This window comes from Sipha flava, unplaced genomic scaffold (assembly GCF_003268045.1).
Source record: "Sipha flava isolate LNK unplaced genomic scaffold, YSA_version1 168_pilon_pilon, whole genome shotgun sequence".
Lineage (NCBI taxonomy): Eukaryota > Metazoa > Arthropoda > Insecta > Hemiptera > Aphididae > Sipha > Sipha flava.
Genome location: NW_020271871.1, coordinates 169,110 through 313,288, shown reverse-complemented (window position 1 = coordinate 313,288; position 144,179 = coordinate 169,110). Strand labels below are relative to the sequence as shown.

The window sequence follows — 144,179 nt, the reverse complement described above, 5'->3', positions numbered from 1 at the left end:
GTTATTGTCACCTTCACCCATCCCCCGATGCCGGTCGATTCGAACAGCCACTCGTGCGCCACCGATTGCCCGCTGAGATTTTCTGGTCAACTTCGACGTTCTCCGCGGCAGCACTCGTCGTCGTCTCCGCGAAAAACGCCTTTGACACGCCTCGTTTGCCGCGCACAATGAAACGGGTCCGCCGGTCCTCCGCCTCAGGTCTCCTGTCGAGGTTTTATTATCTTTTCCTCGTTTTCCGTTAAACCGTCTCGCAACCGCCGACGACCACGAGCAGTCCCTTCTTCACCCCTCGGCGACCGCACGTAAACCGCAATGGAATCGTATTAATCTCGAGCACGCCAGTCATCACGTCCGATTTGAACCACTCGACGACGAAAACGTGGAACACCTTTACACGACCGCATCGCCTTCTTTAGCGCAAAACGTATATATGTGTGTTTGTGTGCGTATATTTTAACACGGTGAACGCGGCGGTATTATATGCGTTCGCCGTGACGAGTTGTCCTTTCGTGTGGTCGTGGTCTCAGACGTGGAATTCGCGAACGGTTCCGCGGTCGTCGCAACATGATATTAAAAATCGTGTCCGACGCGCGTTCCGATTAACCGGGGACCGGGAAATTCGCGTTTCGGCGTTGGGAAAAATAAATACCGCGCTACGACTGTGTGATCGAACTCCGACGAATAGTTTTGTGTTTAGTACTGATGTCGGACGGTAGAGACATTTTTCATTTTGAATTCGATTATTTCTGAACAACATGCAACTGAAAAAATGAGCTATAGATATAATATTAATTTGTATAAAATAATAATAATTTCTTAGTGCAAGAAAGTAGTTTTATATTTATATTTACGTTATTCATTATTTTTAAGTCGCTCTTTATTATATTTCGGTCGTCTTTTCAAATACCTGGTACATAAAGTACGTTCAGCATTCCTAATTGTACTAATATTACTTTTTTTTTAAGAACTACATTTGCTTTAATAGGCAAGTCAAAAATAATTTATCCGATAAATGTTGTAGAACACGAAAAACACTTGCTGATGTATATTAACACCAAACGTCCAATGTGTTTTAACCAGAGTTTGATTATATTTATATCGCTTAATTTTTCTCAGGAGTACCTATTTAAAATCGAGATACGTGTCAATTGTTTGTTCATTTATTCATTTTCTTATAAGGATATAATGCAAACTGATACTAAAAACAATATTATGTCATCGTACTCGTCATTCCTCGCATGTTATGAGTACTAGTGTGTTGACGTGTAGTAAACTGTATTTCTAATATGCTGTTGTGATTTATTTATGCGCTCAGAAAACGTGCTCGAGTTTTCAAGAAATGTTATTACATTGCTCGCATTTGAATTGAAGCTACTAGGTTTATGGATTAAATAGCAAACTTAACGTAAAAAAGTTGATACCTGATGTAAGTCCCCAGAAAATACGACTTATTGAACTATACCTTAGAGTTAATAAACAGATTGTATTCAGAAACTTGTATTATAACTATATTAATATATTACAATATATTCGGTGCATAAGTATAAATTTGCGTGAACCGTATACTCAAAGTCTTAACTTAGTTCATTATTTTTAATCAGATGATGAAGGATTCCGATAAAAAATTACTGTGAAATGTACGTAAACATATGTGGGTGCATTAAATCCTTATTATAAAAAATTTGATATGGAAAATATTTCAATTATTAGCACACAATTTCAAAGAAAGATTAGTTTTATAAGGTTTGTATTTTTATGGCGCTTCTGAAAATGTCGTAATCACATTAGTGCCAATTTACGTTTTGTGATATTTTTTGAATCACTACTTATATAACAATTTTTACAAATCAGTCTTAAAAGTTTTAACCGTAAATTGGTTTAAGATAAATTGTATTTTCTTTTGAATTTTCATAAATCAAATAACCATTATGATATATTTTATCTTATTAGGCAAATCTGGAAGATTTTAATAGTCAGTTTTTTTTATAAACTTTTCAACTAGGACGTCGGGTATTTAAAACATTATTTTGTCGTATAGTTTATGACCATCTTGAATCCAACTTTGAACACGCAAAATCCTCTGTACAAAATATGTATAATAAGTTGTGTTTTAAAATTTTTTATAATTTTAATTGGCACTGTGTTGAGTAGTTTTTATTTTTTATTTTTATACGTATTCAACTTTTCGTCGAGACGTAGGTACAACAATAAAGGAGTAAAATACCACACCTCTATGGAAAATGATGTAATTAAAAATATGTGCTCTCAGGTTGTGTCTTAGCTACAATGCAACGCCAACACATTATGTGAGAATTTATTAAGTCAGGTCCTTGCCGTACATCTCACGATGGGGTTAAGCATCTGTCCGTTGAATAACATTACAAATTCAATCTCAGTCATCAGCCGTTGTGCCTGTTTTACGCAGATCTATTTCTATCAAAACTGTTTCCGATCAGTTATTATGTCACACATACGGTTGACGTGTTAACATTTATTTCTAATATTTAAAGCATTATGTTCACTTTGCGATTGTTCGGAAAATATCCGGTCGGCTAACAATTAAGTTATAGTTTGCCCTCATTGTCGTTGGCCGCTGATCGGGGAAACCGTAAAATGTCATGTCACGTTCTCTGCGACCGATAGTACTTACAACAATAGGGCCAACGTATGATGAAAACAAACATTTTATGCAAATTATGGTGCTTTATAACGCGTACGAAATGACGATGTATAATGTTATCTTGATTTGCAGATTGTCATTATCGTGTGTTGGTAAGGGCGTCATGGAACCGTTAAAATTATACATAACCCCATTTAAAACGTAATATATTATCGTTCCGCGTGTATAGGTACCGAAGAACACGTTTTTTACTGGTGATGAATATTTTTCTGTGAAGTGTTATCCATTGCGATATAAAAATGACATTTATTTTAATGTGCACGATGTATTATGTTAGTTGAAATATTTTACGAACAAAAATAAAGATCTCAGTTGTACATCATAACTGCTTCATTTGTTTCGCACGATAGTATGTATCTGAAAAAGTCTAAAATAAGAGAAAAGAATACCTACTTTTAGTTCGATCTAATTATTATTAGCTTATACTTGTGTAATTTAAATTAATCACATATCAATGTTATTTTTATAACTATTATTAATATTATTATTGTAAACGATATGTAATATGATTTGAAAAGAGTAAAGTAATTGTTGATCAATATATTCGTATTACCTAGTAAATAGATTACGATTAAAAAATTATTAAATAAATATATCTAGATTTTATAATATTATAATTTTACATTTTATAAATAATTGTTAATTAATCAATTAAATCTAGTAAATCGATTTTGATATTCTTACTAATTATAATTAAAATCAATAAACGTTTTGAGCTTAGAGTAGTGTAATCAATTGAAATGTTTTAACATTGTCTGATGAATGGATAGCCAATATTGTTAAAATGAAAACTATAGAAGAATATGTATATATATATATATGATAAAATCTATAGTAAGGGTTGATGTAGTTTTTGATGATTTGAAACGGATATATCAGGACATGTCTTTAGAGACGACGTACCGAATTGAAATAGCTTGTAATATATGGGTTCTGAGTGTAAGTTCTTTGTTGTGTTAGTCGTATTTGTATTTCAAAGCATCGAAAAACCATTGAATATGAAAAACTTGTTTACACCGATGATGGTTAGTATATATTTATAAAAGTATTGAATACGTTTTCTTGTACAGTAATAATTCAAATGTCTTACCTTTTAAAATAATAGCTATGCTTATATATTTGTCTTTAAAATCGTTATAATATTTGCTTTTGCTTATTATAAAATATACGTGTACTAAATATCTCATCATATGAAATATTATTATTTGACGATAAAAAGCGCCGTAAAAAAAGTGATTTCAAACGATAAAAACTAATAATCATCAATATTTGTGAAGTTTTGGATTTAAAAAAATGAGATAAAAATGTAATTTACAAAGACAATTTATTTAAAAATGTGAAACTAAATTTTAATTTAAACCTAGTAAATAATTTTTAATGTTACATTACTCATTTCGTCAAAATAAGTATGAATAAGAAAAAATAAAATAAAAATGATCACTGAACTTGGATTAACTTCGTAATTTCAAGTTTTTTTGATTTTCTCTCATATCAGAAAAACTCTTAGGTGATAAAGAATTAAAATATAACTGATTTAAGGAATTTTATGTCCTATTTCGATGTATTAAGAAATTATAATATGACAGCTTCGGAGTTCAGTGCGGATTTAGAAAACATTTTGATCACTGTAAAAATAAAGTAGAAATCACTATTAAATTTATACGCTAAGTTTCCTTAAACACTAAAGTGAAGTTATTAGTAAGTATAGTATTGGTAATGGTGGTATTAAGAGAACTTTAAAATTGAAAAATCAGTAAAATAAGAAGAAGAAAATGACATTTTTTTTCATTCATAAATTGAAATATATTTGTAAAAATAAATATTACTTAAAATAATATCAATAGCTTATGGTATTTGGTTGAATCATTCAAGTTCCTCATAGTTTTTTAAACACTATTCACAAGAATTTGAATAATGCGAGATCCTGTGAAATCGAACTAATAAAATCATTTTTTACATTTTAAAATCAAATTTCACTTTTATTTTTATTTATGTTAAAAAGCCCTGTTTTATAAATTTTAATGACGGTAATATAGTAATACTTATAAAACAGCTGATTTGTTAATTAAATGGTTATAGTGATTATTATGGTTGAGAATTCAAATATTAACTTAAGATAATAATATGTAATCATTAGAAAAGTCATTAACAATGTGACAATGTTTGTAATACGAACAACTACGATCAAGTATGAGGATCATTAGAGAAATATTATGTTATTGAAAAGTTATGTGTTCAAGAGTATTGATAAGATGGAAATAAATGAGCTAATGGGAGAGTTTAACTGTGATACAAACTGAGATACTATTTTACAAATAGGATCGATTAAATGATTCAAGTTGTTTGTGATTGTATCTGTATAACAGACTTTGTATCAGATTTTGTATCAGATTTTTTTTGAGTTGGGTCTATAGGAACTCAGTCGTATATGGAAGAATATTTGTCAGCGTTTTTTATGTAACAAGCGACGTAACTTTGGACTGATGTTCCTTGTAACAGATGTTTGATATTTTCTTTATAATTCTTGACAGCCTTTATAATTCACTGTGTACGTGCCATTAAGAACTTTTCGCAGGTAGTTCCGGTTATAGAGTATAACTTGAAATTAACTTATCACACATACGGTGAGAAATACGCTGAACTAAATTTTCGAGAACATTTCATGGATCCAATTATTCTAAGGGGAAATTTATCAATGGAGTCGATTTTACCATAAAAAAAATCCTATTTGTTCTACTATCCCGGCTACGGTAAACGTTTGGTCAATAATATAATATCACGCAACGTGGGTAGTTTTCTGAATGTTAGTTTCATGCTTAAAAACTTCGTTATTTTTCGATTAATTTCACGGCGAACACTAATATTGCGCATCTAATTTATCTTCAAACGCAAACGTTTTAATTAAATTTTTTTTTTTCATAATAATGTCAGCAGTTGTACTTTCAACTCATCTACAAGATAATATTCATTGAGTTCCAAGAGACGTTTTAAAATTGTAAGCTCAATAAGTTCTCTTATTTTTTAAAGAAAAACTGTGTATACTCTTTGCACAAATGGCGTATTTTGATTAGGAACATCTCGGGTAGGAGTTTTCGTGTTACAGGCAATATAATTGTTACACAATTATACTCGGAATCGGTAAATTGCGTCTCCAAAAAAAAGGTTGTAGTCATATAATATATAAATTGGGGCCCGAATACTTTTAAAACATAAAAGTAAATTGCGTCCCGGGTATATTTGAAATATACCTAAATTTCGGCCTGAGATGTTCCGATTTCCGGTCGGCTGTACGATTTAAAAATAAGTATTAATATTATCTTTAATACTGATTGATGTAAATAATAATGTTCACTTACATAATATTACATTAAATTAGCAGCCAGCGTGCATTTGATCAAGACTTGCGCACGAGTTCTGACGTTGCTCTACAATTCACCAATAAGTATTTTTTTTTCGATTTGATAAAATTAACGATATGAAAAGTGAAAGAAATAAAACGTTTAAAAAAGTACTTGATGGTTTTAAATTTCGTTTCCGCAAATTGCTAAAAAATTATATTCATCGTTGATGTTGCACAGATAAAATGTGTAAATATAGATGGTATAAAAAATAATGCAATTATATTACCAGTCTTAAGTCTGTAAAATGGGAACAAAAATATTCATATTGCGAAAAAAAATCCTTAGACGTAATTTACGTACGAATAAAAAATATTTAGGTAGGCATATGTAAAAATATATATCCAGGCTGTTATTTTAATTTACATAACAAACTTTAAATGGGACGCGATTTACAGTCACTCATTATGTTTCATTCGGTCATTTTTATCACTAAAGAACGTGGCGCTATCATAGATTTTGTTTGGTCTTTATTTCGTCCATGATCGCTTCGTTAAAGCTTCGATTAATTTTTTGCAAAGTCGGTTTTCATCCATCCGGCTAGTCAAGGGTAGCGGATACATGGTTGTGGGGGATGTACGGTTGAAGCATCGGGGCTTGCCAGCCGTTCACATTTTTGTGACATCAACAATAATGTTCATTGTTTCCTTAAACACAGGGCACGTGTACATCGAATGCGTATCGTTCGGATTTTCACGTCAAACAATTTGTGGCAACGGCAATGATGTAAACACTACATATTACTTATGGACCTCATTTCAATTCAATTTCTTTTCCCCCCTTACCCTGTCCCGTTACTTCGATAAACATAATATTAGATTAAATATGGAAATAAAAGTATGTTTCTCTCAATTAGTTTTTCAACCGACTTGCATTGAATAATGGCGTTCGTTTTCGAACGAAAATTCATCTTTTGATACCTTAAAATCGCTTATTATTTAGAAGTAGTGAGTTTTAATAATTACGATCAATATACTTAACTACAGTTAGTTAAGTCGATACGACTAAATGCTGCATTTATTAAATTAGAATTGTTAGAATGATATTACAATTATTTACTGTTTATGAACTTTAAACCGTATAGTTTTATGATTAAATTTATAAATCCATTAACAATCCAAGACTTACATTATACTGGTTGTAAAATAACTTAAATACTCGGTCGTTTTACTTGAAAAGTTGATTTATTTCGGTATTGACTAATATTCGGACGTTGGTCACAACATAGTTTTTACGTGGTTCATTCGACACAATTTAATAATCCACACGTTTAGAAAATATATTGCTTAATTTTTTTGCCGAATAAGAAAAATAATTAATATTATATCCGCAAATAAGTACTATTATTAACGATCGATTTTAGTTGTTTAATGAAATTTAAATCGATATTCAGAAAATACAAACATCGTATTACGTGCATGATTTTTTGGGTCGTATAAAATACAATTAAATCGACACGTCGGTAACGAAATTCGTTCGGACCGACCAACACATTGTTCGTTGTTCGGTTTAGGGGAAAATGAAATTTCTTTTTGCGCACTGTTAAAGTCAACTAGGTGTACCTATAGGTGTGTACAGTGGTTAGTGTTGTTTTATTGTTTTCACTTTCGGAGCACTCGCTGGTCTATATAATATTATGTACACGAGTGCGGTTCTACGCGTGTGGATTGCCTAAATACCGTGTGCCACAACAGTTCGTCGCTCACGTGTTTATGCAGTAATAAACTTGAAGCGTGTCTACTCCGTTTTTATCGAACCGACTTACTCGAGTTTTTCACTCTTGTATCTAGTACGCGCGCGCACACACACACACACACACGCACGTAAATGCGAACACACACGCGCGCACCCACATGCAAACGCACACGAAACAAAGCCTATACAGTCGAATACAGGGTGATTTCGTGAGCGTGTTCACCCTTTTTTTTTTTTGTACTGAAGCTATACATTTTATCGAATTGTGGTTTATGGTCAATGTAAATATGTGCACTCAAAGACCAATACATTTTATGGTTATTTAGGACAATATCCTGTCGTCGCGTAGAACTTTTTTTTTATTTATTTAAACACTATTTTCTTTTTTTACGCAATTAATCGTTTAATTCAGTTTTCTGAAATTTCTGATTATTAAAATTAATCTGTAGTGGATGACTTGGTATAATTTATTTGGTTTCGAACACAAAATTATTATTAGACGATGACATTAATAGGCTATGTAATTAATCATTACTTATTCACTCATTCACTACTTATTCGAAATAACGTGAATATTATATGAATGCTTAGTTATAATACGAGTATATATATACAAATTAGTAGTGATATTGACAATACATTTATTAAATGAAAAGGAAAATGTCAATAAATGTACTTTTTATTTTATTCGCTTTTCGGGCACAATTTGAAGTTTGAATGTATTTTAAAAGTATAAATATCGATAATGGTATAAAAAAAATTCTAGAATAATTAACCAAATTCACGGAGAAAAACAAAAGTTTACACAAAATTTTATATATACTGCATATATGCGTACATTTTACATAAACAATAGTTTGAAAAATTCATAATTAAAGCGTAAAAATCATGGCGCATCACTCTGTACACAGGCTTTTACGCGTGTTCTACTTAACCTTTTTTTCCCCTTCGTTGCCCGTGAAACATGTAACTCAGTCCGACGACCGATGTTTTATATTTTCTTATTATACCATCACGCGATGTTAAAACACCATTAATATGTTACATATATTGTTTATGCAGTCTTCTCGAGATTTATTTCATCAACATCCGGTGTTCACCGAACTCGGTTGCCGTGTAAATTGCCGTATTATTATCTATGTGGCTGTAGCAAAGTACTCATCCCGCGGTGCATCTTCCGTACGATGGGACAAGAGTTACAACCCTGGGTTGTCATTGCAGTAATATAAATGCAATAATAATAATTATTATTATTATTAGGGATAGAGACTAATTCATGCCCTTAAAAACCTTAAAATATGAATGCATTTATGCCCTAAAGAATCAATAAACATGATATAAAAATATGCATTCAAAAAAAATTATATTTGTAATAATTAATTAAATAAAAAAATTTAATTAGTAATAGAAAATAGTTATTATATTTTTTGATACGATAGATATGATGATCTGAGATAATTATTTTCTTTTTTTCAAATTTGTTTTCATTTCACATTGAGTTTTTATCTAAAACAATAAATTTAAAATTGTTTTAAAAATAAATTAAATTGAAAACAGTGACGGTGTCATAGATAGGTGACATATCATATTGTGACTGATATTTATCATTTTAATATGATACCACATTTACAATAACCGGTATTTTTATCCATTTCGTACCATTTTACGCGTTCAATGGGGACATGACCGCGTAAAAGTATCTCAAATACAAGAAATAAATTAGAAAAAATACTAATGGGAGTTTACTTTTCTTAAATAGTTTTATATCAATTACAAATAATAATATGATACTATATTTTTTTTATGTACACAAAAAAATCTATAATACTAAACAAAATTATAAATAGGTTTACAAATATTTGGGAAAATTTATTTTTTCTCTGCAGCGTGAAAATCAAAATTCCAAAAGTATTTGATTATCGCAATAGCACACTCTTTTTTAGCAGCCTTTTTTGTTGATCCTTTTCCAGTAAATGAAACACCATCCTTTTCGCATATTACTTCAAAACATGTTGGATTGTTAGAACGAATTGTTGTTTCCTTGAATTGAATATCCGGTGTCATTTGATGCAATAACTGTACAGGGTTATAATTTTCTGGTTTATTAGGAAATGTTTTCATACCACCAACCTTAGGTGGAGTTTTAACTGTTTCTTCTGGTATAACTTTTAAAACTGGCTCTAATTCCCATTGAGCTATTAAATTGTGCATAGCCAATGAAACAAAGTGTGACCATGGGAAATCTTTTTTTTCCTGAGGTGACCCTTTAGGTTTTGATGATGTAACACTTTCATCTTCTACTTTTGATTCCTCGAAACATTCATCTTTTTTTTCTGCTCGCTCATTCATTTTTTTTTCAATACACCACGCAAAAAATGTTCACATGCTTTTTGTTTTGCTTGAATTTTTGAAACGTGATCTCCAGTATAAACTTGTCCATCAATTTCAATTGAAGCAGTAAAAACCGCAAAATTATTGTTATGCAGACGACTTTCTAATTTATTTGGTATATCTTTTTAAAACTCATAAAATACCATTAGTGGACTCTTGGGACATACTAAACTTCGCTTTCGGGCATTGAGTCGCTTTTTTTGTTCTTTCTTATCTTTTTTATTAATTTTACATTTGGTTGGCCATTTGACTTCTGTTTTTTCAGATGTTGATTCATCTACACATTGACCATCCTTGTTTTTAATCATATTATTTTTATATTTCACTGTAGATACTTCTGAAAACTGAGAAACTGTATTTTGGAACTGTGACTGAGAGCATTGGATTGGTGATGGCAAATTATTTAAGGCTATACTTCGTTGATGCATTTGAGTTTGCTCCATTGATTTGGCTGTTACATAAGGCATTTTTGTTGATTTTATCGTCCACATAAACGGCCGAACAGTTTTTATTTTTCTCATGTAATCACTCTTATTTGAAGTACTAGAATTAAACATAATGAATGGTTCTCCTTGAACATCAGAACAACAGCACGAAATTCCTTTCAAATTTCAATAGGCAAGGCACATTTATTATTCCAAAATATAGGAAAACTTCGGAACGAACAATCGTAATAAACGATTGACTAAATATATACAAATATACAATACGCTGTCAACAACTTTGTACTAGCTAAGGCAACAAAATACCAGTACTACTAGTTGCAACTACTCTATTAAATTTCTACTTGCTTTGTGCTCAGTATCTGATCTGCACACCGCGTACCACTTACAGAATACAGACGTACGGTACGGCAGATATTGGAGGCTTCACACAAACATATTAAATATTTATTAATTATTTATTTAAAATCAATATTTTTTTATTATTCTATCGTATATTCATCAATCGTGTCTCGTATACTGTAGTCGTAGTCCTACTGCCAAGTCATATTGGCTGTGAAAACATACGGACTAAATATTTCTAAATAGCGGTTCTCCTTCAATCATTGTGAGTGGAAAGCACATTATGTTAAGTGGTGTTGAATGTATTAATTATTATTAAATATTATTAATGAATTTATACTAAATACTAATAGTTATATTATATTGAAACTACCGATGTTACGATATGTTTATAAATACTGATCAATCGAATAATTTTAAGGCTGTTGTTATTTATACAATTTTTTTTTTTGTGATGAGCACAACAGTACAATATGTTTGTAAATGTCCGGCATATTCATTAACCTATAACTGGTATTGGTTGTTTTAATATTTTATGTAATGATTAATAAAAATCGGATGTTGTATAATTATAATCGAGCTTTTAAAAAAAAAATTAAATCAAATACTTCCGATTTTACCATACGGAAATTTCTTTGCAAACAATATAAAAAAAAACCAACGGCACGTACGTTTCCAAAGCGGTCACACCCATCTAAGTACTAACTACGCCCGACGATACTTAACTTCAGTGACCGGACGAGAACTGGTGTATACAACGTGGTATGATCGTTGTTAATAATTAAGGTTAGAGACTTCATACCCATAAAAACCTTAAAATAGATTATTGAATTGGTGTCAACCGAGAAACAAATTTTCATCTACAAGAAATGCATCCGTTTATATTGTGTTCAAACTACGAACAATCAAAACTATGTTTTTGTGTGTTCGATTAAATATTTATTTGTGATACGTTTTCGAACGATACTTGGGAGTTTTTGAATATTACATGAAGTATAACATACTTTACAAGACTACTGAACAAACAATAAAATTATAAAATTGTATGCTAACCTGTATCATGCAATTTATTCTATATTTTCACTGTCATCAGAATTGAATCAAATTACGTAATATAATTGGAAGTGCAATGATGCCTTATGATGCCGAGAGATTTTATTTTTTTATAAAATAAAAAAAAAATAAATTACAAAATACATTCAATATAAATAAAGTTTGTGCTTGTACATTATCCCTTTGATAAAATAACATTAGCTTAAACAGAAAGAAAATTAATTTGATTGAAAATCAGAAATAATTTATTTACGGTAAATTCTAATATTTCACTGTCAATTTAGAAGAATTAATTATAATATTAAATAGGTGTTTAATATATAATGTGTATGTATATACGTATTTGTGTGTGTGTGATTGTGTTTTTACAATATTTAAATGAAAATATAATGAAAAGTTTATAATCGACTTGAAATTGTATAATACCATGGAAATTATTGCGAAAAAATAATTAATTATGATGGTTGTCAAAATAAACTTTTTTATTTTATCGTAAATCTTTTTGTCGATTTAGGAGTACCTGAGATTTGCGTGTGTCTAAAAAATAATAAATTACTACTGGAGCTCCATCAGTTATCCTGTCACAAAAACTATTTTTTTTTTTTTAAATGTTAGATTTAATGAATCTTATGGAATTTACTTTATAAATCAAACGAAGCTGAATGCTTCCGGAAAAGGAATATACAATTTTGTTTACAATTTACAATTCGTCATGAATACATACAAAGAAACTTTAAACTTTAATTTTGTTTTAATGTTTTAATGTTTTAATGTAAAATTTTAATTATTTTAAAATATTACAATTGTACAAAACAATTTATAGACTTTTCGTGTACTGATTAGTATACAAATACTCTAATATAATTATTCAATTTTATGACCGAAAAAATATTATAAATACATTAAATCAATGTAAGTGAAAAAATGTAATTTGAATTTAATGTTTCTAAAACAAAAAAGCATAATAAGTAAAAATAATGTTATGCTTTTTTAGTTACGAAAAATATTAGGTACATTTTTTGTTAAGCTTTGAACCCAAACAATTAACCCTATACTCCATACAGTATAAATCATAAATTGTTAACTATGCTCACATTAATAACCAAAAATTACAGTTACAGTAGAAAATATCTAAATTATATTTTAAAATAAATATGGTTTATTATTTTGTTAGTTTGTCATACGTTAAATGTGAAATCTAATTGAAGAAGATTGAAAATTCAACGTTAAAATATTAATTTCTGTTCAGTTTGCTATAGAAAAGTATTCCACTTACCGCAACAAGAGTATGGCCATCTTTAAATTATAAAATAAATCTGGTTACAGTATTAGTAATATTACTTATAAAGCCATTAGATAAATTGTTCTACGAAATATGAATTCATTTTTATGAAAGTATAAACTTGACAGCCTACTCCTTAATTACCATCCGACTACAGCCGTATCTTTCAGCTTCAACTCTTCGTTGGCTTTATAATTTAATTAATTCATATTTAATAAAATAATAAAAATTAAAAATTGTTAAATGGCTAATGCTCATGCATAAATATTTAAATAAATAAATATTTTACATACAGAAATAAATAAATATTTAACCTAAATAGAGTATAATTGTATTTGTAAAGTACAACGGGTTTCGAATTCGAAATTCACTGTCAAGTATATACAAAGTCAATAAAATCGTGACTAGAGCAGATTGACTTTGTTTACCTAAAATACTTAATACATAATACTCTGTACACCCGATGATGAATTTTTAATTAGCATTCGACATAGTCAGGGGCATATTTAGGGGAAGGGGGGGGGGGTGATATGGGTGTTAGAACACCCTCTATCGACCATATTTTATGATATTTCACCAAATTGTAAACTTACTTTGATCATTTGAATAAACGTTGTATACAACTTGTAGGTTTTACATATGCTGTCTTAATATAATCATTTTTATTTATATAAATACATAGAATTTATTTATGTAATATGGGGGAGGGGGCAGAGGCTCTACTTAACATAAGTCTATTAAATTTTAAAACACCTCGTTAAATGAATCCTGGATACGCCACTGGACACAGTAGATCATACGTTAATCCTTGTTTTATGGGAAATCTATTATTATCAAGGATTCAATCATGCCTCAGTGACATATTTCAATCTGTTGATTTACTTAATAATAAATCGGATAACGTAAAAGCAACATCTGGTATAAAAAAAAGTTGGATATCTGTCACCGCTTTAATTTAATATTTTAATAAATAGTATATCAAAGATTATCTCATCTCGTAGAATAATTTTACTTGTTGACAATGCAAATATTTTTCATAAAATAAAAACTTCAAAAGAATGTATTGTAATGCGAAATTCCATACATAAACTGGTTGTGTGTTGTAATTTGGCTGCGCTCTATTTAAATTTTAATTAATGAAAGGTAATGACATTTTTCAGAACACATAGTAAGATTGGTTTCGATTAGTTAATATATAACGAATATTCGCCTCAAGTAGCCTGAATAGAAAATTTAGGATTTACATTATTACCAATTTTACTTTTTAGTATTCATGTTGAGCGCATAGGAATTTTATCAAATAAATAGCCTCTTAACGTTATACACATTATTAGTACGATATATTTTGGAATGCAGATATATTATATAGTCCCGTAGGAAAACATCAAAATTATTTAAAGTGTTCAAAAAGGCTTTCTTTCATTCGCTAGTTGTATGTTATTTTAAAAATTACATAACCCTCCACATAATAACAGATCGGTTTCAAAATTTTTAATTTATCTTACCTTGAATTCGGAAGACATATGATATTTATAAGATTCATTAATAATTTAGTTATTTGTAAAATTGATGCTAGCTGTCTACTCAATAAGGTTAAATTGCATGTACCTAGGATTAGTTTTTCTGATAAACCAATTTTTCAAACCAACACTCGACAAATTATTTATGCAACGACTCGTTCCAAAATACCATGCGTTTTTATGTTTTTTCGATTAGAATGATGTATTATGATATTGGATTATTAAACTAACGACAAAAATAACTTGTACGTACATTGCAAAATGCATTTTAATTTTCTTTTAACAAGTTGCAGTAATAAATACTGTGTGCAATATTCATCAAATCAGTGCAGTTAAGTTGTGTATATAAATACATATATTGAGAACGTCCAAAAACTTAATTTGTCAAGCGAATGATCGGCCGAATGATGTTGGACTGTCAAGTTACGTGGAACTAAAGAGGTTAGCAGGAAACAGGAAAGAGTGGAGAGCGCATGACCGACTGTCGAACCAACCATGGGGTCGAATACAAGAAGATATTAAACTATGTTTACGAGAATATTACATACCTAGTCAGTGATTTCTTTTATCCGTATTATTTTTAATTCTTATACGGACGAGAGCAAAATATATTTGGTAATTACGTCAACGAATTTGCGTTACACAATTATACACGTCCGAATGTTTCGCGTATTGTAAAAAGATTGTGATTTTTTCAGCCGTTATCGTTCGTTTCGCAACAATACACGCACGTAAACTGTACCAGCCGTTGTTCATCAAGTCGACATGAATAATAAAACGAACTTGGTATGCCTCAAACTATTAACGTTGGCGTTACGTTTAATATGAGCGTTCGGACGGTTTAAATAATACAATGTTTTCGCGCAATATACTTTTGATAGGTGTCTGCTTTGGAATAATGTTATCCGGATCGAATGTTTTTTCTCGGTCTGAAACAATTGTTTAATACATGCATACGTTAGCTCAGTTGTATTTGCTAATCATATTTTATTTCACTAGGTACATTTTAGTCGCATAAAGTTCATTCGAACGACCAGAACAAATATTCAACGGATTCCTTCGTGGAAACACCGTTTGTATATTATTATTTTGTCGAATATTTTCGTAACGACTAACGTACGACGATGATAAAGTATTGAACAAATATAGATTTATACCTTTGCATACCTGTGGAATATAAAACGTGGTAATTATACTTAATTATTTATTCATTTATTATTACTTATATCTGATATTAATTCGATCCGTTGGTATAATATGTCGTATTCAATATGGTCATGTGGTTATATACGTACTGAATGTAGTAACATCGGTTATGTTTTATTAAGATAATATTAATTTATTGATGTTGCCCTGTCTAGGACACGAATGCTTCGTTATGTCTATACTAGATTTATGGTGCGTGCAGTGACGTCAATAGTTTTTTTTATGTACTTGACCAAGAGAGAGAGCTTATGCGCACTGATCTGCTCTCGCACGGTCCATAAGGTACTTGTGCATCAACCGCGCGAGTTCAATTTAGAGCCTGTTAAGGATTATTATGTAAGTATTTGAATCTTAATTTCATGGCATTTCACGGGTTAGGATGATCAAACAGCGCATATTGTGTGCATAAATATTAAATTACAATAAAAACAACAATTTTCGTCAATGGGATTTGTAAAAACGAATTTCAAGTTATAATTTTGTAACTTCTAGTTTACAACCGTGACGCGTTTTAGTTTTCCAATAACAAAACTAGTCCCTAGTGGGTTTTTATATAGTATTATAATTAAATATGCATTTTATCGAGTTAATTTTATATATAATATCAAAAATATTCTTTGACATAATTATTATGCCGTAATTATGCCGTATTATTATGCTCGATGACAGCAGTCGGAATCGTATTTATTGTACAACGTAAAGCGTTTTGAAAAATATAAACATGAAATGAAACGAATATCGTTATTTAGTGTTCGACGTGTAGATTATATATGCGAGAACAGTATTTACAATATAATTGTTTGCAAGTCATTGATGTGGCATCCCCACATGGGTAATTAAATTAATAAAATGCATACTAACGGTTGGTAAATGGACACAATACGCCTAGTTAGAGTGGTGTTGAATTTTAAATGAATAATTATTAGCACTCGTACACATAAGGGAAGCCGAATATAAATTGTATATATATATATATATATATATATATATATATTTACAACGGGCACCCCTAAAGTAGCACGTAAAAAAAAAATGGCCTGTACAAAGAAATGTCAATTGTGTTAAACAACCCCCAAAGAATCCAACCTATTGAAACGGGTAATGTTTAATTAAAATTTTGAAACGTTCAAATGCATTCGGAACGATATTACGGTGACGTCAACGCAAAAATAGTAATAGTATATATATGTAAAAAAGGGAATACTGTGACTAAAAGAACTGTGACGTTGTCATTAAAAGGCTTTGGTTTGTATAATGAAGAATTTCAAACGGGATTTATTGACCGTGAAGACAGCTGCAAATACAGATATTTGTAATCGTGTGTGTATTGTTAATTAAAAAAAAAAAATAATAATAATAATAATAAGAATACAATTGCTGTTGCGTCGGTTGTTCGAATTCTACAATAATTTTAAGTGTAATGCAGTGCGTACACGCTCGTAATAACTTATACTTATTCTGTCCGCTGTAGTATATTTTGAATTGAAAAAAAATCGATTTACCGTTTGCCAATTAACGGGAACGTATCAATTATATATAATATATCCGATGTTTAACGCACGCGCTTTAAACGGTATTATAATACAGTGGAACGTCCCCTAAAGGACAACTCCCAATAGCGACTGATATTTTCATTACTCTTCAATGGAAAAACCTTCCAAACACGAACGCTTAATCTGATCTTACTTTGAGAACGATGATAAAACGATGACAGAAAAATTTGCTTTCGCTATAGTGTAATAAACTCGATAACAAACTCGTAAATTAAAGACCCGGGAATAAACCAACAATTCAAGAAGCTTTGTCGTAAGCAACTGCTATAAAAAGCTGTTGCTGATTTAGACGCTGGTGAGTCTAACACTATCGATATTCCGGATGCTGAATATTGGGTAGCTTTTGCTAAAGCTCACGTTAAACCTCTGAAACTGTAAGAAAGTTATTCTTGCAAAGTGGTTTTTGTCACCAAGGTAGTCAATGCGATGAACAAACAATTAATACCGAAGCGAAAATAGTTTAAAAACTTATATCACTCATCGCACTGATTGACAGTAGCATTAAAGCAAACTCCTATGTTTCCATTGATGACGAAAACGGCCATTGATCCTGGTGAGCTTGAATGAACGATAATAAAGAAGAAAACGAGATTGAGGAAGAAGAAACTTCAAAACTTCACATTACAAGTTTACGGGACTCATCCACAGTTGTAAAAGACGTAGTTCGTTTTATATCGTCAATAGAGGAAGGATAGCAGTAATATTTTCTCATTTATTGCAACTTAACTTTCTAACAATATTGTACGAATTTTTTCTTTTTTAAATATGTATGTACAACTTTAATTGTTTTCATTATTGAATATATTTACATACATTATTATGTCGTGAAAATATAAAATAATATCATTAAAATTTCATTCAGTTAAATATTTTGCTTTACACAATTACCTTTTATGAATTTCAAAAATTTACCCTCTCTGTATAGCGGACTAAATTTTAGTGACAGATAGTGTTCGCTATTCAGAAATTTCACTGTAATACGTTGGTATTAAAACGAAGTCGTGTTACGCTAGATAATGATAATGTTTGTTCATGCGGTGTACGAAAACGTAGGGAGTAATTAATATATTAAGTTTATTATAATATTATTATATTCTGTTAGAGTATAAAATGTACTCACGGTATTTAACTGCTAATCGTGATAAATTAAATTTCACCAGGCATTGATTTTTAGATATTTCTATATTGCACATTATTTAAAAATCAATGTCAATTCATGTAACATTTGTCGATTATATCGATTAATACAATATTTGTATATGGTTGGAATTAAAATATTTAAAATAAAAACTTTATAAAATATTGAATATATATTTAATTTGTATGTTGAACCTGAAACAAGTAATTTATCAAGTAATAAGAATTTATTAAAATTCGAAAAGAAAAATTTAAAAATGTATGAATATTTAAAATTGTATGTCTATTACTTAATTCAATTGGATAACCAATGGATATTGAATATTTATTAAATATTTTTTAAATATTCATATAATATTCTATAAATACATGTACCTATCTATGCTGAGTGGGTTTTCAGAATCGTTGCGAAACTGTGATTATAATGTGAACAAAATTGTTTCCGAAATAATTTCAATACCAATTTTTGTACTGTACCGCTGAATTTTGCTGCTTTAACTTGTAGATGATACATTTTCGTAGTTCGACATTTGGAATCGGAACATCTAGAAAGATACCAGATTTCTCCAACAATCATACTTACGGTAGGTTAAAAAATGTTCACCAAAAGCTGGATAATACCTTATAAAATCACTATTCGGTAATCGGTTACTTTATATAAAGGCAGTTTTATAATTTTCTCAATAGATATTTGGTATAATGAAACTTAAAAGTAATATTTATTTGCTCTCAAAATCGTTTTTAGAATGTGACAATTAATTTTACGGATAAATACAACGATTGAAATGTATAAAACGATCGAATTAAATAATTTTAACACAGTGTTATACTGAATTTTTTTAATATAATTTATAATACTTTTTAGAAATTCACAGTACTAACAACAATTATCAATCAATTTTTATATATTGTTTAAATCATTTCATTGAAATTATCATACTGAAAGACTTTATAAATTATATTTTTTCTGATTATTTTTATTTGAGATTTATAACGCATAATACGTAAGTTTTTAACTGGAAATACATTAGATACCTTAAAATATCCAATAAATTATGCATTGCTATTTTAGAAAATTTGTTTTAAATTTAACGATATAAACTATTTTTCTGTTTTATTGGTTTCTATTTTATGCCTTTATATAGGGAATTTAATTGTAATATGAAACACACGCAGGTGATGGTTTGAATAAAAAATAAAAAGTTTACGGATATTGAAGACATATGAATCAAGTGCAATTAAGTACAGTTTGGCATCGTTCATCTATTTCATTTGCCAAAGCTTTTAACGAAGAAAACAGTATGTTTGTTTCTACCATTGAAATTCAATCCGTGTAATCCGAATGTAAAAACAAATAACCAAACAAACAAACAATTGTTCGATACGATTTCAGTTGAACCGCAAGGTTAATTGTTCATTACTCTTAATGAGCATACCAACACGTAACTAGTATTATAATGATTTCAAATGCTTAAAGTTACACAAAAATGTATTTATTTTTATTTTTTATTGACAAATAAACTACCATTTGCGAGTAATTCACTTTATATAGGAGTTTTAATTTTTCCATAAAACGCTTATTGGCACACAAAAAAATAGCACACACATCAAACAAGTAAATAACATTTTTTAATTGATTTCCAGAATAATCATTCGAAGGCATTGAATGTAAGTAACTTGTTAAAAATTTAATGGATTTAATGTTACAAAATTTTTAAAATTTCTCCATACGCAAACGGTATTATGTATTGGTTTTTTCGGATCCGGTCGATTTGCGTTATAAAATTACGATCACATCCCGAAGACAAAAGTGCAACGAACTACTATATATTATAGTAAAAAAAAAAAAAAAAGACTGATTCGTAAAAGAGATTGATCTGGTTTTTTTTTTTCTACGATCCTTCCGATGTTTACTGGAAAAGCATTATGTATGTCTGCATTAGAAATATAAATGAAATTCCGAGTTGGTCATCCTATAATACACATATATTATTTTAACCCCATGTTTCTGATACGATAGAAAAAGTTTTAAAAAGTTACGAATACGCGCACGGTTACTTGAACCTCTGACCACAGATTGGCCGTACAACGTTTATGCGTTTAAAATTTTGACAAAACAAAATAAACATTTATCTCGGCATATAGTCCCACGCTATTTGTCGTGAAGTTGCGTTCTCCACAATGTTTAATTGTGTTAGAGATTGACGGACAAATTATAAATAAAATTATAGAGTTATTTTTTTTTTTTTATACACAAAAAACCCTTGACAACAGTGGCCGTTGGGTGGTATTAATATGATTAGAGTAGATTTAAACAAATATAAATAAATAAAAGTATGTGCTATAAAGTAAGAATTTAAACGTACGAAGTTGATACTTTTATTTTTTTTTGTTATATCAACTGAACGGTGAATATGTTGAATACGATGAATTTAATGATTATGTTGGAAAGTAAATAGGGATCCTGGTTAAGAGCTGCAGATGATAGGTATTATAGAGATTTTCACAAAGCTTTCGACTAAATTATATGACTAAATATAACAAATCTTCTGCATTTTTAACAATAAGTAAACCTTTTACAAAATTGTCAAACTATCTCTTTTATATGTTTATAATTATATTAGGATATTATCTTATATATAAGAAGAAAATATACTATACACTTTTAATACGATTTTCTAGTTTTTCATCTTAGTACTAGAACAACTGAATTAAATACGAAAACAACCGTATTTTAATGTTGCATTCATTTTTGGTTTCTGACCAAAAGAGTTGTCGCGAAAAACTTCAAGTTTATTATCCGACAGTTGGATAACAGCAAAAAAGAAACACGCGATTGCAAAAAATTTCTTGTTCTCAACATACGACTTCGCCCTCGATGTGTACTTTACTCTATGGGTCAACCCCTGCCCTCCGAAAGGCGCGTATAACATTGTGTTTACATGACCGAATGTGTGCGGAATACCATTTCAATTGATGATGAAATATTATCATACTACTTATTACGGAAACTTCGCTTTCAGGAAACGACAACGGGTAGAAACCGTGTTTTTTCTTTCTTTTTTTTTTTTTTTTAATTTATTATCGTATTCGTGGCGGTACCGAGCGCAATGGTGTGCACACGCGCGGAAATGATTTTCGAGAACTCACGTTCCCGAAATAAATTACTTCTTGATCGAAGGACAATAATATCGCGAGACCGACGCGGAAAACCGGGACGGTGGTTGCCGTCAGCGTGCCTCGGTATAATATTTAACATGTATGCAAATATACGAGTAGCTGCCGGCTGGTGGCGTTTGCGCGTGCGAGCGTGCGTGTACGTGTGCATGAGTGTGTGCGGACATGGGGTTGAAGGACGCGAATTGTTCGACGTGGGTACGGGCTGGCTCCTGCAGGACGTCGGCGGCGGCCGGATGTATTAACCGAAAGAGACACGGATAGGATAAGAGAGAGACACATACCGAGAGAGAGAGAGAGAGAGAGAGAGAGAGAGTGAGAGAGAGATGATAGATGCTATAGACACACCGTCGACGTCACGGTGACTCATCGTGAAATCTCGTTAAGCACACCTGCGTGGTGTACGCTTGTGCCGCGGTCGATTCGCACACTAACCGCACGTACGTAGGTAAGTACTGTCTACTCGTTCAATGTGTACACACATACGTGTGCGAAATCGGTATATTCAAGTCGTAATACACTTACGCACGTGTGTGTGTGTGTGTGTGTGTATGTGCTGTATAATAAATTTGACGTACGAGCCTGTAGATAACATTTTGCCGTACACATTCGACCGGCGAATCCATTACGCATAGTATAGCAGCAGCATTATATTAACGTTAACGTCGAATCAACGTGCCGGATGAAATAATAATAATAATAATAATAACAATAATAATAATAATAATAATAATAGAAAAAACACCCCAACAATGCGCGTGATTAGCTGTCTAAGTATTATAATACTCGGATGTTCCGCGAATGCCATCTGATCGCGATGTAAATATTCGTAGTCCTCATACTCCGATAAAAAAAAAAAAAAACATAGGTAAGGGAAAAAGTATAAGTTTAAATGTTCTGTTGACTGCACTGGTGTTGTTATACGGCCGATCTTGCAACGTACGCGGCAAAGCGCGTCTGATTCCATCCGACGACAGTGCATTTTTTAACTAGTTAACTAGGCGACACATATGTCGCCCAGTGATTATACTCTGTCGACAGTATTTTAAAAGATTGGGCGAAATAATGCGAAATAAACGTGTAATACTATAATGGTACTATGGTATTATACATTGACTATTTTGAGAAAAACATTTTTTGTCGCCCAGTGAAAATTCCTTATAAAATGCACTGTCCGACGAAATACGGATTCGCGGACATCTTAATTTTTGAAAACTCCAAGGTCTTGATGGTGATTGAAATGATTTCACGTTTGTTTATAGGTCACACATGATGTTCACGGTTGACTGTTTGTTCGCGTAATTTCTTCCCCTCCACGGGCCAAAAACGGGAATAACGAAGAGAACATTTTCGACACAGTTTCGTTGAATATTATTCGCTGGTGAAAAAACGCATACACTCGATTCGACAGTGAAACAACGGCCTGCACAGCGCTCGCTCGGATACGAGGTCAGTAGCTGTTAAAAATGTTATCGAAAACCTAGACGTTTCCCGATTCGACGGTGTTTTGCGTACCTTATGTCTACGAATAACATAAACCGACGAAAACGGTGAAATACTTCAGCTATCTGCTGGGGCGAAAGGGGAGGACTACGTCAAAATCATTGCAACGCTCGTTTGAAGCCGAAAATCGATTTCGGAAAAATAAAATTCCATCAGAAATAATATCGCTCCCGGGAAATGTGTATGCACCCTTGAACATGTATTTTTACACATGTACACGCTCTCGGATCGGTGTAATAATCGTGTGTTGTCGTAGCACTTAACTACAACACGACCGTGGTGACAATGCAGTTAACAGACGTTCACGCGACACATGACTGTTTTCGTTGTCGTTGTCATTGGAAATATCTGCGATCTCATTCTTCGATCGAATGTTTCATTTTATCTGTCCTTCTTCTGCAACAGGGGTCGCAAACATATGGCACGTGAAAAAATTGAAATCGTTCAACGGCTGCAACACGATTGCGCAATTTTTCCTTTTTTGACCCGACTAATTACACTACGATTGTGCAAAAAAAATGCAACACGATTTCGCCCCAATCTCTTTTTACCTGATAAAATTACAAAACCGTTACGCACTAAATAATAATATGGTGTATATACTATGTATAACATAAAATAATGTATACAATACATACTTTCTACATATAATTTTCATATACGTGCACTCAAACTGATTACCTATTAATTCACAATTTTCCTTTCCGATTATTACAGGCTTGGGACTGTCAACAAATTATCATCGTTGGATTGGTTAAAAATTGTTTTTTTTTTTCTAAATGACATGTATACCAAATGTATATACATTTTTTTTTTATTAAAAATTGTTTTTCTTTTTCTTAACTGATAGTCATTAGTCGATATTATTAACTATAAGAAATTCGAAAAAATACAAATTGTATATACATTTTATAAAATATAATATTCCTTATATTTTCAGTTTTTTCGTCAACTCATGCTTGTCAACGTTTATTCTTCATAAAGAATTTAATTAAACCGAAGTTTAAAAATACTTCGACCGATGAAACAATTGCTGCTTGTGTATCACTAAAAATTAATAAAAGTATTCTAATAAATCTGTGATTTTATTTTTATCCTTAGAAAATATAATTTCCTTCGTAAACGATTTTCAAAACCTTGATTGGCACTTAACTCACAAAATATTCGTCACTTTTGCTCCACAACAATAATTATTTACTCGTTAAACGTTTATTATATTTATTTGATCACCGATAAATATTTTACACATAGTCCGAATGATTATTATATACACATATAGCTAAGGGAAATGCATGTGCACAAAGCATAAAGACAAACGAACCATCGAATCATTTCTAACGAAAAAAAATAATACGTGTGGCGGCGTATGTTCATTTTTCCGCATTTGTAAATTATAATTTCATAATGCATCATTGAATTTTTACTAAAATTACAGATTTTTTATTGAAACATAATTTGAAAATTGGTTTAATTATTATCTCAGAGAGAAACTATGCATAAGAAATGCATAAACTAGGCTTATAAATCATATGCAACGAATAATCCAAAGGTTTATCAATATGTATGACTGCAAACGGTTTTATAACTTCTTATTGTGAGGCATCGTGAATTGTTTATGCATAATGAAACCTGTCTAAGAAGTTATCCATTGGGATAAATATTATTAAGTATGTTTTTGTGATAACTCATTTTATGTTTAACACGAGATCAATTAATTAGGAGTATAACTTCTATAACATCTAAAATCGTTGATCACATTATTGTATTTACCAAACGTGGACCATAGAATGTAATGAAGTTTGAGAAAACATTTTTGAATCAAAAAAATATTAGTTTTCATGCGAAACAGATTTGACGATTGTATAAGGACTATAAACATCAAAAACCAGTACAGAGTTTGATGGAACAGTGATTACCTTTATCTATTTTTTAATTTTTCCCGTTTTAAATACGAGAGTTCGTCTTGGAAAACGGTCAACATTTTACACGCACGAAATAAATATTGTGTGTAGCACGTGTGGATATTCAAAAATAAACATCAAGCGCTTAGTACCGGTCGATTACTCCGCCGCAAACGATGCACAATAGGCATCCCATTGCGAAGTACATTAAAATACATTACACCGTCTAAATGTGTATCTTAGTCGCTATGATAAATACATTATGTGGAGTTAGTGTGCATATCATCATCGAAACGCAACGATAAAACGCGTGGAGTTAAAAAAAAAATAAAAATGAAATAGAAAACGATACTGGCTCCGGTCGTTTTAAAAGTCTCTGCTAACATATACAGTACGGTATTACTGTCGTGTAATTTCCCGTATATATCTGAAGTTCTGCCCTATTGCCATGCACTCGTATGACTTTAGTCTAATTGGTAGTAGACCATTTTCATTTAATGAACACACGCGCTCACGCACACACACACACGCACACACACATACATACGCACCCACACACACACACACGCACGCACGCACACACACACATGCTGTGCATTATGTTTATCGGTGAATGGCTCCTGCAATATGCTGTTCATGGACCCGTTCCACTTCTAATCTTCGTTATTTTCTGTCCTATTTCCTGTCGTTATTGTCGTCTTAACATAACGAAACAGAAAAAAAAAAACTTTTGCTTCAACAAATATACATATGTGAAAATGAAAATATGAAAATATACTCAATGTTTTATGTTAATATGAAATCAACGAGATGTAAAAGTGTATTCACATATGTAATGTTAAACGGAAAAGCTGTTATTCGGAATGAATGGATCGCGTACATCAGATGTACGTGCTATTTTTGATTTTTGCGTAAACACAAATCGCATGGTAATATAATCACGTGATGATTGCGTTATTTTTGAAACCTTTACGAACGTGATGCCATAAGCAACGCTTGAATGCGATGAAAAACTGAGTAGTCAATGGAATAAAGCTCGTTAAACAGTAGGAAGCTTTCTATAAAAGCATATATCCTCTGGTAATACCGTGGGGCGACATCCTCGCAGAGTCGCAATTCCTGAAATCCCACCGTACGATAGATGTACTAAATCTTAAATTATAACCGACCGTTACTATAGTCGATAAGAAAAAAATAAGCAAAGCAAAAAGTTACGTGTTTATAGGTGGAACATAAATTTTTACGTTTTAAATTTATTGTTACTTCATTCGCACTTGTATCGTTATCTTATTGAAGTACAGCCAGTCGAACACTCTACTCGTTGATACGATTTTGGACAACTATCGGTCAGATACTAATCGTATGGATTACAAAAGATTAAACGGATGGTGCATGAATACTTGAATATTAATAGTGAAGACACGGTGCTCGGGAATTGGAGCGTTTATAATGGCTGTAAGGCTTTATTATTTTTGTACAATAGGGTTGAACAAAAGGTAAGTAAGGTAAAACACTTTGAAGAAAAGTTGAATCTCTGAACTAATCCAAAGACTTGAGTTTAAGGTTAAGAAATTTAATTAAAATAAAACAATGATTTAAATTCGTAGTATACACGAAATACAATCTAGCATTTACCGAAATAGAAATTATAATTATTTGTATACAAGTATGAACCATGCGGAGTTTTTGATTTTTTTTTAATTTAAATTTTGAGAAATAAAAATACGTCGAATAGTTACTGGCCTAAAATAAAAATGATCGAATATAAAAATTCCACCCAATATAACATTAGTTATTTTACCTAATACATATTCTTGATCATAATATGATATAATATATTATCATTAGGACCCGGATTTCAATGCAAAGTGTATATTTTTTTGGTTGATCATACACAATGCTCTCTAAGAACATAATTCGTTTCATGTTACGAGGATTTCAAAACTACAAATTTTATTTTGGATTTTTTTTTGCATACTACGACGTTTTTTTCTTTTTAAAGCATTTTTAGTATTTTTAGGTAATTTTGTTGGTTTTTAATGCATATTTGTTCGATATACTAAACAAATTTAGCCTATTCAAAATAAAATCAAAAGACAAATTATTTTCTTGATATTTAAGTAGGTTTATCAGGTTATTCCATACACATAGTTAATCTTTATTTTTCGATTCAATTTTTATCTTATCTTAATTTATTATAGACTACGGAACGTCACCAGTATTCGGTCAAATAACAAATAATCAGTCAGTTCATTTTAAATCGCATTCGTGGCTCGTATTACGTGTTTGTGATTTTATTGTATTAAATAGTGCAGGGTCTATTCTAAGAATTTTTGTCAACAACGCATTAAATTCCCTCTACCCCTCTATCAAAAGTAACATTTATAACTCTATTCTTAACTAAGTATACTAAATATAATTTTTTATATGAATAAACACTACGCTAGTAGTAGCTAGATATTAGGTGCACTCTCAAACTAATACTGTACTTCAAATATGAATACATTATACCAGTACAAAAAATAGAAAGCCGACGATTTGTAAAATAATTATTGGTGGAATTACTGGAACTGAATCAAAACAAACCAAGGCCTGCATACCTATTATAATATATTATTATAATATATTCATAACGTATATAAATAGTGTATTATATACAATATACATAATACTAAATCAAACAAGTACAATTAAGGAAACAATTAAGAAACTACATCTATGTTCGGCGTAGGCAAGTACTGATAAGGTAATCGACCTCCGAAAAATAATCTTTAAAATAATACATATAACTGGTAAAATATTTTAACATGTAATATTAAAAATTTGAAAATCACTTCACTAAATCGGTGGTTTTTCAAAAATATAATTTTCAAACCATTTTACCCAGGCCCGTAGCCATGGGTTACAGGTGTATTAACACCCCCCCCCCCTTAACCACGTTAACATTATACTGAAGTCTAATAAAGGTAAAAATTGACCATGATGAAAACATATTTATCATAACGAAATACATATATAACAATAATGTAAAGCCGGGATCCGGCTTCTCATTACATCGTTTTGTCTAATAAACCAAAGCCGTGGTTTTATGTCGTATCATGCGCGATTTAAAATAGATACATATGACAAAAATGTACATTTGAAATTTTAATATGATAAAATATTTAAATACTTTCTCATACAATAGTACATTACACATGAATAGATATTCATGTGTAATGTACTAATGTGTTTGTATTCTTGTACAATAAAGTATATGTAAAGTATTTATTTTGTTGAGTATAATTTTGAATAACACCCCTCTTTTGAAATAGCTAGCTACACGTCTGAGTTCACCAACCTCACCCGTTATATTATCATTATAACATTATCAACAACATAAAAATGTACTTTCAAAATCGCAAAAAATGTTCTCGATATCACTATCAATGCTCAACAGCGCCTTACAATATACTCTGAAATAGTGTGTTAAATAATGCCTAAAATAAAATAATGTATGTTATTTTCAAGGTCATTTTTATTGTAAAATGCATTTTTTAATGACATTTTTGGCTATTTTTTAGAGCATATTTGTGTGGTTAAAAGTGCATTTAAATCCGAGCCTTAACTACCATATTAGCTATTCTAACTGAATAAGATATACTATTGTAAAATGAATATCTGCATGTGTGTTTTTATTGTTTTCTTCGACTTGTTTTCCTAAACTGATAAAAAAACGCGATTCCATCGACAATACTATCATCCGCGTTAGTCGTCCGCAGATTACGTTTCGGTTTTTGATGATCATCAAACGTTTTACCGGCGTACTTAAGCAGCGTATTTGCGGTTACTGTATAAGACGATTTTGTGGTGCACCACATGTGTATTTCAACGTGACTATATTAATATTAATTTTACCAGTTGAATAATATGCTAGGTAACATAATATAATTAAATAAAAATAAACACTTTTAGAATGAACGACGATCGTTATGTTTTTCAGTCTAAAATTTACTCACACTCACTCACAACTACCCTCGCCGATCCACCAACGAGTTATCCTATTATAATTTAACGGAAATGATTAGGTTTCTTATTTGTATTGTAGCATTTTGCCATTATATAGCTTATTAAATGTTTGTATAATGTGCCATAGGCTAATAATATTATAATTGTAATAGTAATGTAATAATATTATTACTGATCCATATATTATTGACTGATACAAAACGAATCGCTACGCCTCGTATTGGCGATTAAGCGTATCAATGCTTGACGTAAACACGGTAAATTGTTATTTATGAACGCTATTAAATCGTCCATTGACACTTTTATTGAAATGTTACGATTGTGAGTTGGCTGCACGTGTTAAAAATACAATAAAATGCAGTTAAAATATTTTAAAACAATTTTTTATTTAATAAAACTTGGAGAATCGTCGGATAAAAAAATTGAACTTAAAACAATGTTGTTTTCATTTAGATTTTAATATTCGTATGAATAAATTTAAATGAAACCGTTTAGTATCGAGATCGTTTATTTTTTATTGTTGATTATCTCTTTTAATTCGGCTGAAAGCTATGACTGATATAAAATGGTATCTAATTTATACTTTGCAATTTACTTAATTGTATACAAATTTCTCAATTTTAACATGATTTCTATGGACTTAATACTCTCCGAATTCATTATAACAGTATCGTATCATAAAAAACAAATATATTCTTAGTACATAATGGCAATTTTTAAAGTGCATCTGTATTGGTACTATTGAATTTTCACTATTTATAAACCTTTTTTTTTTTAGGTTTCATAAAAAAATAAAAACATAGGTTTTATTATCGAAATATCCATTGTAAATAAATTGTATGCGTGTATACATAGAATAACCACACAATTCACTTTACACTAAGTGAGTATCCATTTCATAACCTTAAGTTATATGAAGTAAATATGTAATGCGTTTTTGAATACTCGTAATGGACAAAATATGTATTCGTCTCTTCGTCTCAAGTGAAAACCTTTAATCTACATTCTCATGAAATTGATGTGAAAATATAATATCCCGTAATTGTTTACTCGTATATAGTAGGTACAATTACCAAGACGGTAAGAAAATAAAAATATAATATTCTGTAAACTAGTCATAAAAAATAAACTCAATTATACGTTTGGGATATGTACTTCGATTAGTATTTATATATTTGAATCACGACAACAAACATCCGAACTTTAATTTTATTTCAAATTAACGAGTTCATTTTTTGAAAATGTTTGAAACTCAGTCATAATGAGAACCATAACTTTGAGAATTTTTCAAATTTAAAAATGAAAGATTTTGTATAATTTTCTCTGCTCACACATCGTTCGAGAGTTTCGATCGTTATTATTGTAATTTTTACTATCAACATTTTTTGGTAGATATAATATTTTTGTAGAAGTCAATCAGTTTTAGGTGTGTTAGTAGATAATAATACGCTAAATCAACCTACAACCGGTATTTATCGATATTATATGAACTTATAGCTTATACATAATCGTACTACGTCATACAATTCATTAAAATTATTTTATATTGATGATGAAAGAAAAATATCAATACTCTAATTATCTAACACTTTTTTTACGCGATTTTTTATTTAAACAATTTTGAAAGCAATGGTCTAAAATTTAGACTCTAAATATTGACTATGTTTACTCGTATGTTAGTTACATCATCAATTCTAAAAAAAGTATATAATTGAATAGTACTATTTGCATAGAAAAAATGGTGCTTCCTCTTGAAAAACAAAATTTGATATTGCTATACGATGCATACTTAATCAGAGAAATAAAAAAAACCATGCATAAAGGAAAAAATGTAATCTTTTAGTACGCATTATTAATTTTGCAGACACCGGGAATCGAAAAAAAAAACATAATTTGAGCATAAAAAAAGATGTGAGCAAACTTTCGAAATCATTGTGTATAGTAAAATTAAAAGTAACACAGTATATTGATACCATAATTGTAATTAATTAAATAATACTTTACGCGTCGCTGCGCGATTTATCTGAACTTATTTTGGTAACTTCCGTTTTGAGACGAATCGTTTTTAAATACATATCTTGTTTATTATTCAAAGTTTATTAGAGTTACAAATAAATGTCTATTTTAGTACAGATATTTATCAACGACTAACTGATGACCATCTTTATCGAACATTGGTTCGAATTTAGTCGCTGATGGGCACTTTTCAGTTGCGCAATAGTTAATCAAAACCGCGCTCACATATGGGACTGAAATATCCCGTCAGCTTATGATACAAGGGATGTAATCGCGGAATCAAACAATTTATGACAAAAAATATATACTATAGTTATATAAAAATATTATAACTAGTTGGTCAAACTGATCAAGCTGAGCTCAATCACCGTGGAAGTCTCTTGTGCGATTAGACTATAACCGTAGGTAACTAAACATTTTCAGTCAGCGACTAGCCTTAAGTATACTTACGTTTAGTCGAAGTAAAAATTCGAACCTATTTTTCTTATTTCTTCTCAATTAAACAATACGATTCGTTTATATTTAACATATATTTTGTTTAAGAATAATTCATTTTATATAATAATGAACTGTATTAATATTGAGAATTTTAATCTAAGATATTATCGTTCTATCTGTTGTGGTTTTTAATTAAAACCGTTTCCATTTTACCGTTTTCACATTATGCTCATGTTTATAGGTTTGACTTGTATTCCTCATAAAATGTTTATTATTTAATTACGATTTATTTTAATGCAGTAAATTCACAGCTACGCGATTGACCATGGATTGCCGGTATAGACTACAAGAATACTTCTTGAAAAAAAAAAGGTCGAATCTGGGGAGAAAAAAAACAAATGTTATTTTTTGAAAGGTCTTGCTACAAGTTTGTTTATCGTAAGTAATTTAAATACGTGAATACTTAATTTACATTAAATTTATTGTATTTGAAACGATCACTGTAGAAGGCTATTAAATATTATTGTCACTATTATGCAATTCAAGATATATTCGAAAGGTTTAACGAAAAACAATCTATAGAAATAAGCAGAAATAGATGTATGGTGGTGGTTGGTAACGAAAAAAATGTTTTCACAAAAACGTAATAAAATAACTTACAGTTTTGTATTCTATACGCGTTCGTATGGACGTATGGAGTATCAATTAGAGAATAATAATCGTGAATTAAAAAAGGAAAACATCTACAAGGTACCTATCCCCGTTAAGTAAGTAATTTCTGTGCTCTAAATGTGTGCACAGACGCAAGCAAAATTTATATTTTTAAATGGCTGAGAACTTTCTTAACATGTTATTTGTATCAAATATATGGTAAAGTCGAGTAATTATTAACAGCAGTCTAAGTTAAAAAACAATAAAAAAAAAATTAAACAATTTCTTTTAAGTGCATGAAAAAAAAATAAATAAATAAAATGTACATAACTATAGTTGTCACTTATTTTAAAGAGCTTGAACTTCAAATTAATTGTATTAAAATATTTAAAAAATCAATATTAAATCGAGAAAAAATACACGAAAAAAAGTAAAGATCTCTATAAAATAGCGATTTCACCATAAAAAAAACGTAAAAAATAATGCTGTAAGTCCCGTTGATTTATACATATGAACTTCAAACTTCGTATTAAGGTTCTTTAGGATGTCTATTAATACATCATAAAAAAAAAAAATATGAAAAACATTTCAAACATGAGGTTTTTGCCGTCTAATTTGATATTTCAGACCACTGCGAGGTGATTGATCAGCGACCGTTGAAACCAACGAAATGAATTCAAAATATACATCCCGAAGGATCGCGAGGAGTCTCTGAATGCGATAATTATGGATGATTCGAACTCGACGGGTGGGCACGTCATTTGAATAAGGCGTTTCACACACATAGTTTCCGTATCAATCGTATACCCCAACGCGTACATTTGCGGCGCCGCGTTTCGATTGCGAAAACTCTTTGAAAATATTGTTTATCGAGCACGTCATACAATCGCGTACAATACATTTGTATCGAACACCGATCAATAGTGAACGTATTAGAGGTGCACGTGGGAACAAGTATCCGGTAACAAGTATATTATTATTATTTTTACGGCGGTAAATTTTTGAACAACGCGTTGCAACGCCCGAACACTACGTATGTTCTACAACGAAACAATGAACACTTTGGTTTATCGATTGCATTTCGGTAATTCATCGCACGCGGAACCAGAGCACTGCTAGGTAAACTCACGCAACTGGAAACGTTTTAATTATTATTTTAAATGTATTTTTAGTCCGCGTTATGTCGTTTTTGGTACATCAACTTCGATAAATTATTATTATATTTGATTTGCGTACCAAACAGTGTAATGATATATCAATCATTCTGTTTACCACGCCTAAAATTTTGTTGTATACTGCCTACTCGACGTTTTCTAAAAAAAAAATGATCAAAATTGTTTCAATATTAGGCAAATCCTCGTGAACAAATGATGGATTGCCATGATGGAGGGATGGGGGTTCAATCACCTATTACAAAAATCTCAGCTAGTAAAAAAAGTAGGTAATAATAAAAAAACCAACCGGCAAGTGTCAAAAGCGACCCTTAAAAGATGTGAAAACATATATATATATATGAGCTTATAAATATAGATTTATTATGTAGAGTTTAAAGTAATTATTCTTAATTCAAAACACGTGCTTTCAAATTATTTGTAGGATAGGATTGAAAATGTTTGAGAATTATATTTGTTCAAAGAGAGAGTATTCTATGCCACCGTTCTATCTTTGTCTACCCGAGTTATGCGATGAGCGATTATCTAACAGTGGGTGAGATGAATTACCCGTCGATACCGGTTACAGTAACAAAAAAAATAAAATCGTTGAATAATTAAATAAATAAATGACAAATAATAAATAATTATTTCATTTCTTAAGTTTTAATTACATTAATAGATATACGCAAGAAATTTACAAGCGGAAAAACTGTAAATATTTTACTGAATTTGAATACGAAAAAAATTTATAAACAAATGAAAATTCCAATGAATTATTATAGAACTTCTTTATGTACTATATTAATTGTATTTTTGTTATTGTTTGGTATTATTTGTATTTTAAATTTTTCAAAAACCAACTAAATTTAACTCTGGACATGGCAACATAAATTTGACCATGACTAAATACAGGTTGGGATAAATGCATCCCTACTCTATTCAATGTTGCTTCCGAATTGGAAGGTTACGATCTGATGGGGTCTGATGGGGTTAAATTAATTCTAAGCAATAAAATACGCTGTCCAGTTCCGTGACCAGATATAAATTCTAAATTTAAAGAATGGTCGTACACATTTCGTAAAATAAATCTTGAACCTTTCATTAGATTGAACACTACATTTTTCAATAGTATTACAATAGTACCTTGTTTTAATATCAAACTCTGCAGAAGTAAACCATTTAAATGTAGATTATCTAAAAATTCTGTAGGAAACAAAAAATGGTCACATTCTTTTGACACTGTGTTTAAACATAAAATCGTTTTTTTCTTGTCCGGGTAATACTTTTAAAACCGGCATAATTTATTTCATCACAATGTTCATTTTTAGGTACAAGAAATGCGAATTGTGAAATTCGAAAATCGCATAACGATATTAATAGTAGTTGAACTTTCACCTTGAACCGTCAGTTCATGCGTTTAATTGTAAGCTTGAGCATATGAATTATTTTAGATAATACATTATGTAAATTATCAATTATATAACTTTTTAATAATACATTTTGTGATTTATTTAATCTAACTTTGTTTGCTTCAGTAAAATCTAAAATACATAATTAACCGTACTATGGATTTTAGTCAGAGCTAGGATAAAGGGTGCTAATACGATGATATATATCATCATGTGTTTTAAAATAATAAGGCCCATACCCTGATGGTAATATTATTTTAGAACGAAAAAAAAAAAGACAAATAGTATCGCACTATTATATTGACGTATATTTTCTCTAAATGTTTAGATTCTTCATTTTCACCAGTAAACAAATCAAATATTTCAGGCAAATGGTATCGGAGTAAAGATATTATACCATAACCACAACATAAACTCAGATGTCCTCTGGTAGTTTCTTCACACTCAAAGTGCAACGAATAGCAATGCTCGAATTTAAATGTAAAAACGAAATCGGAAATAGAATATTTATATTTATATAGGATCAGAAATAGAAATTTCCGTCGCTACGCAACTACACGGAAAACTAAATAAATAAACTAAAAAACTAAGACTAACTGTAGTAAAACTGACTATTTTTTTTGCTAACTTATTTCCGTACTTTTCTCATTAAATAGCTCATCTGCGAAACGGGTACTTGCATTTGAAAAAGAATCATAAAAATCGGTCGTGTAAAACTTCAGATATAGCTGTTCAAAGAAATCGCCTCACGTTTTAATATTATATCAAGATAAGGTTGGGTATAGAGCGTTACCTAAGGTAACGCTCGAACATTTTCACCGCTCAAGCGGAAAAATCTGAACGCCGTATAAGATGTTTTCACATCAATAATTATTACTTAATTACATCAAATCCACCCTCCCGTAAATAATCTTTACCTACGCCCTTGTGCGTTGAATACTATAAGATTTCACAATAACACATTAAAATGTTTTATTTTTCAATTAAAGTACAGTGTAATACCGTATTGATTGTTTACGTGCTTCGAAATCGATTAAAACGAATGTATTACGATTAATAAAGATTTGTGTACTTGTAAATTTTAGTTCAAATGAAATGGTGTTTATTATAGTTGACAACATTGTTTTTCTGGCGCACGAGTAAATCTCAAGATTTATACTACGTTTGGCGGTGATTATTTTTTTTTTTCATGCTACTCAAAAGCTCGGATCAATAAACGTAGACATTCGTGTACTGACTTACGTGTAATTGTTATTTATTACATTTTTTCACAATCCAAGAAGTCAAGCCAAGCAATACACTCTATCGCAAACGAATTGCGTATACGAATGTTTCGAAGTAATATTAAGACGTATTGATCCAAATACAACATAATCGTATTCACGGTTAAAGTTGTGAGAACTCAATGCAACGAAACACCGTATAATATGAATGCGCTGATAAAATATAAATAAAAAAAAAACCACTGCAAGCGATATGAAAAAATACCGATAGTTTTGTGGTATTCAATTGGAGACATTAAGATTTCCAAAACATCCGTGTAACATTATGTCAAAGCGATTATTCATAAGATAATTAACGGAAAAACAGCGAATGGGTTGTAAATAATAAATGAGCAAACACCGGTCGGCCGAGCGCGTCTCTTGGAAATTATGCATGAAAATCGATCGCGCGCACGAACCGCGTTCATCACAAAGACCGATTTTCTTACGCGTTCACCATGTAAAAACGAACGGCTACAATACGGTAATTTATTGTTGTTTGCGCAACAGAGTTCCTCGAGAACATTTCACGATAACCGTGTACAAGCGCGAACTTGGAGTGAAAATAATTGCACACCGTGTTTACATTTTTATTATAATAATCGCACTCGTCGCCGTCTGTCCGTGCACAATTGCATAACGAGGCGTACGTCACGCACTCAAGCTTTTGGTTTCGATTTTTACGACGCACAAATTATACGGACGCGTTCATAATGGAAATACGACAGCGAAAACGTTCGGTGAAATGTTAAACACAACGCATGATTCGGCTGCCGTTCTCGTGCGTTGCAAAACTTCCAAAATAATTAAAAACAAATACGCGCGCTCGTGAGTTATCGCTTGGGCTAACGCTATGGCCATGTGTTATTTATTAAATTGGATCATATTGTGCGGGTTGATTAAAAATCGTTTTTACCTAGTTACAAATATCATGCAGAGAATTTATTTTCGCTCCAATTTTTATAACGAGTTTTTTTTTTCTTTATTAATATAATATACACAATCTATACACAATCGGCACAATAAGAGTATGAGCTAAATGACAACGAATAATGAAAATATGAATGAAGAAGCCACCCACCGATGACACTTACGTCTTGATTAAATTGTTTTAACCTTATTATTATTATTTATTTTTTTTTTTTTTGATTTATGGATCAAGTAGGTCTCTGCACCATTTTCGCTTAAGGCGACGAGGAGGATTGCCAGGGATGGTTAATGTAGCTAGAATTTTTATGAGTTCGTTAGAATGAGAGTTTAGGCGTAGGTGGAAACGTTTATAATAATTTTTTGCCTCCTCCTGAATTGTTTTCATGTTTAGGTCTAACGAGTTAAATTTAATTTTGTAGATCCTGGTTTGAGATTTTCTCTGCTCTTCTTATGACACGTATAATCAGTATTTTAAAGCGTTTTGACAATCGTTTGTCAACTCATTGAAAAAAATTGAAAAGAAAAGCGAAAATCCAGGACCGAAGGAGGTACAGGGATGGGTAAACGGTATTGCTGTGTTAAACTATCAAACATAAAGCATCAAAATTGAAAATTTTATGAACTGAAATGTAAAAATGTAGCTTGTTTTCGTGATTTTAATTTTTTGTCAACATTTAATATTCAAACGTTTATGGATATTTTTGAAATGAAGTTTAATTTTTTTAAAATTCATCTGTTATATGTATGAGGAATTTTTGAGAAGATTTTTCTTAGAATTGTTTTATCGATATTTTCGAAAAAAAAAAGCTAAGAAAATACAAATTTGCAATTTTCTATCAGTAGAATTCTTTTGAAAATAATTTAAATAATTTGTTTTTATAATTATTATACCATCTATAGCAGTGCTTTCCAAACTTTTCCGACTCACAGCGCCCTTCTTGAGCTATGGTTTTTTTCAGGGCATCCTTCCCCAAGTCATAGCATAATTAATCATAAAAAAAATGTATTTTTAGACTAGAAATATTTTTCATGAAACTGCGGCGCCCATGTGCAGATATCGTGGCGCGGGCGATACTCCTTTCGCCCAAAAATAACCTTCCTCTTTTTGACCAAAAATGAAAAAACAGTTTCTTCTTTTCGCCAAAAAAATAATTGTATTCTTTTCGCCCATGGTTTCACGTTTTACATTTTGAAAACCACTGTCTCAAAATTAATAATTTTTAAAAAAATCATATAATAATCAAATAAAAAAATAGAAAAATATATAATTATTAATAATAATTAATAATAATTTAATAAGTGTTAAAAATAAGTATTTAAAATAGTGTTATCGATGTAAAATAACTAATAAGTAATTTGATGAGGTTACTACTTAAATAAATAGTTTGTTTTGTTGTAAAATAATACAAATGTTCATATTAATTATGACTTTTAAGTAATTATAACGTTTATTAAAGTGTTTTAAACTATATATTTCGATAGAAGAGTAGGCACCTTTATACACTTTTCTCGACTAACTATATTAATAACAATCAAAAACGTGATTTTATCGAATATCAAATATGATTTTTTAAAAATTATTAATTTTGAGAAAGTGGTTTCCAAAATGTAAAACGTGAAACCATGGGCGAAAAGAATACAATTATTTTTGGGTGAAAAGAGGAAACTGTTTTTTCATTTTTGGCCTAAAAGAGGACGTGGGCAAAAAGAGGAAGGTCATTTTTGGGCGAAAAGAGTTCCACCCCGTGACGCACACTTTGGGTACCACTGATCTATAGTAAACTGTAATACTTAAAGAAAATGTTAAGCCTCTCCGACTAAAATTATATGAGTTACAATGAAAACAAGATATTGTCGAAAACCGGTATGTCGGCATTTTCTTTTATATACATAACATTTCGTCAGTTTCAACAACTATTAAGAAAACTGTAAGGAAATTCGTGTAATGCTCCCTTTCATGTATCAACTTAAATCTATCTGCTATCCTTCAGTTTTTTATTTACTAATGATCGGAACAATCTATCTAGTCGAAATCGTGTTCATAAACCCACAAAAAAAAAAAAACAACACATCATGATAAAATGAATATATTAGTTTCATTTAATGTACCCTATACACCTGGATTGGAAATATGTAAATCACGGTTTTTCTATTTTTTTTTTTTTACAATCTCGTTCAATGCTTTAGCTGCTCGGTCAGTAAATCGTCGCGGGCCGGATTCGTAGGGCTACCGATAAATGATCGGAATAGTTCGGACATAGACAGACATAATGATCATGGTATGATGTAATACATACATGTACTATACGATAGCAGTCCGACGGCCGGCTACTCCGAGGGTATTTATTCGAACGCGGCTAACCAACCGAACATGGACAAAAGGTGATCCATCAAACCAGCGTGCATCAGTTTGACAAAGAGTGTGGTAGTATTATTAGTAATTCTTGTTCGGAACTTTTGCGCCCGACCTGCGTCACGCCGTACCTCGGATTCCGCCGTTCGATCACCGCCCGGTATCATTTAATTACCCGAAGAGAAAAACGTCTGCTGCGTCGCACGTTCGTTTTTTTTTTTTTTGTATAAACGTATATACGTATAAACAGTATATACGTCAAATTAAAATTAAATATACAATCCATATTTGTATATATGTCGACAACCATCCTGTAATGATGATTCAAAGGATACGTATACGTCATCTACGTACCGTGACAATTTTTTAGATTCGGCCTTTGATTTCCATACGACCAACGTGTTCAACTTCTAAAGATAAACATGATTTTCGTTACAATTCGCAACAGCACGTGCACATTTTTTAACGGATCATTCGAAAGTGTCCTCTGATTTGTACGGGTCTTTGAGACCTCTTATAAACGTTGTACTCCGCATGCACCAGTGGCGGCTAGTGATTTCTGGTGGTAGATGTGCGACTATAAACATAATGCCCCTAGTCATAGGTTTAACGAATTAAATGTAAAATAATACACTATACACGTATTATTACTTTTAAGCTTAATATATTTCATTTGTCGAAGTATTTTGAACATAGTACCTATGCAAGCATGTATGATTATATAATTTCAATGTAACTAATTTACGGAGTTATTTTATGAATAAAATCTGTTCTCCTCCGATGATAAATGGTCCTGTTAGTGTCTAGTCGCAGGACGCAGTAGACAATAGAAATAAAATTTATAATGTCGCCGACGACGATGCTGGTCACCCGAAATGTGTATTTAAAGGTAGGTACAGGCAAAGTAACATTTTGTTGGGAACTGGCCGGCGGAAGTATCTCGACAACCGGTAACAAGATGATGGGCACTTAACAAATAGCAAGCGGTATGATATCAGAAAAATTTTTTGCTTGTTGCTTGTATCCATATTTTCCATTCTAAATGGAAAACATCGCTCAATGTAGACGGTGTTGTCAGCAATACGTACCTGTTTTCTGTAAGCACGGTTTATACACAATTATATTGTTTTTTAAACTTTTCCACAATGCTGTGGTCAAAATAGTTCGTAATAATACTTATAGAAATGCTGAAAGCGGCTCGTGCCTTGAGGAACATACAGACCAAAGAATATCGGGATAGGAACCTGAAATGTGACGAAACGACCAAAATAGCAGCGCGCACTTCAAAACAAATGTGAGTGAAATATCAAGGAAATTTAAGTCCTTAAGAACGCAGTTTAGACGGAAACAAAAGGAAATTGGAGAGAATAGTAGAACCGACTATTTTGAATGCGCCACCTCGATTGACAACATGTATCCAGATACAAGTATCTCCGTTACACGAATTTGTTGCCAAAATACTGTTGTCCTGTCTGTACGTGCATTAAGAATTCGGTTTAAACGTACAGGTATGCACACGATTATGAGACTTTGCTTATTATATATAATAGTCGACAATAGCGATCGATAACGAACCACGAGTGTTAACGTAGATAATTTTTCATATAAATTACCTAATATGGTGAATAATTATATACTAATGTTTTACAGCATGGACGATCGAGTATAGGCCGTCGGCTGTAAGTTTTGATTAAAGACCAAGTTTAATAGCTATTGCATTTTTTTTATTGATAACAGGTAAATAAAATCTGATCAAATATGTTTATGAATCGGCTTAATTACAGTCTTCCCGTTTAATTCAATAATGCAATGCTGTAACTTTTTTTCAATTTTCAGCGATTTTGCAATTTTTGTACACTTCACGTGATAAAAAATACTATTTCCAAAGTAATTTTACGATAAAAATAAAACGGCTACGTAAATTTTTACATGTTATTAAATGTAGTTTAGAATTTTAAAAATTAAATTTATCCGAGTTATCCACTAAACTCACAAGTTTAAAACAATCAAATAGTCGATTACTTAATAGATTAAACATATTTAGTGGAACTGAAAATATTTTGATAAATACTCCGGGTCCTAACCTTTTTCATTACATAAACATATTTTAAGTAGCAGACGATACAATTTTCGCAATTCGCAATTTAAAGATGTAAGTATATAATTATAAATTATACGTACATCATTACTTATGACATACGTGTTCAGAATAGTTCGGACGACGCTGCCGGCCGTCCTGACACTGCTCAGCGCTCGTGTTTACATGCGTACAGCGTAGGCCGTACACACTATACCTACATACACTCCTGGTATACGAGGAAATAAGTATAATGTTCGTGACAAAATTATGTACACTATAGTAGTTGAAAGTAGTAAGTTGAAATATTCATGTGACGGAATGGAACGATTCCGTATGGGTGCGAGCACTTAAGTCTCAAACATCGAGTTCGAAAACGAATTATTCAAATACGTCAATATTTAATGTTTTCAGCGGTATCACGTTGCTACGATGCGTAATACGTTCAGGTTATTATTATTACTAGGGCTCGGAAGTTGATGCATTTTGCATTTTTTTTTTTTGAAACTTTTTAGACTTCCCTTTTTAGCCTCTCCTGGCCGCAAATGTGTTTCATCAGCATGTAAATCCGAATGATTAATTGTTATTTCGCATTTTTTTTAGTGTGTATTACTTTCTAAGTCATTTTTCGACATTTTAAGGTAATTTTCCCACATTTTCAATCATTTTTTACTGATTTCACACCAGTAGACTTTTTATCGTTTCTTACGCCGATAATTTAAGACTCGGAAATTACCATGGACTTTGATTAGTGCCTATCCGATTTTATCTCGCCAATTACAGTCGTTGTGTCGTTGTCGTGTTACAGTGGATAATACTTATTATATCGAAATTTTATTATGTTTTTCGTAATATTTTCGAAATGCCAAAAAAAATAAAACGTCGGTTAGTGATCTGTGTCTACATTTCCCAATCACTTCAGTGGACGCGGAGAGGAGTTTTTCCAAATATAAATATTTATAAACAAATAATCGTCGTTCATTTACTTCAGTGGTGGTCAAACTACGGCCCGCGGGCCAACTCCGGATCACCATCATTGAATATCTGGCCCGCGAAAATATTCTACATTACAACACTTATTTGCATAACTGTAATATTTTGTAAAAAAAAATTGAAAAATACATTTTTTTATGGCCCAAAGTAAAAAAAAGTTTGACCACCACTGATTTACTTAAATAACATCAAATACGCTCTAATTGTACAATACAATGATTTTGATTTTTTAATAATTCCTAAACTTTAGTAAATTTAAATATTTGTAATTTTTTTTATTTCATTTTTTGTCATTTTTATGTCATACTTTGAATAATTTGTGAGTTTTGATAACATTTTATAATAATATAAAGTAAAATATTTAAAAAATGTATTTTTATTAATTAAAAACAAATATTTGTATTTTTTCTTTAGGTTATTTTTTTAAGGACATTTTTTGTCATTCCTATGTCATATTTTCATATTTTCTTAGGTCATTTTTATAATGTTTTTAAGGTCATCAACTTCCGAGTCCTATTTATTCCATTTTCCAAGCCGGTATATCAATTCACGTGTCCTATGTTATGTGCTATGTAAATATTTTGTTGGTCATTACCAGGGTTGGAATTTTATAGCACTTAAAATTGCATAAATATGCGCTATAATATTACCTTAAAAATTGCTAAATAAGCTCTAAAAATATGCAATAAAACAACAAAAAAAAAGGAAATTTATTATTTAATAATTTTATACGAGCACACTAGACGAATGTGGACTATATAAAGCGAATTCTATTCGTTCGTTGATACTCGGCTATTAGTAAATTTAGTAGAAATCGAGAAAAAAAAAACCCAACAAAATCAGCAGATAACAAAAATAGAACCAAATAACTAAAACGAAAATAATGTATTACATTATACCTACCTATATATTATCGCTGTAATTGTACAAAGTTCAATCAGCGTAATCGGTCTATTTATTTAATCTGTACATTTATAATTTAATTTAAAATTAAAATTTTGTATCTTGAAAAATCCGATCAACAAAAATCAAAAAACACGTTTACCAAAATACAATTTCATAAAATATGCCCGATTTTGATTAAAACACAGGTAAAACGCAAGTCTCAAAAAATCCAAAAAAAGCACTATAAACTAAAAAACGCAAAATATGCAAAAAAAAAAAGCAAAATAATTTTTTTTTTGAAGTTATCTGTATCATGAAATACATTTTTAGCTTATCCTGCTATTTTTTAAGTATCTCATAAGAAATATGCAAATGCTATAAAATCCCAACCCTGGTCATCAAAGAACGTACGCATTGTGACGCTCTATTTTTGGCGTTCACTACGTATGATATTACGATGTTCGATCGCTTGCTTTTAAAAACATTTAGTCGTAACAAGGTGTTAGACATTCTCAACCAAATGTTTATGTACCCAACCCATAAAGATACAAAATATTTAAATATATCAGAAATGTACACTCGAACAGACTTGTTACTTATTATGCTCTTCTTTGCGTTTAAATTCTATAGTGCACATGTATAACACGAACAACAAGGATAGAAAAATGTTGTAAGATTACTGTACAAAATATATATTATTTTATTCGGAAGCCCGATTACTTTATTACATTTGTACTGGAATCAAACAAAATGAAACAATAATCCGATAGATTAAGATTTTTTTTGATTTTTTTATTGAAATTTTGTATGTACACAATTTATCTCGAAAATTATGTGAACATGTTATATATGATATGATATAATATTACGTGTTATATAAGCGGTCCAGAGTTAAAAATGAACAAGATGGTGGTGATAATGACAGTAACAGATCGAGAGGAAAGTATTTGGCGAGTACCGGTTGTAATGTTAAGAGAGTGAAGGAGTGAAAAGAAACGCTATAAGGAGAGGAAGGGCTAATCGAACAAAATATGATTGATATCATAAACCGCTAGAGCAATAGACTGAGTTAGGATGCATTGATGAATCACCAACTAGACTTGGACTTGGTGCGTTCAAATATTGACAAAGTTCCATCTGTTCCGCGTTCATAGCGACACATTTCAAGTTACAATACCAATTCACATTATGCTACAGATAAGAAACGTTGGCGTATGTATTTTATTTTTTTATTTCGTTAAATTCGTCTAAACCCTATAAACGTTGAATTAAAAAAAAAAAAAAAAATCAACAACTATACCACCACACAATTATTTTATCTAAGGGCAGTGTTTTGGATGTAAGACTACCTTTTTGGCAACATTTGTGTCCGAAATAAGTTATTTTCATATTTTAGATTTATCGGTGAATGAGAAGGATCGAAGAGCGAATTCGCAGTAAAACGTATTTTATGCCTATACGTTTGTTGATCTACGGTAAAAATACTGATAATGTACGTTTAGTTAGGTAATTAAAATTTAGCTCGCCCAAACAGAATGTGTACCCGTATGCGAATAAGTTACTCAACTTGTTATTTGTTTGTTTAATTTTAGACGCTCGATAAGGGGTATATTATTCCGAACAAAGCGAGCAGGAGAATGAAGGATGCGCGCTAATAAAAGTAAAGGGATCCCCGCGGTATACGGCCCCGTATTCTCTCTCGTTCAATCTCCGGGTAACTGTAAAATATCGTACGATTCGTGGTTTTTAATCGTCAGTTCTCGCGCCGCATTCTCGTTATTCGTTTGACATAAATCTAACGAATTACCAGCACGGAAACAGCTCTAAAATAAATCTCGTCCACGCCAACATTGTGTTCGACAATACGTGATATTATCACGTTGTCCACGGAGATCCTATGCGGAGCATTATCAATACGGTTGGTTTGATGCAAGATGGACGTGTACGAATCGAGTCTCGCAATCAGTGGCGTAGAAAAACTCGCTAGCGCCTCTGGCAAGCTTAGAAAAAGTTACCTTTCTAACCAATTAAAATTTGATGACATGATATTTTTTTAACCTTTAATTTTACTAATATTTTTAAGTATAAAATTGATACTTATAAGTTATTATTACAGTGTTGATTTTAAAGTTGAAAATTCGCTTTTCATGTTTCATGACTGTCAAATTCATCGATAATTTCTTCATGTGAAATGTTTTATTTAAATGCTCCATTTTCATAATTTCATCATTAAATTCATACGTAGTGACGAAGTGTATACAAACAGACAACATCTACGTATTTGAAAAAGTATGATGGAAAAATTATGATTAAATTGTGGGATAAGAATACGACTTTTGCACAATTTTGCGGCCCTTTACAATTCACGCCACTGGCGTAGGCACAGTTAAGCCATACCCTTGCTACGCCACTGCTCGCAATACTTCGCGTTACGATTTCATCGCGGTGTTACCGATATTTTGTCAACAACCGAACGTCGGTCCGTCATTACGAGGTGTTTGCTATTGATTTCCGCCGCACGCACAGTGTCGATTGCACATAATATGGTAAATACGTGGAAAAGGATGACGTCCGATAAAGTAATTACATTTTATATAGCGTTAAAAAAAAAAATAACGAAAACCGTTTTAATCCGATCACGTCACGCGTACAGCGCATCCCGAAGGGTTAAGTCTGTATCGCATTTAAAAATCGTTGCGAGAACGGAAAATATTACGTGAGGTCGAAGCCAACGTTCTTCCCCCGCACGCCAACCGTTGTTTTATTTTAATTTAATTCACCTCGCGCGCACACACACACACACACACACACACACCAGTACTTAAAAACGGGTAATATGTCGCAGCGATGAGACAGCTAAAAAACTCGAAGGGTTATATTTTTTTCTCGTTTTAACGGGGGTGTGTGTACGTACGACTAACTCGCACAGGCGTATACCGGTGTACACCCCCTCCCCCGACCGTGCAGGGGCCGCGTTAATTAATAAAATAAAGAATACTACACGCGCCCGCCGTGTACTTGCACTACGTCGTCTGTCGTATGACACGGTCTGTTTAATTATTAATCGTTTACCGAGCGGTCCGTGCGCCGACGGTGGTAGCGGTTCTCGTTACGTTGTTACGCGTTATTGTTTTCACGTGCGTTGTTGACAAGTCGGCGCACGTACGCCCGCGCGAGAACAATGATTACGCGGGCGAAACAATAGCCGTTATTCTCGGCGTGAACGCCGCCGATGTTTTTCAGGTACCACACCGGTTCAGGTCCCACGGTTGTACAATTTGTACTGCTCCATTTTGGGTGCGTAGAAAGAGAACAATTTCGTTTCTCATTTTCACGGACTTTCAGGACTGTCAGTCGCCTATAAATTCGAACGCAGCTATTATGTTTCTAATATATGGTACATAATTGTTCATGGAAAATCCGGATACCGTTTAGTAAATAAATTAAATGTTCAAAAAAAATTACACATTTGGTAAACGTTTAAATGATAGAGCTTTTACAAATACGAATCTATTAATTTTTTAACATTATCAAGTGTATCAATAATTGTAAGTTACAGGTCTTACTGCCCTAGTGGTCGGACCGAACCTGTAATGATTTTTACAGACGGACCCAATTAGTTGTTTATCTTTATCATAAATATTAACTGGAACCCTACTCGGATACGTAAGCGACGTACAGCGGCGGATCGTCGGTGGTTTCGGGAAACAAATACGTGCACGGGCGGACGCGGTGGCTTAGCCAGGATTTCAAAACGGGAAAGGGAGGGTGATTCCAAAATACTAAAAATTGCATTATCAACAATTAACAGGTTCATTTTTATAATAAGTTTAACGTTTTTTTATTTTACCTATTAATTATATTTCAATTTATTAACTTCATTTTGACCAATCTAATAATAAGAGACGTCGATGAGATTTCGAAGAAAAAACTTGGATCACTTCTCCTTTTGTGATTTTCTCGGATTTGTTGAAAATGAAATTACTATCGAACAAATTGATAAGAATTAAAAGCAAAAGCGAAATTCTACGAATTTTTCAAACGTATAAAATAAGCAAATATAATTATGCAAAAACGTTGATACGGCTAAGGGGTGGGTACACGGCCCACTGCCCCCTCCCCTCATAGCAACGTCACTGGACGGATGGGCGCGTGATTTGTACGACTCGGACGGTTATTGTGTTCCTACCCCCTCCCAAAACGATGGAAAAATGAAAAAGAAAACTCCTGCGGGAATTATGGAAGGAGGGAGAATGACCGATTCGGGATTGCATTCAAGGTCGGGGTGTGGTCTTTCGGACGGACGTGCCGTGACAGCGAGAAGTCCTTAATCGGTCGGCATCGCTAGCACTCGCACGCAAATACCGAGATTTAAGAACTAGCTAGTAAAAAAGATGCGAGCTCGTATAACATAAATGGTCGGGGAATGGTCGGTGGTGAGTGAAGGACGCGGGGGTTGAAAAAAACGTTAATTCAAACGCCATTGGAACGCATCTTTTTTCATTCGCTTTCAAAAGATTAACTCTGGACGTATAAAATTGTATAAGCGCACGACACTACAACATGTGCGTCCGTTATCTGTAAACATAATGCCCATGTATACAAGCAGTTCTCTTTTTTTAAATAAAGTTGTAGTTAAGTGAAAAAGAACCCGAACCACTTATCGTACTGAACAACAGTAAAATGAACGAAACGCTACGAAAAGATAAACGCGAACATGCATAAAGTGGATCAGCCTTAAGTCACAGGGTTCAGAAATATGGACACAGTGGACTGTACTTAAACGCGAAGCTGTGCATGGTGATTTTCCTTTAGAGGGTAGGGTAGCTGACCGGTGCCGCGGTAAGAGTGTTCATCGATCACCAAAATCCGTTCGAACCGGTTCAAAACCCTATTCGATGTTATGGACGTGAACCTGTACGTTAAGGCGGGTACACACCGGAGCATTTAGCCGTAATGTAACAGAGTTCGTGCTCGCCTGAATGTTACAATGTTACAATGTTACACGACCAGTGTGTACGAGCGCTACCGTGTATTTGGTTGTTCGCCGGTCTATCCATCAGTTATTCACAGTTTGTTATCGAGTTAGTTCATATCGTGTACAATGTCTTCTGATAGAAATTTACAAGTCGCTAGCGCATCATTTATTTTATTTCATTCTATTTTAAAAAAACGAAAAAATAAAAAAAAAGTGAAAGAATATGGTGGCTAACAAATTTAATGAAGTCTAGGGACATATGTAGTGGATCAGATTTATTAAATTGTCTTCAGGAACAGGAAATAAGTGGGCATTACAGAAACTTCATTAGAATGTCGTCAATTGATTTTGAATATCAAATAAATTTGATCGGTGAAAAAATCTCAAATTTAATTGAGTCAAGTAATAGTACTGATGAGGAACAGCGATCAGGGCGATTCGCTGCGAGCAACTAGTTTACCGTACACACTAGCGTCGTGTCGTAATGTAACATTCCTTTGATGTTCGTCAAAATACCGACACTCTGGTGGATCGACGGCGTCGCGAGCCGAACACGCACGAATGTTACAGTAACACCGTTCACATTTGAGCATTACAGTTACATTACGGCGTTACATTACAGCTAAAAGCTCCAGTGTGTACCCGCCTTTATACACGGTACATGATTTATTCTGGAAGAGTACATTATCTACAAGTTGTCGTGTAAATTACAACGCTAGGCAATAAAAATATTTCGTACATATTTTTTTCCAAAGAAAAAAAAAAAAAATAACCACAGTTCACAACATTTTTCGATTAAAACTAAAACTGTTGAACTGCATACAGCAATGTGGATTCGATGTTCGAATTCGATACCACTAAAATTATTACAGAAATATTTCCGAAAAAAATAAATCCATTTATCGATAGCGAATTCAGATAAATTTAACGTTCCGTCGAAATATACTTGTAATATTTTACGTTATTCTGCTGAAGAACATGGTTTCGCGTTGCAGAGACTTGTTTGTGTGTAAGAATACGCAAGACAATATAAACGTGTCTCGGTTATCATCACCGCCGTAGTGGAAGAGACGTCAAAAATAGCAAACTCTATTTTACAGATTTTAATCGAATATTCTTTTTTGTTCTTAGAAAGAACCATATCTGCCGTGTTGGTGCGTACGCATATATTTTATCGAATCACCGTGCACGAAGGTGCTATTATAATAAAACAGGTATGTACGTTTTACGTATTTAACTGCTTATTTTTAGTTCGAGACGTGACGTAGCATAAATGCTTAGGTAGTGATTACATTTCTACTTACGATGCAAATTTTATGTATCTAATTTCGTGTTGATTTAAAAGTAATACATTTTCAAATACACTACTTACAAAAATATCTGGTTTCTAAACTATTTGGTGTTTTAATGTTTAATGAAACATCGATTTAAAATATGTACAGAAGATTGGAGACTTATTATATACAAAGTTTTAGGAGATTTATACCATACAGTTTAAAGTATTGTTTTAATTTGCGATGGATTTGCGAAAAATGTCACGTTAATACTCTGACATAATTTGGTCTTAACAGTTAATAACAACATTAATCGTCACACGGTATTATAATAACACGTTGTTGGATAATAAACGTATAATATATATTATGATTTTTCATACTATAAATATATACTTATTTCACGTGCAAATATACGGTGACGTTCCCAATTTATAATATTTTATATTTCGTATTGGATAATAATAATAATAACAATAAACACACGAACCAATAGTAAATATTTCAAACGGTATGTAGTTCACTAAAAGTATTTTTACTGGAATTTTTATTCTCGTTTTCTGAAATAAGGTTCAACGATGATAATCTTTATGGTTCTTAAGGCTTCTTGGCTTTCACAAAAATAAACCATGAACATTTTTCTAAATAAAAGAAATATACGGGTTCCGACATAACATTATTAATTATTTCACGCCTGATAATTTGCTAATTAAATAAATAAGTTTATGTACGATCAATAGTTGTAATTATATAGTGATCAAACGAATAAGAGATAAATTATTAAGTGTTGAAATGTGTAAACATACAAGTAAACAAGTACAAATAAATACTAAATAACAAAGTCTTTTAGTCTTTGGACAACCAGCAAAATTAAAAGAGCATAATTTTTAGCACAAATGGTAACCGTGAGGTATAAAAAAAATACTCAGTAAATCGTTTTCGAGACGTAGTTAATATTGGTTTCTTCGAACTCTAAATTCTTGGTAAAACCGTAACTAGGTATGTCGCGCATGTATACACTGTTTTCACGTTATTAACAATATAATGTCTCAATACAAGGATCGTTTGTCGTTTCGACACAGAAATTCAGAATCTAAAATTAAACACGATAGTAGTGCGATGCACGCGTATCAAATGTTGTAGCCTAAAGGGCAAATGGTTTGGAATTCATCTCGTTAAGGGAAATAATTTAATGCGGTGCAATGCCCGTGATTAACGTAGAACAAGCGTAGTATGACACGCGTAACGGGCCAACTCTAAAGAATCCTTAAAATTGCGAAGATTCTTGAAAAACGATTGTTTCTCTCTCATCGTTCAACAATAGGCTAATTTATTTTTATCGAAGCTCTTTTTTCCATAAAATGTTCCCGGTGAATTCCACCACAAAGAGCGTATAATACGTTTCACGTATGGTGATGGTCGCCCAGTGCCCAAAAACATTATCGGTTTTTCATCGAATTGCCACACCAATTGCATTATTGTTCTTTATTATTGAGCCACGTCGGATTTATCATAATTTAACAATAATTTAAAAAGTTCGGTATTTCTATTTGATTTACAACGTTATATTTTCCCCAATGTTATTCTTCTTCAAAAAGGATGTTCGTTATTCGTTGGCCGGGTACGATCGCCAGATTTTGATACTGGACTTGTGAAATTATATGCATTGCTTGGCATATATTGTCCAGGTTTTGTTTGTTTTCCAATATATTGTATGCCAATGTACATACATAATGTACCATCGGTAAAATGTGATAAATTCAGTGTTGGTAGTATTTCAGTTCACAGATACGAGTTGATTTTCACATAACAATTTCTCATGCTTAACTAAAATATAGATTTCGATTCTAAAGCTTAGAATCTAAACGATCATATTATGTATAACTATGTAACAGTAATATATTACGTACTATGGTTATTGGCGAGCAGTTTATTTGTTTTCGCCGAAGGCAATTGTAAGTAATAAGTTATTGAAAAACTGTTTTCGTGGAATTTTTTTTTTTTAATTTTTATAATTTTTGATAAATATAGATCGCTAATAAAATTAAAAACTATATTTTTAATTTTAAATCCGTATTCAATTTCAACTCTCATGATACAATACTATGTAAAAGGCAATTTATGTATCGTTTTATAAAAACCAAAAATGTATCACAGAAAACATAAAATGTAAACCTTATCGAAGTTCAAAAATGCTGTGTAATCGAAATAACAATCGTTTGTTGATATTTTGGAATCACAAAATCGTCATATTTGATTGAAATGAATGTGTAAACAAAAACGTCGTATGACACTGTAGTCGGATATTTCATGTATAATTATATCTTGTCCATGAATATGCGATACGCCTTCTCGACTGACAAGTGAACCAAAGCATTTGTATTTAAACAAGGTGTGACATTGTCATAAGTTAAAGATAGTTGATTTTGACATTTGCAAGCAATATCTCTGTATAAATATTTTATGCTATTTACACTTGCAAGTATTTCCACATCCATAATAGCTCCGGAATATTTAACAAAACTGAGCTGTCTGCAACTATTAATTAGTCATAGGTAGTTAAAATCGATTTCTTGCGTTAATAATTTCAGATTTTATTTCGTACATTTTATAAATTGTTGTTTCTTTTGGTATAAAAAATAATATTATTATCGTTCACATTATACATATCGTCTTCAGTTTTTTTCTTTTTGAATTTTATTAAAAGCTATTTGTGATCAAAATCTGATCTATAAAATAACTATATAAAATGTCGATTTTATAGGTATGACTTGAAAGTTTGATCACCGAAAAAAAAAACCTTTTGTTAAAAACAATATTGATACGTAAAAATAACTTCGTTTGCGTGTGGATTCAATGTTTTACAAACAAACGTCTTAATGATTCGTTATACTTTTTATAAGTAATCAAAGTACTTGCAAAACATTTTGATTATACACGTAAAAAATATATAGTACCTGTACTTGGTAATTAAACTTGTCAAGGAGCATTTCTGATATTCTGAAAATATATGTTCCTATTGAACTCTGTCGACTAATGAGCAAATTTTATAACTGTTTTTAATAACACGTTGTGTTTTACAAATAATTACCAAATTTTAAATTAACTGATCATATAAAGAAGTAAACCCTCGTAGGACACCTTGTATATGCTATTATATGCACGTGTGTATAAGAAATAATGTAAAGCTGAAAAATATAGTTTTTAATCAAATGAACTTACGACTAAAAATGTACACAATGATCCGAACGGCATCCGTATTATTTGTTGTGTCCATCTTTACCTACTTCTACGTTTATATATGGGGATCAATAATGTGCTTGAAATTCAAATTAAGTGGAATTAATGGAATTCTGATCATAAAAATTAAAACAATCAGAGGAGAAAAAAAATGTATGTTACCAACATGTCAAAATAGCGAGAATTACGATTTTATAATTATGATTACAATTATAATTATAAACTTTAAAAATATAATTATTATTTTATCAAAAATACACGCAGGGTGTTTTAATAGATATTGGTGAAAATAATCGTGCCTACATTGTTTTAAACTTTTGTGCCTATAGAACACTGGACCAAATATTTTTACCATCAGGTAAAACGACTTACGTTTGCAAAACATTTACAAATCATAAAATACGTATATACTGGACTAAATTGAATATGTGAGTTTTTTTAAACTGTATCGAGTTATTACTATTATACAATTATTTTGTTTAGTATAAATTTACTACCATATCATATTATTATAATATTAGACGCATCGAAGTAAAAAAAGTTGATTTTTACATAAAATTTATCAAGTAAATATACAAGTTAGAATTATACTTACTTAGACACTTTATGCTTGAAATTCTATCAGAATAGTAAAATAAATGTTGTCGAAAACGTGAGGTGGTGATTTTATTCATTGAAAATAACGAAAATCTTGATATTTTCACAATTTTAATTGGCAGCGCATGTCATTATTGTCGATTGGGGCCAACTTATCAAATCCACTTGTTTATGGATTAATGTTCCCACTGTTTCTAAAAACAATGTAACATAAATATATATATATATATATATAATATCAGTCCACTACACAATTTTAGAACCTAATTAAACGAGTTGCAATTAATTTTATATTATTGATTTAGCAGATTCGAATCAAATATGTTTAAATAGAGAATGTGTTATTGTATCCAGTACGTTACACAAGTGGTTTTCAAATTGTTCGACTCGCGACCCACTTTTTTTTTATTATGTTCGGGATTTTTATGTATTATATAATACGCGTATGTGTATTTTGGTTGAGTATCGTACCTAAGTGTTTACATATACGCCGAAGTGATGTATAGCTCCAGTTATACGTTTACCGTGATAACGTTCGTCCTTGTATGTTCTCGAAAATAAATAGTAAAAAAAATAATAGAGAAACTTGGTACTATAATGATACATTTCCCACATTATTAAATATATTATACCCACAACCTAAATTTGTGTCTCATATTATATTGTATTTGTATTTATATTTAACAATTGTAACCTTATTTACGCTAAGTCCGACCATTAAAATTGTTTGACCACTACTCATTGGCTCTCATTTGTGATATATCTTGCTATCGGACGGTTTTCAGATCATTTGGATTTCTGGAGATGAAATATCTGTTCGGACCACTTCCCGTTTCTGACCACTCAGTGGGTGGAGTGGAACCGTGTATTCAGTGGCATAGCCAAGGGAAGGGCTAAGAGGGCTATAGTCTCCCTCCATGGGCCGTGTTTATATATATATATATATATATATATATAGTGTACCTATGTACTAAACTAGTATACTACTATTTTTATTTAAGAATTTCAAATCTTTGGTATTAACTAAATTTTGACGATTAACGAATAACAGGTGTTTGTCTTTGGCATAGATATTACAGATTACTAATAATTTTAGTTTCTACCATGATTATCACTATCTTTTTGATGGTTATCATGCAAGGTAGTGGCGAATCACTATCAAATATTTAATGACGTCAACATGGGAAAAAGTGTTAATATTGAAATAAAAATGCCACGAGTATGTAAAAGGCAAACTCAGAGAGAAAACTTTATTTCTGAAAATCCAGAAATATATTTTAAATGTTCTACTTTTATTCCTTTTCTTTACTACCTATTTAATAGAATCAATGGATGCTCGTTTTAATCAAAGGCTTATTGATGTTATGCCACTTGAAGGACTTATTCCGGCCAATTTAAATATGTATGACGATGAAAATATTATTAAAGCTGCTAAAATATCTGCCCAATATCTCCATGATGATACCTCATCTACAATCAGAGCTGAGCTGTTCATACGGAGGCAACAATGGAGTCAAAATACTATTCCAATACCGAATTCTGCTGTTGATTCACTCTCTCATTGCACCAATCTTCAACCTAACGTTAAAATACTTTTACAATTATTCGCCACGTTACCAGTTAACCTCTTCCATTCCGGAAAGAACGTTTTCTACACTTAATCGCTTAAAAAATTATTTAAGAAGCACCATGTTGGAAAACAGACTGAATGAGTTAGCTATGACTAATATAAATAAAAAAGAACAATTCGATGAAAGTGAAATAATAACTGAATTTGCCAGAAATTCGCCCAAGATGATGCAGCTGTCAGAGTGGAGCAAGTGACTGAACACTGAAACCAAAGTTATTATTATTACTATAAATTATATATTAATAAATATTTTTTAAAAACTATACTAGAATGCTTGAATTACATTTAAAAACTTGGTGGTAGATGGTGGGGGGGGGTTAAGGGTGAATTCTCATATCCTCTCTTACCTTTTACTTATCCAAAAAAGTGATTAGACCCTCCCATTTGAAAATCCTAGCAACGCCACTGCGTGTAATAATGATGCCGGAAAGGGTATTAACAAAGTTATGTGATCATAAATATAAAACGCCGATGGGCTTTATGTTAGAAAAAGAGGGTGAACTGTATTTTACAATTGTGAGTATAATAATGATTATAATAATAATAATGAAAGGTAGGCGCACACTTACAACAATATAATGAAATGAAAATACTACATAATGATAATAAAGTAATGATAATAATGATAATCCTTGATAACGATACCGAAAATCCGACTGTTACCTGACCGCGTTGGTGGTTGATAACGACCGCGACCGGATGGTGATATAATATGACAGCGATGGTAGCGCCAAACAGGACCGCTTCCTCGTGGTACAATATGAACACGCGCAACAACGACCGCGGAGTCCGACGCGGCAACGCACACGCGAACACGCCAAAGAAAATGGCCGACCCAAGAACGCGACAAGGCGACACAAACGACCGCGTTATGCGCGCGCGTACGCGAAAAGAACACCGACAAACGAACGCGAAAAGCCGACACAAAACACCCCGTTACACACGCGTAGGCCGTCTATGTCGGACTAAAAGTGATAAGAGAAAAGTCGCAGTGCGACCACACACGTGACCGGTTGTTATCAGGGCGCGGGTAGGTAGGGGGACGGCGGCGAGCACTTCTAGAATGTTCTAGACGCGATACCGCCGATAATGAAAATGGGGAAAAGCCCATCGTTGCCCGAACAATATCTTTGGAAAACCCTCTTCATAGCGATTGGCCATATTTTTGTTTTAAAAAAATTCTTGTTGTTATCGGACCCTGTGAAACGAATGCGTTTTATGTTTTAAAAATTCTCGAGCACTAGTTATTTCTGAGAATCGAAATAAATCGCACCTATATTTGTCTTGTCCGAATATCAATTAAAATTGTATTATACCAGTCGCTGAAACGGCAGTATAATATTTTTCGGATATTTTTCGCGAACAATTCTCGATCATACACGATGGAAGCCGTTTGCCAACACGTGTTTGGAAATCGTCTTTGGGTGAACGAGAAACAAATGTTGGACGAGAATTGCGGCTTTTTCCGGAAATGCGGTCTCTGTGAATCCAGACGACCGTACTCGAAGATGACGCGGTGTATGAGTACGTATGAACATTGATTTTATGAAAATTGAACGAGAGACGAAGAGTTGGTTTTCTCCAAACCAAACTTTGATTACATTTCATCGGAAGTGTTTTAAGTACGGTTAATATTGTATTTATGTATGTATAGGATGCAAAGTATACGTGCACAAGAAATGTTTTTTAGCAAATCTTTGCAAAGAAGAGGAAGCTGAGGAGACAACGGTCGGCAGTCCCCGTACAGTGGGCAAAAAGGAATCCATTGACATCCGCAACGTAGTGGCCGGCGACAAAGAAAAAGAGACACACATTTGTGTTGTAAAGCGCCGCGAAGCATCCGATCATGGAAGATGCGGTTCGGAAATCACCAAAGCGAGTAAAAAATATCGACGAATAATTAGTTAACTAGTTAAAATATCAAAACGCATTCGACGACCGCGTGCTAATACTCGTGTCTCGTATTGTTTCAGGGTTTGTTCAGAACTCTGGAGGTACGCGCTCTCGTTGGTACAAACGACGCGGAAAACAGGACGACGACGAGTGCCGGAACAACGTCGAGCGGCCATTTACCGGTTTTGCGTGCCCCGACCTTGCCCGGGAAATCGCTGTCGAAGGGATTGCTCGTCACCAGTGGTGTCGAGAATAACCGCTCAGCGAATCCAATGGCGGTGGTGCCGGACGGGCTGGAAGTGACGCGTGTGGACGGCGGAAAACAAACAGCCGAACGTAGGCAGCGGTTGTACGAAACGATGGCGGCCGTAGAAGCCGACAAAAGGGACCGGGCGAAGGTTCGGGTGACCGTCGTGGAGGAACCGGTTGGCGGTCCGGTGTCCATGAGCGTAGGACGGTCCGCTTGTGGCAGCGCCCAGGTAAACGGCACGCAGCCACTGCCGTTGCGAAACGCGTCCGTGTGGCCACTGCCGTTGCTATACGCATCTGCGTGGCCACTACCGTTGCTACACGCGCCCGCGCAGGCACTGCTGTTGCTACACGCTCCCGCGCGGCCACTGCCAATTCGAGACGCGTCCGCATGCTCAGACGAAAAAACGGTCGAAAACGACGGACGACGCGAAGTGCCGTTCGACGTCGGTCTGTCCGTCCGCGCGTTCGAAAAAACGTCGTCCCGTCGCGGGCTCGCGATCCCGTCGCGTCTACTGCAGGTGGATGATTTTGCGGCCCGCCGAGTGCGCAAGTCGCTGAGGACCGAAGAACAACATCGGTTGAACGTGTTGTTAACGTGGATCGCAGAAATCGAATCAGTGAAACGGAATCCGTCGCAGAGGGACGTCTGAATCGTCTGCTAGCATCCCCGGGCGAATCAACAACATCCGATACATAGTTTGGGTCCGTATAGCCCGTATTAAAAATGTTCTGATCTCTGCCGTCCTATCAAAAATAATGTTCGAACATGTTTAATCGAAGACCAGTTCCACAAATGTCTACTGTACCTTATTTAATTTTCCTCGTCATAATCGTTTTTTTGTAAATACTTTATTAATACATAAATAATAAAAAAAATATTAAATAACTAAATAATTGTTCCTCTGCGATTTGACCAAAACCATCCGCCTTGGAGCGACCCCCAGGTTGAAAACCACTACGTTATATGACATGAATCAATAATAAGCTTAGATTTGAACATATTACGATCAAGCTAATCATTATAGAATATATTGTTTGTTTAAAGCTTCTTTAAATAGATAAGTCTTATGTTCCCGTGTTCGCAGCCATGACATATGATATAAAATGTCAATGACCATCCATCGCATACTCGTTCGTTGGTTTTGCAGCCAGAATGTGATAGATTGATGCGCATAAAAGTTGATATAGATGTACGGTTAATAGTTGACCATATCTTATGTGACACGTAGTCCATGATGATTTTAATGATTTCACTACGTGGCTGGGAAATCGATAAAGATCAACAAAGTTACTGGGAGATGGGACACGTTTTTTAAAAGAGTAACCCGTTTGAATATAGACCAATTTTATATTCGTAAAATAGAAACTGATTCACGGGGTACGTACAACTCGCAATCGATTGTTATACACGTAGTTCAAATAGTCAAGTAATTGACATTCTTTAGGATTCCCAAGCACGAACCATGCTTACTCGTCAGTTTTAATTATAATACATTTTATGTATTGAGAAATGATCAATTCAAAAACATGATATGCTATACACCAGTGGTACCCAACCCACGGCCCGCGGCCACATGTGGCCCGCAAAGGTATTATATGTGGCCCGTTACGAATTTTCTAAAATGAAAAATATTTGGATTAGCTATTTTCCCAAATACGTAGGAAAACACAGGCGTCGAAGAGATAAATTATTGTTAAATACACGTATAACATTTAACTCAATGAATTGCTAATTCGTTAACATAAATCGGGCGATACATTGAAGAATTATTGCAGATGATCGTATGATATGATGAGATATGAGAACGTTCTCCGATCGTTTTAGATCCGTATCACATTTCAGAATACAGCCTGGTTAATATAATCTTTATTCCCTCTCCTCTAAAAATGTCAATACCTGCCCGTAAGGCAGTAATCCTGCGTAGTTAAAATGTAAATAAAATACTCTTAATTGGATAGGTAATCAAATGTAAAACGTTTTTCCGTCTTAACGTAAGAAAATCGTACTAAAAATAGTTTACAAACGGTTTTGATTTCTAATCGGGAAAAAAACAATTTTTCTATTACTCTTCTCCTGATAAACATCCATCGACTAGCCGATCTCGTGTGCTACGTTGACTGGAGTTCGTCGACAGCCGACTGTGACGGCGACCCAGTGCGGTGGCGTAGGCGCAATTGATCAGGGGCAGGGGGTTTAAGCCCCCCCACTCAATATATATTTATTCCTACTGCATACGTAATCGGTACGGATACAGACTAAAAAATAAATTTCATTTACCAGAGTGATGCGAAAAAAAAAGAAAGTTAGCCACCCGAAAACAAGATCCTAACTGCGCTTTATGGTTATCTCCCAACAGACGCCGCGAGTTAAGGAACCGCAGCGCTTTAATCGTTTTAATCGGACGTGCACCGCGCATGGGTATCGTACCGTACCGCGAAATATCATATCCATTACCGTCGTCGTTCACGGCTGGTAACCCCCGAAGAAATGAGATGCAAATCATTATAGGGGTGTGCTGCGCGCGGTTTACGTGAATCCGGCAAACGCCACGTCATACCGTATTTACAACGTTTTTGTGGTACATGTTTATATGCATGTGCATGGAACGCGGCCAGAGGTTGTAAACAGTGCCCTGCCTGTTCGACCGTTTGAAATGCCGAGCAAAATATCACGTACTGAATAATATAACAATACATCATGCGACAGCGTAAGCACGTGGTTCGCTTATTGCGGATACATTTTGTTGCTGTTTTTTTCGGTGAATCAATAAAAATTCCATGGATTTTATTGAGCTTGAGCGTACAACATCGCACGTAAAACTCGACGAGAGCTGAACGAAAAAAATAAATCAAATTCTCAGAGAAACCATTTTCACTATTAGAATATTATTATATACCGATTTTAAATTGTATAGGTGTTGTATGTGAAATGTTTGAAATCAAAAACCGTAAGATAGTGTCTTGGTAGTAATCGAAAAAAAAAAAAACAACCAAAGGTACGCTACGACTGTATTATGACATTTTATGCTGTAAATTATTGTACAACGACGTTTTGTGAAATGATATACTACACTAATTTATAGTACTTGAATTTCATCATTGTTCATTTTATTTTGCTTATCTTGTAGAAACGTAATATCCCTTTTTTTATTAAGGAATTCGGAAACTTTTCTTTGTTAATAAAAGTATCATTACGTTTCGATTTTCAAATGGCAACTATAGAGTTTTATTTGATATCTAAATATGAAATACCGTCGTGAACATTATATTAACAATAAATGTTGAAACGAAAAAGTTGTATTGTATGTGGGAAAAAAATTTAATTGCCGGCATAGCTTAGTCTTAAATATTTATGATTGATTGGCCGTTTTTTTTTGTTATCAGACACGTGTACACCGTACAAATCAAAATCTTTTACGGTTTACACTCGTAAACAGGGTAAGTTTTTTTTCATGTAAAAGTATTGTATTGCTTATTGGAAAGATTTTAAAAAAAAAAAAAATCTAAAAAACATAATTAAAACAATACGAAGTAACTTTTATAAAATAGTAAAAGCTGGAAAATGTTAATATATTCATATGGGTACCTATAATAACGAAACAAATATAGCAGTGAATTTTTGTATCCGTTAATCATGCACTTATCTACTAATTTGTTCATTACAGAGGTACCTCTGTAATTTTATCTACAATGATCTTATTCATTTTATTAATTGATTTGGTGAATTAGGTTTAGTATATTTCAGTTCATGTAGACCGGTAAAACTATTATGAATATGCTCATGTATAAGAACGTAAATAAATGAAAATAATTTACTTTAAATAAATAAGATATTTTTATTTTTTACCCATTTTTTAATATTGACTAGTACGTATGCAACTTCAATATCAAATACCGCTCATATTATATATTATAAAATAATATGATATAATATAATATATATATAAAATATCATAATATTTTGCAATATTTCTGGCAGGCATGTAGCCAGGATTTTATTTTAGTGGTGAAAGAGGTCGAAATATATTTAAGTACAATTTTAAAACATGATTGGCACATACATTTTTTTATTTTTTTTTTTTATAAACTGACAAATATTTTATAACACAACACAATCTAAAAGTATTTAATATTTCCAACTAATGCCTTAAGTATAAGTGTTCTGATTTTTTGATCCATTATAATCAATACTTAATCCGTTGAGATAGACGTTTACCCAACCACTTTTTCAAATAAACGGTCTTCGTGAAATATGTTCAGATTCTTAAGTTTCGAAACATCGGCTCTCCACGATACAATAAAACAATTACGAACAACACGTATTTGATGACGTAATGTATTTTATTTTGATTTAAATTATAAGGATTATGATTTCATGTGCCGGTACACGAACGTTTCTAGAGGGGGTTTCCAACCATCATGTATCCTCCCCCTTCCCCGGATACATGGCTGACTGTGGACTGATATAAACAGATAATTTGATATAGTTCATAATATGATATCACAAGTATATAACATTATCGATATTATCGTAAAACGTAATGGTGCGCATTTTGGTGACGAGCGTACGGACGGACATGGTGGGGACGTTAGGCAAGGTCGTAGCTAGAAATTTTTTTTGGAAGGGGTCCGAAACTATATATTATAATTTTATTTTTTATTATTTTTATTATATTTATCCAGACACCCTGGACCCCCCCCCCCTCAATATGATCTTGACGTAGGGTGTTCGTCAATCTCAAAACGAAAATCTATTCCTATAAAATATAAAATTACATTTTATAAAATAAAAAATAGGGGGAGGGGCTAATTTTGAAAACAAGAGCACAATTTTTTTTTTTTTTTTAGAGGCGTCAAAATTTGATTTTGCCTAGTGCACTATTTTTGCTCGGGCCGGGCGTGTTAGGTTAGCATGGGCGCAGTTGCGCACGGCACGCGTAGATACTTATAAGCACCGTGTACTTGTACGCAGGCGGAAGTCGTGACGTTTTGCCGAGCGACCGTACCCGTACGAACCGTAGCAACACGGAGCGAAGGGGTCGAACGCGAGTGGACATCGTTTTAATAATATCACGCGGAAACAATGGCTGGGGGTGGGGGGCAAGAGACCTTTTGAATTGCGTCAATGTCGTGGACCACTATTGTGATATTTGTGTGTTTATTTATATTTGTGCATTGACCGCGTTGTTTTTCGATTTCGTCGAGTCGGAAACCGCGCGACGAGTTAAGTGAGGGCTTTTATACGTTGTCGTTTCGGCGTGAAACATCGGCTCCGTTACGCGCCAATGTCAACGACGTGTTTTGACATCGTTGACGGAGCGCACCGGTATTATTAAATTGTTAACGGGGGGGGAGGGGAGCGGGTGGTGGAGGCCGGTGGGCTCGCTCGACGGATCGCGACCAGGTGCGCGACCCTAGCCCGGGTCCAAGTGCCGCGGAAGAACACAAAAGCGAAACGTTTGCGCGCGCAGAATTCCTGTGCTCGAAACCGGGAAAAACTCTTAGCGTCCGTTTGCCAACGGGTTGAATAATAACGGGACAGCAGCTGACGGCTGAAATTCAAGAGATTCGTCGGACGGCGTAACGAACGGCGAGCGCGGTCCTGCTCTTCGCGCGACATACGATTTTCATATAACATTGTTGATCCTCGACGGGTATGGATTGCGAAGAGTGCGCGTTTTAGGGTCGCGAGAACCATAAAAGTGGGCGGACATTTACGTGATAACGTGTCCTCTCGGCGGGGGGAGGAAAAAAAAAAAACAAAAAACATCTGCTACACCATGCTAATCTGTTTGATTTCGATAAATGTTGTTGATGCAATATAACGTCCCGATGCACTCCATTAACTCGGCCGTGTTCGGAGAATGGATTCCGTCTCTTTAATTCACTCACTACACGATTTATCTTTTTTCATTGACACTTCTCAGTAAATTACGTGATATGCGTATTGTTATTGCTGTTGCGCGTAAGCGTCCATCCATGATTTGTCTGGTGGCTGTGACGTTCTCGCGTACGAATTGAATTGCCGAAAACGGGTCTGTTTTCGATGGATATCGCAAATTGAAAACTACGCACTTGTGATTATTTGTAAATGTGTTCAGTAAACGAAATGTTCCTTATTGATAAGATTTGTGGTTTAATTTAACATTACAAAGTGATACAGTAGAGTTACAATAATATTTTTTTATCGAAAAGTTAATTTTTATGTTCACACATTCCCTCGTTGTTTGTAAATCAATATTTGCCGTGAGAAATTTAATTTATTGATTAGATCTAGTGGAATAAATTTTATTTCAATTTCAATTTTAATTGAATTACTCGTGAACGCCCGTTAACATTTGAAACAACACTTGATTTTCAAATTACATTTTAAATCGGTGTTTTCATCTTTTTTTCGAGTGAAAATAATACTGTGTGTATGTGAAGGTAACATTTATATTATAAAAATATAATACTTCGTCTTGTATCTTCTAATCGAACCACTTACAAAACAAATTACTTCGGAAAATGTATTGAGAAAAAACATTCGATCAATACTCATTTGCATTATTATATTTTTTATGAAAATATACAGAACACGTTTTTACATCACTGTAAATCTTGAACACAAAAGCTTTACCGAATACTATTATAATACACGACCTACATTTCTTTTAGGAACTATATCAAATATTTTTTTTTTGTTTAAACAAAAAATTTTTTTTTTACATTAAGAGCTACGTGTATTGTCATTCGTTTCCTTACGTTGAATAAAATATATTATTATATAATTTACAAAACGTATAATATATTTCTAATATACGATTTAGCATACGGTTGGGGTGGGTAAGGGGTTGGTTTGCTGGTATAATTTATAAAAGGTAGTTTATGAATAGAGTCAGTTGGTACGCTTCAACCAATGATGTCACATAAATATAAAAACAGTTGTGACTTAAAGCCGTTTGCAGGAAATTCAACAACTGGATTTCTCAAATATTTTATGAATTCATTTTTTCTCTCTTGACAAAGACTTGTACGTTATACTATTTAATCGAAGACGAAGACATAGAAAACCTATACGTTTCAGTTGAAATTTATTTGAAAAACAGTGGTTAAAATGTAGTTCATCTCATATCCTTAAATATAGGATATAATACCTTTCTATAATATTTAATATTTTTTTTCCGCTTTCAATATTGTTTATTATTTTTTTTATTAATTTTTTAATCAATGAAAATCATACAGTAAATTTTTTTTAGTAATACCTTTTAACCTACAGTGTATTCCGCTGAATGTGAACACGTTTGGATATATATTTATTAATATTATTGTAATAAAATAATCCGCATTAAGCGGTTGACCACATAAACCGAACTTACTTCAAAAACACCAACATTTTTACTATAGAAAAGTATTGATTTTGCACACGTAAGAGATAAAATTGGAAAAAATATTAAATTAAATAAATAGATAAATAAATGTACGAAATTATAATGAATAATATAATATCTAGGCGCATCATTTTTTAGCGATTTTACGTAGTAAGTGCCCGAAGGAAGAGACTTCACTTAGCCCAAAATCGTAATGCTTCCACGAAGAAAAGATTTTTTCGATACATCATCGAAAACGTTTACGATAGCGTTTAAATTCACAGTGAAACTAAAATTATTGTGGTGGAGTTAAGGAAAGAAAGCTACAAGTTTATCGTATTATTTTTTTTTATTGATTTTTTTTTTTTGTATTGTTCTTGATAACTCTCCTACACTTTGAGTTCATTAAATTAAACTCACAACAAAATCTTACTAAGGTATAAAATTTAATGATTTTTATAAATATAGACACAATTCCATAGATACGACGGAACCCAATTGTATTAGTTGTTAATACATATTTTAACTCTATGATATAATAAATATTTTCCAAATTAACCGAATCAATTGCTCATATTATGCGGGTTTTTTTTTTACCTTTATTAATATAAATTAGATTTAGGACCAGGCTATTTAGTCCATCATTTGTAAATTGCCATATTAATCGGTGTCTATACTTGGCGGAATCCACTGTACATGCAATATTTAGCAAGAAGTAATTGGGCGCATTCGAGTTGGGTCCCAGATAGTGTTTATTATTAAAAAATGTTATAAAAACGATACATACTCTTTCGGATCGGACACTCCGACAGTAAAACTTGTTGCTTTCAAGTATTGATACACTTTATAATGTTAAAAAATTAATGGATTTGAGTTTTTAGAAGCTCTATCGTCTAAATTTTTACCAATGGTGTACATTTTTATATTTTTTAATCATTTATTTTATTCATTTACAATTCACCGTTATTCTAATTTTAAATTAATAATTATATATCATATTTCAGTAACTTATAAAAATTGAAGTAAAATTGAAATTTTAAAATAATAACCACTATAAACTATAGTCCAGCATAAGTCTTAAGTTTGGTTCCTTGGAACCTTTGGAGAAAAAATTAATTGGATCAAAGCGAAATATGGACGGACGAGAAAGAATTTGTTCAAATGGGGCTTGTTAGAGGATATCAAGTGCAAACGTGAAAGATTACCGATGATAAACATATATATGAATGTCCTAACTTCGAAGGGATGTGTAGCAAAGAAGATATGGACGAGATTATTGACAACGCCAGTACAATTGGTAGCTTACTGGATGCACAAAATATAACTGCAAAAGCAACCGGAAACGAAAAGAAGAAGTTTAGTATGATTAATTTTCATCAGATTATAATTAAAAATTATTTTCAATATAAAAATATAAAACGCTATTTTTATGCTTACAACAAGATTAGTTAAAAAAAAACGGTTACGCTTTCAAAAAGAACCAAAATTCTATAAAATAAAATGTTATATTTCCATAACAAATATATAAAATTCTTGGTACTAAAATTTGTTGATTTTATTTTTCTTCAAAAACTCTAAAAATATTTTGATTCCTTTTTTTTTTTATCACATATTTAATATATTTTGTTTTTGATTTATTTGTTCCGAAATAATTCACGGTATAACGATCAACTCAACAAGATATATATATATATATATTTATGACATTGTTTCCGTAAAATTTATTAATTTTCCAAGATTCAATTTCAGTACTTCGTTTATAAACTCGACACGTATTGTATAGACTGAAAGTAACACTTCTCAAATGTTTATTTTTCTTTTACTTTCTGAAATCGGTCACACACGTCAACACAAATTGCTAACGTGCTATTAAAAATCTGAAACAAGTTATCGAAAAGTATACAAAATTGGTGCAATACGACGTGTACAAAGTGTTATCGAGTTATTTTTAATACGTGTCGCAATTTAACCGTAGTGTTTGTATACATCACTTTCAGCGCAGAAATTAAAAGATAATAAACGAGTACACATGATATTGAAGAATTTTCATTGGAAACGTTTGAACGGGAAAGAAACGAAGGAAAACTTCGACTGCGAAACATAAATAATAAAAAAAATCGTACTTGTTCCCGTACTATGACACTCGCGTTGTATTTAAGTCGCGCGACAACGGTCGATAGTCTGACGCGAACGTTTCGGCGCATCAACGTTGTTTCATTTTCGTATTGTGTACTAATGAACAAATGCTGTAAACGATCGTAAACACCATACCCAGAGTAGTGTTATGCGTGCTCGGCGAAAACGACGTTTTACGCGAGTACGCGTTTGTTATCGAACGTTTTCGGGTTGGTTCGTGTCGGCCCGCACACGGTAGCGATGACGTGTTCCGTGCGCGCACAAAAACGAACCGTACAATTGAGTTGCAGCCGATGTTACCGATAGAAAAACGTTAGGATTCCTGTTGCGCTCGCAGCCAGATATAATGACAACTGCGTTAACGAGATTAATTCGTATTTCATCATCGCGAGGGGGTTAACCGTGCTCGAGCCAATTAGTGAACGTCGGCATAGGGGTGGGACTGCAGGTGCGATTGAAAATATTTCACGTTAGCCAAAGCCAATAACCGAAACGCACACAAATTATAACGTTGTCGGGTAAAGTTTTAACGAAGTTTCGTCGTACGTACATATCGGGTGCACAGTTGATGAGGTTGGGCGGGGGGAGGGGCAAATATTGTCTCCAATTAAAGCGAACGGGTTTTAATACGTTTTACACGTATGTAATTGACAAAATGACTTATAAATATTAAAAAAAATAAAAATAAAAAATAAATATAAATTAACGTTTATCGGTACGTGTCATTATTGTTCGTACGGTATGAAATGTAGACCATCTGTAGTTCACGGAAAGAGTACGCAACCAAGTGTTCGTTGTATTTCATTCGCGCATTATTGTTACGTGTACGTTGTACGCTCGACCCGAATAATTTTCTATTAAATAAAATATTGAAACACTCGTGAATGCTTGTGCGGAAAAATATAATTTTTCAATACGATTCATTAGTATACGATTTGAACGTGATGATATAAAAAAAAAAAAATTATGATCCACTATTTCGTAAAAGACGCAATTATCATGGTATACTCATTCTCTTATTCAAATACAGATTGATTTATGCATCACAGATCGACTTGTACCACTCCTAATAATGAACGCGAGCAACTCACGACAACCGTCGAACATCTTTTAATTATTGCATGTCTTTTAAACGCATTTTATCAACGAAGCAGCGCAGTGCATCATTTTGTATCCGACGCCTGTTGTTTATTTCATGTGAACACTTTCTATAGAGCGATTTATTATCTTCTGCAGACGCGATGTGGTCGTAAAAGAAGTATTTAATTATAAGGAAGCCACGTTCAGAATCAAGCCGAATGCGTTTTGTAAAATGTTTACGCCGGCGGAAAGAACTTTCGAACAAGTAGAATATGTATGCACAATGAATGAATAATAAATTAAACATACCATGCGAGCGATAAAAGTTTTCCTCGAATCAAAAATATATTTTATGTTAGTAGATACGTGCTTTAATAATGATAAAATTAGGCGCGTTGACGAGCTTTTTATCAATTTTACACGCAGATCGTGAGTTTTTAAATTCTACACGAATTTAAAATAATGGTTGTTAACCAAACATGAAAATGTTAGAAGTAAAATCGAACTATTCTTATCACTTTTGATTTTTAACACTTTTTTGAACAATTTTTTCTTTGTAAGATTTCGATGTACTTGATTCCATAAATGCGTAATACACGATTTAACTCTATTGAACGGACGCATATTCTTTCCAATGTTGTACAATATTTTGTATTATAACTTCATATTAATTATATAGAGATTAATTGTGATTTATGTATTTACCCTGCAGAAATTCCTTAAGCTATACTTTAGAGAATAAAAGTAGAACTACTTGTCAATTGAATTGGCATTTTAAATTAATGACTTCGTTTTACGTTTTTCTTTTTTTTTTTTTACTAACGTTTTACGCAATCGTATGTTTTCTAAATATAAAAAAAAGTCGAAAAGAATATTTTTTAAGTAAAAATCAATAAAACTTAGATTATTACTCGAGAATAGGATAAATATATTTTATTGTTTTTGCTCACTTAAAACCTTCAAATAACGTTTAAAATACTTAAAGCTGAAAAGATTAAATTTATCAAATGTGAATTTTTATGAATAGCGTTTAATGAACCTCTGGAAAATGTGTACCAAATATAATGAATTATAAAAATGTTCGTATGAATATGAAATCTATAAATAATGAATAATGTTATGAAATTATACGTATAGCACTGATTATATATGTTTTCAAATGTTTAACTTATGCATTTCAATTATAGCAACTGACAACTTTTATAAAATGAATAAATGTTTACACTCAACGTTATTAATTATAACATTTAAAACACTATTTGAAAGAAAAAAAAGTTTTAATTCGTTCTTAATGTTTTGTAAGAAGAGGTGTTATGTTTCAGACTCGAATTGAACATTTTAACTTTTATAGTTTTGCCTAATGATTTAATTAATTTAAAACATTGATGTTTTAATTTATAACAATAATCGATTCGAATTGGACATAATTTATTTTCTCAGTATTTATGTAAGCAGTCCCTAAATTCCTCTCCTCTATGTCTTAGAACCCACGATGAAACCGTTAGTGATTTTAACTAGCTGACTTTTAATTGCCCTTTTTTCTCTAAAGAATACAATTCCTATTTTTATTTCAATCTCCCCTTGATTATATCACTACCGACTCAAATCTTCTTAATACCCGCTGCACCATCATTATTTTTTCGATTGTTAGCATCATCAATTCTTCTTGTTTTAAACTTCCTTGTAATTAATTGTCATTTGTAAATCTTTATACTAATTTGACTGAAATGATATCAAAAAAGGCAAAGAAAAAAAAAAAAATAAAACAATAGTTTACATTAAATAGGTAACTGAACTTGCTTATTTTTAATTCGAAAAGTCAATGTTCGTAAAACCGTCACCAAAATTGTTGTTAAAGTGTTAACATTTCACTAGATATTGTTTTGTTGCTTATTGTCATGTCGGTTTCGAATAAAATTATCAATAGAAAAAACCGATGAAAATTTACCAAGCCGTTTAAACAACAGCTGTTTTACATGCTAACATGGTGAAATCGGTTAACTGATGTAATGTCTTCGAAACTTTTGAGCTACTCCCCGCAAAAATACGAGCTGTACGGTATTTTATCATATAAAAGTATTGTACGTTTTTGATAACATTATTTGTCGAATAAATTATTTTAAAACAATCGTGCGCTGAACCTGTTATGCGTATCGCACGCGCATCGTGTAGTGCGTATGCCTTTAAGCATAAAAGAGTTATTTTCTTGTTTTAAATAAAACATTTAATCAAAAACATCGAATGTATTACTCCTAAAAGCGTCTTGGTTATTATTTTGTTTAGTATCTATGTATCATTTATTTACTCGCAGGAAAGTATCATGCTTAAGGGTGGTCTTACATTAATATAATATCATATATAATAATGGGTGCGTTACTTAATCAAATACGTTAAAATCAGTGGCGTATATAGGGGGAGCCTAGTGGACTGCCCCCCCCCCGAAATGTTTACAAAAACTTAAAAATTATTTTAAACGTAGGTATGTTATATTTTAATGGTCCTTTATGCTTATTTAGAATTTTCGTCCAACGTCAAATCGTTTTGGGACATTCTGTAAATTAAATGTAGATAAGTACCTACTGTGTCTTGTTAGTAATTCTTAGATAGCAGTGGAAATTTAATTCTGTCCATAATAGCCCCTCCCGAAAATATTTTCTATGTACGCCACTGATTAAAATATTAATTTATTCAGCAATTGAAAATAATTAATAATATATCGGTCAGAAAGACCAACGACACTTAATTTTACGAAACGCATTGTACACGTTTTGCACTTCGTGTGACGGTTTTCCGAGCCCGAGAGACGCATCAACGACTACACTACCGTGTGAATTTGTTGCCATACGTTCAAACGATATCGTCCCAGGAGACGATGATGACGACGGCGGAACGGTTTTTCCGCGACGATTTACCACGCAGTATTCGTGTTGGAAATTGTGGATATATTCGATCGGGCACCCCGCAGGGACGGATACAGAGGCCCTAAACGGTGGGGGGCAATTTATTAGTTATAGGCTAAAAAAATATCATCTATTTAAAAAAAAAGGTGTTTATTTTTTAGATAATAAAGAACTTTATGTATTTATTTAAAAAAAAACTTATTAATCTTTATAAATTACCGCTAATTATTGTATGTGATAAATATTATATATAAATTAATTAATAAAATATTTTAAATCATAAAATCTTTTTTCTATTATTTTTTGAAAATATATCTATCACTCCATCTATGTGAATATGTTGATCTCGATGACAATGTATAATCGCCAACCCAGAAAGTCTTTCTTGTAACATATGTTGCACCGCAGCCAAGTTTTTATTCTCTTAAATGCAGAAAAACAAATATGCGATTACTTAATTTATTCGATAAAATATCAATGTTATATTATATTTTTAACATAATATTATCAAAACAAGATGATTTTAATCTGAACGATACGACAGCGACAATCAAATACAAGCCGCAAGTAGCGGTAAGACCATGATTGTATACGGCATGCATAATGAATTTAAAAATAGATTTATTGATTACTGTTATCGTAAAATCTGCAGTAGTAAATATTAATAATAAAAGGGAATGAGAATGATAGGTATATATATATTTTGATGGCCCAAATTCTAAAAATGAAATATTAATTACAAAAGTCAAATTTGATACTTTTTTTGTTGAATGGGAGGGAGGGCAACTGCCTTCATTGCCCCCCCCCCTTGTAACCGCCCTGGCACCCCGAAACGATCTCGAACCGGACAGCGATCAATTATAAGATTTATACGCAATGCGAAATGTATCCCGTGCGGAAATAGCAAAATCGCTGTGAAAAACGAGATTTTTGTACGCGCAACACGGATTTTTCAAATATCGCGTACATATTAAACATTGTAAATAAGGTTAGTTATTGTACAATAAGTCAAATTCATCCATTGCTAACACAAACCAGGTATAATTAAATCTGATTGTCGGTCGAATTAAATACTGGGCAAACGAAGAAATATTTAGAATTGATATTATATATATAAATATATATATATATATATATATTTTGATAATTTTTATATATATTTTTTCGCCATAGGTTATATATTATTAGTATTTCGATAATATTTGTTTTATCATCCATTTAAAAGTACAAAATGTTATTATAAAATATAAAACGAGCGAAATGACGTTATATTACGTTAAATGACGTTTATCGCAATTACCGTTGCAATAAACACTTAAAATCTTTATCGACGAAAAGTATAAAATCACTTGTTATAGAATGGTGTCCGCTGTTAGAAGTATTAAACATGTGCACTGTACATATGTTTGGAACATTTTGTAATGAGTCCAAATGCAAATTTTTCATTGCGTTATTATTATCCATAAGTAGAGCAAGGGTACGATTGATTTTTTACAGTGCGTTTATTTTATTTTTCAACTCTGAACATTGAAAAATCTTTAAGGTTTCAAATCAATTGATCTTAAATCGGGTCAATGTACTACATATGTTTCGAAAAAGAAAAAAATACGTTAGCGTACATCCGTCCAGCGTTGAATCTTTTGGCAGATCGGGGCCTCGCGAACGTAAGACGGATATTTGTATATTCTGTGCCCATTCGACCAAAAGACGCGCATCAAGGAGTGAATATACTATCTTTAGCACTCCAATAAATGGGATTTTGTATTTTATGTAAAATCCATTGAAACAATTTTCTTCGGTCGATCGTGTGTTGGACACAACACATTATCCGCTTTTTAAAACCGTATTTATTTTAGCGTAATGTTCCCGAGGCAGGTATTGGATTACAAAGTGTCGTCATCGAATTGACAACTGTCAACATTATATTATATCGTCCTTGACGTCGGGTTCGGTGAATTGCGTCCCAAAAAAAAAATGTTAATACACAGATAGGTGAATTGCGTCCCCGATATTTTTTCCGAATAGGTGAATTGCGTCCCCGATACTTTTTGAAATGTTACACACAAAATATTTCATTCTAAGCGATATAACTGCAGAACAGCAGAACCTTTATTTTATTTTATTTGTATTGATATCTTTTATCGGAATATCCAAGAATTAAATAATATTTTATCTCACATGACCGTTTCAGTATCAATGCAATACGCGCGTTTAGAATCGGACTGAGTATATTTTTACATTTATATTCGACCGTTCGCGACAACAATTGCGATAACATATAATTACTATATAATATTTGTGATTTCAAATTTCCCAACATATTATGCAGTTGACAAGCAGTCGTCAATCGTCAGTATACTGCAGTGTAATTTTTTATTTATTATTAATTTTAAATGGAGTTTTCAATAAGTGAAAAAAATAAAAAAATAGTTATAATTGAAGGTTTTAAATTTCGATTCCAAAAACTATTAAGAAATTACATACAACGTTGGTGCTGCTGTATAAAATCTTGTAAATGTTTTTTTAAATGTGAAAATAATTTTAATATAATAGAACAATCTAAAGAGCATAATAAATTATATTTCAACTAATGTATTAACTTAGTATATTTTATGTATTTGTTACATACCGAGTATTAAAATATAACAGGGACGCAATTCACCTAGTATTAAATTACAATAGGGACGCAATTCACCTAGTTTTATGGAAATGGGACGCAATTCACCTAACGCCCTTGACGTGACGTCTAGGCGACGAAATTCTCGGGTGTCCACTGATCGAATTATCAGTTTTTATTTGAATTTTTCGGAAACTCCTTTTGGAATCGATCAGACGAGCATCGATTTGCCAACTACAAAAACGGTCTACAGAGAGCTCACCGGACCCCGGATGGAGGGTCACGTGTACCATATAAGTGTAATGGTCGCATTATACTTGGTGGGATAATATGCGGGCGGTGTTATGTTATTTTTGTTCATCCAACAAAATGTATTCAACGTTCGTTGAATACATATTTTAAGTCACGTTACGTTGGCTTACGAATGTTTTCACTTTATGTTGAAACTCAAACACTATTAACGTAGTTATACATCACTGTTTGTGTTTCAGATACGATCGTTTATCATACTAAACCGTAAGATGTATAGCAACTCGTAATATCTGTATTCTCTTTCTCTCTCTCTCTCTCTCTCCTCCGACCCGTGGCGGGTCTTAACCGACTAGAGCGTTTAAGTTTAATGATGGTATTTTAAATTACACATTATAATTTAGCACGACGGGTAAACGTCGTATTGCCGTGAACACTTTTCGCATAAAACGGTCGCTTCTTCGGAATCGCAATTAATCGCGTCGCGGCTGTTGCGCGCGTTACACGCAACGACGAACGTTCGACGTTAGAATTACACGCCAATGATTTTTTACACCTCTCAGTTTTTCTTCGATAAACAATAATAATCTCTACCTAATGATATCCATCTCGCGATATAATTAGCGATTTATAATATAAATAAATAAAAATTACCAATGATTTCATCAATCTCTAACCATCTAATTATGTCGACGTGACTACGATTACCAATGCACCGTTGGTCGGTTAGATCTGCCGTTTTGGAAGTAACAGTTTTAAATATACTGCGCGGACGACGTGAACAAAAAAACATAACAGTTACTGTGAATAAACGCAAGTATACGAGTATATGTGTAAATAATATAATATTTCCAAAAATTTATAACTTTATCGAATTATCAACTGGAAAATGGAACGATAAGCGTAAATTATTACAGATTTTTTTCAACAACCGAACATTCGTGTTTTAGTCATTCGTCCTACCGGTATTTAACATATATTGTACATATTGTAGTTCTACTACATGTTTTCCACGAGAAGTGATCATTATGTATTTTCAAAGCTTTTCGATTTACGGGCGAATTCGTGAAACGAGTCCACAATTCACTTGCTAATTTCATATTCCAGAAGTGTTCTTATTGCCTCGTATATCAAACTCAGCTATTGGTTACTATTTACATACACACACATACATTGTTTGTACACATTATAAATGCGAACAACTGCTAAGTTAACAAATTGCGTATCATGCACATCCCTCGTATTTCATATTAGAGATTACGCTTTTATTTTATAATAATTTGTTGTTGTATGATTATGTTTTATATATTCGTTTTGCTCTCACTCCGGAAGAAATATTTTTAAATATTGTGACAGATATTGTTAGATGGGATCGGCACAACAAGCATAAATTATTATTCATTAATTGTTTTAAACATTTTATGATTTGTCTGCAACACTGTATTAATGTAATATAAATGTAATATTATAGAATAACTAAGAAATCTCATTTTTTTACAAGGAACTTTTGAACAAGATATTTCTTCTAATTTTTCAATTCGATGTTTATATTAAAATTATTGATGACGTTGAGCGATGGCAAATAAATTCAGTAACTAGTTTTAAAGTTCGGCAAATAGTTTATAAAATTACGTTCTCGACAGTTCTAACGATTTAGTTTCCTTTACAACTTATAAGATTTAATATTCTAGTTTTACGTGATAAAATATTTCGTACTGTTTGGTGCAAAATCATTAAATAACAATTTTAATTAAATTGCATCTCCTAGATTAAATTCATATTTGTAAATTTAAAAATAAAAATAAATATAGCACAGTAGTGTATATATTCAAAATTAAAAAGCTGGAGGAAGGGTGATTTGAAATGTTTAGTTGGTTAGTAATGTAACTAGTAGAAATGAGTTACTGAGAATCGGAAAATGCAATTAAAAATACTAAAAATTTGAATTTTCATTAAAAAAAAGATGAATAATAATAAACGCATTTTTTTTAACTTTAATTGTTCATGTTATAAAAGTATTTTAATTTAATGTAATTTTGTAATAATATTTTCAGTTTTAAAATCCAAAAGTATCAAAAGCCATTGCACTTACGTCAAAATCTCATAAATTAACATTTTTTGTACAGTATTATGTTTTTATACGAGTAATTCACTGAAAACGTGAGAAAATTGACAGATGCTGTTTTCCTTAAATAAATCAGTTTTTGATAATTTAATTTTTAATACAAAAATTTGTTGCATAAATCTGTCAGTACAATCACTACAAGAAAAAATGTTTACATTAAACAATTAATACCTAGAAGTAAACATAATTTCGAGTTATAACTATATCCTCATTATCCAGTATTTTAATTATTGTATAATGTAAAGCATAAATATCACAGTATTTTATAATTAAATATTACAAAAATAGTGTACTGTTGGGGCTTTTTCTTTGATAATTATAAATGGATATAATGGCACAGTAAATTTTTTTTGCCTATTGTTGTATTCTTTTCCTGTCATTTGCCTTTTTTGAAATGTGATGCATGGAAAAAAAATATACGTTTTTCTTTTCTTTGTGTTTAAAACATAATTTACTTTTTCATAGACAAGCTCAAAGAAGGATGGATTATGGTGTTCAAACCATCTCCCCTCCATTGATTGTTATATTTATTAATTTTACATATCTGTATTTATATTTTTTATATACTTATATCAAATGACGATATGACAGGTACCAATCAATTTTCTAAACACTTTTTATTTTTTTAGCCATGTTATTATCGCGATTAAAGATAGGTGGATAGGTGTATATAACGGTATTATTTGATTTTAATTTTAATGATAACACGCCTAACTACTACTTTACACCGGTTACCGCTTCACCGAAATATAGTTTTTAAGACACGATTCATCCACAGATTTATAAACTAAGTTAGTTAAGTACATATATATTTGTGGATATTTCTGATCTCATATAAAATGATAAGTATCTTCTTCAAAATTTGAAATTGTTTAGTTAAAAATGCTTAGGTTAAAATAACACATATCTCCTGATTAGCTAAAAGACCTTCAAATTAATTTATGAAATTAATTTTACATTAGAAAATGGCTTATAGAAATTCACACGAACTTGATTTAGTTTTCTGATTTATAGTTTTAAAATGTATAAGTCAAATCTAAAAAATATTTTGTGAAACGAAAATTGTACATTTTCATTTAGATTTTATAAACAGTATCTTATTTCAACTTTCCCCCATTCAAAACGCTTGAGCTAAACACCTCTGGTGTCTTTTACTTAACGTTTCAATTTCTGTTCATAACTCGATTCATAATCCGTTGGATATCCTTTTTTATACAAACTATAATTGTGTATCTTTGTAACTCTATGAGTACGAGTATAAAATATTTATTTATAATCTCTACCCGTGAGCTGAAAGAAAACCGATTATTATCTTCTTCTCGAAAACATGTTTTCCAATCAATTTTCTATTTCGATATTTGTACACCAGAAAAGTTTAAAGCTTCTTTCGTATCACTTTTTATTGATCAAAAACAATTTATATTTTTCATTAAAAAAAATAATACTGTAGAATTATTATTTCTATAACTATAATCCATATTTATATTGAAAAGTTGTTCTTGATTGGCTATTCTTCGAATTAAATAGTTGTATTGATTTTTTTTTTAAATTTGAGAAAAAAGTCATTATTTAGACGATGTCCGTGAGTTGATTATATATTTCATATTTTATGAATGTGACGAAAATGCAAAACACAAATTGAAAATGGGTGCAAGGATCAAAGTTAAAATAACAATAGCTTGTTGTGGTTTTTTTGTTTTAAATTATGAGTAAAAAAAAAAATTGTATTCATTTCACAACGCAGCCCATAATTGTTTTATTTATTTTATTAACATCCATAAAATCGTTTTAGAGAATATGAGGGATTTCATGTCGGTGATACCAAAAAGTTGTTTATTGATACTCTATTTTCGACAGATTGACAACGGTTATTTTGTAATGTTTCAAAAAAAATCAGGTCGGAGAGATGAAGTACTTGTCGACAGTTCATTTTAATGTCAACATAATTTGAAATATAGTACGTAACGTAGTATTAAATAACGAAGCCCTCCAATCACTTAACCATCAACGAACACGCTCCCCGGTAACCCACAACGCAGGCTCAAAATAAAACCGTGTAGGGACCTTTTGCTTTATCATCTAGCAATACAATAAACACACGTGCTGGGTGATTTCCCCAACCCATAGGTTAGTATATATGTATTAATCATTGATATTTTTATATTCGACGCTTACCAAACCTACTCATTGTGCATACTCATTTTATAGATAGTAGATTTTTAATCAATAAATAACGAAAGTTTATTTTTTTGTTTTTCATTTATTTAAATGTTAACACTTAGCGTTAAGACATTAACACAGATATTAAGCATATCTTAATACAAAAATAGTGTAAATCGTTACTCATAAACCAAGAAACGTAATTAGAACGTAATTTATTCACGAATAGTTTTTTTTTTATTTTTTTAAGAAAAGAACATCTCAACGAATAGCTTAAAAAAGTATGAGATCGATAATCATAAATTAAAAATATCTACGTTTCAATCAATTATTCTTTTTTCTTCTTCAAAAAAAAAATTCACAACAATTTTCAATCACCGTTAAATATATTTCATTTACGATGCATAAAAATGAATTGGCTTATAACCTTTTTGACCAAGCAATAATCTTTTGTGTACCGACCATGAATTAGAATAAAATATCATCTGCGCGTTATCCATTCCGATTGCGCAAAACGTATTTCGAAAACACGAAACCTCGCATGACCAGATACAGTACAATGCGACCGGCAGCGACTAGGCGGCCAAATCGAAATTTCCAACGAACATGTCGTCGGTCGTTTCCCAGCAGCTACGGGCTACAGCTCGCCGAACAATAATACCGTCGCACGTGCACGACAATACGGTGTTGGCCGCAGGGGAGTGTTTCCCTAGTGCGGGCCTGTGAAAAATTGCCGCTCTAAACAACTAAAATAGTATATACCGCATTAAATGAACTATCGTTTGATTGCCTATTGTAAAATATTTATATTAACCGGGTGAGTACGCGCAAAAAAAGAATTTATTTAAATAATAAATCGTAATTTCTAAGGATATCCAATTATTTGTATTAATGATTAAATTATGTTACATCACACAAGGCTAATAACGCGGAAAACGTGCATCACATAAAACTCAATATTATTTTTCGTGGTTATTTATTGTTATTTTTAATGTCTACTACGAATTTAACGAAAATATTGATGGTTCAATGCAACAACTTAACAGGTATTATACAACATACATTTATTACGTATTTCACAAATAATGAAAAATAAATGTTTTTATTTATTTTTTTACTTTTATTCGAAATCAAAAAGATTACTGGGCTTCACTGAGAAAATTCGTGTGGAGACCCAGGGTTATCTGAGTTTACAGTATTCTTAAAAAGAAAATATAACATGAGAGATGTAAGACATAATAGAATACTATAATATTATATGATATTGGGTTATGAATTAGATATTGAATGGTTTATACATTTTAAATTTTACCCACACTATATTCATATTGGAGCCAATGGGAAATATGTTTTTTAAAAGCAGGTAAAGGCATATTAGCTATATGACTAGGCATTAAGTTATATATCTGAGTTCCTAAGAAATGGTGTACTTTATGGCATCCGGTTTTTTTGGCCAATCTAAATAAAAGTTATATGCATAACTGCATATGTTTGGTTAACTATTTTTTCGGTTCAATAAAATCTCAAATGCCAACCGGTTATACGCCGTATTTTTTTAAATAATACAGTTTTTTTAAATAATGGTCTTTAGAATTTACCAATTTACTTTTAATAAATAAATATATTTATTTTTTTTTGTATATTTCACATTTCTTTATGCATATTTTATGATTTTTTCGTGCATATTTTGCATTTTTGGCTCCTATAACTTCTGAACCCTAGTCATAACATTTACAATCTTTATAAGGACTATGCGAAAAATATTTTTTATGTTTAAATCGAACGTCTATATCACATATTTTACTATCTCCTTTTATACCTATATCTATACACTTGTGTTATACATATTACAATAGGAAATACATATTTCCTATATATATATATATATTTCCTATATGTCTGTATACATATACAGACATAAAAAATACAACATCGTAATGAAAATAGAATCATTTTTATTGTTTAACAGTCGAAAAAAGTAAACTCTCCGACGTATTCTATACTTACCCGTTGTGCAGACTAGAAATTAGTTGACGATTAGGGAAACGTCACGAGTCACATATTTTATAAAATTGAGATATCAGTAAATCACTTGTCATGTGTTTCTATGCGTTGAATGTAAAAAGTTCTACTTTTTTTATCGGATAAATAAATAATAATGATCAATGTTTATACACTCAACGCGTAGAAACACATGATTAATACTTTTAAATAGGTAACTTGTGACGTTTTTGCAATCGTTGATTCAAATCGATTAAACCTTTCCGTTCGAAACACCTAAACTGTTTGAACAGTACAGTTAGCTTTTCGATTTCGGTTTTTTTGCGACGAATGTGATATTCGCGCGCATTTCGTCCGTTTTCGTATCACGCAAAACACCGGCGATTGTAAACTGCGCCCAAAATACAGGTAACACACAAAATCACACATGTAAATTGCGCCCGAGTTCTTATCAAGTGTAAAAAGGTGACATTTAAACTGCGCCCGGGTAAAATACTTAATTCGTTACAGCCATATAATATAAATAATTAAAAAACATATATTTTTAAAAAGCAAAATAAATACAAATATTACAAATAATAACATATGGTGGATACATATTCCTCAATTGGAATTAGACCACTATTATAATTATTAATTAAATTTTCTAAGTTTTTTTTTTTTTTTGTTTTAGAGTTTTGGAATTTAAACGGTTCATTTATACTATTTAGTTTAATATATACTTCTATTTGAATTTCTTCTAACTCTTCTATGAATATGAAAATATTTGGATGAGTTGTATAAAAGCTGGAATTAAAGTAAGAATGAAAACACTCGTATGCGTTTGTAGTTAAAGTTGATTCTGCTGATACTTAAGCCCATACTTCAGGTGAATACTGAGCTTCTTCTCTTATAATTACGACTACCAAATAATTCGCAAATCGTGTCACCCTTTCGTCGTCAGTCTTTGATTTTATTAAATAATTGACAAAATACTCAGATGCACTTCCTGAACTTAGAAATGGTAAACCGTAACATTGAACTAACCATCTTCAAATATCACTATTTTTATTTTTATAGTCATTACTTAAACCATTTTGTTGGTTACTTTTATTCCAAGACTTTGCTAGATGAAATCGACGTACATAGAGACTTTAATAAGTCAAAATTTAATAAGTTAATTAGTCGGGCGCAGTTTACATTATACCTTTTTAACATAGATAAAAATTCGGGCGCAGTTTACAAATAAAAAATATCATTTGGACGCAGTTTACGTATGCCCCAAAATACAAACCCATCGACACACTTCGGTCAACTCGTATCGTGTAACATCAAGATAAGTAATACATACACACAAAACAAATAAGAAAAACGGTTAAAAATTAAAATTTGTATTTATATTTCAATCGTAATAATTATACGCGTACACGGGTGCAATGCGCACCCGGTAAACGTAATGAACATTTACATTATTTACACAAAAGCATATAATACGGTCTAACGGATAACAATCCGTAGTGAACGTTTCGTTCGTTCAAACCGCAGGACGCGCAGAACCGTCTGGCCGCGTCCCCGTGGACTTTCGCGTAAGCCGCGCGTTGTCCGTCACAGCCGTTCGTCGCTCTTCTGCCGTTGCGGTCTCCTGCGGTATCCAGCCGACGCCCGGACGTTACCGGCGGTTAGAACCGATCACAGCGGCCGCGGTCGTCGTCGTCGTCGTCGTCATCGGGCCGCCGGCACCCGGCACCGGTTTCGGGCGCTGGGGACGCGCGCAGGTGACACGACTTGGAACAGTTGCAGCAGGACGACGAGGACGCGGTGGTGGACGGCGAACCGGCGGCCGGTCCGTCCTCCTTCTTGTGCTTGACCCGCCGGTTCTGGAACCAGATCTTCACCTGTTTCTCGGACAGCCGCAGGCAGTTGGCGATCTCTATGCGCCTCAGCCGCGACAGGTACATGTTGCTAGAGAACTCGCGTTCCAGCTCCAGCAGCTGGTTACTGGTGAACGCGGTCCTGATCCTCTTCGAGCTCCCCGAGTCCGTGTCGCTCTCGCCGTTCTCGCGCAGCGGATCCGCCTGAATTGCGCTGCTGCCGCCGGTGTGCTCTGCAACGAAATGGGAAAAAAGCGTGTGTTAGAGAATACCGGTTGTGATGCGACCAATAACGACATCTGTCCCGACCGATAAGTGCTCAAGTTCTCCGATCGGTCGGTCGGTCGGGGGTAGAAGGAGATTATGTACGTTTGTAGATGGGTAACAAAAAGGTAGGTAAGAAAAATAAATAAAAACGATCGCGTAAGAAAATTGTATGCAACGTTGTCAAATTTACTAATTTCACCGTATTATATATAAAATAAATTAAATATAAAATACATGTGTACTAACAGTTCTATAATAGTTCATAAAACAAATTAATAATAAAATAATAAATAAAATAAGGATAACTAAATAAAAGAAAAGTGATTGATAAATAAATAAAATCAACAATTTTTATTTTAACGAAATTATTGTTGATAAATTATTTGAAAATGCTTAAATTTGGATTCCCTGACATCTATAACCTACTACTTTTGCTGAAACTCGGATAATACCGTATAATATAACGAAAATAACGATTTAAATATCATTAACAATAAACATAGATAATAAAAATAATAAAACACAAAGTACATATAAACTTTTTCAAGTTCACTCGTACAAGCATGTAGTATACACAAATTCCGGTATGAAAATTGGCATTTACGCTTAAAAATTCGTACCCAATCGTGTAGTTAAAACTCAGGTGAAATCGTACGGATTCGTGTAGCATAAAATGTTGTAACGAACGTACGAAATAATGTTTTACCTGGGTTTGGCACGATCGTCTCGGTTGCCGAAAAACGGTCATACGGTCTAACCGCAAGGTTTTGTTTCACGCGCTGTGAGGGTTTTTTCGAACGCTTAGACATTTTTCAACGTACCGTTTCGAAATTTCGAAATTTATCCCGTACTCTTCACCTCCCGCCACCCATGTTTAAACACCGACAGAAACGAGGAGCTCTAGTTTTAGCTCCAGCGTTAGACTTGGTAAGTTTTTTCTCACACCACTTGAAAACGAAAATATATGATTACGTTTCTGTAGAATTGTACGATATGGACAAATTATTAATATTATTAATGCACGGATCGAGTAAGTACTGGCTTGTTTAATTCGTGATTTTACTAAACTGTCCAACAAAGGGAATTGTTACGATAAAGGATGGTTTTCCTGGATAAATAATCTTCGAATCGCATTGAAAAAAAAAATGTAAACGTTTATTTTCACAATTTAACTACAAAAATAATTGGTCAATAATTTTAGCAAACGGCAAAAAAACAAATTCGGTAAGTGTTAAAGTTTAGCATAAGAAGAGGTGGAGCAATAGTAATTAACTTTGGTTGTTTTCGAGTTCAAAAAAATATTCGTAAACATTATAGTAAGATCACGATACGAATTGAACTAAAATCGTTTAATGAAAATTTGAGATTTTAAAATAATAAGATCATAAGTATACCTAACCACTAAAAAAAAGTTGATTTTTATCACGTGCTGATAGTAAAATTATGTCTTATTTTCAATCGCAATGACTAGTATATTTTATGGTTCAATGGAATGAAACATTATTGTATGATAGTAATAACGACAATAGTATTTATCACGATTCAGTTTTGGTTTGACTAATGTGCCCGAAACCGATACCCGACAAAAATTAGTGAACACGTAATCAACGATTGACACGTAAATTCGAGCGAACGTGTGTAAAAAAAAAATAGTTGACTTTTCGATGGCGGATCAGGGTGACCGGAAAGGGTCGATCAAGGCATAGGATTTTTAAAGTGGTCAACTTACCCGGTGATCCGTAAGACATCATCTCGTCGACGTTTCGTTTCTTGGCGGTGGACGTCTTGGCGTGCTTGGTCCGATGTCCCGTGGCCACGACAGCCACGGGCTTGACGACCGGTTGATGCTTGTGGTGGTGCTGTTGATCCCTGGCGATTCCGCCGCCGCCGCCACCGCTGACCACCGGGTAACCGAAAATCCGCGGTCCTGCGGCGATCGCGGAAGGGGATGACGGGAACACGACGGACGCCGGAGACTGATAGCCGCCGTATGCCGCGGCCGCCGCTGCCGTCCTGTTCAGGAACTGAATGTACTCGTTGAGCTGCGGATGATAGGGCACCGCGGCCGCGGTCGCGGCGCCGGCGATGGGATGCTTGACGCCACCTATGAGCGAATCGATCAGGAACGACCGGGACATGGTCTTCTTGGTGGCGGTCACGGTGACGGGAGAACCGCGCGTGCCGTCCATGGTCGACCGGAGAAAAAAAGGAAAAAAAAACTACACGGATCCGAAACGTACGTGGAGGATCGCGTCTCGGTTGGACGTTTTGCGCGCGTGCACGAAGGCGACCAGCGTTGAGGTCTTCGGGACGAGGGTGCGCGGCGACTGACTGTCTGCCGGCGGCCGGAGATCCGCACCACGCCGACCCTGCGGAAGGGTCGCGTCCCCCACCGCGGAAGGCACCGCCCACCCATTTCTTGCGCGACCCTCCACTGGTGTCCTCGGGGTGCCTCGAGTGCGTGTTCACCGTACACACGTTTAACACGAGGCTGATGCGAGTGCGCGCGCTCACTCCGCCGCCGTTCGTTGTTGGCTCTTAAAAACCTATACCACTAATTGCCCGTCAGTCCGCGCCGCCCGTAAACCGTTCACCGAGTGTGTAAATATTGCCGCCGACCGATTAATCACGTCACCGGCGACGCGAAACCATCCGTAGCACGCGTTATCGTCGCCCCCGATGTTTCGACCGGGCGCACGTACTACGGTGGTGGCGGTGTACCCGGAGTTTCTGTTCGTTTGTTTATTTGTTTTGTTTTTGTTTTCTCGCTTTAAAAATATCTACGCCTTTGAGCGGAGTCCGTGGCGGAGTAGGAAGCCGCGGAACGCATTTGGTCAAATTTGAAAAGCGTAGAACGCCAATGTACTTGCCGCACCGTACTCTTGGTGGAAATATTTCGATTCGCAACATCCCCGACTAGTTGGTTCACCGCGAGTCGGCGTGTGCAATACAGGTGCCGACAAAGCTGAACAGCCGACTTATCGGAACTCACGGGAGCTGCTCGTTTACGGATACCGTCGCTAACGTCAATAACCTTTAATCTCGTCGAACATCGTATACGATGGATGGACAGGAACAGTTGCTCGGTAATCCGCCATTTTTAAGTCCTCGCGCTTTTCATAGGATTCAATGATTTGTAATATGATTTATGTAAAATAGAAAAATATGTCGTACGAATACTAGAGCCTCCAAGAAACCACCTTTTTTTGTCTCAGCTCGTTTTATACGATTTTTCAAAAAATATAATATTTATTATCTATGGATTTTACGCGGTCAACTTATGATAATATTTTCATGAAAATAAAACACGGATGATGGATTATGGTTACGAAAAAAATGCTGCCCAGGTCGATGGTAACCCCTCATTCCCCCTAAATACGTCCCTGACTATCGTTGTTCGTTTTAATACAATATATTTTACATCAATTTTAGTAAATTTTATCGACTTCTAATGTGTGGATTTTAACTCGCTTAACGTTTTCTTTAAAACTTAACGATAGATTTTTGTCTACAACAATATTTAACTCATCGAATAAAGTGTAACATTTAATAATGAGGTTTTGACGCGTTTTTCGTATTTTCTACCATTGTACTACAGCACGACACATTATGTTATTCTAGTAAAAAGATTTTTAACTTAACATTAATTGTTCTTCATATTTTTTCATTGAGGTTGCCTCAACATTTAATGATTACCTATTTTACTGAATTATAATCGTCTATTTTAATTTACAAGATCTGCGATATCTGACCGTCATTTTACATCCGATAACTATAACTAATAGAAACAATCATGTTATCGACGAAGTTTTCTAGAGAAAAAAACATCCATTTGCAGCGACCATGTGTGCTCGACTTACATCGTGAGTCGTTTCGTTCGATTCTATAAATATATAGTAGAATGCAATAGAAGTAAAAAAACTAAAAAAAACATTTTCTCGAATTTCATTTACTATCAAACGTATCACTTTATCGTTGTCCGAATGAGTTGGCTTTGATGTAACTCGCTTGGTACTTTAATTGGAATCGTCCCGATTTTCACCACGAATACCACTGTATTCATTATTTTGACTGTTGTGTTTAGAAAAAAAAAAAAAAATGTAAAACGTGTCAAAGCGAAAATCTGATTTTGATCTTTTTTTTTGTATCGGAAATCGTACCAATAATAAAACCATTTGTGTAACACGCCAAGAGCTATTTACCGTTTTTCTGGTTCTTTTACGGTGGAAATCAAATTTCCATGACATAATTGTCGATGTTCGATCGTTCGTTTCGGAACCAGTCGAAAAAAATGTTTCCGCGCTAAATGGATGTTTTCAACCATGACGGGGATGCGGATTAAAACACCACTAATCATTTTGATGTTTTCGTTTGTGGTCTCGTCGCGTTCACATAATAATATCATAATCGATCATGTCACCGTGTGTGCCAAACGTCGTGGCGTGTACACAACATTACCGTCAAATCCGCCTGTGCACGACACGCGAACCGACCAGTTACCACCAGCGATAATCGTGTTATAATAATCAGATCGGACCGTTTTAAACGCGTACACAAATGTACACCGACCGACGCATCGAGCTTAGCGTAATCCGCACCGCTATTCGTTTTACAAACATATATTTATTTTTTTTTTATATTTATTACGAAAATCCGTTTACGTTACCGTGCAATCCGGTGTCGACGTTATTGCATTAAACATCGCTGGCGTCAAGAACAACGTCACCATTTAACCGGATGAACATTAAGAGCGAAATTTAATCGGAAAATCGAATTCTTATAGTGTAGGTACACGCGTGTACAGGGCGCGACGCGTGAACGTTCGACGACGGCAACCGTAATGCCATTATTATTATTTAGTCGTTGCAATAATACGGTTGACTTTATCTCCGACAATATTCTATTGCTCTGCGAGTCGAAAAATAATATTAATATACATAGAACTCGTGTTGCAGTTTATCTCCTGTTATGACGTAATGATGGTTAATAGTTTTTGGAGAGGAGAAAAAAAATTTAACCATTGAAATAATAGCTCGATGAAGTATTGATATAAAAAAAAAATCATTACCTGTTATACGATCGTTAAAAATGTTAACGATAAAAATGAAAGTTTACTGTTAATAAAATAAACAAGTATTATCCCGATCGAATGTCTACCGTGAAAAACAACTAATAGAGTAAAAAAATCACTCGCGGAAACACAAATGTGCCTCTATCGGGAAATAATAACACTGCGCGATTTCACATACTTCGTAGACTTAATTTACATAAGACTTGTGCATTGGACATTTTCCTAGGCAATGTTTCGTAAAAAACATGTACAATAATCTTATCGATGTTCTTACAGTGCGGTGTTTGGGTTGTGGTTCGAGGACCTCGGTGAGATAGTTCAAAAATATTTTACGCCCATTGAAAACGATTATTGATCAAAAATAAAATAAAAACCGTCTTCCGGCACAAAAGTTAATTTATTGGTATAGATGAGGGGTGATAAAGAGAGTAAAAATTAAGCCGCGATTCTATTAGCGGTGGTTATTTTCGAGACCGATTCCATTCAAGAAAGATTTCGCGCGTATTACAGCGAGGAGCACTGTAAGGAGCAGCGGGTGTTTTAAATATTTGCCATCAAACGAAGTGGAAACGTATTCAAAGGATCGCGTAGGATCGAACCGCGCTCGGTGCAAACGATAATAACAAAACATCGTCGAGTAAACTACATTGCAATGGATCGCGATTGTGTGCAAAGCATTAATCGTTCGAGTCGATCCATGATAACAGTTTCAACGCAACACCCGGAGCAAAGAAGAAAACGCAGTTATTTACAATGGTTTTATTTTTTTATTTTTTTGGGGGGGGGGGGGGGGGGGAGTATCTGCATGGCATTGTACAGTCGTCATGTAGACTACGGGTCCTCCGTTGATCGAATAACATTTTAAGCGTTTTGAATTCAGTATAATTGATATGTTAATTAATATCGATGAGGCGAATTTGTCTTTTAAGATTTTCCTTTCGAACATCGAATTTTCGCCTCTCGAAAGTATTCCGATGTGGTAGTGTTGAATAATAGATAACTTTTACATCGCAATAAATCAATTATTGCGCTCGTTTCGAGCTTTTACGCGTGAAATTTAATTGAAAAATAAACCCATTTCGCAGAATATTTTTTTTAATTTATCGACTGAAAAACGTCCGTCAAACGGTGTAATATACAGGTTCGTACTATACTAAGGTAATCGAACAATTATTTTTTTTATTTTTTTAATCGATGAATGATAATTTCATTACGAATTATCAGTTATTTTAGTTTTTATAATTTATTGTAATTCAATCGAGTCAAAATGTCGTTATTTTTTCTACTTTTTTTTCCATAATTATTATCATTTAAAGCTCATTAATGTACTATATATTTTTATGTTTTTTTTTTTTTTTCATAGACTTCTGATAATGTCAAATAAATAAAGTGCACCTATTTTGGTTAAAATGTTAAACAATGTGAAAAATACGATGTAGAAAAGACGAATAATTTTGAAAAACTGTAAATTTTCTTTTCCATTTTGGAAATTTATTACAAATTTATAAAATAATTAATTAGACTTATCACAGAATTAATCCATATTTTTTTCTTCTGGACCTTCGACTCACGGGATGAATTACATTTTGTTTTACACTTAATACGTCCTCGTTTTATACGAAATCCAGTGAACATAGTTTTAAAGTACACTAACTTATTCATCTTCAACAGCCTTATAATGTTTAATATTAGTACATAATTGTTCAAGAATAAAACGCAGCATTTTGAACACCTATTCACCAATGGTGGTTAGGGCACACTCCATGCGATTTCATTAACAATGGTATTGTTTTTTATTTTGTTCCGGACACTCCGAGATAGTGCAGGTTATGTTGCTGAGTTGGGCTGAACTCACACGGACCACTCATGAACAGTTTTTTGTGGTAATAAGACGGTTATGCTGTTGACAATATGAGCCACTTTTTTGTGGTCGTTAAAAGTCCGAACTGACAACAACAGAACCATACCACAACTATAAATATGACGTACATATTTCTGTTTTTATTATTTTTTAAAAATCTTATTTAGAATAAAAACGTACTTGGAAAAGAAAGTTACACTAATGTTGATTTTATGACGCCGAGGGACTCAGCGACGTATAAAAATAAATGTTTCGGTCTATTCTATGGAAATGAAAACGAGAACGAAAGCCAATTTAATTAATAATTATGAACATACGATGAAAAACGTTTTGATTATTATTGAACGAATAAAAACACATTTTTATTTTTGTTCATTATTCGCGTTAACGGAAATCAAACAACGAAAGAGAGACACGACCACGAGAGAATCCATACCAGTAAGCGAACGTTATAATAAACATGGTGGTATGTTTCATAGTTTCTGTGCACACTACGAATAATAAGAGAAATAGTTTTTTATACCGCATGATGAGGTTGGTCAACGAGAGCACCATTTATCAAGACTGGTAAAATTAGGTGTTACTTCTCTAATGATCTAAATACTTACCATTATACTTATATAATTATTGTTAATACTATCTTGTATAAAGCCTAAGTGTATCATTTGTATTAATTATTGTAAATTGTGCACTGTGAGACTATTGTATAGGGCTCCGCCCGTTAATAAATATAAATATAAATAACGATCATCATAATCATAATGTTTGATCACAATGTGCTGATGACGTTAGGAAAATGGTCCTCGTACGTTCGGTGTTCATCATACCATTTTTCACATGCCATTAACGTGTTGAGAACCGCGGTCACGTGCCGTTTCGTGATCATAGCCCGACCGTGCGAGCCGATCCTTAAAGTCAAACTATCGCAATACAATGTAGGCGATATCGGTGAAAAGAGGTGGAACTAGGAATTTTTACGCTCTGCGAAAATATTAAAACTATGCCTTATCATAGACCAATAATCAAATACTCTTCTCGAGAATTTATTCCTAATAATTAATATACAATCGTACTTATTGAGTTTTAACCTAATATCAGTATTCGGCAAAGATAAAAAAATCAAATTAGTTAATTTAAAATTACACCCTCTAAAGTTTTACGCCCCGTCTTCCACCCCTGTCAGTGGAGATTCATTTTTTGACGTCCACGAACGTTTTGTCTCGCCAGGACACCGAATAATCACTCGCTCGTATGCGAACGACTTGAACGATTTGAGCGCGCAGTTGTGCCGACTACCGTGGTTGTTGCGCAACGTCCGCGCGGTTACATGGTCTTTCGCGTGCACGCGGTTGGTCGTCGTCGATCATCATTTGTTTGAACATTTGTTACGTTTTGTATTTGTTGTTGTTGTTTTTTTTCTTTCTTTTTGTTTCTAATTCTCGTGCTCGGATATCCATTGGACGACCGACTCTGCGCATGGGCGGAGTAACCGACCGTAATCGGTAATGGTGTTACTTCCGCCGCCGCCACCACGGGGCACGAAAAAGGGTAACAAACGACCGAGGGAGAAAGCGTAGTATAATATAATACACGAGACGAGTAATATCGTACGCGTTAACAGGACAACAATAGAATACGTTTTATCATTTTGTGGTCCTGGACGACTGCGGTATGCGTGCGAGTGCTTATGCGACGATCGACGGACGGTATATTACCTACCACCGGAGCACTGCCGAAATCCGGTACTTACCAATAATAATTTCACTTTCGGAAAAAAAATATTACATTATTATTTTTATTGTTCGCGAGAACGAACCCCGATGTCGTGTAATAGTCAACACTCGTACGTATTCGTAATTGTTTCAGCAGAATAAACAAAATCGAAATCCGTCGTGCGCTGGCATCACGTGATTCCGGTAAGCGATATTGCATCGCAACGATCACCTGTTTGTTCGCAAGTGAAATACGATGACTATAAACTTTATTTGATTCCGCAGTTGGTTTTTTAATTATAACTAATGTAATATAATTACTTACATGTTTGTAAAACGTAATTCGAGCAACACAACACAACGTTTAATCTGGTGCTATTATTATTATTATTATTATTACAAATTTATCGATATAAGACATCAAGACGCACAAAATAAAATATAAAAATATAAAATAAACCCTGGGCAACAGTCGAAGACTACTGCACGGACAATCGATTTAACTTTAATTATTCTCGTTTTGCATATGGTTAAGCAAATGGATCATTAACGGTCTTACAGTTTGTCCGTCCATGTAGTTTGGTCTTAAAATGTACCAAGAAAATAAAGGAACATAGAATTTCTTCCTCGAAAAATGCGATGTCGTGAATAATAAACTGAATAAATTGCCCATGCCTAATAGTTATTAAATAAAATAGACGATTGCGTTTTATTTGGATGAAACGAAATAAAAACCCTATCGGTCGGGTAAATCCGCAGAAACGTTATTTGGGCAAATTAAATAATTTTATAATAGAATCTGTTTTAGCGGAGGTAATGCAGTCGAAATTACGCATTACTGTGGATCACGGTTATCTACTATAGTAGTTTAGATTGTATTTTATGTGTTTCGGTTTGTTTGGTCAAGTCGAAATTAACCATATGAAACGAGAATGAATGATTTTCATTTGATTATTTAATATTTATTTCACTCGGCGATTACAAATTTTTCACAAGTAGTATAAGCGACAAAAATGATTTATTTTTTTATTTTTTTTTCAGTAAATTAATGTAAATATACATTCTCGTTCAGTAAAGCCGAACCGTGTGTATCGGTTTCGTACAATAATCATTTATGAATGGACTTTAGTGTAAAAATTGGCTTTCGATTATCTAATGATATCCCTGTGTACATTTAAAACCATTTATTACAGAACATCGTGTGCGTTTCTAGTTTTTAAATGCTCATTGATCTTTTCTTGCTTTTTACAAAACAAATGTATTTATTAAGTAAGTCGTAATTTAAACAATATTTTCGATCGCTTTCGAAGGTTCGAATAAAAAATGTATAAAACAGACTCATCAATAATTAGTAAACAGCTATATATATATTAATATTTGTTATTGATTTTTTAAGTATATTAAAAACGTTTGTTTTTTTTTTTTATCAATTCCGCAAAATACAAACCATTGTTGCGATAAATTAACCCAACGAGGGGGGTAGGAAATAATTCATTCGTTGCTCGGTCGACATCCACGCCCATAACACGACATGTATTCAACGGAGCCAGTGCTATATCCGAGCGATCTTCTCCCATTGTTGATCGTGGATAAGTTGACGTGACGTTGAAAATGACCTTTCGTCAGTCGTCGTTGTCACGGGCATGGCACATAATATTTTACGTCCATAACACATCCGCACAACGTCACATAACAGTGGTGTACACCATTACGCGTTGTCATAAATAAGATTATAAAGTGTTTTGGTACAATCGATCAAAAATGAAAACACACACACAAACGCGTGGGAAACCCGACGGCTTGACGAACCGGAAAAATGTGTACGCGCTTGGCGGGCGACACGAATAACTATCAACGAACACGTGGACAGTTATTAACAACGTTCACACGCTTTAAAAAAATCGCACAAAATCTACGTTTTACAGTTTACAACGTATCGATCGTAATCTGGTTTTTGAAAATTGCTGTTTTGACATTTTGAAGGTCGGTGGAGCGAGATGATAAGTAAAAAGTTTCGGGTTAAAAAAAAATCAATCCGATGTAGCGCAGTGTTTTCAATGTGTGTGTGTTTTGATAATAAATGTCGGTTCGAACAGAAGTGTTATTGGCGTTTGTCGAACCACCCTGTACACGATTTCGTTTTATCCGACGCCCCACCGCCCCCGGTTCGGTCACCGGTCGTCATGCGCCCCCCCCCCCCCCCCGGGTCCTTTGGTTAACCCGAAATCACACGAACACAATAACGCGACCGGAGTGTGCGAGAAACGCATCTAGATCCGATACGTTTTCATTGTTGCGCGTCAACAAATACAAGTTAACCGCCTCCTCGCTCGATCGCCGCGTCAATTCTGTTTGCGCGCGCTCATCGCCTCTCTCAATCCTTTAGTTTTTCCCCGCACGCATTTCCTTTCGAGAAAAACATCGATTTGCAGCGGTACGCTGATCCGGCGGCTGCCCAATCTTCCAGTCGACACGATATTTTATTATTGTTATTGTCGTTGTTTCGTCGCTGTGTGTCGGTCGATGTAAATTACCCGGGGCGGTTTGAACGATGATTGGGTTCGGTGGGAAGTTTCCAACGATTTCGTGTGGCCGCGCGGCAGCTGGTGGGAGGGGGGGGGGTTGTGCGTAACGCGCAACCTGTTTGATCAGCGCTCGGGTCACGGAAACATTATTTATTCCTTTATTAATTCGTTCGTAATCAACGCCAATCGGTTTCCGACCCCGGTCTTGACAAAAGCATTTCAAGGGAAACAAACGGATTAAGGGTACGATGAATTCGAGCGCGTAACGAAACAAAAAAAATATGGTAAGTATACCGGTGAGCGAAACGATTGCCAACCGTTCGGTATTGCGCATCGTCCGATGGACCGGGAAACAATTGCACGTTGAAGCTGACCACGGACCTACGTACTTGGATCGCACGGACTCATGGGCGTCCCCGGAAATTTTTTTAGGTTCATAGGTTTATTAGGCAATGAGATGTAGTAAGTACAAGAATTTAGATTCTTTTGGGACGAGTGACACAACTGTTATAAAAGTAGGGGACAAGCGCCTTTTTCAAGTATATAAGCGAAATTGTTGAAAATTTTATGGGCTAAGCGACAAATTCATGGCGCTTAGCCCCTACGATTGTTGCTTATCAACTTTCATAATAATAATGATAATAATGATAATATGACTTATGAGTAGGGCTCGGAAGATAATGACCTTAAAAACATTAAAAAATGACCTGATAAAAGATGCAAATATGACATAAAAATGACAAAAAATGTCCTTAAAAAATTACCTAAATAATTAAAAATATTTATTTTAAATTAATAAAAATACATTTTTTAAATACCTATTTTATTTTACCATAACATTCTATATAAATTTATCAAAACTCACAAATTACTCAAAAATGAAAAACCATTGCATTGTACGATTAGAGCGCATTTGATGTTATCAAAAGTAAATCAATGACGATTATCTGTTTATAAATATTTATATTTGGAAAAACTTATCTCCACGTCCACTGAAGTAATTGAGAGACGCAGACGAGCACTAATCGACTTTTTAATTTGAAAATATTACGAAAAAATAATAAAATTTAGATATAATACTATTCACTACAACACGACAACGACGAATGTAATCAACGAGATAAAATCGGACAAGTCTTAAATTATCGGCATAATGATCGATAAGAAACAATAAGAAATGAACTAGTGTGAAATCAGTTAAAATGAATAAAAATATGGAAAAATAACCTAAAAATGACAAAAAAATGACTTAAAAAGTAACAAACTCCAAATAATGCAAAAAAATGCAAAATAAAAATTAGTTACTTGGATTCACATGCTAATGAAACCCATTTGTGGCAGAATAGTATCTTCTAAAAAGTTCGAAAAAAAAATGCGAAATGCATCAACTTCCGAGCCCTACTTATGAGTGTCAAACCATTTTTTATATTGATATAAGTGATTATATGAGTAAAGTTCTTTATACGTCCTAGGTACTTCCGTTGTATAATTGTTACAAGTCTACTGAACAATTTATAAGCTCCATTTATCACAAAAAAAAAAAAAAAAAAATGAAAAATAAAAATTAGAGCTAAGCGCCAAAAAAAGATAAGTTTAGTTAAATTCGTCATGATAAAAAATGTACTTAATATTTCAATGCAATAAGTTTTAGACCAACAAGATAACATGTAACAGAATGGAAATAATAATAACCTTATTCCTAATGCTCAATAAATGGCTGTAACACGATTGTGCCCAGCAAATTAGCTCGATAGCGCTCCGTAAAATATAAGGTCTCGCCTTTCTAACAATTTTCAAATATACTATTTAAAAATACAGTCGGAGTGTAAAACTATTAACTAAAATACAAGGCTTATCTTTTTCAGTATCAAACTTTTTTTGAATAGTTATAACCATTTTTTACTCTTGTTCATTTCACAATGGCACACTTCTCGAAAAACTCTACAAAAATAACAACTCGAGTCACAACAACCAACAGTCAACTGAATTTCAAATGTAAAATCCAATTGTAACGCATACCACAGATATTTACAGATAAAATAAATTAATAATAAAATATTATCTCGATTATGGAGTGCTAACTACTCGTACAATATAGCAAATAATAATAATAAAATTACTAAAATACCAGGTTATCATATATCATGATAGTATGTAAATATCGTAAATAAACACGTGTCAGTCCTATAGGACATAAAGCTGTTGGGAAAGAAAATTGTTAAAATGATAATCTAACCTAATTTAAACTTTGAGTCTTACACTCTGACTGTATTTCTGAATAGTATATTTGAAAATTGTTAGAAGGCAAGATTTTATATTTCAGCTATCGAGCTAATTTGCTGGGCGCAATCTTGTTATATTTTTTGCAGGTAAAAAGTAAGGACGGGCGCAATCGTGTTTCACCGAAATAAATACCGAAAGCGCCGACGCTAAAATTAAGAAAATATGAACATTTTGTTTTTGCTCTACTGAAAAGTAGTAAAATTGTCACTTAACCTCTTTTGCCTTTTACCAGACGATATCGTACGTGCATCGACGACACGATACGCGGCGAGCGAAAGACCTTTACTCACGTCATACGTACGTACATAAAAAATGCATTGACGTTCCTGTCACTTGACATGCGCTATTATCGTATTGCATAATTAAGAGGTGCTTTTTTTTTTTTTTTGCAAAATTTAATTATTCCGTATTACTAGTCCCGTACGGCTTTCATGAATGGAGAAAAAAAAAAAAAAACGTTCGAGTGTCATCGCGAATTTCCAGCTTTTCGACGTTTCGGCTATTGTCGACCGTCGACGTTTCTTTTGTTACGTGTTCGTACGGTCATTGTTAGCAGTACGATCTTTTTGAGCCGCCGGCCGCATTGTTCGCGAACAATATAACCAAAATATGTGACACAAAAACATAACTCCCGGGCACGATAAATAATAATATTGATAATAGCATATAATAGCCTTCGAATACGATCGACGTTCGTTTACAATAATTGCGGCCAGTGTCCCGCTCGATGAGCACACTGTATTCACTGCGTGTGCACGGGCTCACGTTTAGAGATTTATCCGGCGAGAGTTGAAGATTTCGTCCATCATTAATAACACTGATAACGGTCCGCGATACGTCATTGCGTCGAGATGGACGGCGGATTTTCGGCTTTCCAATGGTACGCCAACAATTGCTTTGCCGACGGACAATGAACGCGCGCAACGTATTTCGTCCAAAGTCCGCCAGATGTGCTGTCTATTATTACTCGTGAGGTGTTTTTATAAGATTTCCTCATGCGTACAACAACAACGGCGGCGGAGAGTGTGTAATGATAACGCGGTCGAGTGTCGGTTGTCTTACTTAAGTCGAAATTCCCCTCCATAATTCGAACGGTACATATTCGCTTTTTACTAATATTTATTTAACGGTGCTTTTTAGGCTATTACTATCGCGTATGCTGAATTCAAATCGGTTACTTTTTAATTTCGACCATCAAACCAAATATGCTCGAATAACATAATAAAATCGACAAATATTATTGCTGACAGCGTATTCATTTTACCAAATGTTTTCATTTGAAAGCAGTAAGTTCAATAGTAAAATCCGAAAAATATTCAAGATGAGAACATCGGTTGTATAAAAACTTACAAACATTTAATGTTGTTATAGGTAGGTGGGTCGTCGTTTTTTTAATCATCTGTACCAGGGGTGACCAACATGATTATGTACGCGAGCCACACGTATTAATAAGATTATATTAAGAGTCAAATTATCTAATCTGTACTTGTATACCACAAAAGTAATAAAGATAGCTAGCAGCCGATAAACATGTATAAATAAATAATTAAGTCAAAATATCGTTCAAATTTGACTGATGATCATCTCATAGAATTACTAAGAACTACTCTTACATCAATTCAATCAGATTTTAAGAAGCATACTAAAAACGTAGACACGAAAAAATACCACGCAAGCAAATTTAACTTTATGTTTAATTCTTTAATTTATTATTCATATTAATTATTTTTTTTTTTTTTTATTAATCTGTATATTATAGCCTTATATCTATGCAATAATGTTTTTTTTTTTTTTTTATAAATGTATACAAAAAAGTTAAAATATTTTGGTTTTTGTAAATAAGACCGCGAGCCGCAATTCGGCCACCCCTAATCTATACTTTGAAGTTGAAAACAGTATATTTATAGTTTAATAAACGTATTTAAGTTTGAATAGGGTTACTAAACTGTAATAGAAGTCATCATTTTATACAGTTGACATGTTCTAGCATCATATACGTACATAATTTATCTTCCAAAATTAATTATAAAATATACTGCTCTAGTTACCTCTCCGGTCATTAGAACTCTGATGAACGACCACTGAGAATTTAGCGATTAAACGTGCCACGATCATGCACCTTTCAGAGTCTTAAAAAATAATAGTTGAATAACAATAGCCTTAGATACTAAAATTGCTCGACAAAAAAAAAAAAAAAATGAAATTTAGAAATGTATAATAGATAAATCTACCACTATGTCAGTGTTTGTTTAATGATGATAATACGACTTTGATGATAATTTAGTATCAATTTAAAAATGTTTGGATTTATTTCTCCATATAATATCGGATATTTTAAATGAACAAAATTAATCTAGTAACCTATCGTTTTTTAAGTTTGCACTAATAAATTCCGTAGACGTGTAACGTTCATTTTCTAAATATTAAAATATTTTCGTTGATAACAGGCGGTCATTCAAATTTTCCAACTTTATAATTCTTTTCTATAATTCTTCTTTATAAGAAAATATCTTATAGTCCAATTTAATGCTCAAGGTAATTAGTACTATATTAAAAATAGAAAAAATGTATTAATTTAATTTATTTTTAAAATAATTTTAAATTTTTTGTTTAAAATAAAAACTCAATATAAGATGAGAACAAATCTAAAAAAATGAAAATGATTACCTCAGATCATCATATTTATCATATCTAAAAATATTATTATTATTTATTACAAATTTAATTTTTTTATTTAATTAATTATTACAAATAAAAATTTTTTAAATGCATATTTATTGATTCATTAAGGCATTAATGCATATATATTTTAAGGTTTTAAAGGCACGAAGTCCTTAGCCCTAATCATTGTTAATTTTCAACTTGCACTACTAATAGTACTATATAATAGTTACATAGTATCAATTATTGATTAATTAAAAACGTCAAAGATATGTATATAAAAATGAGAATTAACAATATTAATAGTGTTAATTTAATTTTGGAACTCAATTATATACCTATCATATCAAAAACTATCATTTGCACTTGTATAAAAATATTCATCAACGATTTATTTTTCCAGATTTCGATGTCTTCAGTAGCTTGCTCACAATTTTAACCCGGAGATACCGTGTTCAGATACATATAGTTACTGTATTGCAGATTGTTTTTTATAAACCGTGATTATATACTATTACCTCCGTCCTTGGTATATTAGGAAATTTTCGCGCACTGATCGATTTCAATTTTTTTTCTGTTTGCGGCTCATCGATAAATCACTCACCTTTATCGGAAATAAGTCGAGTCATCTTTTTACACTCGTTAAATTTCTTTCTACTTTTCTAAATTTACCATTTATAGTTGGTTTTTTTGTTGTGATTTCTGTCTAGCGTGTTGTTACTTTTTCCTAAAAGAGTTCTTTTTACTCTTTTGTTTTGTTATTTTTTATTCGATTGATAATTGGATCCCATCCATTGCTTTAGACGAGTTCCTATCAAGTATTTTCTTCGTGATTTTTTCATATCCTCCCGTGTTGATAGTTTAAGCCGCATTTTTTTTTTTTTGTTCACCGGTAGTAATTAAGAGGTTTCCGCCGTCTTTCACAACTGATTTTTCTACTTGATCGTAGTACAGCCGAGGTGTGGTACAGTGTGGTTTACCGTTTTGCAACTTTCTTGTATTGTTTATTTCTCGCCCTTTATCTGTATAATTAATTCTCTGCGCAACTGATGACGTCCACTTTCGGTACAGTTCACGGTGCCAATACATAGTTCAAATTCTTTAGTATGCTCTCGAAAACCAATAGTAATTTAATATTCACAGTAGCGGCACCGCGGACTTGCACTTGTACCTGGGCTGTACGCAATCGTGCTGCCAAAAAGGACAAATGTAGCAATCGTGTTCTACCCGTTTATGGCATATGATGTGTATGATAATTACAAGTGCTATTGGGAGTTTTATCAAATTCTCAGAAAACCACATATGTATAAACAGAAGGTATAAGCATATCACTGCGCGCACTTCACCGTATCACGCGGCACTATGAGTATAATGTCCAGTTTTTTAGTTTTTAGTTTTGAAAATTTTGATTTTTCGAAAAAATTTTTGTAGTAATAAGTATAGAATTTATTGTTTATCATTGATTACACTTAGTCAATGTATACAAGTTATAGTGTAACTTAAGGGCTATTTTTATAAAAAAAAAAAAAAAAACATTTTGCGTCTATTTGCATCTGTGCTTATGAATTAATTTTTTCTAGAGACTAGTAAAGAAGGTCACGAAGGCATCAATTTGAGCTGTAGTGATTCGTTTGAAATTTTGTGGAAAAAGGGACTGATCAATCCAACTTAAAATAAATTTAAGCTAAATTTTTTTAATTAAATTTATAAAAATATAACAAATTAAATTAATACCGACAAAGAAAATACAATAAAAACTAAAATGGAACGACTTATGACGGAAACAATACTCATCGATTTTTTAAGAAAGCAAAAAAATCATCTGAAATTACCGATATAAACTTAAATTTGATTCAAAGATTTGTGGTTATATTAACACTGTTATCGAGTGTTAGTTAAATAGATGTAAATGCGTTTGAAGTGTATAGCTTAGAAACTGCATGATGCCTTGTACGACTTTATCCGTGGTTTTATATGCCTGCCAGTATTCACAAGATATTAATAAATGGGGCAGACGTTATTCGACATGCACTTCTTCCAATAGTTTTGTAGTTTCAACATTATAAATTGTATTTATTTCACTTTAGGAGACTAATAGTTTTATAAGATTAATTGACGGTAAAGACACAGAAATATCGTAAAAAGGACTATAAAAATTATCGGGAACACTACACACGTAAGAGTTTTCGATTTAACACAAATAATGATTTGCTTCGTATGCTCTTGATATGGTCAGATCCAGTAATATCCAGTATTAAAAAATTAAAAAAAAAAAAAAAAAAACGATTCCGAATTATCAAGTGATGTGATGTCTTGGTTAAAATACGAATATAAGTATTATAAGCGATGAACCTGATAATCGATTTTAAAGTGTGTGTATAACATTAAAGTACGATATATTCTAATGTTCAGAATGCAATACGAAATAAAATTATGGTTTTATTATTATCCTTATTAAGCAGCACCCTTGATTTAAGGAAAAATTAAAATCTTCTGTGAAACATGAGTTCAGTAACTCCGGTTACACAATGTTCGACACGTTCGTTTTTTATCTCGAGATGAACGTATATGGTATAATCTTAGGCGAGCAAATTTCAGGTTCCGATCCCTGTGCGATGGTCGGTCTGGTAACGACGGTAATCGTTTCCGTCAAGGCTGTACATTTCCGGTTGACCAGCACTTTTCGTCGGTCGATTACCGTCGGTGTTATTGTTACCGCTGTTGTCGCCGCGTTTTTCGAGTGCACGCATTAGTCTACATTAGATCCGTATTTTTCCTCGATCCGATCCGACGTTGTCCTGCCATCGGTATCCGATAACGTCAGACATGAATGCATACAATGGTTCAGACGTGGATTCGTTGCATACTGTTTACTATCTAACCGTTCTACTGCAGTCTGCAGTTGAAGCTATGGCAGGAAACACAAGTTGGAAAAATGAGCGATTCTGATGGATTTTTTGTGCTGGTTTTTGATTAAAAATAACGTTTGATCGGCCGACAAATCAAATAGTGTCGGGAGTCGTCGAGAATGGAGAATCCGGGAGCTTCAATTGTAGGCACTAGCATTGACAACAAGATGTTTGTTTTTCTTCCGATGTCGTCCGGTATTCGGACGACGCCGGATCGGATCTGATGGGGAGGAATACGGAGCGCGACAACAACGACCAGAAAACGACGCGACACGTGTACTGTTTACACTTGTCCCGGCGCACAATAGGTGTGCGGTCGGCTGACTGCCTTTCGTCGACTCCGGGTCGCGTTCGCGGGCTCAAGGCGATCCTGCAAAGGTACATCGGTCGCCGATGAACGTGCGCATGCACGAGGACAATGGCGCGACGACGTGTGAAGGACAGGACTAACAACCGATTAAGGATGAAAGGATGTTTCGCCGGGGACGGTACTACGGGCGCCGATCGGGGCCCTGATACGCACCGGCAGTGGTTACCAGAATTTACTTTCGACGCCGTCGCGTTCGCGAAATCCTCTCGGCAAACGCATCGGTAGTTTTTAGGGCTGTATTTTTATGTTTTTCTTTCCGGATCACTGTTTCGGTACGCGCATGCCGTATACGTCACAATACGTTGCATGTAATTGTACGTTAATAATGAATCTGATGCGATCGATTTCCGTACACGACATTTTATCGCGATCCGGATTCATACGAGGGTAGGAAAAAATATGTCGCGCGTCGGCGGCACCCGGTCTGAGGACCACTGATGTAGGTTTGATTACACGTGTCTTTGCCACGCGAATATTTCACCGTCGTTCGTCCGTCGTCGGCGAAATAATAGCGCGCGGTGGAGAAAAGATCAAATCAAATACATCTGTCCGAAAAAGAATACGCTCATTGTCGGCTGCGGCGGGTTTTCGTGCGCTCCCGCACAAAAGTGTTGTAAAGTCATTTTCAACCGTTTTCTGCGGCAATGAATGGGTCGGCCCGATTGAACATCGCCCGCGAAACGACGCTACAGCGAATTCTCTCAATGGATCACTGCTCCACGTCCTTCACTCCTTCTCCTCCTCCTCATCCTTCTCGTTTATGCCTTTCTAAAGTACAGAGCCCGAGAACGTGTGTATTGGAGTGTATGTTATATATATATATATATATATATATATATATATGTGTGTGTGTGTGTGTGTGCATGTGTATATTTTATTACGTCTTTGTGGTAAACAGTCGGTTGTACATTTTCCACCGCACAAATATCATAGAACGTAATACATTATTATGAAATCACTCGACATCCCTTAACGCCCAGAGCACCGTGATCATTATCATTGTGGTCGGTGTCCAAAAAAATAAAAAAGTTTACGAACACCATAACACTTAATAAACGGTATACGACTAGTCTTCGTAGAGTAATATTATCATTTATTCTCGATCTCTCCGTCTAGAAATAGATGCACGTGTCAGATTAATTTGCATTTAATTAAGCTAGCAAAGGACATTTCCGAACACCGATCTAGAAACAATATCATACACAAACTCACCGATCATTTACAACAAATACGACTATCGCGTACCTGAGGTTTTATAATAATATATTATAAATTATATCTAATTGAGGTGAACTAATTATGCGAATGTTTAATGATACAATATTGGCATGCGGTGTACTGATAAATAATTTATACCGCTTTGGTGCCACGACCAGGGATGACTATTATATTTTTCAAAGTGAACCTTATATTGATTTCGATTATTATATTGATATTGATTTGAATTCGAAACTTATCTACTTGTACGGCAATCTTCGAAGGTTTATAGAATTCAGGTTTCTTTTATAATATAATTATAATAAAAATATATACGATGTTTAAAAATTAAAATTAATAATCGAATGATAGTAAAATAACGGAAACATAAAAAAATTACATTTTCAATAAAATTCAAATTGTTATCGAAAAATTCGTTTTAATGTTACCGGTATTGAAACTTTAAATTAATCTTTAAATATTAATATTAGTATGCTTATAAGTTTAACTAAATACCATCGGTTGTTTAAAATTCTGACGCTTTATTTACTCAAAAGTTGACGCACTATATTTTATATCTTATCCGAAAAAATAATCAATTTTATCTTACTTGAAACTTAAATCTTTATAAATAATCAAATTATTTTGCCAAATCTTTCAATTTTTTTTTTTTTTTTTGCCAAAAACACCATGATTTAGGACTAACCTGATATACAATTTTCAAGATACAAAATATATATAAATATTTTAAATTTAGTTAACGGTCACGACTTAGTCAATAAACATAATTTGTGTATTATGATTTTGTATTTATTTTTGACTATATATATAAACATTCGATTATTCATTGTTTCCATATTATAAATCGCCAATCAAAGTATACAGATATTAATTTAATAGTGACAGAGTTCTTGCGAATCGATTAAAAATTGTTAGCTATTAACTTCACGTGTATCAAAAAAGGCCCATAAAAATAAAAATAATTACAGTTCGCCATTTAAAATCAGTGTTATTCCAGTTAAGCAGGTAATGAAACAGTGGGACATTTTGAAATCTATATAGAAAAATGCATTAAAAGTTTTAACGATAAAACTATAAAAACATAATAAATTTTCACCTCACATTTTTAAAAAAAATTAATGGATTTAAGAAGGCTATACTGCTATAGGAGATTACTTATATGAACCAAAAGAGTGTTCTCGAACGCTATAAAATATTAACACAACACGGTTTAATAATATAAATATTAGTATAAGATAGTAATGTAAATAATGAACTATCACGAAGTCAATCGCTTGATATAAATGTTAATTATTTTCTTGAAATTATTATCATTTGATTTTGAAGTATTTTTGACTACCAACTAAGTTATTTAAAAATATGAATATAGAATTCATGTTTTTGAGCTTAATATTTTGATCACATAATAGTGAAAATTAATAGATACTACGGAATTTTTAATTTTGTTTAAAATTCTCAAGTAACATGTGTTATGTAACATACGTAACATTACGTAAAAAGAACTGCACACGTTTATCTACTCTGAAACGTGTGGTAAATGAAACGTAGATATAAAACTAATAATAATGAATGTTATACGTGAACGTTATTCACAAGGTTTGTAAGTAAACGCAATATCTATAGTTGGAAACAATGTTCGAGGAAAACTTTCGTAACTATTGAGTAGATAAACCGAATAATTTCCAAACGAAATGCAATCGCGAAAAAAATGCAATCGTTTTTTTACATAAAAAAACTTTAATTTTGTTTTTCTTCTCATCGTGTGTTAACTGTTCAAAATCGTACGGAGATGTTTATACAAAATACATGACTTATGTGTTTGATGACAAGGTCACGCATCATATTTATGTTATACATTTTGAAAAGCGTATTATAATGTAGTACGACAATTTTGTACCTACGCACCACGATTTTCTCGGATACTTGTCAATGCTCACGTGATCCGATCAATACATTCCACAACAATTATAACATTCAATATATGTATATATATATTTTTAATTAAGTGTAATATTAAACGTACTCGAAATGTTATTTTTAACGATGTGTGTTCAAGTTTATAGTGATACCGTACGCTATAAAGTCGAACACACATTATTTTTCGTTCGCCGTCGAAGCAAATCAATAAAAACGTGCACGTGCACCCGCTGTCCGGAAAAACACGAAAATAATTCGATCGGTTCAGATAGAGTGTACACCGCACTAGTGTTGCATTATTTCGTCGTTGCAATAATAACATTTAGTCCAGTCTCGTCCGAGCTCCAACCGAAGGCGTTTCGCGAAAGTCTATCGGGAAGTCTGGAAACTTTACAGAAACTTTGGTTGTAGATTCGAAAAGAAGTCGCCATCGCTCCGCGGCCCTGAAGTATCCGCCGTCTCGGATTTCATGCGAGATTTTTTTCAAATAACTAATGGCAACGGAAAACGGTCGATAACGATTTCGTCCGGATATTCGGCACGTTCGTTGTATTTAAAAACAATTCGGGCCCGGAGCCGGGAACGCTGAAGCGTGTGCGATACTCGTCGGCGATCCGATTAAAACCGTTCACCCGCGACTCGCTTGACACGCACCTGCAATATGGTCGAGGGAACGTGCGCGCACTCGCGGCGTGCGTACAACGAACGCGAAATTACTTCGTGACCTCGGCGGTTCGGACGTGTAAAAAGACGAAAACGCACGTTTTTTTTGTTCACCGGACCGCGATCGCGTAGCGTTTTCGCCGTAACGATACGGACGAAACCGCCCTCGGATAGGGGTCGGGGAAGAACGTTCTCGCGAGATCCGAGCGATAAACTGCAGCAATCACGGTGCGACGAACGCGACCAACAGTGATTCATTAATGAAATAAAAAAGAAAAAAAAGAAGGTTTCAACGCAACCGTTTTGCCCGGTCCGTCGGAACAGTCATCATCCATCATGGACGAAAGTCCGGACGTGTAGTCCACTCTTGATGTCGGGCTGGGACCTTCGAGGCGGAGTGAACAGCTTCACGCGCCTAATCTCCGCACGCAACTACGGCGCGAAGTGGTCCCAAACGTCAGTTTAGCTTTCGCAAATTAAAATGTTCAATCTTCAGCATGACACATATCCTTAAAAACGTTTTAAACCGATACGTTTAACATTGATCAGTTATTTTTCATCTTCGTCGGATTTTATTATTCCGGACTACTCGGGTCTTATGTCTTGTACCAGTTGTACTTGATGTATTTTCTATCTCAACAAATAAAAGTCGTAACTTTGCTTCATAAAGCAAATAAGTAAATTCATTGATTTTTTGTTCGGTTTGAAGATTTCAATGAATCTGACAAAATACAAGCAACACACACTCATCATGTCTTTTTTTTTTCATTCTATCTAGAATTCTTCCTCGTACGGTTGATAGATATATATATATAATTATTTTTGTTTTTAAATTAATTTTAATACGCAATAACTAAGTTGATTATTTATTAAATTTTTTTTTTTTTTTGAATTAACTTGCTTTTTATTAGAAATAAATTATTATATTTAAGATGTAATAAATATATCAAATGTCTATGATTTAATTTCACTGAATACTTAAATTATAATTTGAGTATAATTAAAGATATTATTGACTATACTCTATCATGATCAATTATTTTCTCGATCTTATATTTTAATATACATCCTTTTTAATAATTATTAAATGATGTAATGATTAAATGTACTGATATAAATTATAATTAAATAATATGGTTTCAAAGCTAAAGACCTTTGTTTGATTACATCAAAGTCTAATATAATATTTTTACCATGTGAAAATACAGTATTATAATAAACCAATTTTTACGTTTTTGTATATACAATAATCAATGTATAATATTCCAACTACATAAAAGCAATTAACATTTAATTTGCATATTTTTATGAAGAAATAATCGAGTATAACTTTAAGATTCTTTTATGATTAATTTGAAAAACGCAATTAAAAGTTTAATTTTTATTTTGAATTATAATGAGAAATTAGAAATTTTAACTTCAAATTTGTTTTTTGTTTTAAGAATAATAGATTCAAATACTGGAAACGAATACGATCCGATGATACTTATTTATATTTTCAACTGTCTAATTTGTGAGTTGTAGTCGGGGAAAATTTTAAAACTTCCTTTATTTTCAGTTTGATAAATATAATCAATTGAACTGTACAAATTCGTATAGGTCCAGAGCATAAGTTAATTTTTCGCATACAACCTCCAACCTATGAGTAAGATAATTTTTCTTAGTTCCGGCTAAAACTTAATATTAATCGAGTACGAAATTGGAATGATAAGTATTTTTTTAGTGTAAAATTTGCCAGTTAAAATACATCGTTATACGATGAAAAATATTGTGTCTAAGAGAGTTTTAAAGAAAAGTAACTTTATCATATAAATCGAATTTCATAATTTCAATCAATGGTTCCATGTAATAAAGTATTGCCCAATCCGAGATTTCATTTAATCTATTAATGACATCCACAGGGTTTCGAATTCAGCTCTAACCTGACTGATCATTTGATATTCTACTATAGAAAGCCATCCTATCACATAGAAGTTACCATATTATCATAAGTTTATACCAATTATATTATTTTTTAGTTTATTATTTTATTCTTATATTGTATTTTGATTAAGTTTATTTCTTCGTAAAATTGTTGAATTGTAATATTTGCTTGTTGAAAAACCATAGGTTACTAATAATAATAACAATAACAATTTAAATTGGAAAAATGCGTTTCTTGTTTAAATTATAAATATATTTTTACGTAGAAACCCCCGCATTCATAATAAATGAATTGTTTTTATTTTTAGCCATTGTTACGTGCTACCGGCTCTATTTTAACTTGAGCAGTCAATGATGTATGTTTTTTTTTTTAATTTAATATGACTTTCATAACATTTTTATTTAATATTTCAAAGTGCTAACAAAATTCTAATACAAATCGACGTGAAGTTGCTTGCAGTTCCGTGCTGGATGTTTCTGTCTCTCTTTTCATCTTACGTCATAAAAGCTGCACATGTAATTTGGACGATATCCAGATTAATAATGGTTGTTAATCTCATTGAAATTATTGATTTATTTCGTTCTTCATGATTAGTACATTTACAATAATCGTAATGTTTTATGTAGGTACATCTATACTTAATTATGATAAGGGTAAAATAAAATATAATGCTTCTTAGAACACGACTTATAACATGTTAAACATACCGATGATTTACAACAATAAGCGAATATAATCATAATAGGTATTATATATGTTGTATATATAGTAGTATGTAACAGTAAAATCATGTGTGCAATATTAATATATTAATCTATCGTTTTTATTCTAGCCGAACGACAAACGAAAAGGAGCAGAAGAATTGTGGTTCGACAAACCAGGGACACTACGCATAGGATCAGGCGAACAAAGAAGGAATAAAAAACAATCCATGTTGAATTTCAATGGGAAGTAAATGGAGGTGTTGGACCAGCAGCAAACTCACCACCCGCCAACCGAGGCCATATTAATTTTTTTCCCAGCAGCGTTCGATCCATCGCATAGCCTAATAATATTATAATCGTTACATTTTTCTTCCCTGACCTAACGTGGTCAAGTAAGTTAAATCAAGAAAAAATAATGGTAGAGGTTTCTTATAAATAGGTTACCATCGGGTGACGTAAGAAAAAAAGAATAATATAATCCCGGGTGGCGGGAGGCGGGCTGCAACTGACCTAGAACCCCCATCGTTTCTTACTTGATGAAATATAAATTACTATATCCAGGTGGGCATCAACAAAGTTATAAAAATATAATGTATGCAATATATATTTATATGATACAAAAACGAATTATATCATTTTATTTTTTTATGGTATTATATTTTGGGTAACTAGTTTAAATAATAATATATTTATGTAGTTTAGACCTTTAAACTCCGTCTTAATGTTCATTTTTATTAACTTGTATATTGGAATATTTATAATCATTTATTATTATTGTACTTTATTTCAAACTCCTCAATAATCGTTTTAATCAAAATAGAATTAAGCATTAAGTTATACGTTATTTTTCCAATTTAGTATCGTCCATGTATTTATAGCTGCGTATATTCATGGTACCTAAAAAAAAAAATTTTACTTGGAAACGCTCTAATAATCCTTTTTTTTTAATATTTTCAATGATTAGGTCTCTTCGATATAATTTATATTTATAAAACAATATATTTATGAAACAATGGATCTATGAACTTTAAAAAAATGTTAGGGCCCCTTTTACAACATTTTGTGGGGTGTCCAGGTACACTCGACACACCTCTCGCACACTCTTATAAATATAATGGTTCCCAACTTAGAGAACACGTCCCCTTGAATTGGCGTAAAAACTTTTGAATCGCAAGCTCGTGGAATAAAACTGTTATGAAAAAGGGGAGAAAAAAATCGAAACATTAATTATAATTAGTATATTTCTAAATACTCTAAAATCTATGAAAATCAAAAAGAAAGTATGCAACTTTTAATTAAAATTTATTGAAATGGGGAGATCGCGTAAATTATAAAACTATAAGGAAGGGTTGGGTGGATAAAAAAGTATGGAAAAATTAGATTAATATTTGCATTTTTAAACAAAGCAACCAATGAAATATTATTCTTAATAGTGACTTAATACCGGTGTCAAAAATGTGTGTTTAATTATTAGTTTAATTCTTGTCAGCTATGAAAAGCCAAATTATTTACATTAAATATTTTTAATTACATATTTAACTTATGTTCCCCACGGATTATCTAACTTTTATTCTGATACATTTCTTATAAATTTAAAAATAATATCATACATATTAAATGATAAAAAAAAAACTTATACTTAGATAACTATAAAGTAGTGCTTTTGCGGCGTATACTGAATCAAGCGAAAACGTTGTGCAATAGCTTCGGTGTTAAGGCGTTCACTTTGACAACTATTGGATACTCGAACCAATCGGTTTATGTGATTTTTCCTATTTTTCATCGTATAAACTGTAGTAAAATTTTACGGTTTTTAGTTATGCTAGTATTGCATTTGTTTATTCACCACAAAAACATTATTAGGTTTGTTTTTCGTTGTGTTTCTTTTTTTTTATTTTTATTTATTTTAAAGTGGCCATATATGCGAAAAATTTGACCCCTTGAATGATTCGAGGAATGTGTATAGGTCAGATGTTTGAAAAATTCTTTTTTATTTTTCCGTGATCAAGCTATTTCTGATGGTATGAATCGATATCGGAAGGTCCCTTGCAGGATATTATTTTTTATATTAAACTCGATATGTTTATGGATATTTCTTCGCGGTAGTGTTCCTGGACGTAGATAAGCTTCCAAAAAACTTGGGAGTAATATAAAAGTTTTTTTTGCAGCTATTTTTTATGTTTCATAAGTAAAACAAGTAACTTTCGGTTTTGTGACTTGAAATTTGTATGCAATATTTGTTCTCTCTTCTTAACGTTTTAGAATATTTCATTCAGCCATATGTTGTTATAAGTTTACTAAAACGTGCTTTAATATACTCTAAATTTATTTTGAATTCTAAATTGCGTATTAACGTTATTTTGACAGTTTTACCTTTTTTTTTTTAGTTTTGATTTCCATACCGTTTTATCAAATTGGTATGCGATACAAATGTTTTATCATAAATATATTTTTTTTATCTAACGAATTATTCGTCACTTTCAAATGTAAACAAACAATACGGACAGTACAACAAAGGAATACCTATCATCAAGATTCAGTAACATTTCAACGAAATCGGAGTGTTTTCCCGAAAACGTGTCTAATATGCGTGTATAATCGAATGTCAAATGGTGATAATAATTCGACCACTTTCGAAATAAACGTGTACTATCAATAGCGCACAAACGATTCTCGTCAAACTGTTTTTAATCGACACTCTTCTCTCTACTTTAAAAGCTGATGTAAAAGTTCGATTTCCGGTTCTGCATAAGCAGTTTCAATCGTAAATTTTTTACAGAAAAAAAAAAGAAAAAAAAAGCAATTAATAAACGAGTAAGTAAATGAAATTAGCGTTCAAAATAAAAAAGCGGACATATTTTTCGTGCCCACTATTTATTCCGACGCGTTCGCCGACGCCGATGAAAACCATCACATGTTCGTATACACTTTTCACCGAAAAACGCGAAACATCTGCATCAAACCCCGGAAGCTCTTCCGCGTATCCGACCACAAACGTCGACCGAACAGAACCTTGGTCCCTTTTCGTACTGTCCGTTCGCAACGTCGTGCAAACGTGTACCTTAAACGCAACGCTAATTCCCGTACACCTAGGTCTCGCCGTCGAGGAATGGAAATATCGAAAATCGCACGTTCGTCGCGAGAACCGCAGCACTGATACCCGCGACGAAAATACCTATCACCCAATCTCCAGCAGAGGCTAAAATGTTAGTTTTGTCATACTCCATTTTCAAATGTTAACAGTAATGAGCAAGGCAGTGCAAATAGTTGGTATTTCAGATTTTGCTGATGATACATCTTGGAATTTTAAAAATATCTAAAATATCTAAAATAATTTAATAAAAAAATGTGAAACTAAAAACAAATACCATGATATAGATATTAGAACCACAACACACTTTTTAACTTCGTACTACACACTTAAAATTTCGTATTACTCAAAGTGTGTCGTACTGCACACAATTTTAGTCCTTGATCCCTAGGCCTTGCGACCGTGCTGCGCCGACGATTGTGGTTGAACAGATCACGGTCCCTCGTAAATCGGAGCGGAGGAAAATGAATAAACAGAATAAAACAAAATCACACTTTTGACAGTTTTGTTATGACTCTGCGTGCAGTTCAAACGAGGGCCGATATTCTCTTTTACATCGTCCGTGCTACGAATAAAAACTAATTCAATAATTAATCAGGAAATGTTATACTGTACGGCCGATGGTATTGTGCTATTATCGCATTTACCTTGTACTAACGGATACTACATTATAACAGAGATTCTTTACTTCTATACTTTGTCTGCGAAGTTCACATTATGATGTAATAACAAATGGATATTAATGTGTATGCACAGACATAAAAATGTAATATTGTTGCGAGTCAGACGGTCATTATAAAATTAAAGTTTTTTTTTTTTTTTTTTTTTTTATTCCGTAGAACTGCATTGAACTTTTTTTTGCATCTCTTTTGAATTAATCCCACGTTGAATGAATTTTTATACTTACTCTCGTAATCTTGAGAAAAAAATCAGTAAGTTTTGATTAAAAATCATCTGGATAACATTTTAATAAAAATGTTCCCAGACGACTGCATTCGATCGTGGTGGCTATATTTGAACTAAAAACAATATGATGACCATATGATATAAATTACAACCATCTAAATTATGAAAAAAAAAAAAAAAGTTCAAGAAGTATGAAAATTCATAGTATGAAAATGCGAAAAATAAGAAAAAAAATAATATAAACTCGTAAGCCATAAATTCATAGCTGTGGTTTATGAAACTAGATTGGACTGACCAAATCAAAGTGAATATTTTGTTTTCAATATTTGTATAAGTGTTATTAGGAAATGTATGTCCGGCATACTTTTCATTCATACATTCGAAATACAAATATAAACATAAACAACACCTAAACAATTATTTTAGTAATTTAACCAAAGTAAATGGTAGAAAAAAAAAGTTCAGTAAAAAATTGGCCTTTATTATACAACATGGAGTTAACGAACCTGTTCGTATAACCGAGGTTTATTCATTGAAAAAATATAGATAAAAGTCAATACATTTTATTTATACGAATATTTAATGTGCAGGACGTTTCAAAAGGTCCAATACATATTTAATAAATTCAACCGTCTATTTGAACACGTTTTACGAATACAATTAATGTGTCGCAACTTATGAGCAATCAATATTACCGACAGTGATATGAATATCTACGAAGATTAAAATTACTGATTATTAGAATAGAAGAAACAGATAAGTTATTTTTGAATTTCACACAATGTGGTGATATAATTCAGTGTTCAATTCATATTCGATTTAGAGCTATAGAGCTATTTGAAATTACCCATGCAGTAGATATAAAATATAATAAATATCAAACAAATTAAAAATGATTATTATAGAATAACATTTATTTATTATTTTTTTTTTTTTTAAAAACCATCGATGTATTTTATTTCCAGAAATAAAAATGCTAATTACACCTTAAGTAAGTTTCGGTTAGGTAAAACATGCATGATTTAATCAGTCGGTTTACTTTGTTACGTTTATAGTAGCTAAATAATAGATTAATTATGAAATAATTAAAAAGAAAAAGAATGTTTGAAATAATAATAATATGAAAAATAATATTATCAGTTGTATTCAAAAGTAACATTGAATAAATAGTATAGATAAAAACATGGTCTGGTAATGTCATGATTGCTTGTTTATGCAATATCATAACAATATAATGTTAGTATATATAGTGTGTAAGTTCTGTGTAATGGGCTACGTGAACGGCCTTTTGATTTGCTTGTAGAGGTCCTTTTTGGAACAAGTTTTTGTGCGCCACGGACCTTTAAGGAAGTGGTCACATTTCAGATTTTCATAATTAAACAGAGCCAATTTTTTCTTGTTGACTCTACAGAATCCTATGTCGCGGCTTATTCAGGACTTTCGAAATAATCAAATATCGGAGGTTGGATTTCACTAGGTTGTAGAAATCTTATAGTGATTACACGGTCGTTAAATTACCTACAAACCTATTTACAATAATATCACTTTAATGCACTAGTATGCACTTAGATGGACTGCGTACAATTATTTCTCAAAATATTTTTTGAAAAAACTTGACGCGTGAACATGTCATTCGACTGAAATCGGCGTACCGTCATTTCGTCGCGCGACAATTCGATACGGTCATTTGGACGCACGACAATTGGTCGTGTGTAATACCGACGCATTAATATATATTTTGAGGGTTGTGTCGCTGGACATCCTCCCTCATACTTTTATCATGTAAATATTCTCCTCGTAATTCATCCAATTTGCTTATTGTACTTATTATTACAGATTGTGAATTTTATATTTTAATAAAAAAAAGAAAAATATATATATTTATTTTTATAATACATAATGATATCATAATTTTACAATACAACTCTGGTAATTCATCGTTATTTATTTATTATGATACCATTAATATAAATTAAAAAATTACATTTGAATATAAGCATTCGTGAATATTAAATTTATGAGAAATACTAGTTAAAATCTTATCTATAGGATAAGTTTTGTTTTAATTTTAACATATATAACATATATTGTTTACGCGCATAGTCAATGCACTAAGGTAACAGTTAACAACGATCATAGTATTATACCAATACAAAATAGATAATAATTTCTAGTACGATAACATTTTATTATTTTAAACTAGCCAATGTCATTGACTGATAATACTATAAGATTATTATATGATGTAGTTATAAGATAAAATATTAATGTAAATGTAAATGCAATGCAAATGTATATATATATATATATATATATATATATATATGTATATGCTATATACAATTTTTGTGAAAATATTTTAAGATTTTTATACAAAATAAGAAAAATAAAAAAATATATACGAGTATGCAACGAAATGACGTATATCCACTGAAATCGTTTTTTATTTTATTTCATTGTGGTTAACACCGTCATTAATGCAAAACTTTAACCTGAGAAACATTAAATGTTTTAAAATTTTAATATTTTCAAACATAATTAGTTTTTTTTTTTTTTAAACGGAAAATAATATATTAAATCCGGTCATTTCATGTCGGTCACACGTTTATTGGTCTTCAGGTTATTTCGAGTTTATAAGTCACAAATTGTATATAATGGTACATAGATAATTTTTGGGTTATTATTTTTTTCTCGTTTTCGGGGTTGTTTTATTGTATATTTTTAGTACGATTGGTGCATCTGAATATCGGTGTCCACGCCCTGGCGGTTACAAACGGCTAATAATAAAGTTTTGAACCGATACGGAAAAAAATACACATTGCCACACTCGTCATAACGTTTTTGTGCGTACCATCTCTTCTCTACGGTTCTTGTACATACATTGATCGCGCGCGGGTTCGTGCGATTCGTTAATCGCACGATACAGCGCACCAGATTCGCGACGTCAGCCATTAGGCGAAGGAAAACTTTTTCGCGGTATAGGTAATCCTCGCACGCGCAATATTGACACACAACGGTACACGAGCTAAAGACGTTTGTTGGACAAACACAATTCTCGTGTTGTTTGTTCGCGATAATGGATAAACAATAACGTTCATAACATTATACGAACCTCCACGCTCCGTCCTCGCTGTTGAGAGTTCATCTCTTCCGAACCGACAAACATTGAAGACATCGGTTTTTTTGCACGGTAGTTCGGATAGAATAAAAATTTTACGTCCATCTATTCCTCGCCGTTTTCTTTTGTTTTTTTTTTTAATTTTTTTCCCTTTTACCGTTGTACGGGTATTTCGAACTTGGTGCTCCGCTGCCGCTACGTTTCCCCGAGCGAATGAATCACGCAAACCGTGAAACCAATAGTTCGCGTGGTAACAGTACACCCCTCGGGTACGTTTGTTCCACACCCGCGAGGCCGTACCGGTGAAACACAAGGGCGCCCATATACAATTCTCAAGGGGGGGGGACAACATTTTAATTTTTCAATCTATTTATAAAAAGGAATGACCACGAGGTAGGAAGGGGTTTACAATTTTACATTTTATATATCAAAGTGGAAGATTAGAAAATAATTATTATTTATCCCAATTAACCATAAAATTAATTTATTGAAATTTTTATTTAATTAATAATACAAATTGGACACTTAAAATTATATATCTATATATATAAATCTGTGATTATAAATAAAATATCATGATTGACGGTTGTGTACACACACACACACACACACACACACACACACACATATATATATATACCGTATTTGTGGCAATACACAATATTTTAAGAATTGATAACTATCCATAGAATAGAAAGGAAAAAGCCTGTTGTTATTTATAGCTGATAACCTGATTTGCCAAACTAAATAAACCGATTTTTCATCAACAGATTACAAACATTCATACTACATTGAATTAAATTTTTAAATTATATTTAAATAAATAGATTCTGATCATAGTTAACAAATTTTTCAAGATTTTTGACATTTTCCAGGGGGGGGACATGTCCCTCCCTTGCCCCCCCCCCCCATATGGGCGCCCTTGGTGAAACACCCGCCGTAGTTACCGACCGTACTGGTTTTACGGGCGTTCAAACGGTACGCGCGCGGCACGTAAACGCATAATTACGAGCACACGCGCACCGCCGTGATTTCGACTGGTCATCCACGTCGACGTTGAGTTAGGTTCGTTGCGGTGCGACTTCGGGAACGTTAACGATACGGGAGGCGTTCGAAAATCCTAGTCGAAAACCGCACTCGGTGTATTTATGGCGTTTCCGGGTTAGGCGGCGGACCACCGGAGTGGAATTAGGTATGCGAATCGCGGTACGCAAGCGGAAAATCGATGACGAGAAACCCGAGCCCGTTCGGCGATTCATCACGGACCGATGTCGTTTACGCGCGCGCGGCACCGCACGGCAGGTACACGTGTTTATCCCGGTTCACGGTCCGCTGGACGTCTCATGAATGAACCGGCCGCGTTAGCTGGCGTTCTTCGGGTCCTCGACGAGGAGTCAAAATAGTATAAAAGAACGAAGATGGGCGAGGATGGGGAGGGGGGGGGGGGGGGGGGGGGGAGAGGAGAAAACGATGAAAAATAATCTTTGTGCGTTATTGTATGATTCCAACCGAATTCGATGGCAATTTTTCAGAATGACTAATACCGGTGTGATCGATCGAGGATTGGATCCGCCCACTCGACGTACAGCTGCTCGGTACATTACCGCAATCTTGTTAACGACAATCATTAACACGGTCCAATGATTTTTTTGTCAATTTTTTCTCTTTTTACGCGACCCCTCGTTATACGCACGGTGCACTGCCATGTGTATAGTCGACATTGTCACGCACACCCTCGACGAGTATAATTCATAAGTGCCGCGCGACTACTGTTGGCACGCACTCCGGAGAAATCACTACAATAACAATAATATAATATCCACACTCCTACCACCTAAACCTTAATGGTTACAAACTCATCAATCTTACGAATACCAATGACCTGGGTACTTAAGTCGTTTTTTTTTTTTTTTTTATTCTTCAATTCTCCCGGCGACAAAAAAAAAAAAAAAATCCCATACAATTTTCATCATAATATTCATTGGCATTTAAGTACATTTAATAAAATCATCGATGTATATGAGTGTTCAACAATAGGAAACTAATAAACCATACGTTTTCAAAATACCTTTTCTTGATTCATGAAATTGCCGTTTAAGCAAAACCATACTTTAAACACAAGTTATTGCATGTATGTATTATACGAACAGTTAGGTAATAAGTTATAAACATACTTTTAAAACGACGGGATTTTTTTTCGGTACTGAAATCCGACAAAACGTTTATATAAATAGTATGAATGTATGATAAAATTGAACAAATACTCGCATAGATCAACATAACATTTTCTACAGAGAATATATAATTTATTTGTTTAAAACTAAGCTAGTATCTTTTTTTTTTTTTTTAAGGAACTCGTAATGGTTACTATAGCCTATGTATAGATTAAAAATACGATTGGATAAATATGTAATATTATGGTTTGTAAAAAAATAATATTTAGTTCATAGAATTCTAAATCGTGTCATTTTTATCGGTACAAATCGACTTCAACAATGCCTCAATGATATTTACTTGCTGTTATGTATTTATAATTTAATTCAAGTTTGATATTCCATCGAACATTTTAAGTCTAAATGTAAATTTCTCATTTTTCACAATATTTTCCTATTACTAAAATAACGTGATTTTAAATTTGGTTATAAAATTAGTTTTAGAGTTTTAAAGAATTATTACACTAGACTCTTGTAATTATGAGCGTTGAGATATATATATATATATATATTATATAGTTTAAAGTCAATATACATCGATATTTTTTTGTTCTCTTTCAGATTTTATAGGAATTTAGTGATTATATGATAATGTTTTTAAAACTATCTATTTTTATTTGTAATACAAAATGTACAGTTTTAAAATGCCGAATGAATGAAATTAAGGTAATTAAAAAACATTGTATTATTTAATCATTTTTTTTTACTTTGCTAATTACTTTAAATACGACATTAACAATTTAAGCTTATTTTAAAATTGTTTTTAAACTCCACGCACTTTATTAATAATTACTTTTAAAATTACAACTCCTCAGTGTCGTTCATAGTGTGAATAAGATAAATATGAAGTTCAAAAAAATACTCTAAGTTTTCGTACGACGGAGGAAGAACATTCAGGTCGTAAGTTCGTACGCAAAATACATTTAATTCATTATTGAAATGTATTTAAATATATTTATTACGTTCATTTGCGGAAGTGATAGTAAATTATTTAAATCACTTTCAATCGAAAACCGAAACTCGGCGGGTACCCGGTACCCGGTTATTTTCGTATCGAGTTGAATTTTAATTTTTTATACAACATAATGGCAATGGTATGATTCGGTATTTTAATATTTGAAAGTATTCTCACCGTGTTGGTTTTATTTCTTCGTAGAACATTTCGGTGAAAATTTGCACGGTTTCGCAGCAGCGCGAATCATGTGCGCGATTGAATTTAAATTCAAAATTGAAAAAAAAAAAAATTGAAATATCACGTGCATTATGATTCGCATAAGAAATTAGAGCAGATATTATACGATGCGTCAGGTTTATCAGTACAGTGGAATAAACTTTAGACGACAGTTAAACAATACACCGTGTTGGCACGTACGGATATTAAGGTCATGGCGAATGATGAATCGGAAGATCTTTTGTTACACCATTGCCATTCAACAAGCTAATACAACGATATCATTATTCTTAATTCCATCCCCGTTGATGTGACAGCATACGTTTTGTACTGCCAACACTTTTGTGCAGACATTAGCGTTGTTGCGTTTGTTAATTTTTCGACTAGATTTCGCCGAGGAAAATTAAACTCAAAAACGCCATAATCGTTACAAAAACCATTGTACAGCCGTCGCATCGCCGCATATAACAGCGCAGGACGGGTGAGAATATTTACATCGCAGCGCGATGAATTCTACGGCATTATTACCTACCGATTTTACGCCAAAAAGCACTCATCAAAACCTAGTGAAAATGTTTTAGTCGTCGCAACACGTGCGTCTTACTATATTGATTATTGTGCTCAGACACAAAAACACGCTACATATAACGTATACAGGTGTTATGAGCTCCCATACATCACATATATAATGTTACGCTTGTATTCACGTGATATGTAAATCATCGGTATACTTATCATATTGGTCATTATTATCCGAGTAACATTATACTTCTCGGTGGATTTTTTATGTTCATCCATACGCCAATCGTGTCTAAAAATAATGGTTTAACCAGGAATACCGAGTGTTACGAATACATTAATTACGAAGGACGACGTCAACCGACCATTGAACGGCGAGAGAAACAGTTCACGGGATTATAAGGTCATAAACTGATTTCTGGATATCACTCAAACGACAGGTGCAGCTTCTCATTACGTCAAACGGCTCGTTTAAAATAGGGACAGAAATGATCCCAATTCAGTTGAGTTCTAGTCACGAGACTGCAAGCGACTTCACGTCACTTTGTATCAGAATTTTGCTAACACTTTGAATTATCAAATAAACGTATTGTAAAATTTAAAGTCTCATATTTAATTAAAATCATCGAATGCTCGAATTGAAATCTAGCCGGTGGCACGTAACACAGGAGATTGTAAAGAAGAAAAAAATACAACCGTCTCTTTTATTACCTTTTATATAGGTTCTTGCAAACTACGCGTATTTTTTAAAAAACTCTAAATCAGATGTCGAGCGAACTGGGTCGTAGTTTGGAATTTTATCAATAAGACGACGATAAATTTAGCCGTTCGTTTTTTACGAATTCCGGCACTCATTGCTACGTCAGGCCGTTGCGATGTTCATTGATTTATTTTATCCATTCACAAACGACACGACCAAACGAACACACGGTACGTTAAATTGATAGTACGGCACATTATATGTACTTTTAAAAGAATAGTGAATCAAAGCGAAGAAATACTTGGCTATTTCCGTCGATCCGAAAAGCGTGTACGTGACCAAATTCATGGTCCATGTCGGGAAGAAAGAAAAAAAATCTCTTTTTCGCCATATTCGAGTAGTATATACGATCAAGAGCACGTGACGGTTAACGATGGATGTAAATTTAATACGAAGGGCAGATTTTTGGTGATCGGACCGATGTCGTTCGACAGAGACTCGACCGCAGAACTCTGCAGCGGTTGGGTGTTTTATTATTTTTTTCGCGTGTTTCGGCTTATTCGTTGGGAAAATAAATACGCCACCCGTCAGCCCAGACTACAAAGTGCGAGTACTCCGCGCGAGCGATTTCCGAAAAAAAAAAAAAATTGCAACAATAATAAAGCTGAAAAAAAAAACACCCCCCGTCGGTCCAAAGGGGTGGACACGGAGCGCTAAAAATATTGCCCGTATTTTTTCCTTCTCTGATGCAACACATAAACCATATGCACGTGCGCGTGCGTTAATCGTGTAATGCTGCTGAAATTTTCAATATTTTTTGCTACACGTTATTATTTTTTTTATTTATTATTTTTAATTTACAGTCTGTAAGAGGCAATGATTCGGGATCACAAGCACAGGTGTGTGCGTACAGGTATATCGGGCATGTGGGGGGACACGGGCGGAGGAGATTTCGTCCGCCGACCGTACTCGGGAAACGGACCGTTCGGAATACATTCCACGTATCCTGCGACGTACTGCGCCGTCAAAGACGAACCTACTAGCTCCCAAAAACCGTCCTCCGTCCTCGGCTCTGGGACCCGCTCTGGTCCCTGGAGCAAACACTATAAATGCATGACTATTCATCTGGTTCTTTAGATCGTTGAATAAAACGTAAAGAGTTGGCAGTGCTAAACATGTAATCAAATATAAATATTTAGCAAATAATGTAGGTAAGTATAATATTGTTGATTGTATTTGTAGTTTATTTCAGAGCTCAGGAAACCAACTCAAGATTTATACTCTATTATGTTAATATATTGTGAAACTACTACATAATATGTAGTTTATATTATATATTTATGTTTTATATATTATATAGAAATAAATCTTGATAAATTAATAGATATATTTTGTAAAATAAGTCAAAATATATTAAATGCTTTTAATTAAATCACTGATCAAAATTATTATGTATGTTGTAGTATTATTTTTAAAATCTTTAATAATTAATTAGTTATTGTATTTGAAAAACAACTCCGAGCAATACCAATCGGTGAAGATTTTTTTTTTTCGTAAAATTTTAAATTCCTATTAAAATAATGTTGGACAGGAATTTGAAATATTTTTAAATTTATTTAAGATAAACATTATTTTGGAAAAGAAAACATATTCAATCGAACGAATATGGTCATATGGATGTAGACCAAAATAAATTTGGGGGCCCTATAGTAATAACTGCATTAGTTCACGGAAAACCTATGGTGCCCGATGCAGGGCCTTAGCAAGGGGGAAGCTAGAGGATCCTACGCCCCGGACGTAATTCCTGGGAGAGCGCAAAAATGAAAAATTTGTAATTTAATTGTTATAAATTATAACTTATTAATTATAAGTAAAATTAATAACTAATAATAACTTAATTATAAGTATTATTATTTACTTATATGACTTATAAGTATAATTTTGTTATACCTATGTACCTACTTGTAATTATAATGTAAATGTATATTTTAATAAGTTATTGATTTAAATAAAATTAACAAAAGCTTACGTAATTATAAGAAAAATTATTAAATTGTTATTATCATTATTTATGTTAAAATCATTATTTAAATTGCGTGTAAAAAAATATTCAGTATTTTTTATAAATTGAAATACCTAAGGACGCACTTTGAAGTTTCACCCCAGGCGCAATACTTGGTTGCTGCGGCCCTGGCCCGGTGTCCACGACGTACGAGGTACGTACAAGAGCCGTCAACACGTGCGTCACGTTCTTGTTCGTCTGAGACGTACGCCCGTTTTTTATAACGATGAAGGAATACTAGTGTTTTTTACGCGCGAGTAATCGAAGTTTTGATAAAATATTATTTGTGATTGTACGTCACGCAGATCCGCGCGCGTTGAGAGCAGTACGACAGTGCAAGTTTTCGGCGCCCAACAAACGCGTACGGGCCCTTTTCGCGTCAACCGACCGCGTACAGTTCTCGGTCCGGTGTCTTGCGCGGGTCAGTTGCAGGGGTAGAAGTGCTTTCGGGGTCTACCGCGGTGGAGAGGGACAACGCACTCAACTACGGTTTCCACTCGTTAGATTTCATATCCGAGGCCGCGTCCGTGTTACTCCGATTGTCACGCGAATTCTGACGTTATTGCATACATTATCAGTGATATAGAACCATCAGTGATGTGAAATGGAACCAAACGTAGCAGACACGGTAATTTCGGTTTGTGAGCTTTTAGCTCTTGAACATAAGCATGAAATTTTTAATTCTAAAAATAAAAAGTTTAAAAAAAAATGTTTGATTGGAAAACGGGTTGCTAAACGTAATGAGCTGGGCCGTCGAATTTGCTACTGCAAGAATTAAAAAAATAAGATCAAACGAGCTATAAGAACTTTTTAAGAATGAGTGATGGACATTTCAACTACCTTTTAAGCAAACTGGAAAAACATATTCAAAAACGAACTACATTTTTACGTGGTTCGATACCGAATAAAACCAAATTAGAAATCACACTGAGATTTCTAGAAACAGGTGAATCCAATAAGTGTTCAATTAGTAAACTCGTGCGATCTGTTTGTGCACTAAACCCTAAAAACATACTTCGGATGACATTTCGTACGACAATTTCGATACACGTCTGTGCCGGCACAATGTCTAATGACTCGTTCGAGACGGTCAGAACGAACGTAAACGCGTCTACCCGTTCTGTACTTTATCCACGGCACGGATTCGAGGAACACGGACGTGATCTCGGCAGGACCGTAGAGAGAAATCTAGGGCCCCAGGGACAAATTAATCCAGGCCCTTCTCGCACGAGGTATTAAACTAGCCACTGTCATCCAGCGTCTTCTTTTAAAATGTGTATACCAAAAAGATAATTTAATCGCAGTCACGGTTATTCCATAGACTAAATGAAAATAATTATTTATAGCCTATGAGTCTTTCTCGAAAATGTTATTTGTCTAGGTCTTAGATCAATATTGCGGTGTAGACACTTTACCGTAGACTCGTTATAACTATACAGCATACGTTATAACTATTTGGGTAGGTTAGTAGCTCGACACCATGACCGAGACGTAGTGAACTGTGTCAGGCACTGGGCCCACAGCCCGACATGCCCCCCTCATATCGTCGGGCCTGGACCTCGGACATGGAATCTGACGAGTGGAAACCGAAAATAAATCTCCGTTCGGCCGAGGCGTGTTCGTAGTGCGCGCAATTGGCGCGAAGAAAGAAAAAAAAAACCGAAACCGAAGGGAAACGATTTCGAAAAGAGGTCTTCGAACGTTGCGGGCAGATGCTAAGACGGGGCACGGGTGCGAGTTAAGTGCGGCTAATTGATCGCGGGGCCGGTGGCGAGAGGACGAAGAGCGGCTCTCGACAAGACGGGCGACTTGACGCATTCCATTGTCCGGGTGAAGTCAAACAAACGCGCGCGATTCACGGGGGCTACCGGCGGGAGAACGACAAAAGAAACACGCGGACGGCGGACACCTCTTGCACACACGCACGTCCGTGACTTATCACGCGGAAAATTGTTGCCGCGCGCGCGCACACCCGTCCGACGTGCCTACGCGCGCATCTCCCAACCGCCCCCGGCCACGGCGGACCATAAATCACAGCGACTACGCGACGCGAACACGACAACGGCCCGAAATAATAATTCCTCCGGTGCGTACCTACCACGGTCGTTATTATCATTATCATTATCGTTGTTGTTGTTGTTGTTGTTGTTGTTGTTGTTGCAATACAACGTTGCGGGGTAGGTGCACGCGAAATCCGCGTGACTGTCGCTCTCTCACAATGGCCACCACTACATGTGTGCGGAGATCAGAGGTTCTCCCGACCCGGGGAAAATTATTGCGTAATGGCGGAAAATATCGAATATGTTTTATTTGAAACGGTTCGTTTCGGAAATACGCAACGTTTGCTGTTAAAATGAAAAACGTTGACTCATCTTCTAGAAACGGAGTGTGCATTGTGGAATACTGTATGTGTATAATAATAAATATAGAAATAAACTGAACGCAGCCGCAGATTTTAGAATATATCTTGTATCATTTAAACTTGATTTTTTTTTTCAAAAAAAAAAAAAAACGATGTAATTCGAAATAAGGTCAAATAGCTCGCTATATTTTTATATCAATTTATCATTATTATAATATTTTTTTTTTTGCCTCTCTTATTAAAAAATTATAAAAACATATACGTTATTACCAGTGGCGGTTTATCCCAAAGATGGGCCTGTGTGCAGAACCAAAAAAAGGCCCCCCCCTTCAACTTTTATTCTAAATAATATATAGACATAGATACATAAATTCAAATTTAATGTAAGAGTTTTTATTCTAAAATTCTAAAATCTTATGCAATTACACAGGTACTTTCTATTTTTATTAAAATTTTAATTACATAAAAAATAAGATGAAATTCCATACAAATAAAATAACATATTCTATAAATAACGATAAAACTAAAATAATAATAATTCAATGGAAATTTCGTTTGCGTGCTTTTTTTTTCTGCAAAATTATTAATTATTTCTTTTAAATTTAATTGACGAGCTCGATCGTTTTCAATAGATAGAATTCCAAGTCCACGTCTAATAATTTTTGATTAATTTTAATTTTGAAAATGAACGTTCCGCTGTAGCAACTATCACAGGGAATGTCAAAAATAACATACATGCTGTACATATTTCAGAAAATGTTGTTGCTAATGTGGGGTTCTCTATTACAAGTAATTCAGTAATTGCTTTTACCGATGTTCGTTTTGTAATTTCTTCTTTAAAACAAGATCTGAACGATAAAATTTGACCAGCAAGAGCATTAGATAAATCAGAATCATAATATTCTACCAATTTATTAGCGGAGTTATAAATTTGTTCGTCTGTTAAATTAATTAACGAATTCGGTTGAATAACTTCAAATATTTTGAATACGTTATTTAAACTGGTAAAATGTTCTTCTAATTGTATTATTGCATTGTCCAATGTTAAATAAAATATATTTATTTTAAAATGTTCTTCTGCTGAAGTAAAGCAATAATCTTGGAGGATTTCGTCATAAAATCGTTTTACTCTTCGGGTTCTTTTTTCTTGAAATTTTTGTGGTACACCCCATTTTTTTTGCGATTTCTACTGCTATTTCGAAAAAATCACTGTATTGTGACCTGTATTCTTGGAGTTTTATCAACGCAGAATTCAGCAAAGAAACTGCTGTGCTCAGTTCTTGTTTAGGAGACTGAAGAGCTTTTGATACAACATTTACAGTTTCCAGAATTTTGCCAATGAAAATTACACTGAATATAAATTGAAAATCTTCCATATGAACTTTTAAATAATTTGCTTCAAATATTTCGTCCTTATTTTTGCTTCTAAGAATTATTTGCGATAAACATTTTAAAATATCAACGTAGCGATGTCGAATAGCTAATAAAGAATCATACCTTGATGACCAACGAGTGGTACATAATCTTTTTAATGTAATTGAAATATCTGATGATTCTGAAGATAAAAGTAATTGCCAACGTTTAATACTATTTGAAAAAAATGTATAAATTTTTTCTACAAGTCCAAAGAAAGTTTTTACTTCCGTTGATGAATTCATTGCATCATTTAGAACTAAGTTCAAATTATGTGAAGCACAATGGATATATGTAGCCAATTTTTGTTTAGATTTTAACCTAGCCTGGACACCTGAATATACACCACTCATGTTGGCAGCCCCATCATACCCTTGACCACGAAGTTTTGACAAATTTAAATTATTTTTTGTAATACAATTAATAATAGATTCTTCTAAACCAGCACTTGATTGGTCAACAATTTCTACAAAGCCAATAAATGATTCATTTATTTGCAATGTCTTAGGATTACCATCAGAGTCTGAAATAACCGAAACGTATCGAATAACTTGACTTAGTTGATCAATCTTACTAATGTCTTGAGTAGTATCCATTATGACAGAAAAAAATGGTGATCGGTTAATACTTAAAATAATTTGTTCTAATATCGTATTTGTGAGTAAAGTAATAATCTCATTTTGAATAGTGTTACTTAAATAATTTGCTGTACCCTTACCAGCTGGCATACTCAATAGATTTTCTAATATGGGATCATATTTTGAAATAAGGGTAATTATTGATAAAAAATTGCCTTTATTTTTACTCAAGTCTGTTTCTCGGTAACCTCTAAAAGACAAGTTGGATGTAGCTAATGTTAATGTGACATTTATAACCCGATCTAATACTTGTCTTCAAAAGTTACATTCATTTTGAATAGATAATTCCATTTCTTCGGAAATAGTTTTATTTAGGCGCCATTGCTCAAATATAATACAACATTGAATATGATCATTTGAATTATCATGGCGTTTAATATTTTGAGTTAGATGTCTCCAATCATTATTTCCCGTAACCCAAGATGAACTAATTCTATCTTGTGTAGAAAACAACCAGCAGCATTGACAATATATTTTATTTAAAGTTAATGAGTAACATAGCCATGCACGTTTTAAAGTAATATTAGCCTGATTTGTAAAATAGTAAAATTTTTCTGAAAATGATCTAGAAATATCACTGTCAGTTGGAAATGGACCCTTAGGTTGACAAGGGCCTTGAGAAATTATAAAACGTTTTTCTTGGTAACTGAGTGGTTCTTTAAAATGAACTTTGTCAGTAGGAAAACGTTCACAGATTAAACTGTTAAAAATATTAGGTTCAACATTTTTAGTATTAATAGTGTCAATACTAGATGTTGCAGTTGGTTCTGAGACGGAATTACTGGCAGTTTTAATTTTATTTAATAAAATACCTGGGTTATCAATATCTTGCTCTTCTGTTTCTTCGTGGTTTTGTTTGAAATTTGTGTCAATTTTCGGCATCCGCTTAACAGATACTTCTCTTTGTTTTTTTATTTTGCGTTTCGCAGCACCACTGGCAGATTTTGATGCCATTATAATAGTAATTAATAAAATACAATATTTTATTGAGTTTTTTGTAAATTATTTCAATAGACACTGAACGACGACAAAGAACAAGACTGAGTATCGCACTATCACAAAATAATACAACAAAAGTAATACGATAATATTTAATCGCGTAAATTCATGTCATAGACGTCTATATTATACGTGTACCGGTATACATAATACAAAAAAAAATAAAAATAAAAATAATATGGATAAGCAAAATCGACAAGGCGATAACGAAAAACCACGGGAAACAGATTGCTATAAATAACGTTTAGTCGCCGTCACAGAAATACAATATCTATATATTTTATAGATTATAACAATGATATCAGATTTGAGAAAATGAAAATCTTTTAAAATTGAAAACAATTTTTTTACTTTTTCGTACATATTAACTGTATTTATTTAATTCTTTTTTTTTTGAGGAACATTGATCAATAATGGGCCCCCCACGGCCCCACGGGCCGAGGGCCCGTGGCATTTGCACACATTGCACACATGTATGACACGCCACTGGTTATTACGTTTCTAAAGCTGTTATCCGAAAAAAGTTATTGTGCGTTGGGCTGCACAAGAAGCCGATGGACGGGTGTACGCGTATTTGTGTTTGCGTGCGCACGGACGGCGACCTACACGCAACTCGTCGTGTGCGATTACTTACCGTTAAAAAACAAAAGACAAAAACCATATTCCGATGGCCTTGTAACGAGGGAGAGGATGAACTGTACAGTATGGGTGTAGTTGGTTCACGTCTAATCAATTGATTTAAAAATCTAACAACGATGAGTATGAGGTGACCATTAACAATAACGTTTTTAAATAATAATAGTTTTGTATTAGCACATACGATCGGCCAAAAACAAAAAAAAAAAAAAAACAATTACAAATATGTTAAGATAATACGTCGGAGACGATATCAAATAATCAGGATAATAATAATGATAGTAAATAATGAATAAAAAAGATAATGACATAAATATCGGTGTGTACGACCTGGCTCGGAGATAACACGACGATGGCGTAACACTTGACACGGAACGACGGGCTGCCGGACGGGATCGCGGCACTGTCTTGCGCGTACGTGCGTGCACGGGTCGACACGATTGCAAGGAAACGATCCCAAAACCGGACGACGCGGTCGTTGAGCGAGAAAATATCAAACACGATAGCAAATACGGGACGGTTCGCACTGCGTAAAAACGGGCGGGCGGAACACGTTGGCGCGTAAACGACCGGGGTTCTAGGCACAGGCGGCCGTGGACGTCGCAAGGACGTGCGCGACGAGTGCGTGTGAACAACACAAGAGTTCAGGTGCACGAAACTAATAAAAAAAAAAACAAAAACGTAAAAAGTATATTGATGGCGGGGGCGCGACGGTTCGCGAAAAAAGCGTACTGCTCGAGACGACTACTCGCCATGACGGCTGGGCAACGACAAAAAAATAAAAAAAACATGGCGGCGTGTGCCGGTTCGCTGGAAGCTCGACAGTAGCGAAAACGTCCCTCCCCCCCCTCGGGGGGAACAAAGGTCGACTTTGCTGCGCGTCGGCGGTGCACTTCCAGGATGGCAACCGTTTGCGACACGAGACGTGACGGTCATATCGCGCGAATTCCGAACTATCGGATTTGATATCCAACATTTATAACGAAGGGTACAGTCTAGCGAAACACTGAGCTTAGGGGTACGGAAGAAAAATAAGGTTGGCAACCGCTGGTGCAGAGGACGAAAGCGGTAACGCTGTTATTTCTACAACTTGTCACGCGTTGTCCTTGTCCAAGGACAAGACGTCCCTTGTGCACTGTTCTTCATGTGTCCACTTCCCCGTGGTGTCGTGCCGACCATAGATTTTAATCGCCGTCTAATCCGCTAGACCATGGTCCGTTTACATATCCTAGTCGAGGTTCTTCACCACTTCGCCATCCTGAGTCGTTGTTATGGTCGACCGGATATTTATTTTTTTTTAATTTTTTTACATTTCTTTTATCTCGCATTATTTTGTAACATTACACAAGTGCGCAGTCGCTCTAGCTCGAGCCTTCGCAGTTTGAACGTATATATATAGTCCTGTTGCAGATATATTCGATTCGATGAAGTTCAACGTTCAATCATAATGTCTGGCGTAGACTTTAACCGATCAAACGACGTTAATGTCATTTCAGTGATTTATAGTTCTGGTTTCCAAAATCATTTCAATTGCATTCCGATTTCGCCTAGACTATAATTATACTCTATAATGTTATTAATTTCACCGGATAAAACACTCTATGGTCAGTTTCCGTGCTGAATCCATAAGAACTTAAATTGCAAATATAACAATAACAGCCAAGTCTCGATAACTCTAACTCTAATAACTCAAAAACCTCGATAACTTGAATTGATTTCCTGGAAAATTCCTATACACTTAATGCAATATTTGTCGTTGAACATAGATAACTCAGAGTCAGCTAGGTATGACAAATACCTAGGGGGGGGGTCACGGTAAAAATATAACACATTTTACAATTAACAAAATTATGCAATTCCTTAATATATTTTGACTTAAATAGATAGCATTGATAATAGAATAGACTATTCTATAATCAATTATACTAGGTATTCAATACTATCTCTTCATAATACAAACTTGTAAAATTTATAAATTTTAACCTAGATATTGGAGAAAATTACGGGGGGGGGATTACAACCCCTTATCCCCCCTGCGTGCGCCATTGCATGTGTTAGAACCAAAACTCACATTTCATACATTTACTGAAATAGACATTAATGTAGGTACAATTGGAGTATTAAATTGTCAACACTTTGTAAATTCAATGCAACCGATTCCTAAATCTGACTTCAGACGAAGTTGAATATCCAGTAATTGTCCCACTTATCAAACTCTTATTTTAAGTAATTTTTCTAAACTGCAAGAATTATACGAGAGCGTACCCAAAAGAAACCGAACTGATGTTGTGCGCACGAGTGAGTTTAAGGGGTGGCTAAGGGGGCATTAGCCCTCACCCCCTTGGGACTAAGCTATCTATTTTACAAAGCAAAGTATTATTATATATTAATAAATATAATAAAATATCGTCAATGGTCATTGATGAATATGTTACCTATTTTATTTATTTTTTTTTATAAAGAAATAGCTCACTTTTGTTGGTGTTTATATGTATTTACCTATATTTTAAAATGGTTTCAGATTAAAATGAATACCAATAATGTAACTATTTAAACTTTATCATTATTGTGAAAAAAATGCCTTACTTATGAGGGATTCAAAAACAAATTCTGTAATTTAAAATTGTATACAGATTTAAAAAACCAACTAACTAAATTCTTAAACCTCCATTAGCCCCTCCCTTGGTTAATGATAAAACCCACCCCTGGTTGTGCGGGATAGAGTATTAGTGGTACCACGTTTTTTTTTGGTAGGGACGCATTGATATACATATAGATTGGAAAAGTGAGAGAACTTAGAAAGAGATTAAATGTTTTTTGTAAGATAAAATTTTGTAAATAACTTAGTACAAAAATAGTTCAATTTCTTTTGGGTACGCTCTCGTACTTATATTATGTTTTAAAATGTAATATTTTAATAAATTTGTAATAAATAAATATGTAGAAAATTAATTTCAAAGTGTAATTTTTTTAATTATTTTTGTAGTCAATAAATACATATAAAATAATTGCTAACTCAAATTTGTTTGTATTTTTAGAAAATTTCTAGTTATGGAACTCAAAAAAAAAAATAAGCAAAACACATTTTCACCTCCCTTGAAATAAAAGTTATCGAAACTCGACTGTAATACTAATATGTATAATATTCAGTGAAATAAAATACTAACGATAAATTCTAAAAGAATTTCTAATGATAAGTTATTAGAAAAATATATATACAGTTTGTTTTTGAAGTTGTTTCGATTTGTTTTGCATTGTAATTTGGATTCAGGAGGTTAAGAAGAAAAAAGAATAATAATAAGTTCTTCTTAGCATAAGCTAAGAAGTTTATGCTTTAAAGTCACCAAATTGGAAAAATACCTTGATTCAATTAAATAACTCGTTTATTATAAGAATTTAACCACTAATTAGGATTTCGCAATTCTTAAAACTAGTTTCAAAGAGTTTTTTTAATTTTATATTAAAATATATATAAATTAACATACTAAACATCTATACACAAGTTTATACGAAATTCCTTTTTGGATGCTATCTACTCCGATGTGATAAAAAACACATTGTTCCAATAATTGAGACTATAATTATTATAGTCTCACATTCACCCCCAGACATTCGTTTTAAGTTATTGTTCGTGGATTATGTTATGAGACCGCCTAAACAACGACTTAAATATATGCGTGGATTTGTGTTCAGTATAGGCATATTAATATTCAAAAAATGAATATTTATTTATATGTCACATTTACTTAATACTGACAATACTAAAATTTTAGGCTATTTATGCATACTGTTTGATAATCCTCATTAAATCTCTAATGCAACTTTCACAAATTTAAACTTCGAGAGAATTTTCAGTAAGTTCTAATTTTTGATATTTATGTCTAAAACAGTATCGGAAAATCACTCGTTTAATGTACCCATTGATTTATGTATAAATATTTAAAAATAACGCCACTAATCTGTTTGAAAAAAGATAGGCATGTAATTATAGTTAAGTGTACATTTGGTTTAGATATAATAAAATACTACAGAAGCATACTAGTACAAGATAATGATTTTACTGTAATCTGATGCAGTCTATTCGCAAAAATGGTTCTTTGGATTATTAATTTAATCTTTATTTTATATATAAACACACACATATATATATATATTATACATTTTCCCTATTGAGTGTACAGAAATGAGCTTAATACATAAATAGTATCTTATTGAAACATACATGGGTATCTCAATAATATCAATCCTATATTGTTCTGCTAACAACTCGGCTTTCTATTCTCCTTTTGAAAGATTATTTTGGAAATTTGAAACCATGCGAGTATCTTATTAAAATTATCTATATATATAACAATCTCTGTCACAATGTTTGTGACCATACTCCTCCAAAACGGCTTAACCGATTTAAATGAAATTTTGTTTGTACATTTGGTAGGTCTGCAAATAGGTTTTTATCTATGTTTAATAAATCGTAGTTTAATTTAACAATGTATGACCCAGTCGATAACTGCACGATTAAAAATTAATTATTAAATGATACTATTAAAAAACTATAAATTTTATTTTTAATATTAAATGACGGGTATTGTATAAATATTAAACAACAAGATCCCGCAACAGGTGCCAAAACAAACAAGAATGTTAATTCGAAAGATTAATATGCATATCGGTTAATAAAAATATAAACATATAATTTTATTTTATTTCTACTTCGAAAAAAGTATCTTGAATGTCCTGTTCATGATTTTTTACAAGTACCTACTTAGATTTCGTATAATATACCAAGCTTAACAGTAGTGTTTCACTTAAAATAATTTTATAGGATTGAATTAATAATAAATAAATAAATAAATAATATTTATTGCGCCATTTTTTTAGCCGTGAACTAAATAATTCTTAAGTAATACAATATTACTAGATACCTATTTCTAATATCTCATTCCATGTATATATTATGTATAGAACAACAATGAGTGATAGGTAATTCATGATTTCTTGAAGTTCCATTCGTCTTCTTCCGCATTCCAGCACTTCCGTCGATTGGTATAACCGTGACTTCATTTGACTTTTTCCAAACCAGTTTTTTTCTATGCAAGGGTTCACTCGAAGAGTTGCGTTGACCGTTTGTATAACGTCTTGTCAGTATATTTTCGTGTTGATATTGTTTGTTATCGTCTCCGATAGCATCCGTAGTAGACATATTAATGGATACCATGTGGGCAGCGTATTGAATTATAAATGTTATAAAAATAAACAGATATTAACCATAAGATTAGTAATAATAATAGTATGAATATAAATTATTATGTTGTAAATATTGTATTTGAACACGCTTAATTGTATTAAATATATATGTATTTTTAAATTCTAATTGGCAAAGGAGCATCTCAGACAAGCGCATCTAATGTGGACATTTCAAGATGGGAAAATGTGAATACGTTAGGTTATTGGGTTGATGAAGGGTTGGTAATGTTTTTTACTTTCGAGAGTGTCATCCCTCAACCAGAAAACAAAACTACCAACGGCAGTATTGGAACCGATAAAAATGACGCGTTTAGACGCAACCACCTTATTTTGCTAGGCTACGAAAACCTTTTTCAACTACAATAATTTTGAATATTTAAAAACACATTAGTTTGTTCTTATTGATGACAATATAAGGTTTTGTGTTACATACGAGAGACGTCCGGAAAGTAAAAATACAAACCCACCCACGGCCGCAGGGAATTTTCGTTCGAACTTTTGTACTACTACGACTTGTGGTTAGATGTTATGAAAAAATTAAAACTAAATTCGTTTCAATCCGTTGACATTTCTATTTGCGAGAGGTTTTCATGATAGGCGAGTTATTCGCGCGTTTCCGTAATCTTTACCACTGATTATAAAAAGTGTAAAGTGTGATAAGTGTAATTAGTTTTCTCACCCAAGTATGAGTCATTTTCAGTGAAATCCATCGTCGACTTGTCCAGGCATATTGATCAGACTTTATGAACCACCGAAACGTCGTCAAATGGGTACGAGAATTTAGAGAAGGAAGGACGAGGGTGAAAGATGTAGGTAATGCGTATGACATCATTACATCGATTGTCTTTTGATTTCTGGTGTACAAATATGTCCCCAGCCCAAACCATATCATTGAAAACACATTTTAAAATATTTCCATAGCCATAATTTAGTTGAATTTAATTTAATTTAATTTAATTTAGTTCAAAAGTCTACCTCTGAAAGCGATCGTTCATCTCTCCCATATCTATAATGCAGCCCTTCGGTTATCTTATTTCCCAACTACCTGGAAAGCATCTGTTATTGTAACTGTACTCAAACCTGGTAAGCCTCCAGAAAACCCCTCATCATACAGGCCCATCAGCTTACTACCAGTCTTGGGTAAAATCTTTGGAAAAATCATTCTCAAGCGAATCACCACCATAGCACAATCAAAAAACAGCATTCCAAACTTCCAGTTTGGCTTTCGTGCTCACCATGACACAACTCATTAACTTCTCAGGGTTGCGAACACTATCTCTGCTGTACTCGAAACCAAAATATATTGCGCTGGTGTCTTTCTGGATGTTGCGAAAGCATTTGATACCGTCTGGCATGACGGTCTCCTTTTCAAACTTAAAAATATATTTCCAGCCCCTTTATACCTAATACTTAAATCCTATCTTGCCAACCGCTCTTTTAATGTCCACCATAACTTACAACACTCAAAACAATATCCCATATTTGCTGGTGTCCCTCAGGGCAGCGACATTGCTCCTTTTTTATACACCATATATACTTCGGACCTGCCTACATCTGATAATACGTTAGTTGGAACATATGCTGATGATACTGCTCTATTATCAGTTTGTTCTGACAATAACACTGCATCTTATCAATTGCAAACTCACCTAAATTCACTCTCACAGTGGTTTACCAACTGGAAAATAAAAATCAATGAATCCAAGTCCTCTTTTGTGACCTTCTCACTCAGACCTCTAAACTGCCTAGCTGTAACAATCAACAACATCATTATTCCTTATTCAACAGAAGTAAAATATCTAGGTTTTATATTTGACAGACGCCTTACCTTATCCTCCCATCTTAAAGACAAACGTAAGAAACTAAATTCCAGACTTCACCTGCTAAGACCACTGCTTCGTTCGAACCTCACCTTACCAATAAAAATCATTCTTTATAAAACTCTTCTCCAACCAATACGGTATTGTAATCTGGGGTTCCGCTAAGAACTCTAACAAGAGAACTATACAAGCTTTTCAAAAAATCACTCATAGTCTGATCACTGGTGCACCCTGATTCGTTTCGAGCGAGACCTTAAACTCCGACCTCAAATTACCTTCTATCGACAATACAGCTGCTATCTACTTCAAACACTTCCACGCCAAACTTCAAAATATTCCCAACCAACTAATCAAAGAGTTAGCTTCACTAACACTTCCAGGTAACTCAACCAGACGCCTCAAGAGGAAATGGTGCCGTGATTTGATAACTTAAGTTAAAGCTTATAAATGTAAGAGGTGTCACAAATGTGTGATTTCCTCCTCATGTTTCTATTCATGGTCAACTGTTGTAAATTATTTATATTACTTATTGTACATACTGTATAGATCATAATTTTTCAAATAAAGCCAAATTATTTAAAAAAAAAAAAAAAACCATAATTTAGCAGTAAATTAGCAACGATTATCAAAGCAATCGTAGAAATTCGTGAACCAATATTTCGTTCGTAAAAGATGTTTCCGAAATTAGCACGGTTTTGTAAATTTACCGTGTAATTTACTGGGTAAATTTATAGGGTGAGGCAGGAAATATGTACGAATTTCAGAAACCTCTTTTACAGATGAAATATTGGTGTGAAAATCTTTATGACTTCCTTGCTAATCGTTGCTAATTGGCTGCTAAATTATGGTTAAAGAAATATTTTAAAATATGTTTTCAATGATATAAGTTATGATGTGAATCCTTCGTTGTTCTCATAAACTTGCACTTGACTTTATTATGGAACCAACAATTCAATTTTTTATTACGATTCGTTGAATTTTTGAATAATTCGGTACCAAAACTTATGTGCACTGTAATTTTACACATCAATGGCATAATACGCCGGTATATTATATTATATGTTTGAGTGTTAGTTATTTGGAGTCATACATTATACTTATCAGACGGTGATAAAATGTTGATGAGGGAGAAGGAGGTGGTGTACTTACTTGGTGTATATACTTTACTATTAATGGTTACGATGAACGTGTGAAAACGTCGAAGTAGTACAGGACCGCGGGTTTCGGCTGTATCGCGAAATATCACGGGAGATGCGATTCGCATGGCGATCCTCCCACTGCACTTCCCGACCATGACGATGACGACGATGACAGCGGTTTCCGGTATTCGTGGTCCTTTCTTCAACGAAATCGCCTGACCACGAATTCCAACCATTCGTGTAACACAGCCGTATGTTCAGAATTATGTCAATCTTGTGTATTGTTCGCGGAGGCAGAAGAGTGTTGCCCGCGTACCCTGCGATCACGTAGCTCTTCAGTTGCTCGTACACTTGTCTTGAAACATCGGTGATCTATACAAAAATGACTCACACACGTTTAGCATGAAACGGTAGAATTTACTGGAAACAACCAATAGCAGAATTTTACAGGTACTGAGACCCATGGACACAAATATAGTGGGGAGGGTTAGAAGAGTTTAGCGCTCAAGCTCTCTCGAAGGCCTAAGGAATGAATGTGTAGGGAATGGAAAACGAAACCGTCCGCTTTTTTGTTTTCGAAACCATTCGGCTTATTATTTACGTTCATGGTTGCGACGATAACCATAACACGTCTAGAATGCCGTGCGTATGTTATGTACTGTTTTCAAAAAAAAAAAAAAATAAATAAAAAAAAAACAAGAAAAATATTTCAACAATAAGCGAGCAAAATAAAACACAAAATCACTATAGGTATACGTGTGATTGATTTCAATGGCGTATGTTTTAAGTTCATATTACTTTTTCGAACTCTGGTCCGATTATGGTCAACAGAACGCAGATACATTCTAACGAATGTGCATTATGTATGTGCATGAATGTGTCAATGGTTTTCATCACGGTTTTGAACATTTGGCCCCGCATGAACAGCTCACCCATTAGCCTGCGAAACACGTTGCGTACAGTTATTAGAAAATTTTTATATATGGCTATAGTAGTAGAGACTTCAATGAAAATGAGATTTTTTTCCGAACGTCACGAGATTCGTTTCATACACCGATGAATTAAAAAATTAAAACATTTCTTTTGAATTTTTAGTGAATTTTCAAATCTTAATGATTTTAAGATATTTTTTCATATTTGTTTTGAGAAAGGATAAGTTTGATAACAATTTTCTTAAAACTTCTCTTAATTATCGCATTCATAATTTACGTTCGAATCGTCATGTGGTCAATTAAAAGTATTTTATTTTTCTTTAAAGAATTGTTCATATTTTCTAGAACATTTTAATCTGTTGCCTAATATACAAGCTTCCAACTCGGTAGTGCTTACCTGCACGTTCCTTGCGTACGGTTACGAGACTCTACGTCAAATTTCTGTTCCGATGGCCTCGGGTTCTCCTGGGGCTGTCGAGCCGTTTCCATGCGGGACAGTAGTACTCCTTCTTTAGTCAACACGTCCCTGCAAGATTGTATCAGATTGATTTTGAACGCGCTTGACAAACCCGGACGTATGATGTTCCTCGAGTCCATATTAGCTTTTTTGATCACATGGCAACACAGTGTCGCGTATAAGGCGCAACTGTCTGGCTTGTCAATCGCCTGCGCAAAGAGTGTTAAAAAATGCCTCGTTATAAATAATTACGCGTTGATATTATAATTTAAACGTAGATAGACGGTTAATGCTACTGTACATTTGACACTAAACAATCAGTGATCATCTTCATATAAAATTCATTTGCGTGGTTCGTTTGCACGAGTATAACGAAAAACTGTTCGACGCTGTTCTGAAACGTGTCCCACATAACATTTTTCAAAACCGCGGACGCTCTGCTGACGTACTTCTGTAAACAGAGCAAAAAAGTCGTTTTCCAAATATTATTTCCGACGCATTGCCATAACAATAAAAGCGCTGTATCGTTTCACCACGACGTGATATTTTTTCTTCTATTGTGCGCTTATGATTGCGTAACGATTTATTATAATATTTTCGCATTTATTCAACAAAAACCATGTTGATTCGATATTATTATTATTGCATCATGCCACTACTCGTGATAGTTCATAATTACCTCCTGTAGTTCGATAATATTGGAAGAGATCCTTGGGTGTTCATTGAACGTGGTCACGGGTAACTCCGTGGACTCTGGTATGCGGTTCATGGTTTCCCGAGGTCGAGCTACCGGTTCTACGGCCGGTTCGTTTATCCTATTTTGACTCGGTGGGTCACATCGTTGAATTTCACTGCTAATCGACTGTTTTTGAGCAATTTCATTCTTTCGCTATTTTATTCGTTATTACAGAATGGTAATATTTTAGGAATATAGTTCAACATTTTCACGTATGGAAAATACATACATTACAGACCGATCTAATCACATCTTGAACGTTAATCATATGATTCCATGACTCATTGCTCGAATCGGAAGTTATGTGATCCGATTCCACTGCTGAAACTATCGAGTGATCCGAATCTACCTGGGGTCCGATCGTCGACACCGACTCGTTGGACACGTTTCCGTGTGATTTTTCGTAGTCGATCAGCTTCTGCAGATTATCTTCTCGGGAGTCATCGTCCTATACAGTATATATATTTATAACACTCAAGTATCGCAATCAAACGCTCAATAATAAATATCACATCCATTCGACTAACCCTATTGGCCATTGCGATTCGAGTAGGGTCGTCCGTGTTCACGGCTTTTTCGTCGACTGGGTTTTCATCAGTGACGAACACGCTCAATTTGTGCAACAATAACATTTTGCACTCTTGCATGCACATCTACAACAAGTGAATACGATTGAATTATTAAAAAACTTAAAACTATAGCACGTTTACGATTAAGATATAATTAAGATATGATGGAGACACTTACCGATTTTAAGGGGCCGTCGATCGAAGCGCTGTACGGTCCGCAATCCCAGGTCATTTTCCATTCCGCTGGCAAATAACTGACCGTGAGCACCAGCGGCGACTCATTGCTGTACACAAACTCGCACAGTTCGCTCGAAACGTCCATCTCTGGGTCCACCAGTACGATGTTCTTGTCGAACGCTTTCCTAGCCTCTTTCTCAGTCACTCGTTCCTTGGACAATTCGATCTGTGCAGAGACAGGCGCGCGTTCGAAACGACCAATAATCAACGGTTAATAGTGAGTGCATTGCGACGTATCCTACAACTAAGGTGACCATATATTTTTATAGTCGAAACGGGACGAAAAAAAAAACTTCATTATGAATAAATTACACTCGATAATAATAAGTTTACTGATTTTTATTTTAAACAACTTTTTTTTTATTTAAGAAAAAGTGATTACGAAAAAAAAAACGGCCGACAATTTCTGCAAAGAATACTGAAATAATGAAAAAATGATCTAGCGATTTTGTGTTGGCGCTGTGTTTGCGGTGTTTATACATAATAATAATAATATATTAGGTTAATACGTCCTAATAACAATGCATCGTTGGCCGTAATGATTATTCTCGTATTGCATTAGTGTCGCAATCATTAGTTCATTAACAAATCGAATCGGTCGTCTTTGTTTTATACTACTCTCTGAAAACGAGAAATTTTGGTGTCCCGAGAATGCTCCAGGGGACACTGAGACAAAAAGCGGGACTGTCCCGTTCAAAACGAAACGTACGGTCACCTTAATCGTAACGCACTGTAAATCAATTCACCGACCTCAGAGTAAACGTCTTGCGTCTTGCTATTCGATTCAGAGGGACTCTTAACGCTCCGGGCCAGCCAGTCCGACGACGATGTCCGTGCACCGTCGTTGATGTAGCCGCAAAAAACTTTCAGCTTGTGCAAGACGTCACGTTTGCACTGGCGAACGCACATCTAGTGAAAACGACGGTTAATTAGGTCGACGAAAAAAAAAAAACGAACTCCATAAGTAAATCAGCCGATATAAAAAGCGCCTTCAGTGTTCGCTGTACAATGTACGTTACGCGTACGTACCGATTCGTCTGAACCGGTGACCGAAGCGCTCAGCGAGCCAACGCGGTAACTGACGTCTAATTCGGTCCTTTTGTACACGATTCTTAGGTCCAACGGACATTCCATGATCACCGAAAAATCACCGAGCTGCTCGTCGATCGTGCGCTTCCTCATCGTGTTCATGCAATATTTGGCCATATTTTTCTTTAACGATTTTGCGGCGGCAGATTCTTCGCAAGGCATGCTGCTGAAATCCATTGCGTTAAATAATATAGAGTTATGCTACGTAGAAAGTAAATAATTATCAAAAGATTGTGAATATTATGAAAATCTCTTTAGAGCTTCTATAATATCCGTGCAAGTCGTAAAATTATACTATTCAAACGTCTTCGAATCAACAACAATCAAACATTCCATCCGTCGTTAAAGTTTCCAATCAACGAACTATATAATTGTTTGATTTTATTTGCTGTGGCCATCTACTTAAATAAACGTGAATTATAAATATAATGATAAAAATAATAATACAATTTGGATTTATTCAACATTAGCCGAGTCAACATAAGTCATGCATTTTGACTAATGTGTAGTTTTTCGTTTACAAAAATAAAATATCAATATCACTCGGGTCATTTTAACATTAGTCAATAGCAATGGTGCCGAACACGACAGTTTGCCCTTTCATTTAACTATGGTGGTGGGTGCCTGGAGTTTGGGTGGGTGTGGAGTGGGTTAAATTTACACTTTACTTAGTAAATCTTAGGAATACTACACATAAATTAAGTGACAAGCGATCTATAGATGGTAGGATATTATGATGCGAAAGAGCAATTCGCCTATCAATGCCTATCAATGTCTTTAAACGATATCAAGTATAAAGACGTACATTGACGTTTATATCTATTTCGCACACATGATAAAGCTAAACGCCTCTCGGTTCTCAGTGTTTAAAAGTGATTATACAGCATACAAATACATGTTTTAAACATTTTAAGATGGTTACTTAAATTATCAATAGCCCCGTAAAACTATTTAAAACATCTTTTTTTAAATTACAGTTGTTTAAAAAAATGAAAAAAACTTTTTTTTGTTTTACATTTCTTTAATTTTAATAAAGTATTTAATAATTCAATAATTAAACCTATATTTATATAGGCTTCAAATTTATATCAAGTGCTTTTTTTCTAAAACCACTATGATGAAGGTAAGCAATAAGTAAAGTAAATAGGTAACAATTAATAACTAATTTATAAAATAATATGATTATTGATTTATGATAAAATATGAGGCATTTTACTCGATCCTAATTTATATTATTATAATTATTATAATTATGTGCTGTTTTAAGCGGCATATCTAACAATAATTAAAATCGTATTCTAAAATAGACTTAATAGTGCGAGCTTTCAGTTATAAACCCTTAATCCCCTCCTTGATATGCCACTGTTGAATAGTACCTATCTAATAGATGGACTTGGAGTGGTAAATAGCGAGCGAAACGAGGGACTTAATGATAGTTAAATTCAAAATATAATCATTCAATCATGTAACCTGTCATTATTTTGCTCTAACTTTTTGGGTGGTGGTATTAACAAATTTGAATACTTTATCCCACCAAATAAAATATAAGTCGGCGCCACTGGTCAACAGTGCATAATGTTAGATATTGTACACTGAAATGCATGTAAAAGTCTTGTAAAAGAACTCTATATGCAGTCTTGTAAAATAATTGAGTAAAAGTATTTGAATAAAGGTATTCAGTATTCATAAAATATTTCAAGTATTGATGAACAACATTATCGAAGCTACAATTTTAAACGGAAAGTTTAAAGGCGAAGATGTACTGTTGTCACGTATCCCAATGATTCCAACAGTTATGCATTTTGAATTCAAACGTTTGCAGTTTCCGGTGCGAATCACCTTTGCAGTGACCATCAACCAAACCCAAGGTAAATCGCTACAAGTGGTGGACTGAATTTGGAAAATCCATGCTTCTCACATGGACAGCTTTATGTAGCATGCTCACGCATCGGAAACCCTTCTCATTTATTTGTGTACGCACCAGAAGGAAGAACGAAAAATACTGTGTATCCGAATGCACTTTAAATATATAAAAAATGTATAAATAATATATATAATAATAATATATAAATAATAAATATCACTCAATTTAATACTTGAGTTGTCAGACTTTTCTCGATAAAACGAATTAAATTACAAGCTGATGAACTAAATTGAACATCGTTGTAAGGTTATTACGTAGTATATTTTAACCGTTATCTATCAATATGTATAAAATAAACTGCTAGCATAATCATAGGCAACAAATTTAACACACAGTTTGAGATATATCAGATGTAGGACTTTTAATGGGCTACGAAGTGCACGGGTGTTCAGCTATTACACAAATAAAATGAAATGTATTTTTCTTATTGCTCTCCGTTGGCTTGGCTAACTGCAAATAAAATAGATTTTTTTATTTTTCCTATATACCTTTAATTAATTGTGCTACTATTATTTTAATTTACATTTTTATTCGTTTACAAATATTGTTATTCTACAATTCTAATAGTTGTTTACTCAATAAATTATTTATTTTCACAATACTATAATTTTCAAAATAATTTACAATACCATCAACATTTTGAAAAAATACACTTAATTTGTAGTTCAATTTCACTATATATTGTACTATGAAAAAACGTCTAAATATACATAATATACCGTAAATGTTTCTAGCAATGTTGTTTTATTCCGGAAATATTAGAGAGGATTAGAATGGAAAAAATAGTTTGCTTATATGTTATTATTGATTCATTCGCAATGTATACAAACCATTTTGACTTATCTTTAATAAAGTTTTAATTATAAATTCGTGTTCGGCAGGAGTACTTTTTTCTCAGAAATCGTCATTGTTTTTAGGTTGCCAGCACTTCTCCAACCAGTATATTACTATTTATTTTTATAATACTTACGTAGAATGGCATTTTGTGTGAATATAACTTCATTAGTGGTCCGCCTCTGGAAGTCAAGTACTATTTTTTATTTGTTTTTCGTTTCTAACGAAAACAATGTCGTGACGTAATATCTTAACAAAATTCCTATGAAAATAAACTTGTCACTAAATCGACTGAATTGCGAAATGTTTTTTGATAGAAAATGCCGAGATAGCAGAATTTTGTTAACTATACACGTGATTAGTAGTCCGAGAAATTCAGTCTTAGCATTTGCGTTCGAGATAATTTGGTACCATAACCATTAAGTGTATGAATTTAATGAATTTCGGGTACCAACCATCAAATGTTGTTTATCGACACTTAAGGATTGAAAACAACAAAAACACCGTTAGACATAAAGCGACCAAAACGAGCACCGAGACGGTCGAAGCGAATAAAGGTTTCTAAGCACAAGGTGCGGGTTTTTTTGTTGAAGCCAATATCAACCCACGTAACCTTCATTTAGCGCGTGACGCTAATCAAGTCGAAAGGGGGCCGACGGTGAACCGTTGGACCGGGGTCGTCAACGGACCACCAACCCAGGGGCTGTCGACTCTTATTCTTCGTCCGGCACTATCAAACGATTCCAACGAATCCAACATCAGTTGAACTTGATGCGGTGGTCAGCACCTAAGATGTGTGCTAACCTGGGCAACCACACGTCCCGTTGTACCGTCCGTGTTAAACGTCTACTGGTTGGACATAAGTAGTAAGTAATAGTAAGAAGTTTACAAAACGCTTTCCATGTTAGTACGGGACCCGCCGCCACCATCGTTCTGGTTCCCTCCGTGCCGTATTTAGCAACGGGACTTGGAAGGAAAGCCGAGACTGACGTGAGACGCGACCAGCCGCCTGGGACCGCGTAGAACACCAAGCATGAGGGACGATGACACCTCGTACCTACCAGTCCCCGCCGACGGGTTCGGATTTTGATCGTCGCCGACCGTCCCCACGGCTCAGGGGGCAGCCAGTATTTTACGTAGATCACGCACGTGTCGCAGGAAGCAGCCGTCCCGTGTGATCTCTCACGCAATCTCACTGTTCGGGGGAACCATATTCACTATATTCTGCTTTTATCCCCCAATCCTAAGACAAGGGATTGTTTTAATACCACTTACTGCAGTAATATTAAGTTTTGTCTGTTTTGTTCTGTGCGGGAATATCACAAAAATGAGTTATCAATCTTCGTTGAACCTCGTTAGCATCGGAGTTGCCCGATTGCGGCCCGAATCCAGGTAGTCGTATTTTATCCCAAATATAAGTATCCCGATTGCGTCCAGACACGCATTGGTTCACAAAATGTTTAATATTTATTTTAAAAGTATAATTACAAGATTGCA

The 144,179-nt window shown here is 33.3% G+C and overlaps 2 protein-coding genes and 3 pseudogenes across 2 annotated transcripts; 1 reads left to right on the top strand and 4 right to left on the bottom strand.

Moving 5' to 3' along the window:
- Positions 1-9,663: 9,663 nt before the first annotated feature.
- LOC112679812 lies at positions 9,664-10,631 on the bottom strand (annotated as a pseudogene).
- A 973-nt stretch (positions 10,632-11,604) lies between these two features.
- On the bottom strand, positions 11,605-11,725 carry LOC112679821 (annotated as a pseudogene).
- Positions 11,726-48,561: 36,836 nt separating this feature from the next.
- On the top strand, positions 48,562-122,892 carry LOC112679811 (annotated as a pseudogene).
- Positions 81,293-84,387, bottom strand: LOC112679820 (homeobox protein lin-39-like). The gene is made up of 2 exons (XM_025549742.1): positions 83,785-84,387; positions 81,293-82,021 (listed from the first exon to the last, which is right to left on the bottom strand). Exons 1-2 carry the CDS (start codon positions 84,242-84,244, stop codon positions 81,597-81,599), a joined length of 885 nt encoding a protein of 294 aa, XP_025405527.1. The 5' UTR covers positions 84,245-84,387; the 3' UTR covers positions 81,293-81,596.
- A 1,775-nt stretch (positions 122,893-124,667) lies between the features above and the next one.
- Positions 124,668-127,020, bottom strand: LOC112679810 (zinc finger MYM-type protein 1-like). The gene is made up of 3 exons (XM_025549731.1): positions 126,645-127,020; positions 125,145-126,278; positions 124,668-124,954 (listed from the first exon to the last, which is right to left on the bottom strand). The coding sequence occupies exons 1-3, from the start codon at positions 127,018-127,020 to the stop codon at positions 124,668-124,670; spliced, it is 1,797 nt and encodes a 598-aa protein (XP_025405516.1).
- Between the last annotated feature and the right edge of the window lie 17,159 nt (positions 127,021-144,179).

Coding starts and splice junctions, on each gene's coding strand:
- LOC112679810 (XM_025549731.1), bottom strand. CDS start 127,020: ATGGCATCAAAATCTGCCAGTGGTGCTGCGAAACGCAAAATAAAAAAA. Junction 126,279..126,644: donor GGGTCCATTTCCAACTGACA/GTGATATTTCTA, acceptor CATTAACATTAG/CTACATCCAACTTGTCTTTT. Junction 124,955..125,144: donor AAGAAAAAAGAACCCGAAGA/GTAAAACGATTT, acceptor TTAATTTAACAG/ACGAACAAATTTATAACTCC.
- LOC112679820 (XM_025549742.1), bottom strand. CDS start 84,244: ATGGACGGCACGCGCGGTTCTCCCGTCACCGTGACCGCCACCAAGAAG. Junction 82,022..83,784: donor GATGTCTTACGGATCACCGG/GTAAGTTGACCA, acceptor ATTTCGTTGCAG/AGCACACCGGCGGCAGCAGC.